Genomic DNA, 135,968 nt, shown 5'->3' on the forward strand with positions numbered 1-135,968 from the left:
TGCAAAACGGAAGGGTACTTACCTAATTATTCCTCCTACTTATTATTGTTACGATATAGCTAACTATATTTCATATAAGAATGTGTCTCTATCTTATCAAAACTTTGTAGCTGCATTAGACTCTATCTATATTTCTAGTACTTGACAAAAGACTATGGCAGACCTAAGTGGAAGGATTGTTAGAAGAGATGATTGCTTTATCCAAAAATCAGACGTGAGATCTGATCACCCTGCCAGGTGGTAAGCATCCTTGGGGTGTAAGTGGGTGTACACCATAAAGTAGACTCCAGAAGGCAAGGTAAAAAGATATAAAGCTCAGCTAGTAGTAAAGACTACACTCAAACATATGGTGTAGACTATGATGAAACCTTTGCTCCAGTGATCAAGATGAACTCTATTCGAACATTGATATTATGTGCTGCTAACTTTGGTTGGGATTTACATCAGTTAGATGTGAAGAATGCATTTCTTTATGAAGATCTTCAGGAGGAGGTATACATGCAGATACTACTGAAATTTGAGACCAGAGCAACTACTAAAAAAGTCTGCAAGCTAAAATGCTCACTCTATGGCCTTAAATAGTCTCCTCGGACCTGCTTTGATCGATTCAGTCAAACTGTGAAAGGAATGGGATATAGACAGAGTAATGCAAATGATACTCTGTTCTATAGGCATTTCAAGAGAAAGAAAACTATACTCTTGATTTATGTTGATGATATTGTAATAATAGGAGATGACCATCATGAGATTAAGCAACTCAAAGGAAAACTGAAGCAAGCATTTGATGTGAAAGATCTGGATCCACTAAGATATTTTTTGGATATAAAAGTTGGACGATCATCCAGAGAAATTTTTCTATCACAACGAAAGTATGTACTAGATTTGCTTTCTGAGACTGGAATGTTGGGATGTAAGCCTGCTACTATCCCGATAAATCAAAATCATCGGACAGTGACAGATGGTGGAGCTCCTGTTGATCGAGAAAGGTACCAGCGACTGGTTGGAAGGTTGATATATCTTTGACATACGAGATCCGACATAGCCTATGCTATCAGTGTCATCAGTCAGTACATGCATGATCTACGAGAATCTCACATGGAGAGAGCTTTCAGAGTATTGCGCTACTTGAAAGGATATCTTGGTCATGGTTTGTTGTTCTCATGACACAACACCTTCCAGATAGAGAGAATTACTGATGCAGATTAGACTGGATCACTGGATGATAGACGATCTACCTCTAGATATTGTATATATGTAGGGGATAATTTAGTTACCTGAAGAAGCAAGAAACAGTCAGTGGTGGCTAGATCATCGACAGAAGCTGAATATAGAGCAATGACCCTAGACATATGTGAACTTCTTTGGCTTCATAAGCTGCTTCAGGAGTTACAACTTCGGAACAAGTTTTCTCTTCGATTGTATTGTGACAGCATGGCAATTAAGATTGTAAGCAATCTGGTACAGCATGATCGTACCAAACACATCGAGATTAACCGTCATTTTATCAAGAAGAAGATTAATCAGGGCCAGATCTGCATTACTTTCATTCGATCTTCTGATCAGGTGGTGGATATTCTGACCAAAGAACTTAACTCATCGTCTTTTTCTGGATCGATTGACAAGGATGGGGCTTCGAGATATCTTCGTCTCATCTTAATGGGGAGTGTTGGAAGGATTAGGATCTAATTAGAAAGATGTCTAATTAAGGATCCTTGGATATTATTCCTTAGTGTATTCTTGTTATTCCTTGGCATATTCTTATTATTCTCTATCTATATTTGGGTCTACATACCTGTATTTATAGGCCTCTTGTATATCCTCTTAATATAGAAAAATAAAAAAGAAAAATCTTTTCTTTCTCATATTCATCAAATATACTCTTTTGGCCCATTCTTCGGAGGATAAAAAATTTATCCAAATTTTTTTGTTTTGGATATTTTCAGGATAACATTTAGATAAAAAAAATAAATAATTCATCCATATTTTTTTTATGTATCAAAAAATAGCTTCAGAATCAAATATCATGTCCTTTTATATCATTACTTTCCTAGATAAGTTGCTAAGGTATATCCATAATTTCTGTAGTCTTTTATTATATAAATATCATCATATATACTATAATATAATATTTTTATTATTATATATTATATTATATTATTATTATAGTTTATTATATTATATTATTATTTTTATAGGATTAGGATATTTAGGAACAAAATAAAAAAAGTTATTTTTTGGATGATGGAAAATTGACTTATCCATCTTATAAGACCTTTCCATCACTTTCATGGATAAATACTATCTATGAAAATATAACTTATTCATCTAAAAAAGTATAAAAATATGTGTAAATTTGTTAATAAAAAGATTGACAAATTTTTTTATGATATTTATCCATCAAAGGATAGGACTTTTTTTATACTAGTTCTAGATTATTGGAAATTTTAGTTCCATGTTTATTTCCTACAGCTGTGCTCTGTAATTTACATTAATCCAACCTGGTTGAATACGTTAGATGCTTAGCGAGTGCCTCAACCCCCCATCGTATATCTTCAGACAGTCAATTTGTCTTTGAAAACGATATAATAAGTCATTTTGAGAGAGAGGGGAAAAGTCCTGATCAAAACATTTCATGGACGGTGTGAATGATGTGAGACCATTCGTAAGGCTTCAACAACCCAAATCCACACAAGCTGTAGAGTGCAAAAATGTAAGTAATAATAAGTTGCTCTTTAATTTGTGGCAAGTGGCATATGTGGAGCAACTTAATTTGCAACGTCAACTTAAAAATTGAAACCCAAGTACGTCAGATTTTTCTCTTCAAGAAAAAATTGCATAGGATAATTAAGTGAGGGAACTATAATTGCATGTCTAAGGAGTGCAAGCTAACGAGACTTGACACCTCATCGTGATTACCAAGTAATGCACCTCATTCTATTATTTACTTATTATATACTTGGTTGTCTTTTACTTAATTAAGAATTTAATTTAGTCATGCAATAAATTCTTTGAGAATCATAATAGGTGAACAATCAAAAAAATCATGGGCATGAGTCAGAAAAACATCATCGCAATTGACATTCCGATATCATTGCAATTTGTATTCTGTGATATTTATTTTATGGAAAAATATTCTATAATTTATCCTCTCACCCTATCTTTCTATCCACTCATCCATCCATACATCTTGAATGCATGAAAATTCAAATTAAGTTAAGCCATGCTTTTCTTTCAAGAATTTTTGTCAACCATATGTTGCCATCAATTCACTCGGATGATAAGGCAATCTAAGATCATGTAGCATGATAGATAAATAGTATCACTCAAGACCCCGATAATCTTGTGCTCAACTAGACTTCCATATCAAATCGATGAATTAAGCAGTGATATTGTGTGTTTAGCTTTTTTTTTTTTTCTTATACATAATTTCTTTTAAAATAAATATTGTAGAAATACTATCTTTCCAAGGAAGAATTGGGACCACTTATTGGTGCTGGAGTTGATAAAAAAGATTCCTCAACTAATCTGATGTTGGCATTTGTGCTCCTTAGATGTATAACAGCATACGAGCAACCTTATTAATTAGCTAATTGCAATCCTTCTCTACTTGAGAGAGATGTAGTATTCAAATTTCAACAATGATATCTCCAACATGATTGTCAACACAAAAATAAATCTTGACATAACTTATTTATCAACATTTTATTTTCTTAATTGAAGAAAATAGTTCTGCCATCATTCAAAAAAATTAAAAGAAGGACACACACATATATATATATCTTTATTTTTTTTAATAATGATAGAATTATTTTCTTCAATGAAAAAATAAGATTTTGATAAATAAATTATGATTATGTCAGGATATATATATATATATATATATGAAAGGCCTAAATACTAATCAAATTTTTAACTTATCTCTAAAACCCTAAGCCGAGTTAATATGCTGCACAGGACGATCGAGGACCTGCTCACGATAGCCTCAAATATATACTTGGTGGCCAAGCATCACATCCAACAACGTAGTACATAGGCCATAATTTGCAAGGCTGATGTTTGAGACAAGACAACCAAGCAAGATAAAGAACCATCCTACCACCACCACCACCTGTGGTACAATAATTTTTTTTTCGTTGGTACAAGTGGTATAATAATTCAGGTGCGACCATAATGAATTATTCCTTGCCACGTGGCACTTTGAGGACAAGGGAAGTACTCCCTTCGGCTAAGGCTACACCGGCCTCTCCTCCTCGAGGTGGCAGAGGCCGCTGGGACGCCCACGTAGCACCCCCGGGTTGGTCCCCTTGGAGATAAAACAAGGATAAAGGCCATCTAGCCATCCGGGCGATCTCGGCCGTTGGATGTCGAGCACGGGCAGGGGCAGGCCCCCCTGGTGCGTTCACGTGCATGCATGGGATCCAATCGAGAGAGGCTTGTGGTTGACGCTAAAATAATACGATCACCCAACACGAGTACGTCGAGATCCCCACACACCCCTCGTGACAGCCTTTCCTTTGGAGCGTGACTCGGGTTGGAGTGATGCCCACGCGTGGGGCTTGGGTGCATGCACAGTTTACGAGGCGCCACGTGCAGAGTGGTGACCACAAGGATGACATATTTGAGGTTAATTTGGCTGTTCCATGCATGGCCCACCGGGTAATGCTCAGTGATATGTGTTCGATTTTTTTTTTTTTCCCGGGGTCTTTTTCTTTTATATATGTTGTAAGGGTCATTATGATTGTTTGGAAGGGCCATTGAACGTTATGTAACTTGTAAAACCGGTATCTATAAATTAAAATAGGCTTATGATTTAGCCAATTATATTATTGTCAAATTTTAAAGTCAATTTAAAGTGGTCATGTACCATGTCCTTGTTATCTAGCTCTTTTGAATCCTTTGCCCTGCTTTTGCTTTTTCTCACTACCTTTGCTATTTGCCATGCAAATGTATGATAGTAAGGAAAGCAACGTTAGGTAATATTTAAAACTAAGGCAACATATTATATAATTTATGACTAGTCATTTCGGTAGACAATATCTATATTTTTGCTGTCATTATAGTACTTCGTGAGACGTAGACATAAAACCCTCGTACTATTCCACAGCTGATCATAAACTAACTATATAATTTACACATGATCGTGAATGCCTTGTCCAAATTGTTCAAGTCACACTCAAACCCCATCAAAGCGTGGCAAAATCACACTTATGTGGCATTGACCTACCCGTGTATCAAGCTAACACGCATCTGCTCGAACTGAATCACCATTCACGATTCAACCCGTTAACGTATATATGCTTGCTTGAACCGACTCCATTGCCAACTTGGCTACCTATCACTTACAATATATATAGGAGATGACTGCGGTACTTGAACGCCACATTTACCTCCTCTTCCCACTGCCCTTGCGGCAACTAGCAAGTTTTCCCAACTACTCTTTGGATTATGTTTGGTTTCCCTTGGATGTTTCCAAGGTATCCCAATTACGTACGTTGGATATATATGTGTAAAGAGAGAGGTCAACGTTTTTGACTGCACGGTAAGGCAGGGGAACGGCCCGGGCCGGTGGTCGGGGGAGAGCCTGAGGCCGCACTCCACGGTTCCGGCCGGCTCTCTCGCCCCGGCTCGCACCCCGTGGGCGCCGCGATCCCCGTAATGTGCCTCCCCGTTATCCCTTCCTCGATGTCACCGGTCATAGCTTGGCCACGAAGTTTTAACGCACCACTCTCAAAGCATCACAATGACAAAACTGCCCTCAGAGGGTACCAGACTATTGATTTCATTCATGCAGGGACACTAGAAACAAAAATAAAAGGCACAACATGGCGAGAGAAAAAAAAAAAAAAAGGGGGGGGAAACAGCTGAAAGGATCCATGGCGGGTCGACCATGGGGTAGGAAAGATGATAATATGATTGAATATTGGTTGTGGTTTGGAGGTATACCTTTTTATAAAAAGAAGAGTTCACCTTCCTTCACATGGATCCAGCATTGGATCATTCTCTAATCGCATTGAGATCCATGCAGATGGATGATTGATAACGTTCAGAATGCTTTGAAATCTGTGCAGTGGGTGATCTAACGGTGGATTTGTGTGTAGGAAGGCAAATCCTCCTTTCACGTAAAAAAAGATGCAACCTTTTGATCCATCAAAGATATCTTGGTGAGACAAGTCACATGGCGGAAGGGTAGCTTGGTCATTTGAATAGTGATGTCGATACCCACGCGAGGGTTGGCATGGGGATTACGTCGCATTGATGGTAATTCCTTGTTCCTTATTCCTTCATTCCTTATTCTACCCGGAGGTAAGTGGCAAGTGAATGGATTAATTAATGGGTGTTAATTGGGATTTGGGAAGGGGAAGAAGGAGGCTTGGGAATGGGGAAGGAGAAGGATGTTGCTTCACGCATTTGGTTCTTGCTGGCCTGGTTGCATGGGCGTGCGTGCTAGCACATGATCCATTGGCTCAAAAGAGTAGACTCCAATCTAAAGCTCGTTCTGGTCCACATTCCTAGAAGAGCAGGCACAAATCCGAATTGGATTCCAGCTTCGTCTGAGACTTGGTCTCATCCTTGAGGAATTCACTCACCTCATGGTTCGCCAAGCAGAACGTTTGTTTTAGGTGGGCAACTTTCTTTGACTAGACTTGTCTTTTATTTTGATTTTGGTCCGATCAAGCCTGAGCCCATGATTGAACGACTCGAACCCTACCATGCATACTCCGATAGCGACAAGGAGGGGAGAAAAGTACATAAATAAATTATTGTTGAGTAAAAATGAAAGAACGGGAAAAAAGTTATAGTTTGTTGGTGCATAAATACATAGATAAATATTGTTAATTAAAATACCAAGTTATTTTTTTGCCAATATATATGGATAATAGGAGATTAAGATAAATTAATTCTTTGCATGTATTTTTTTTATTTTAATTAATAAATGTTTATTATTGCGACAGAAAAGGTTCTTTCATCCACGCTCCACTTTACTTTCTTCTTTTTTTAATTCTTTCCTTCTCCTCTCTCATGGTTGTGGCATGCAGCTAATTGGTGTATTGAAACTTTAACAAGACTTCATATGAAGAAAATATGATTCGGAAAAGAGAAGTCTTTACTTGTGGGATAAAACAAATTTCGTCATTATTTGGTCATCATGGAGAAGGACACCTGTCCAAATAGAAAAAAAAAAAATCATGGAGAGATCAAGGCTCCTTCTCTGATTGTTATACACGTGTACCACACATGTTGAGTTCTATTGACCAAAATTCTCCTTCTCTAATGTGACATGTTGAGTTCTATTGACTTAATCGTACAAGATGGACATTATCCAAAACTGCAGTAGTCCCGACCCAACTGCCTAAACTCTAGCTCCCAAGATCTTTAAGCTAACTTAACAGTGGGCATAACTTGCACCACGGAAAACCACCATCATCAGTCATTGGTAAAGAAGGCCATTGGCCAGGCCTTGGGCTTCAAGGATATTCATTTTTAGTTGGGCTTCAGGCTGAGCCTTTGTAAAATTGACATCTTCCATTCCCTAGCCTGGCCCATGATACATACATACATACATACATACATACATACATACATACATACATACATATATATATATATATGTGTGTGTGTGTGTGTGTGTGTTGGGGTGGGGGGGGGGGTGTACATATGTACATATTTAGATATATCAGGAAGAATCAAGTTATACCAAGTGTAACTTTTATAAAAGTTACATATTTTTTGAATTAGTTGATGGAAGTCACGTATTAATGTCTCAAGTCGTTGGATGTAATCTATTATTTTTAAATTATTTATATATAAAAAATTATATAATTTAAAGACATCTAACATATATGTCAAATAGTCAAAAAAAAATATTTACTATTTCTTGTTATTCAAACCGACTAATTTTTGATTATTTGATGTATAGACTAGACGTCTCCAACTCATATGATTTATTTTTTGTGTTAATAGTTTAGAAATATATAGTAGATTACATCCAATAACTTGGATCATAAATGTGAGACCTTCATCATTTAATTTAAAAAAAAAAGGTGTAACAACATAAGAGTCATAATAAACGTAACTTGAACTTGACCTTCCTATATGTGTGTGTGTGTGTGAACCGGTCTAGGTCGGGGCACGACAATATGTATGTATGTTAAATTGAGATACTTTTGTACTTTTGAAAATATTTAGCTCCAAATCCTTTCCTGCCTTATTAATGAAAGAACTGTCAACATAAAAATTAACATTGTTAATCAAGATTTTTGGTATTTAAATAGGCTAGAAGCAAGAATCGTGCATTTTGATGTCATTTACTAATATATCAAATGAAAATAAAGTTGACCATTTAACAATACGATATCATGTTAAATAGGCTAGAAGCAAGAATCATGCATTTTGATGTCATGTACCAATATATCAAATGAAAATAAAATTAACCATTCAACAATATGATATCATGTTTTAATTTAATCTATACTTTTGAAATTTTTTGTTATGCTTATATTTTAAAATATTTAGATCAATATCAATAATTTAGAATTGTAAATTACATAATTTGTGCTATATTTTTGTTAACTAGTGCTATTACTACAACTTATTTTTTGCTATCTTGATATTGGTCCAATCAATGATGCTGATTTTTATTTTGAGAGATCTTTTCTTGATTTTAACTATGAAGCATTTGGAGCAAAATGCTTTTGAAAGCATCTAAATCTAACTTGTTCTACGAAAGGATCAGTTCGATTGGGACATGCTGGACCCTGAGTTGAACCAGTTTCATATTTGGGTTTGGATTTTGGACCTATAGCCAATCAAATAGCTAATTGTAGCAAGTTAGGTATGTCTATGGAAAATACTTTAGACCCGACAGATCATTTGGGTTGATTTAGGATCAAATTAAATGGAAGAAAATCAAGAAAAGAGAGAAGAAAAATTGAGGATAGAAGGGGGGAGAGAGATTTTAAATTAAAGGTTATGTTGGGTCAGGTACATAATAAGTAGACCCAAATTAGATCTAGATGATTTAGGAAATTGGGTTTGATTAGAGTTTACAAAGCTCATATTCAGCCTGCTATTTGAAATAGGTCCATATTTGAATCTAATCCTACCATATCAATCTTTATGAAGAGGCTAAGTCAGGTCTTAAGTGTGGGTCATTAGTCAACCTAACTCAGTTTTAGGGTATTTACTCCTCTCGACACTAAAATTAGTAATAGAATATCCAAATTAAAAATCTATAGCATTGATCATGACCTATATCATTAAAAGTGCCTATAAATCAAGAATTATGTTTTCTTGATCTCTCCAATCCATGCATCATGTGAATACAAACTAAATAGTTAAAATGATAGGGGATCATATTTCGCTGCAATCTAAGGATCAAGATTTATTGTCTTTTCATTTGTGTTGGGTATAAAATACCCCCGGTCGAAGTTTGTAAAAGACCAACCCTTCCAGGGCTTTTCCGGCTTCCGACCTTGTGTGTGGCGTCTCTCCGAACCCCCTCGACCGTCCGGACTTCTCTGATAATGAACTTCTACATTCATCTACCGAGCCGCCCCAAAAGCTCTCTGGGCCTCACTGCCAGCCGACCTTCTACAGTAATCAACTATTCTCCGAATTTCTTCCGGACCTCATCAGCATCCGAGCTTCTCCGACAACAAGATTTCTACAGTAACCAGGCTCTATCCAAGTTTCTACGGCGGTCGACCGCCTTCCGAATCCCAACCGAGCTCTCGCGAGAGCCGAACTTCTACTACGAGTGGTCTACTCCGAATTCCTACAGTGGACTGTCTACCCCAGATATCTACTGTAAGCAAATTCCATTCGAGCCCCTACTGTAAATAAATTTCTTCTGAACTTCTATTACAGGTAGACTTCAACCGAGCTTCTTCGTAGTCGGATCCCAGACGAGCTTCTACCATGGGGCAGGATCCATCGGCCAGGTCGTTGCTCCGAGCTCCCACGACAACCGATCTTCGATCGAGCTCCTACAAGAAGCGGCCTCCTTTCGGCCTCCTGCAAGAACCGGACTCCGTCCGAACTTTCACAGCGGATGGATTCCGGACGAGCTTCTGCAAGAATCGGACTCCGTTCGAACTTTCACAGCGGATGGATTTCGGATGAGCTTTTGCAACGGATGGGCTCCAGCAGCTGGATTTCTACAATGATCGATCGCCTCCGGATCCCTCAGACTCCTCCAACAAACGAGCCTCCCCAATGCCATCCGAAGTCCACCACCGATCGACCTTCCGTCAGATTCCTCATGAAACCGGACTCCTCCGACGGACAATCTTCAGACGAGCTTCCGCATCAGGCAAATCCCAAACGGACTTCCCTAGCAATTGGACTCCTACCGAACTTCGCCAACAAAAAGTCTTCATCCGAGTCTCTACAGCAAATGGTTCTCCCCTGTAGCTTCAGCGCCCAAGGCCTCCGACGACAGTAGACTCATCAGTGACCTCGAAAATATCCGAGCTTCTCCTACATCGACGAGACAGAGAGCCATTCCGCTCCATCAGACATCCCAGTCGAGCTTCAGCTGACAGATTCGAACTCTCTGGCAAGCCACGACGAGGGTCGCTACCCTGCTCCACTCTCTGCAACGGATTCCACGCGGCTCCACCACTCTCTGGCAAGCCATGACGAGGGCCGCTGTCCGGCTCCACTCTCTGCAATGGATTCCACGCGTCTCCACCACTCTGGCAAGTCACAACAACTGACACTACTCCACTCTTCATAACAAACTCTACGTGGTCCTGAACGATCCCTAACACCACTACTCTCCGTAACAAACTCCGTGCGGCTTTGAACGGCCCACTACCAAACGGTTACAGACGTCGCTGTCAATCAGTTACGCTCTTCGTTTATAAATAAGGATCCTCAGATACGTTCTTCTCTAAGCTCTAAAATTATATCTCGAAACTCTGCTAAAATTCCCACTCGAGCACTCCATTTCTGTTGAAGCAAAGTATTGACTTGAGCATCGGAGGGTCTTACCGGAGTATCCCCAACTCCGGTTTAGACTTTCCTTGCAGATTCCGACGGCGGCCGTGGTCATCTCGACTCCAACAACTCCGGCTTCGATGGAATTCTGCACCAACAAAATTGGCGCTAGAAGAAGGGTGGCTGTATCTTTGCGGTACCCTTGTTCTTAAAGGAGTGCTCAACGAAACTGTCTCTGATCATCTTCTCCGATGACCTCTTCTCCTTCTCCTACTAAATCTCCACCTGATGCCTCTCCGAAAGGCATCCATCAGGCGATCCACGATCTCTGCGGCCAGATCTCAGCGATCTCCGCAAGACCCGACCTCGTCTCCAGCTTCCCAAGCTCCTCCTCCTCCGGTAATGACAGTCGACAGATTCGTCCGATGTCGGCCTGAAGGTAGAAAGGATCGGTCGAGGGTCCTGCCGCAACTGGAGCCGCCAAGGAGGGAAGAACAGCCTGGAGATTGGCCTCCAATCGTGATCATTAACACCATCTCTGGAGGGCCCCGAAGGGAGCGGACAGTGGATCGTCCGGACCGTCCAAGCGGCAAAAAACTGAAGGATCTATAACCTTTACTGAAGAAGACGCCCGGGGGATCCAGTTCCCCCATAATGATGCAGTTGTAGTTTCTCTGAATATTGCTGATTATGAGGTACGCCGCATTCTTGTTGACAGTGAAAGCTCGGCCGATATTTTATTTTACGATGTATTTTCAAAAATATCCATCCCTGATGGTCGGTTAGGGGCGATTAGCTCTCCGTTGGTAGGGTTTACTGGCGATGCTGTGCCAGTGGAAGGAGTAATAACTTTGACTGTAGTTGCAGGTGAGTATCCAAAAAATCCAAAGCGCTGGTGGATTTCCTGGTGGTGAGGGTGCTGTCTACCTACAACGCAATTCTCGGCCGACCCGACCTCAACGCCCTCTGGGCTGTAGTATCGACCTACCATCTGAAATTGAAATTTTCTACCGGCCGGAGGGTTGAAGAAGTTAGAGGAGATCAAGCCCCGGCAAGGCATTGCTATAATATAGCCCTGCAAAGAAGTGGTCAGCCTGACCCCTGTCCGGTTGATGGATTGGACACCCCCGATGACCTGACTGAAGAGCGAGGCGAGCCGATGGACGATCTTATCTCGATTCCTTTGAATGATGGGAACGAAGAGCATATGGTGAAGATCGGCTCCAGCTTGGGGAAAGAGGTGCGGACACAACTTATCAATTTCCTACAAAAGAATGCGGATGTTTTTGCTTGAGTTCCGACAAACATGCCAGGGATCGATGCCGAAGTTATGGAATACCGACTGGCTGTTGATCCCAAACACCGGCCAACGAAGAAAAAAGTTCGAAGTCATGCACCGGAAAGACAAATTGCAATAGCCGAGGAAGTTGATAAACTCCTGAAAGTCGGATTCATCAGAGAGGTCAACTATCCGAGCTGGGTTTCCAATATGGTCTTGGTTAAGAAGACGAACGGTAAATGGAGGATGTGCATAGACTTCAAAAAGCTGAATAAAGCCTGTCCGAAGGACAGTTACCCTCTGTCCAAAATCGATCAATTAGTGGATGCAACATCGGGCCACGAGCTTCTCACTTTCATGGATGCATTCTCCGGCTACAATCAGATCAGGATGGCACCAGAGGATGAAGAAAAAATCGCTTTTATCACTAATCGTGGCCTATATTGTTATAGGGTCATGCCTTTTGGCCTCAAAAATGCAGGGGCGACATATCAGCGGCTGGTGAACAAGATCTTCAAAGAGCAGATCGACCGCAATATGGAGATCTACGTGGATGATATGCTCATAAAAAGCAAATCCTCGATGAACCACGTCGCCGACCTTAAGGAGACCTTCAGTGCCCTTCGAAAATACAAGATGAAGCTGAACCCAGCCAAATGCGCTTTTGGAGTAACCTCAAAAAAATTTCTGGGCTTTATGGTCTCGGAGTGTGGGATTGAGGTAAATCCGAAAAAGATTCGCGCTATCCAGGAGATGACCGCCCCGAGGTCAATAAAGGAAGTTCAGCACCTTACCGGGAGAGTAGCGGCTCTAAATCGCTTCGTCTCAAGATCGACCGAGCGGTGCCTACCTTTCTTTCAGACCCTCAAGCAGCCGAAAAACTTCTATTAGACCACTGGATGTCAGCAAGCGTTCGAAGAGCTGAAGAACTACCTCAGCTCATCTCCACTATTGGCAAAGCCCGAGCCTGGGGCGGAGTTGTTCCTGTACCTGGCGGTCTCTCCTGTGGCCCTCGCTGCAGTTCTGATTAAGGAAGAAGCAAAAATTCAACGGCCGATCTACTACATAAGCCGAGTATTGAGAGACGCTGAAATCAAGTATACTAAGTTAGAGAAACTAATTTACGCCTTGTTGATTGCAGCTCGATGGCTCCGACCTTACTTTCAAGGACACACCATAACACTGCTCATTGACCAGCCGATCAAGGCGGTTTTGCATCGAGCGGATGCCTCTGGCAGAATTACGAAATGGGCAGTCGAGCTCACGGAGTTCGACATCGACTATCGACCTCGGTCAGCGATCAAAGCCCAGATATTAGCAGACTTCGTGGTGGAATGCACTATCTCGGAGGAGGCCGAACTTGGACGAGATGAAGTCGATGACCCAGGACTCCGGCCGAACTCTCCTGAAGAAAGAGCTGATCTCCCTGATGGTTTTTGGGCTCTCTACGTGGACGGTTCCTCCAACATATCAGGTGCGGACGCGGGCCTGATCTTGGTCAATCCAGACGGAATTATCGTGAAGTATGCACTGCACTTCGAGTTTCCTGCAATAAATAATGGAGCAGAATATGAAGCTCTGATTGCGGGACTAAAGGTCGCCAAAGAATTGGAAGTAGATCGACTTCAAGCCTAAAGTGACTCTCAATTAGTAGTGGGACAGGTCAATGGAAATTATGAAGCTCGGGAGGACAGTATGGTCAAGTATCTCGAAAAGATAAAGGAGATCATCCCTACCTTCGGCAGCTTCGACATCAAGCAGATCTCAAGAGCAGAAAATACCAGAGCCGACCTTCTCTCCAAGATGGCTACCCTAGCTCCGGCCGAACTGCCTAAAGAAGTTTTCTTCGAAGTTCTGAGGCATCCAAGCACGGAAGAATCACAGTCTGTGATGGAGATCGACCATGAACCCAGTTGGATCGACCCACTGGTTGCATACCTCAAGGACGGGGTTCTTCCTCCTGATGCAAAAGAAGCTCAGAAGTTTAAAAATCAGGCCTCCCGGTACATCCTTTATGAAGGCAAAGCTATACAAGAGGTCGTACTCTTTGCCCCTCCTGAAATATCTCCGGCCTTCTGAAGCCGACTTCACCTTGAAAGAGGTACATGAGGGAGTCTGTGGAAGTCACTTGGGGGCCAGATCTTTATCCCACAAGCTGCTCCGACAAGGCTATTACTGGCCTATCATGTACCACGACTCCGTCGAATACGTCAGAAGATGCGATCGGTGTTAGAGATATGCAAATGTACAAAGGCAACCTGCCTTCGAACTAACACCATTGAGTGCCCCATGGTCGTTCGTGCAATAGGGGATGGATATCCTCGGACTTTTTCCCATGGCATCCAGATAGCGGAAGTTCCTCCTGGTGGCAATAGACTATTTCACCAAGTGGGTCAAAGCTGAACCTTTGGCAAAAATCACAGAAGCTAAAGTGCAGGACTTCGTCTGGAAGTCAATTATTTGTAGGTTCGGCTTACCTAGAACCCTCATTACTGATAATAGACGGCAATTTGTTGGAGCAAAGTTTGTTGAATTTTGTGAGGACCTGAATATCTCCCATAACTTCACTTCGGTAGCCCATCCATAGGCAAACAGCGAGGCTGAAGTGACTAACAGGACTCTGTTGCAAGGTATCAAGGCGAGACTTGAAAAGGCAAAGGGAACTTGGGCAGACGAGCTTTATCATGTGTTATGGACATACCGAACTACTCAAAGATTACCCACTGGGGAGACCCCCTTCGCCTTAGCCTTCGGGACAGAAGCCGTGATCCCGATTGAACTCAAGCTTCCGTCGGTGCGAGTTGTGGCATTCGACGACCGGCGCAATCCGCAGGGTCTCAAGGCCAACCTTGACTTGTTAGAAGAAAAATGGGAAGCAGCTCAAGTTCGGATGGCGGCTTACAAGCAGAAAGTAGCCCGCTACTACAATTCCCGGGTCAAAAGCAAAGTCTTTAGAGTGGGGGATCTGGTACTACGGCGAGCCGCTGTCTCACAACCTCAGAATCAAGAAAAACTTGTCCCAAACTGGGAAGGCCCGTATGAAGTCAAGGAGGTGGTCCGGCCCGGAACATACTATCTAAAAGAGCTCGGAGGAGCAGAGCTTCCGCGACCATGAAATTCAAAAAATCTACGAATGTATTACCGATAGCTTTGCCTCAAATAAAAGTTTCATACTTGCATATTTTTCTTTTAGCATGAGTTTACAACGACAGGAAGTAATTCCCTCATACAGTCGAAATTAAGCTTGTTAGGAACAGGAGGAGAACCTCATCCTAACATGAGCAAAATCGAAGGTCCGATTTCTTAAAGATCGGATGGGGGGAGAGGCCCTCACAACGGCCCACATGTGCCCCCACAGCCTTGTTAGGAATGGAGGAGAACCTCGTCCTAACATGAGCAAAGTCGAAGGTCCGATTTCTTAAAGATCGAATGGGGAGAGAGGTCCTCACAACGGCCCATATGTGCCTCCACAGCCTTGTTAGGAGCAGGAGGAGAACCTCATCCTAACATGAGCAAAATCGAAGGTCCAATTTCTTAAAGATTGGACAGGGGGAGAGGCCCTCGCAACGGTCCATATGTGCCCCCACAGCCTTGTTAGGAACAGGAGGAGAACCTCGTCCTAACATGAACAAAGTCGAAGGTCCGATTTTTTAAAGATCGGATGGGGGGAGAGGCCCTCACAACGGCCCATATGTGCCCCCGCAGCCTTGTTAGGAACAGGCGGAGAACCTTGTCCTAACATGAGCAAAGTCAAAGGCCCGATTACTTAGAGATCGGATGGAGGGAGAGGCCCTTGCAGCGGCCCTTACGTGCTCCCATAGCCCTGTTAGGAACAGAAGGAGAACCTCATCCTAACATGAGCTGAAACTGACTGTCGAAAATAAGAGGAGAACCTTGTCCTGACGCAAACAAAAGCTTGGTCGATCAGGACCGGACAAGGAGGAAAGCCTCCTCAACGGTTCTTCTACACTCTCACGACCTCGTCAAGAGCAGAGGAAAGACCCTCACTCAAACATAGAAGAAAAGGGGGGACGAAAAGAGAAAGCGACGAACTACACCAGCGATAAATGTAAAACGAACTACATCAAAGACATAAGGGACCTCGTCTCAACGAGAAAGGATACTCCTATCGAAAATCCTCAGTCGTTAAGAGGGAACCCACACAGATCGAGGATAAATCGACTTCCTCAAAGTAATGAGAAGTTCGGACCCCCAAGCTCAAGCACCGGGAGGAAGCGTCAAACTCAAATGGCCTCGAAAGGACCTACGGTCATAAACAAAAAGGACAAATCAACACAGCGAGGATCGGGAACCTTCAAACAACACCGACATCGAACAAGATGGAAGACAAAAGAAGTTCGATAAACGATGACTCGAAGCAAGAACAGACGAGGAATTACAAACTACGCCGACGTCAAATGAGATGGAAGATAAAAGAAGTTCGGTAAACAACCATTTAATACCAGAATGGACAAGGTAATAGACAATTTCATTTTTATTTCATTGATGAAGTACACATTACAAAACCTTGAAGGCCAAAAACAAAAAGAGAAACGATCAGAGAAGAAAAAGAAGACATGGAAAGATTAAAAAAAAAAGAAAGGAAAAAAGTTCTAAGGAAGCTCGGCTTCATCAGACTTCGAACTCTCGGTTCTGGCCATCGTCGAGGATTACTTCAAGTATCTGACTTCTTCTTCCAGCCCCCTCTTCAGATCAGTAATTACTCCAGCATTATCTTCAAAGTACATGTAGACGCCATCTTTTCCGCACCATGGTTCCCGCTGCCTCACAATAATGGCAGGCATGATCTTCTTTCTGAGGTCAGGCTCCCCCTCATAGTGACGGCGGACGTGACCTTCTTTCTGAGGTCAGATTTCTCCGCATAATGACGCACACCGAGAAGCACTCGCAGTCGAAGATGTGCCTAAGTGCGGGCTCTGGACGATCAAGGCGAAATACGACCGGATCTATCTCTTCTACCCTCGCCTTCTTCGTCGACCCGAAAGTTGCAGCGCCTTCCCGCTCGTGGGCTTTGAGACTCTGGGCTAACATCTGAGCCGCATCCGCGCCCATGTCTGCAACGAAGGAAGATCGGCACAGTCTATGAACGGGGCCGCGGAAGTGGAGAAAGTTCTGGGGCTAACCTAGGCTGGTATGAAGAATGCAGGGATGCAGAGATGAGGGCGACTCGAAGGACGCTTAAGGCCAAGAGGGAAGGACCGAAGAAACTCCCGTGCAAAGTGAAATCCCCGAAGGGGGGAGACGGGTTTAAATAGGCGACGGGGTCCGGTGCAATAATGACTGCATGACTCCTCTGGCCAGTCCATGACCGCTGCGTGGCCCACTCGCCATGGCAAGCAGCTGAAGGTGGCCGACAATTAGTAAAATCATTATTGCGTCGTACTTGGGGCAGCGCTCTGACGGGAATTTCAGAAAAAAAAATCTTTTCTGAAAAGGCTCTAGTACCAGCATGCCGAACGTCAAAATATCTGACAACCATCGAGTACGAAAATCGAGGAGAGCAACTTCGATCGTGAGAATTTCTCTATACTTCCTTCATTCGGAATCCGAACTCGAAAGTAGGGGGACTGGTGTTGGGTATAAAATACCCCCGACAGAACTTTGTAAAAGACCAACCCTTCCAGGGCTCTTCCGGCTTCCGACCTTGTGTGTAGCGTCTCTCCGAACCTCCTCGACCGTCCGGACTTCTCCGATAATGAACTTCTGCATTCATCTATCGGGCCGCCCCAAAAGCTCTCTAGGCCTCACTGCCAGCCAACCTTCTACAGTAATCAACTATTCTTCGAACTTCTTTCGGACCTCATCAGCATCCGAGCTTCTCCGACAACAATATTTCTACAGTAACCAGGCTCCATCCAAGTTTCTACAGCAGTCGACCGCCTTCCGGATCCCAACCGAGTTCTCGCGAGAGCCGAACTTCTACTACGAGCGGTCTACTCCGAATTCCTACAGCAGGCTGTCTACCCCAGATATCTACTGTAAGCAAATTCCATTCGAGCCCCTACTGTAAACAAATTTCTTCCGAACTTCTATTATAGGTAGACTTCAACCGAGCTTCTTCGTAGCCGGATCCCAGACGAGCTTCTACCATGGGGCGGGATCCACCGGCCAGATCGTTGCTCCGAGCTCCCACAACAACCGATCTTTGACCGAGCTCCTACAATAAGCGGCCTCCTTTCGGCCTCCTGCAAAAATCGGACTCCATCCGAACTTCCACAGCGGATGGATTCCGGATAAGCTTTTGCAAGAACCGGACTCTGTCCGAACTTCCACAGCAGATGGATTCCGGACGAGCTTTTGTAACGGACGGGCTCCAGCAGCTAGATTTCTACAACGGTCGATTACCTCCGGATCCCTCAGACTCCTCCAGCAGACGAGCCTCCCCAACGCCATCCGAAGTCTACCACCGACCGACCTTCCGTCAGATTTCTCATGAAATCGGACTCCTCCGACGGACAATCTTCAGACGAGCTTCCACATCAGATAAATTCCAGACGGACTTCCCTAGCAATTGGACTCCTACCGGACTTCGCCAACGGAAAGTCTTCATCCGAGTCTCTACAGCAGATGGTTCTCACCTGTAGCTTCAGCGCCCAAGGCCTCCGACAACAGTATACTCGTCAGCGACCTCGGAAACATCCGAGCTTCTCCTAGATTGACGAGACAGAGAGCCATTCCGCTCCATCAGACATCCTAGCCGAGCTTCAGCTAACAGATTCGAACTCTCTGGCAAGCCACGACGAGGGCCGCTACCCTGCTCCACTCTCTGCAACGGATTCCACGCGGCTCCACCACTCTCTGGCAAGCCACGACGAGGGCCGCTGCCCTGCTCCACTCTCTACAATGGATTCCACGTGGCTCCACCACTCTCTGGCAAGTCACAACAACTGATACTACTCCACTCTTCATAACAAACTCCACGTGGCCCTGAACGACCCCTGATGTCACTACTCTCCGTAACAAACTCCGCGCGACTCTGAACGGCCCACTACCAGACGGTTACAGACGTCGCTGTCAATCAGTTACGCTCTCCGTCTATAAATAAGGACCCTCAGATACGTTCTTCTCTAAGCTCTAAAACTCTATTTCGAAACTCTGCTAAAATTTCCACTCGAGCACTCCATTTCTGTTGAAGCAGAGTATTGACTTGAGTGTCGGAGAGTCTTATCGGAGCACTCCCAACTCCAGTTTAGACTTCCCTTGCAGGTCCCGGCGGCGGCCGCAGTCATCTCAACTCCAGCAACTCCGATTTCAACGGAATTCTGCGCCAACAATTTATATATATTTTAACATGTTTAGATTAGAACCAATAAGGTAGATTCTTAATTTATATGTTTTATCCTGTATTGAAGTATAGTAGTACAATGGATGAGATTTTTATGTCTACATGATACTTAGGTTAGAGACCACTAAAATACTTAATATTTAATTTTATATATTTTTGGCGATATAGATCATGATCAACTACATCCATCTTCAAATTGGATGCCCTTTTATTTATTTTGGAGTCAAAAAAAGTACATACTCACTCTCCCAAGAAAAGATGGTCTATGCCTATATATAATATTGGATGGCACATATTTGTTATGTGTTGGAGGCACATGATATATTGATGAGGCTAGAGACAAAACATTAGAATTTTTTTTGTAATAAAGAAGTATCATTAGTTTATTAAAATGGAAAAGAAAAGTATGGCTATTTTGCAAAGTTTCCATTCAGACATAATAATCACTTGTTGAAATACAGGATCGATGGTTTTGGATCTACCCGGATCCAAAACCAAGTCCAATAAAAAAATTGGGTATTATTTTTCACTTGTGCAACTAAAGTAGCAGATTTTCAACTCTCTCGATCCTCGGCATTCAATAGTTCTATTTTAGTCTAGAAAGAACGACATAACCGGCTTCAAAAGTAGAGACAAATGTCAAGCACTTGGACCACATCTGCTAGATGTATCACTTATTGCTGCTCACCCAAACCTGATTCTGTGATCTCCCTTGATGGGGTATATTATGGCCCAACTAAACATTCCTTCCAAGTTCCAAGAAAGGAGGTTAACTACCGAGTACCGACCATGTTCCAGATTGACTTTAGTGGTTCGAAGGGCCCACTATAAGACTAACTGTCTCCAAATCTGGTCCTATTTTTGCTTTGACAAAATACCCATGAAACCATCTTTTTATTAGAGAAAACCTCATCCCCGGTTCATGAGGAACTTGCAAACCATTGTTCGAGGGTCATTTTCCCTGGTCCGGGAGACAAGAGCTTGGGGCCTTTACGTGCATGAAAAGGTAGGCTCGCATGCGATGCACGTTAAGGGAGCACAGTACCATCATCATGCGATGTTGGACTTATCTTAAGTGGTTTCTAGAAGGGTTTCAGTTTCTATGAGGAGACATAGTGGCAGTTGGATGCATTTATTTGGTTGTGCCGTTGAGGTTGTCAAGATCATAGGTCCACCTCATGTTACAATTAGAGGTGGCCACGAAGCAAGATATGAGATAGATTTTTTTTTTTTTTTTATGGATGAATCAGTTTGTTATTTTGTTAGACTAAGTAAACAAACAGCACGTAAACAAACAACCGACTTACTGACCTCCATGATTTCTTTCTCATTTAGTGTGAAATATGAAACCAGAGCTGCAGGTTGGTCCACCATTATCTTGTAAGAGATATCTGGGCCATGGCAGATCCCATGAAAGCCTTTAAAGCCAGCCACAAATGTAGACTAGGGAACAGCCAGGGATTGGCTGGATGGCATATGGCCGTTGGGGGTAGGAAACTGGGAATTTTGATTGTACGGGGGAGTTATATATCGGCTACACCAGCTAGTTTAATAAGTCTTCAGTGATTCTTCTGGTTGTATTGTCCTTGGGGAAAGTTAATGAGGTGGTCCACTCTTATCTACCCCAAAGTTAAAAGAAAGGAAATGGAAGAAGTATGAGGTATCATCATTTGGTGGTCTCCCCTGCCAGCCATGACAGACGTGAGGTTTAACTGTTTCCAAATAAAGATAGTTGCTAATGTTTATGGCCAAGATATTTAGTTATTTAGCGCCACAAGAAGTTGAAAAACTGTTGTGTGAATTGGCCGTGTGGATCCACTCTTCATCTTCCTCATATATTAGCATTCCAAAACCCTACTATCTTTTGGGCTCAAAAAAAAAAGAAAACCCAAATTAAAAATGGAAAGAAAAAAATGACCATAATTACAAAAAAAAATTATCTTGAGGCATGTCATTGATAATTTTGTGCACGAGTTCATCGGAGAACCTTAATAGTGCTAGGGCATCAATAATGGCATTAATTTGTTTAATCCCTCCGACCCAAATAAGAAGATTGAGAAAGCAAGTGGAGAAAAACAGAAACAAACCTTGGAGGAGGACTATGAACAACAGATAGGAAGGAAACTATTATCTCGATTGGAACTAATTAAGTACCTTCCTCGCTTTTTTTAGAGCCATAGCAAGTTAGTAATCTGATGGCTTTTTTTAGAGCCATGGCAAGTTGGCAATCCAATGTCCAAGAAACCTATTTGCACTGGATGGAGGAGCATGCAAGTTTTTTTTTGGGTAATGCTTTGAAGCCTTAGATGTACTCTTTTCTCCTTTCACTATATGACTCAAGCTACTAGGATTTTCATATGAAATCACCGACCAATATAAAAGAAGGAGACAGGGGACAGAAAAATATACAGAGGAAGAAAATAAGCCACTTAAAAGATTCTAGCAACTGGAAGTTGGTAGGATGATAATTGAGTGACTTATTTCACTAACCAGAAACAATTGTTGATTAGGCTAGATAGATGTAATCGAAATAGAAAGAGTAAATGGAAGTAGGTTTTACCATATTAACCTTTAAGGGCTTTTGCTACTAAGGTGTTGTCTTCTTAGTGAAGGGAGCAATAACCACATTGCTACACTACCGGTGATAAAAATTAGAAGCTGAAGGATACTTAGAAATAACTAAGGGCTCGTTCTTTTGTGGGTAAATATCATGGGAAAGTTGGTCAACTTTCCTATTGACCAACTTACCCATGTTCTCACAGATTTCAAGATGGGTAAATTATTTTCCATGGGTGGCATTTACCCATGAAATAGGAAGAAAATTTTACCCATCCAGAGGATGGCTAAATGATTTTCCCATCAACCGTAAAGTGATCTCTTAATTTTATTCCTAAAATATCCTTTTTCTCGTTTCCGATGCCTCTATCGTTAATGCCTAATAACTCAGACTAATAAAATATATCTTTATTAGAAGTTGATAATTTTATTATGTTAGGATAATTTGGTATAGACTAAAAGCTTAGTTTGGTACAAAAAAAATTACTTAGTTTGGTACAAAAAAAATTAAGCTTTATAAATAAATCATCAAATTTGACCCAAGAAGCATAAAGGGTATTATGGGAAATATGGATAAAGTTTAGCAACTTACCCGGGAAAGTAATAATGCAAAAGAACATGGGTGACAGATTTTAAAGCCACTTTCCCATGTATAAAAGAACATAGGTAAGTTATTTTCCTGTCTAAATGTTACCTGGGAAATACTTATCCAAAAAAATATAGTTTCATGGGTAAATCTTTTACCTACAAAAGAACGGGCCCTAAAAGATAACCAAAAGGACGAAAAATGCTACAAGTCGTTGATTGGCAAAGGGCCTTTTCTTTGAATATAATTTGATATTTGTATGCATTTTTTTGAGCGCTAGACAATTGTCTAGCATTGACATTTGTCATCTTTAGTTAACATTATTCCTAGAATTTCTCTCGATGATTGCCATAATCGGTATCTATCCCTAAACCATTTAACTCCGCTTTCCATGTTCCAATCTCTCGATAACTATCTCCACTTCTCGCATTTAGTTCTATCAAATCATTCCCCTATATTAAGTTGATGACTTTCATAGGAACAACATGATTGCTTCAATTCAACATTAGTCTCTAAGGCAAACTATATTTACAATCAGCCTATATTTCTCGGCAGCTTCCTTCAAGACTTGGCCATACGTCAAGTGGATCACAACTTTGCCTATTTTGATTGATGCTCTTAGTCATCACTAGGCCTATCTTAAGTGATAACATGTGGTTGACTAATAGGCCTACATGGTTGAGTCATTTTTTGGTTTGTCTCAACTTGGCCTTCCTTAGGTCTTATTATGTAGTATCATCGTAGCCAATTTTGATTTTTTTGATTGGAATGGGATATAAGCAGCTTTACAATCCAATATTTTGGTGCCGCTAATAAATATTAAGCCTCTCTTATTTTTGCCCAATCTCAGGTACCGTCATATGGCTATTATCTAACTAGCCTTTCGTTGATCTTCTACTATGAGACAAGATGTGGTGTAAGCATGCACTTCCTTCTATCAGTAAGTCATTGAACCATCCAACACTAGTTAAATAAATCATAGAGTTAGTAGGTGAACCATCAAATAAGAAATAAAATAATATAAAAAATGAAATCTTCATAAAAAAATAGCATAAAAAAGTCACCGGCTCGTGTTAAATGAACCATCCATCATAGGCTGAAGTAGGGTTTTTGTCAACTCAATTAGGAACCTCACGTGACCTATATTGCTAGTGGGTTCCACATGCTCAAGCCGAATAAGATCTCAATTGTCAAACAAAGATCTTGGGCTCCAGTGCAATGAGTGCAACGAGATGGAAAAATTCCTTTCAAAACCCTTTATGCTAATCCCCCAAACTAAGCCACCAAACCAACATTAAGACTAGAGATAGCTTTCCATCTGGGCTTGATTACATATCTTTAAGGAATAACGATCCTTACCTCTTACCAAATGAGGTATCAGACTTAGGAATATATGGTCTTCATACGTATGGAATCTTGGAGAAATATAATTTCTTGTTCACCTAGCTAAGTCACATTCATATTAAATGAGAAAGAAAAATTGATTATGCTCACTAATATTGAAGAAAATCCTAATTCCAAGTAGAAAGAATCCTTATAGTGGAACAAATAAGTGCCAAGCCGCCAACTTTTCTTTTTTCCCATACTTTCACTTTTTGTTTGATTGAATTGCCACGCTTTCACTTGCCAGGGATGATAAAAAGGGGAATTAGATTGAGAAATAATTGGGAGGAAGAGATAAGGACACAAATGTGGAATCAGTGCTCTCAACTTAAAAGAAGAGAACTGTTGTGGGGGATTTAGTCCCACATCGATTTAGAAATAATCTATCTTATATGAGATAGAAGATCATTTCTCCCTCGAGAGGCACTGATCCAAGGGCCGCAAGTATATAAGCTACGGTATGCAGGCGGTCAAAACGGATAATATCTCTTGATAATTATAAAAAAATTGGTAGGAGTAAAAGCAACAAGAACAATTATAAAAATATTGATAGGAGAAAAAAGTAGAAGCATCGATGAATAAAAATTATATAATTATAGGATAAAGATGATTTCATAGAAGTAAAAGCAATAAGAACAATTATAAAAATATTGATAGAGAAAAATATATAAGCATCAATCAATAAAAATTGGATAAAGACGAATCCAATTTTGGTGGAGCTAGAGTTTTCCGGTATGTTTAATGTTATACACCTGCATGGGAAAAAGTGATGAGAGGGATCCTCCGTAATATTTCTATGAGAATTTTGGTTAAAATGATATTCTTTTATATATTTTAACAAATAAAAACCATTCTTTAATTCCTTAGTTTACTTTTTATTTACAACATGGGTATAACATGCAATGAACAATCTGTTGGCTAAGAAAATGAGGGGCATAAAGAAACCTTGAGGAGAATCTTTATAGCTATTCTTTGGCAACAAAAAGAAAATTTCAGAAGTAAAAATATAATAAGTGAACAAACAGGTGAAGATTTTCACTGCAAGGTTTAAAATTTCTTTACTCTTCTGACAAGTAACAATTTCTGATAGAAAATAATAACATGTAAATGGCTAAAAAAATCCATCAATGTCCTGATCACTTCCTTCTGTAATTTCCTATGCAAAATTGTAAATTGTAAAAAAAACAAAAATCTTAATTTTCTTTTCGAGATAGAAAAAAATCTGATTGTCTTACCTAAATCATTCATTGCCCTCTCAAATGGATCTTATATATCAATCATTACCTAACTAATAGCGTGACCGGTTCTACTTTCTGCTAGCTTGTTCAATCACCCACTCTGATAGTTAGACCATTTTGGGTGATCTAACTAGAGGAATTATGTAAACACCACCTATAAAAGATTCAATATTGAAAATAAAGAGAGGGCAAATCATCCTCCCCAAAAGAACCGGAAAAGATTTAATGTCACAAGGTGACAAAATGTGCATGTTGCCGACATAACTAACTCATCAAAATAATTTCTACTAACATGTTGAATCATCATCAATCATTTAGCTAGTTAGGCCAAAAAGTCTAATTGATGAACTGCATCCAGCGCCCTATTAGTCAACCATTACGGTTCCCATGGGCGAAGCTTGGGCTTGCCAAATGTTCAAGGTTTGGCCATGTCTGTCCAACCTTTGAATATAAATGAAAGGTCCATGTCTTGCCTGTTTGTGGTAGTAGTCTACATTCACCAATCACCATGATTTGAATATCCTAGGTCCACATCTAGTGTGGAGAGGCCAGTACTAGTCTGATGAAATCTTTTTTTACTTGTTTGGAAAGTTTGCAATGTAAGCAAGCTTCTAAGAATTTGTCAAGAGTGCTCATGTGGTATGTTTGTAGTCTCAAAAGGTTGACTTGCTAAAATTCCCTGAGAAGCTACACTAAAAGGTATCTTTTAGAGCTCAAAATTAAGCTTCATAATCTCAATCAATTCAGTAAGTTGGATAATCATCAAGTTTTTTCAAGTCAGACTAAACTGAATTTTTCTACTAGATTATTCATCATACATAGGATCATAACACATCCAAAATACAAACTAATGATATTTAGGCATCAAATCCACAGCTCAAGTTCCCCATGATTTATTTAGGGTAATTGAAGTTACCCTTGTTCTTTAACAACAGTGAGTTCAGACCCTTAATAAAAGAAGTGAGGTTGCATGATATGAAGTGAAACATCTGCCAGAGATTAGCCGGTTCTAATTTGCAAATAAATAATAGGATGAAGCTGTTCCCAAACTTGATCCAACCAGGAAAGATAAGAGATTTGCAAAGGATAATGAAACAAAGATTTAATCATTAGGATCTAGGATGGATACATTCTAGATGGCCTAACAAGGTAGACCCTGTATTGTTTTTCTATCAAGCAAAGTTTAATCATATGAAAGAATGGTCCCAAGGTCATATTATATGCTCATAGCAAGGCCCATCCCCCATCCTTGTCTCCCAGGACAGCCCAGAGAAAACAACATCTCAGGTTCCACACCTCCCAGCCAAAAATGGTGCAATCAATCACAGTCTTGGATACCGTAATCTTGGATCCTAAGATACGGCAAGCCTGACCAAAGAGATCAGATGAAATCTCATAGCCTAAGGAGACAGGTGTTATCACTCTGTTAGGTACAGGTCCCTTCATGTGAACATGCATGAGCTCAAAGTTGCCTACTTGTAGCCGACACCATCAGCCTCACTTCACACTCATGGTGGGTCCATTCGAGCAATCAAGTGCAATATTTTGGTAGGGTTACATAGGTATGTCATCAAAGTATTAGTTGATGTATAGCATATCCTTCCAAGGATTGTGTTCCCCAAGACTTGTAAGAAGAATCTATTTGTTTCTTAATTATGATTATCTCTGTTCACCAATAATGAACATCTTAATGTATGATATTCAAATTATATAAAAATTTTCTATTTGTTTTTGATCTTCATAATTGATCCAGAATGTACTTATTTTTTTTTTTTTTTTCTTTTTTTTCTTCCCAAATTCATCAAATGAATCTTATACTAAACAAATCTCTCCTTTTACCTGGTGATTCTGTCTCTCTCACTTAACTGATTTTAAAAATTCATTTTACGTTTTAGAAAATTCTTGTTTATAAAAGACAATCTTTTCATTATCAATTTTTTTTTTGAATGTCGTGGAGTTTTTTTTTTTTTCCCTTGGAATGTAATGGAGGGATGCATGCTCAAGCTAGCTTCCCCACTACTTTATTTATAGGAAAATGCTAGATTGCAAGCACAAGGTGAGGTTTGACAACAACTTAGTCTTAGTGTCAAAAGGTTACAAAGTTTAGAACATCAAAATTCCCAATGCTCGTCTCAACTCTTGGCTGAGCATAGGCTTCCCAAGAGATCAAAAAGGTTGATCATTCTTGCCATCACCGCTTGAAGGAATGATTTCTCCTGGAGGAGGAATTTATAGTTGCATTTCTTCTATAGTTGTCAGCACGCTACATGGAGTTGATCCCAAGGCTTCCTCTGTTTCTAGGATGCACGCTTCCTTTTCTACTCGGTCCATATGGGAGAGGATAGATGGTTTGCCTTTTATCTGTAAACAACCCTTCAGGGATTGCCTAATGAATTTGGTGAAGGCACAATGAACCATAAGATGATTGATGGCTTCTGTATTGCTGTCACATAGGCTACAAGCTCTTCCCACCATCCACTCTTTCTCATCATTAATTATTATTCTCTATAATTTTAGTTCGCAAACTTGCATATCAAGGATGTTCATTTTCTTGAATCATATTAAAGTTTTATTTGATTAAAAGTCATGTTTAAGTTGCATCTCTTTATTTTATTGGCAAAACTTCCAGTGATTTTTGTATCTGATTGTCCATTTGTTATATTTAAGCAGTAAAAGATTGTCAATGCTAGACCAAATGTTGGGACATGCCCGACCAACTTGAGATCTAATTTTTTTTTATTCTTTCATGAGTATGAGCTCTCTTGGGCCTAGGTCTTGAACGCCAAACCCCAAAATAACTTGGTTGCATATACCCAATTCAGGCCCAGTCCATTTATAGCCCAGTTGGTCTTTATATAAGACCAGCTGGATGTGGTAACTCTACTGGATTCTCTACAACTGGCAACTTACTGATAAAAGAACTAGATTTGTATCCGTGCGAGTATAGGCTGTACGACATTGTTTATTACTTTCTTAAATATAAAATCGAAACAAATCATATTATAAGAAATGATTTTATATTTTCATGAGTGTAAAATTTTGAACTACAATGTTAATGTGGTTACAGAAATATTGAATGTATGGTTATCAAAAATTGGCTTTCATAAGAACCATTATATTTAGAACCTGACTATATGAGGAAAAAATTCACAATCCCTTATACGTTGTAGCTGCTTCATTATCTGAAGAATTAATAAAAACTATAAAAAAAATGGCTTTTTATCTGTATTAGGAAGAAACTATTTTGTACTATATCAAAAGCTGCTTAAATGAAATAATTTCAAAGAAACTGTCTATGTTAAATTTTAGAATACTTCTTTGAATACAATATTGTTGTAGTATTAGATATGTGGCTGTTGGGATATACCGATCGACCTCTGTACGCTGACTTACCCTCGGACCGATCCGACCGTCGTCCGACTCTACCGACCGAACCGACGGACGACTCCGACAGTGACTGCCGACAATGACTTTCGACGATATCCGACCGAAGGTATGTTGGCCGAACAGATTCATACTGTTTCCCGACCGGCCAAGCGGCCGAGCCCAAATCACCGACTCACTGTCGAGGGTGGCAGCCGACGTCCGACTTCTGCAAGGCACCAGACCAGCCAATGGTGTTCTTGGGTCATCACCCGACGTCTCGACAGCCGAATGTCGACATATAGTCGGCCAGACCACCCAAATGCCGTACGACTGCTATGGGCAGTTGTTCTGTCAAGAACATACGGCATGGCCGTCCTGGGGCATTGTCCTGCCAAAGATAGATTGATCCCAGTGACTTGACAGCCCACGGCGATTTGATAGCCCGCGATGATTTGACAACCTCCGGTAATTTGACAACTCCTCAGTTGTCTGCACCATTAATGATGGAACCATACCACATTCTACTATAAAATGGGGTAAGGCAATAGTATTGGTAAGTTTCAAGTCCTAAGTCCTAAGCGCTGAGTCTCGAAAAGCGTCTCTTAGCTCTCGAGCTCTCTTTTCCTCTCTCCCGTTGAACCCCCGATTTTTCACTGTTGCCTAGTCTTCTCTCTGACTTGACCGTCAGAGGATCCCCATCGGAAGTATCTCCGATCTGTGAAGATTTTTCTTACAGGTGCGCGACACCGACGATCGGACAATGGGGTGATTGGCCGCAATAGTGGCCTTCATTGTCATAAATCAATATTCTCAATCCTTGTTTGCTTCGAACTCTAGAGACTGTAATATAGAGTTGATCATGGCTAAACACTCGTTGATTGTCGTAGCAAAGCAAATAGCTAAGGGATATTGTCTGTGCTAGAATTTAAATGGCAGCCTTGAATTTGTAGGAGTTAAAACCATCCTTGAGATGAATAGCTTGTGGCCTATATTGCTCTCGGAGATAACTTTACCTTCTAATACATGATTACCTAGCTGAGTTATTATCAATTTGGTTCCACTGCATAAGCCAGATGATTGGTCTATGTTTCTGAGCAATATCACCGGAATACTAATCTTCAATTTTAGTACATGATTTGGAAGGCCAAAACACCGAATATTATTTAAGAACTTGAGTGTATATAGATCTTTTTGACTAAATGCATAAGCGTCTGCCTTACAGATGGTATCAAAACTCAAGTACACCTTATCTTCCCCAGCAACAAAGAAAGCATGTATTCATTGACAGTGTCTACAATATCATGTGTAGGAACAAAAATGGCTCTATCTTGCAAGTAACCTTCCTTATGCATATTTAGTAATAATGAGGGGTACGCACTTTCCACGATAGTTGCTAGAGGATCACTTTCATCCTTAATAAGGAATTCATTAGGAATTTCAACCAAGCCTTCACCATCATTAGAATCACCAGGATTACCATCTCCAAATTTTAGAATCCATTCTAAAAATTCTTTCAAGTCATTTATATTTGAATCAGATGAGCCTGTTTGAAGCTTCATATTTTTAGTGAGTTTAAGTGCCTTACAAAATCTCCATAAGTAAGAAAAATTAATAATGACAAACATAATATCCTGTCTACTTTCCTTCAAAATTATTGACAAAATTTATCCGAAGTTGCCTCTAAATACTACAACTTTGCAGTCAAAAGATTGCTCCAAGCTCGATAGATTAGAAAACCTGAGAACATCTCTCAAAGTTGTATCGAAGGCCTCAAAATAATATTTCTGAGACATAGAAGCTTCATGCCAAATTTTTAACTTTGTCTTTCTTAACAATTCAGCCAAAGCACTTCTTTGTTTAATGTTGCAAATGGAGTCTTCATTTATATTCAAAAGAATTCCGAATCTAGAATGGATAGTTTTGTCACCAGGTAATAAAAATGATGCTATTCCACTTGATGTGACCATAAGCATGATTTGACCTTTAGATCTTAGAGTAGTAGATATGGTTCTACACATAAATATTTTCATGTGCCATCGCATTTATAAACAAAGAACACCTGCATTATTCTTTAAAACAACATCTAATATACTTTCATTAACTTTCTTCTATTCATTATTAAGACAGCAAATAAGACAGCTAAGTTCTCTAGCTAAAGCAATTCTGTGGTAAGATAGCTTATCTTGGATAAGGTTGTCCTGAATTTTTAAAATATTTCTTTTATTAGGAAAAGGCATTGAAAGAAAATCTCTAAGACTCTTCCCATTGTTGTGCAATAGCTTTTCTATTTCAGCTAGAGAATAATCTTTCAACTATTCATCATTAAATATTAAAACTACACAAATTCAAGATGAAACAAATGTGTAAACATATTATTTGAATCATATATGATATAAAAAAATATAGTAATGACATAAAGAAAAAATTAAAGAAAATTGATTTTATGTACCTTCATTTTTAAACAATCTTCTTTGGTTATATAGTATATCTTCACTTAAGAGCTCCCAACATTTTTCTCAAACAAACTCAGGTCTTGAAAGACTGTTTGTAAACAACAATATAGTAAAACAACTTCTCAATATACTTTCTGTCATCATCCAACAATCATAATGCATAACATGCATCCTTGAAAAAATGGTATTGAATACATTTAACTTTCATAATATCCTCATAAGATTTGGGATCCTTTACAATATTTAGTAAAATTTTGAAGTAGTACTTCTCTCCAATACCAGGTGGAATATAACACAGCCTTTCGATTAAGAAACCACATCTTAAAAACCATTCTTCCAATTGGGGTTTATATACAATTTTGTTGGAAATTCTACATAAATCAACTATCTGGCCTTCTCATATTTTTTATTTACCTCCATCTAAGCCAAGAATATTGTCTTCTTATTTCCACATGTGTTTACAATAGAATCAATTGGCTCATCATCCTAAAATACAATCAATTGCTCATCAGGAAGATGAAAAGACAACCTTTCAACAAGAAGATCTCTGTAATGGATATCAAATCCAAAAATCCATCAAACAGCCTCACATGCTGATATATACCTACAATCATAATACATGTTAGTTTCGTCTTTGTTTTCTTCTGATTCGAAATTGCCATGCATTTGATAAAAAGATGCAGTCATGGTCTATTTTAACATATTTAAATAAGTACTTGATTAATCTTGATTGATTGCATCATTTAACATTTATGTGAGAATGATATTTCATTAGAAGCCTTAGGTTATATGGAACCATATATCTGTTGTTTAGAAGAACGCCATTCTTTTCAAAAAAAATTTCATTATCTCATCTTCTATAGACAGGATATCTATTTTCACCAATAGTTGTTGTCTCATTGAGATTGTTCGGATAATGTTGTGAATATTTTTCAGCTTTCATGCATGGAGACTGTATATTAGCCACATCACGCGGACCATGCATCCTAAAATTCTTGATAACTTCATATAATTTAGGATTTGTTTCTTGATCAGAAATTTCAGCTGAAATGATTCTATCAATTTATTCACCTATAGGTATCTTGTGCTCAAGATGCAAGAATAATAAAAGGTGTGCATGAGGCAATCCATGCTTTTGAAACTCTATAGTGTATATTACTGCATTAGCAAACTTTTTTTATGGCAATATAGTATATTTTTAATAAAAAAATATTTTATTTTTAATTAAAAAATTATAGACAATGCAATGCAAATATATTGAATTAATTTTTATTTTATAAAATTATGCATTAATTTTATTTAATTATATATTAATGTAATAATTCATAAGTTTAATCATGTATGTAGAAAAGAAAATGATAAGAACTACACATCCCTAAAATAATTACACTTAATAAGTGATTTATTTTTTTAATTTTGTTTAAAAAGAAGAAGTGGTTAATAGAATTCCTGATCAATATTTTTTTAGATAAAATGAAATTTTTAACTTTTACAAATGTAATATAAAATAATATGTTAAAATAAATATACTTAAAAAGAATAAATGTAGCAAGTCAATACATACCAGCTTTAACTCTATCAAATATTTTATTTTGTCCCAAATCTCTTATCATCTAATCAAGTTTTATTTTAGAAACTCTACAAATGATGTCGGGTCGATCTTTTAGCCTAAGGCCTTTTTGTTTAATGTATCTTATGATTTCTGATCCTTTTGGATTGCATGTGAAGTGATAAATAGATCAAGGTATCCCATCTACTTGCATATTGCCATGGCATCTTGATAATTTGAATCATGCATCATGCACCTCCAGTGAAGGATGAGAGAAGTATCACATACTTTTCTTTTAAAGATAATTTGTTTCAACTCTTAAAATAGCCTTTGTCAGTCTCTGGTAAAGTTCTGCTTTTAACTCTTTCTAATGAGAATAAATATAATCTCTGTGATTCAATCATTATATAAGCACCAATCAAAAATTATTGAAATAATTTTCTAGATTATAATATAGTTCTAACTTCACCATTTCTATCTTAAATAAAGGCAAAAAACTCTCTCATGCTTAATCTTGTTCTTTTTCTTATAAAATTATATTCAGAATCTCTTAAAGAGATCTTATCTCTATATCCATCTTCTTCATAAGGAAATAGTAATGAGTATTATAATCCTAAATAAGCAGGATGCAACTCATTTATATGTTGAAGAAGACTAGTCTGCATCTTTATTATGATATCTCTTTCAGCATTTTCACATCTTATGTCTCCAATTATAAGAGCTGCTACTTCAGCTGATGTAGGAGGATTATATCTTCTTTTATCAGATCCTCTTTTTTTAATTAGTCTGAGTTTAATGTGATTGAAATCTCCTTGATTGAACCTATCTCTAGCCATTCTGAATGCTTTTGTTCAGACATTGTTCTCATCAAGCATTACTTTTAGATCTTCAACAATTTGAGGATCAAGTGGATCAGTAGTACTCCTTGAATATACGTAAAAAATATAGAAAAAGTATAAGATAACTTATATAAGATATCCTTAAAGAAAATTCACAATAGAAAATAAGAACCATATAATCAACGATAGCTATAGCATACTAAGCTGAAAAAATTCATTCGATTTGAAACTTTATTGTCAGTATCATAAAGGTACAGCAGTGCGAACTTAAGAGCTATTCCTCATCGTGGAAGCCAACATGTGATAGTTTTGATGATGCAATTTATATACATAGGATCCTGTTCCCTCATTCACAAATGAGTCAATTTTGCCGCCCATTGATGTGAAAAAAAATATCATATTATATGCTCTAATATTTTTAATAAAATATTTGCTTTTTGTATACCTGTTGTTATGAGATCACTCAACAATGGTGGAGGATTTGTCATTAGAGGTATAGCGGCTTTTTCTTATCCACAACATAGAGAAAATCTTGATTTTTTTGCATTGTGGCTTTTCCTCACTCTTTCGTCATATCACATCATACTCCACAAAATTTGCAACACCAATTCTAGTCCCCAATATCCAAGTATTCTTGATTTAATTATATATCCAATTAGTAGATATTTGAAGGTTTTAAGAAGAATATATAGATCATCAAGGCTAATTGTATTAACAACTACTTACATACCTTCAACTATTGAAGTGCCACAGTTTTCATTGCAATCAATAGTAGAATTCATGCCGACAGAAAATGGAATTTTAAATATAAATTTGATCACATAAGATGCAAAGGTTGAGTTAAGGATAACAAAATTATGAGTTCAAATATTGCCAAGTTTATCTTTATACCTTCAACTATCAAATTATAAATAAAATTTTAAATATAGGATAACAAAATAGTAGGATTCAAGCCTATAGAAAATAGAATTTAAAATGTAAATTTGATCACATAAGATGCAAAGGTTGATTTGAGGATAACAAAATCATGAGTTCAAATATTGTCAAATTTATCTATATACCTTCAACTATCAAATTATAATTATTTTCATGAGAAACGATAATGGAATTCATGCCTGGACATCACAAACACCAAATTTGACACTTTATAGTTGAAAATATGTTGGATGAGGTGTGAAAAAAATTCTTAAGACCATAATATCAATAAAGTTTGTTTTTCATACCTTCTGTATTTATGATATTACGTGCCTCTACTGAATCATAATCATTTTGAGACTTTGCTTATTAATAAAAAAGAATGAATAAAATTAAAATTATGAATGAACACCAAAATAATTTCAAAATGCTATATAAAAGGAAAAAAAAGAGTACCATTTAAATCCATACTAATATCTCCATCAATCGAAATCAATTCACTAATCTCGATATTTTCTCTGTCAGTGGAAGACTCTTAGTTTTGACTAATATTATTAAATATTAAAAATTTAAGAATTCTACTATTTTGAATTATGTGCCTCCTAGCACTCCTCAACTGACTTAGTTGACATTGAGAGCTTGCTCCATACGTATAAATGTTTGTCAAGATTGGACTTTCTATTCTTTCATATGAAAAAAAGGAGTCTATCATAGATTATTTTGCAACACTATTGTTCAAACTGTTTATAAACTCATAGCAAAGAAATCTATAATCGAGATCTTCACTTATAGAGAAAGGAGTATTTGAAGCACATCAACTAGCTGCATGAAAAAAGTACTTTTACTAATAGTGATCATCATTTCGTTAGATTTGTTATGAAATATGATAATAACAATCAACCCATGACTTTTTACCATTAGAGATATCAAAAAAAGGGGTTCTTAAATTCTCAGTCAACTTCGATCTCTTAGATATCATTATTACTTGACTCAAAGCGGAAGAATTATTGCTTTCGACTGAAAGTCTCATGATTGCTACTAGAGTTGATATGTTTTCTATAAAAAAATAAAAATATTTTACTTAGTTCTTAATATAATGTATTTGGCAAGATAAAATATCATTTTTATATTACCTTGATGGGCCAATAGAGATTTGCAACGTTTTTCTTTCCTATCTATCATCTTCTTAAGCATTATATTTTTTTTGTCATGCTTATTCATACCTTCCATTTTCTACTAATTATATGATCTACTAATTGATGTGAAGGTATTTAGATCGGATGATAGAATAAAGTTCAAATACAAATATTGGGAACATCTAGCAAATCACAAGAAAGACAAAAGGTTTTCTGAGCAGTAGCAACATGAATTTATATATCATTAATAGATCAGCAAGCACCTGCACAGAATACAAGCATCATGAATAACAAATTAATTCAGCCACTTAATGGTTTAGTTGATTATATTTATGACGATATTTAGGTGGTAGTAATTTACTATTAAGGAAGAGTTCATATTTCATTAATTGATTGCTTTGGTAATAGCCAAACATCAATTTTCAACTTAAAAGCACTAAAAATTTTATTGATTATTATATATTAAATATGATAGAATTATGGATAGATTGTTTCCTCTTCCCCATCATAGGATGTATTAATTAGTCACTATCCAAAATTATAATGTATAACAGATGGAACCCATTCTCATTTAAGAATTATTAATGAGTTAAATGCTAGTGTTCATAAGTAACTATTTTTAATATAATTAAAATAAAGAAATTATTTTACAATGTAATTGAAATTCACTTTATTAGCTCTTTAATAGATAAGACGAAAGGATGGAAGAATTATAATTAGATATTTTTTTTGAAATTTATATATTTTTTTTATTTCTAAAGAATTGAATAATCAGAAAAGACTTAGCATTCTTGAGACTTTATATTATGATATAACCTATGCATATAACATTTGATCTCTTACTCTCAACATTTTAACCATTTAGCAAGATCAAATTCCCTTCAAGTATGCCCACATTTATTTCAATTTTTTTGGTTTCTAAATAGTTTTGTTCATTCAATGAATATATTGAAAAATATAAGATTCTTTTATCCTTAATTATCTTATTCATGTTTTACAGATGTTTCGAGCTTTGGCTATAAATCGACTTGAATGTTTGAATGCATCTCATTCTGTATTGTGTTGGATATATTTTCATGTATATTCAGTATTATTATTGGTCCTCGCTATTTACTTCTTTTGGTATTTTTTAGAATTAAATTCTTCTTTTTGGAATATGTGATTGACCAAATGCACTGATACTACTCTCTTTATATAATATTGTTTGAAATATTTGTAATATTTAACTTCTTGAGAGAGTAGCTGATATTTTGCTTTCATGCAGCATAAACTTGTTTTCTAAAGAGTGAAAGCAATAGTTAGTGAACAAGAAAATATTAGAAACTTTCTTCTATTTTCTCCTATTCAAATAAAAATCATTGTCTTTGATGGCTTTGGTGATCTTCATAGAAGTTGATGTAGTGGTTTTGGTGTGCTCAAGAGTGGCTAGAGTAGTATTGATCCTCCTAAATGAGAAGGATGGATGGAGATAGAAGAAAGGTTGGATAGTCAGTCTCTTTAATGTAAATAATCTGTTCCTAAATTTTGAGTGAAGAACAACGAGGACTGAACTCATGTCAGCAATTCATTATGTTAATACAATATAGAAAATAGTATTTACTAAATGGAAGAAGATATGATATTACATGCTCATTATTAACAACTTTAAGTCAGGACATGAGATTCAAAAATAAATATAGATTATTAACTTGTAAGTTATGTATTAAAAGTTATAAGTAAATACTATAAGTCATATACTATAAGTTATAAGTTATATACTATAAATTATAAGTATATATTATTAACTTATAAGTTGTATACTAAAAGTTATAAGTAAATACTATAAGTTATAAGTTATATACTATAAGTTACAAGTAAATACTATTAAGTTATAAGTTATAAACTGTAAATTATAAGTATATATTATTAACTTATAAGTTATATACTAAAGTTATAAAACTTATATACTAAAAGTTATAAGTAAATGCTATAAGTTATTTGTTATATACTATAAGTTATAAGTTAAATACTAAAAGTTATAAGTAAATACTATTAAGTTATAGGTTATATACTATAAGTTATAAGTAAATACTATTAAGTTATAAGTTATATACTATTGAGTTATAAGTGAATAGTATTAAGTTATTATATATGGATAAAAAAGCTAAGAAGGAAATTTGAGGAACATCTAAATTATATAGATATCATTAAACAAAGATTATGTTTAAGGAGAAGACATAAATACCAATAATATAGTAGAGAGATCAGTGCATATATTTAAAGAAAGAATAATTCATGAAGTTCTTAATACAACATGGCAACATCTTGTCTGCAAATTATATTAAACCCCAAAACTGAAGGAAACACCAAACTCAGTGACACATAATATGATAGTCATCTTATTTATTATTTCTTAATCTTGATAGATTTATTTAGTTTGCTGGTGGATATATAAGCAGTCAAGTTATCTCCCCTCACTTCATCATCTAGCATACCACCAGAGTTTAGCCTTTTAGTAGAACTTGGTTTGCTGGTGGATATCTGAGCAGTCAAATTTTCTTCTCCCAAACCATCACCTGGCATATCATCACTGCTTAGCCTTTTTACAGGAGTCAAGTTGTTCAATGAAGTCAACTCAGTATCATTTTCATTACTAGCAGAATTTATTTCCTTAAATATTATTATAGAAAAAAAAATTAATATATGGCTTAACAAATTCACAAAGAACATTAATTATCTTTAGCAAAAAATTATTAACAGACCTCTATTTCAGACAATGGATGGATGCATTCTTTCTTTTTTTTTTTTTGATAGAAAGATGGATGCATTATTTAAAGAAGCTCTTTAGTGATTAAGCATCCTTCTCAACTTCCTTTATATGTATAAAATTAGAGAATCAATGAGTGCTAATCATTCTGTAAGGTACATGGCCAAAGCATATGATAAGCTTATACCTGGTTACCATCAAAAGTCTTCAAAAATTTTTCAATCAAATTTTCATCATTACTCATCTTCATAATAGTATAGACAGGTTTAATATGTCTAATACTGAAGTCTTTGCTTTGAATCTTAAATAAAAAGTACTTTCCAAGAAATTCTTTAAGTCTTTCAGGAACTTGGTTGATGTCACCAGTCTTTTTTTTTTGATTTTATAATGAAAAATAATTAAAAAAAATAAAATTTAGGGCTGAGCAAATAATCGAAATCTGAAGAAATCCATCCAATCCGATCCGTATGAAACTGAACCCATATGAAACCAAACTTGAATCGAGTTATGATTCATAAAAAATTCAGTTAATTATGGTCGGATTTGGTTTCTGTATTTTTAACCAGTATGAAACTGAATCTGACCGACCGATATAGTATTTTCAATACTTAAGCTATTTGAAGAATTGAAAATTGGTAATTATGACATATCATGTTCTAAGTTATGGATGTTATAAAATTATTATATCCTAGTTTCTATATGAATTGAATGATGTATTGGTTTGTGATGTTTAGAATCAATATTGGATTAATGTTGAAGCCCAAATTGATACAACTCATCTGAACCAGCTGCAAACCGTTAACTTTAATTTCAAATGGTTTATATATGGTAAACGATCGGCAATGGATTGAATTTTTTTCAATCTGATTGGGTTCAGTTGGATCAAATTTTTCTCTCAATCCAATATCCAACCCAACCCGTGCTTAGCCCTAATGAAATTGACATATCAATTATAACAACATAATGATTAATATATATTATGATCTTACTTCTATCACTTTCTCTCGAAGCTCACTTGCTATCCTACGTAGAAATTACACGACCTCACGATCAAACATCATGAGAGAAGCACTGCTAGTAGTATCAACTATGCAAACCTGAAGTTTGAATCTATAATAATATGCATTAGACATGTGATTGGAGTATATATTATCAAATTTATATGTAATAGTAATCGTATATTTTTTGTTATATTAATATTTTATTTTTAATGCTCATCTTAGCACAACAAAATGCATAATTTTATCGTATTTTTCACAAAAAAATCCTACACTGTCAGGAGTCACCATCTTTGCACATTTAACATAGATATTGTAAAACTAACCATGATCAGTCTCTAAACTCAGAACAAGTTGCAAGAGTCACACAAATAGAAGCCTGCACTTAAGTAATTATTGTAATGAATTAATTATTGATTATCTAGCAGCCATAAAAAAAAGTATAATGGTTGATTAAAGCTATTAAAATAACTCACCACTCGACTATCTCTAACCTCATTTAGAATTTTTTTTTGGGGTAAGTTGAAGAAAATCATCAGTGATAAATATTATAGATTGATTGGATATCTGACTGGGTGTCATGGAAATGCCACCTTCCATATGTTCAAGGCTGGCAAAAAGAATAAAATATCATTGATGGAGATATTAAATATGAGTAAAAAAAATCTTTGAATTAGAAATAAATTGTCCACACTCGTATAATTACTAATACCTATTTTTTGAACTCAACAACATCTGGTACGCCTTCATTAAGCATCAACTACCTAGTGTATAAAAAATTTGATATCTTATGCAGTCTCGTATTACCTATTTTATAAGGATTAGACCATTAAAATTTACGTCAATATAATTTAAATTGCATAATTTGTAAGCAGATTGAAATGCATCGAAGATATCATATATACCCGCAAAGTCCTTAATCTGGCACGATTAAATTATAGCAATGGGAGGCCCTTCATTTCTTAAAGCAAGGTAAGCATCAATTCTTCGGCAAATTGATCTCATAAAGTGCAATTGAGCTTCCTTTTTCTGTAAGGATTTGGTGAATAATTTGGTTCTATTTTGTCAGAATATAAACAAAAAAAGATTATAAATAATACATTGTAAGAACAAATCCAATGTTATAGATAAGAATCCAACTGCAAGTCTTTAAGATCAATAACAATCCTCTTAGTTCTTTTCCCATATTTGCAACACTCTTCAATATCACTACAACTTGAAAGTTTACCAATCACATCTAAAACAGGAATCATGGTGCCCATCATTATTAGAATGGTTAAAGTTTCAAATTTATAATAAATAAAAGAATTAAGTTATAATTGTTCACCAACTAAATAGTTGTCATCAGCCATGCTGTGAAGAATTTCATCAAAATGCGTGAACATGAATCCAAACTTTGAGATCGAAGCCACATTCTCACATTCATTAACCAAGGTTGAATATTGAAAATTGATCTTGAATACATGTCATGTGCTTCTATAAAAACCATTAATTTGGCCTACTCCAAATTGAGAGAGAATGTAAACTTTTCCTTCATTCAGCATCCCTCTAAACTTATGGATGAAAGATCTCTTAATTATTGCATGGATTTTCCCATCCTGATCATGACAACAAACAACAGTAAGAGAAAACTGATGTACATTCTTAAACAAACATAATAACATTCAAGGGATTAAAGCACTATAATATCCTTTGATCCTGCAGCATGATTTCGATGATCTTCACCTCATTTAGGTGATTAAAGCTTGGTGTAGTCCACAATTGGATAACCTTGACCTTTATTCTCCATTTTTCTTTTAGAGGAGTGATATCATCGGTGAAATCAAACCTTAAAGATATTTCTATGAAATAAATAGAAAAGTTAATTAAACAACCGCATCCGAATTCTATAGAGACAAATGATTTTTATTTTGATTAGGATGAGAAACCATATTCCTTATAATATGGTTCTTTTATAGTATCACATTTCTGTTGGCAAATTAAAAAATAAATTGATATTGAAAATCAAATAAAAATTTAAAATTATCAAGTCTAACATATGTTTTGGTTGAGAAATCTTAGATAAATGTTGCTTCAGCTTCTATTATTTTTTCATCTTCTTCATTATTGCATATATGAACATGCTTATCAAGAAATTCAGTTATTGGATATTACATGTGACAAATAGAGCTCGAGGTAATTATAATGTGCATGGTAAAAAATGCATACTATCGTATATGAGAAAACCACACACGATTTCTACAGAGATGAATGATTTCTATTTCAATAAAGATAAGAAACCATATTCCTTATGATGTGGTTCTTTTATAGTACCACATTTCTATTAGCAAATTGAAAATCAAATTAACATTGTAAATTAAATAAGCATTTAAAATCACCAAGTTCAAGATATGTTTTGGTTGTCAAATCCTTCTTCAGGTAAATATTGCTTCAGTTTCTACTATCTTTTCACCTTTCTCAATATTGCATTTATGAACATGCTTATTAAGAAATTCAGCCATAGGACATCGCATGTGGTGAATAAAGCTCGAGGTAATTATAATGTACATGATGAAAAATGCATACCATCATATGCAGCCATTAGTCTTTTTATTTTTATAATTTTGAAATAAAAAATAGCTATAATCAACTTTCACATGTTATAGTTCCATTGTTATGTAGAGGGTGCAAGTTTTGGCCAAAAAATTAAAGGGCTAGGAGAAGCTGACATTTGGCAGCCATTGAATCAAGGAACTTCTACTTTAGTTATATATAATAGATAGGGCTTTCAGTATTAGCAGATTTAGTAGATAGCTTGAAGTGGATATGTTTTTGGATGTCGTAGTTCTGTTGGATTGTCTGCAAATAGCCACTTACTGATAAAAGAATAAGTAAGGTTTTCAGTATTAGTGGATTTAGTAGATGGAAATAGAAAAGAGTGACTCTCATTCTAGTAATTTGATTGGAGAGATTTCCATTCTCATTCTAATTCTTGAGGAGAATGAAAATATCTTAATCCTCCAAACCTGAATCTCTACTCTCCCAATTTATTCAAATCCGACTCCAATTCCAAGTCCGATTATGAGCCAAATGAGTCAAGAGGAGATAGCCATTCCAACTGCCATTCCATTCTAATCATGAACCAAATGCACCTTTCATAGTTACAAACGAAATGTCGTACAAACTATTGCATGCATAGCCGTTCCTCTCCCTATAAAAAATGATCTTTGCAGTGCTCTTCTTCCAAACATGGCTTGCAGGTGTAGCACTTTGATCAGTGATGGAGGCAGAGAGAACTTCTAATACCTTAATCTTAGGGTTGGACTAGCTTAGGCCTAGGGCTGACCCAAATGTTCCATTACTTTCCCAGGCTGGCTAGAGTCATCCCGGACCAGGAAATCACTTGGTCCAAGCTCATAACATGGTCCAGATATTCAGCTTGTGACCAGATGCAGCCCATGAAATGAATAATAATAATTGTAATGTTAAAGAAAATTTAAAGCTATGACTCTACTGGTTCCCTACTTTCAGATAAAGAATGAATTAAGGCCCAGACAAAATCATGATTAATATTCATAAAGAAATTAAAGAACGCAATGGAGCTCAAATTCAAATCATGATTGATGTTTATATTAAATTATAAAACTGGAAAAGTCAATCGATCTGCCTAGCTGCTAGCATTGATATAGTTCTGCTTGTCAAATATGTGCATTATTTTCTCTAAGAAGGTTTCCTCTGTCCTTAAAAATTTTGTTACCTTAAAGAACTATGATAAACAGTGCGGTGACTGATCAACCACCAAAGTCTTATCTTTCTTAAGGATAACTTAAAAGTCTGCCATTGCATGGATGCAGATCATGATTGCAGATCTTTCTTTCTTTCTTATTTTTTAAGGAAGCAAACGCTAACCAGACTTCAATATCTTTGGAACTATGGTTTTTGGATGCTCGTCAGAAAACACTGAAGAAGCGAATGAAGGTGATGGAAGAAATTGAACATTTTCTTAAAAAATGAAGGAGGCAACAGAGCGAATTATCTTGTGATATTGGTGATAAGATAAATCACGATTTCATGAATATTTTTGAGATTTTATATTCTCGGCCCGGCATTATTTTGTCAACAATTCACAATTACATGAGAAGTGTTATTCAGTTGATAAGCTATTGGAGCAGCCGAATACCCCTAAATAAGTTGCCTCTAAGAATGCCATTTGCAACCAATCATCAGTAACTTAAAACAACTAACATTGACTTGTCAAACCAATTAAGCATTAAAGCATTAATCTTCATACATAATGAGTTCGTAATAAACGAAGATAAAGCTACTCATTAGAGTTACATAATGACAACTTGGAACCTAAAGTTCTCAATATTGGCATTTACTCTTCTCAAAGTTAAAATAGTTCAGATATCCACCATCCTGATAACTTTGCAAGTGCAAGATGATTACGATTAAGCATGAAAGGAAAAAAAAAAAAAAACGGAGGAATGCCAGAAGCAAAACATGATGCACCTTGCACTTGGTTCAGGCCTAGGCCCGACCTGGGGCCCTGGGCCTTTGAGAGCCTTATTACTTTTGTCTCTAGCTTAAATGTGACTCAATCACATCTTCACCAAATTATTCATAACCTTTGTCACTTTTATAAATTATTCATCAACCAACTCTTTCATGCTTGTAGGGATATCCGTACAGGATGGTGACAAAAGATGTTTCTGTCCAACATTGGGTGTGAGATTTCAAAAATAGGGGAACTATGAAGCCTTCCAACAACAAGTGCAAATGTAAAATAGTCTCTGGTCAATATTGCTCACAAGGCCAAATAGCCTTGGATGCTTGTTGATGAAGATCTTTCCAGCTGTCGTTTAATTTTGACAAATGGATCTTTATAATAACCCTCCAAACCTTGATTTCCCATAGTTGTAATTAATGTCTTTAAGGTCATGTTTATAAAATAGTTTGGTTGTTTTTCAAACATTGAGGAATTAGGATCTATTATTGTTAACTTTTAATAATAGAATATAGAGGTGAAAGTAGTATGGATATTATCCATCTGAATCTGTTTTCATATATGATTCAATTCAGATATGGATAAAAATTTAAAAATCCAACTGCTATCCGTATTCATATCCATATCTGTAAAAAAAAAATAGATATAGATATGAATATCCAAATATCCAAATCGACATGTAACCCCATATAATTTTATATAGTACTTATTAATTTTTTAAAAAAATTTACAACCATATAAATATATTATTAATTTAATTTATTATCTATTTAGTAATATCTTTGATTTTATAGTCATAAAGTTTAATTATCTAAGTTATATCTTTAATTATATTCATATTTTCAATATCTGACTTGTATCCATATCTGTTTAAAAAAAATATTGATATAAATTTTTATATCCGAATAATATCCATATTTGTATTCATCAAAAAAAATAAATATGGATATAGATATGCTACTATCCAATTTGTGTCTAATCCGATTTCAGCCCTAACAAAACATGCCTATTTTTTCTCTCATTGAGTTAGTTATAATATGAAGTGGCCTTATACACTTTTATATGTATTCGTAATGGGGGAGAATTTGAACATGTAAAATGAACTAATAAAGAGAAAATTAGAAAGAATATTGTGTCTTAGATATCTTTTATGTAACATACAAAAGCTTAAGAGTTTGGCCAGATAAAGCTAGTCTTTAAGAGGGCCTTTGGTGACCTAAATCGCTGCTCACTGGCTTATTCATTCACTTGCTCATGAACTCGCTGCTTCATCAGAAGTCATTAGTTGCCTCCTTTCCTCTACCAAAAGATGCTTAGTCAAAAGTAGGGTTGAGCAAATAATCGAAATCCGAAGAAACTCATCCAATCCGACCCAATAAACATTGATTTTCGTCGGTTGAAAGGCATAAATCGGATGGCATCAGGTTGAGATTTATAAAAAATCGATTATTTACGGTCGGATTCGATTCCTGCACTTTTAAATCATATAAAATTGAACCAAACCGATATAGTATTTTACAAACTCACTTTCATTTTGGGATGGCATTATTTAGACTTCAATACTTTGTTCTAAAAATTACTGCATCATTTATTTAGATTCATAAAAATATTAATATTGAATTGTTGATGAAAGCATATCAATTTGAGATAATTTTAAAGTGAAAGCTTTCATATGTAGTTGCTTTCAGATGAGTAAATTTTTTTTTTATTTTATTTTACATAAATTCAAAAATAAGTTCAAAATTTATAACTTATAAGGTTTAGATTTTTTTTATATTAAATTGATAAAAAATATAAATAAGCTTAAGTAGATGAATATTAGACTTAAAATCAATATTGGATCAACATTAAAGTCCAAACCGATACAACCCATCCGATACGCTACAAAGCATTCACTTCGGTTTCAAACGGTTTATACATGATAAATAGTTGGCAGCGGATTGAATTTTTTTCAATCCGATTGGATTCCATCGGATAAAATTTTTTTCTCAATCTGACCGAACCCGACCCGTGCTTAGCCCTAGCCAGAAGCGACGAAGGAGGGGAGATGGGGATAGGATCATTATAGTGATTTAAAATCATTATTGATCCACATCCTGAGATAATCTGATTTTCAGTGATTTAAGATCATCATGTTTGGTATGTCATATTCTAATGATTAAAAATCTCAGGTATCCATAAGCAATCTATTCGGTATATCATGAAAATTTAAGATCATTAACCATATAATATCAAAAATACTCTTAATAGATGCAAAAAGAATTTTTTATATACTCTCAATTCTCATGAATTAAGAACATAAGCAAATACTGATTCTTATAGTGTCATATTATTTTGTCACATATTTTACTTTTAGTGGCACAACCTCTACAAAATTACATTATATTTTGGTATTGGATATGATATATCTTAGATCTAATAAAGTGCAAATGACAAAATCTCCTTAGACCTCAATATCAGGTGTGTTTGCACTATATACTAAACAATAAAGAAAAACTAAGCTCAACCCATATGGGATGGGAATGGATAGATCGAAAATACTCTCCTTGATGTTAAGTTTGGATAAATTGAATCATAGTTAAATCCATGAAGCATCAACCATTTGCAACATATTCTTATTATTCTATTATTTTTTCCATATATAAAAGTAAAGCTTATGTGGCAACCAACTTCAAAATTTTTGGCTGCAATTTTCTATCTTTTGATGAGTATTCTACCCATGGAAGGGCACACCGTTTAGGAACATAGCTCTTTGTTCTTCTTGTACTCATAATTTTTAACAAATTATATGGGAATATAAGGGATTTGGGTAGATATTATCTTTGGGAGAGGAGGAAAATATGTTGAATCTAGCCTCACTCTAGCTTTCTCTCTCAAGAAAAAAAAAGTTGAACTATCACAAAAAATTTCCACAGCAAGATAAAGCACCAAAGAGCCAAAAGGTACATATGGAACTATAATTTTTTAATAAAAAAGTGTCACCCCTCGAACCCACTATCTGGGTCAACCACATGACATAGCCGCACACTTTAAGACTAGGCTAAAAAGAATGTTCCTACCGCTCTATATACTTATTTTTCTTAATCTATCAAACTGTATTTTTATGTTGTGCTTCATCTATTATAGCTTAATTCCACCTAAATTTTGTATGTAGCTATGTCTCAACACTTTCACCCACAGTATATCAGAAGAGGATAATTGGTTGTCTTTCGAAGAGTATTTGTCCATTCCAAAAATAAGAGCAAGTTTGGAGGGAGAGCCTGGAACAATAAAGTCTCCAACCATAGAGGTAATGAAATATTATTTATTTTTTAATACTTAATTAAATTCTATTAACATTATGCTGCTCTGTTATGTTAACATGGCATTCGATTTTTATCCATTTTATCTATTATATGTATTTTAGTTGGAGGCATAAGATGACCATTCTCCACATAGTGATGATATTTCGAGAGTTGGGATGACGTTTAGATCAGAAGAGGAAACTTATGATATTTATAATGTATATGTCAAAAGAATTGGATTTAGTATACGAAAATCACACATTGATCATTGGAAAGATGGAAGCTTAGTGTCTAAGAGATATATTTGCAGCAAAGAAGGACAATGTGCTACTCATCCTACTCATGTGACAAAAGAATCACGTGCAATTGAAAGAACAAATTGTATGGCTTGTTCGGAGTTCAAAATTGATCAAGAAAATATTTGGACTATCAAAAAAGTTGAATTAAATCACAATCATGTGATGACGAGTCTAAACAAAGCCTAGATGTTAAGGTCACATCGAAAAATTTTGCCAATTCAAAGGGCTCTTATTGATCAAATGGGTAGAGTAGGTATTAGACCACTCAAATCTTTAACTTTTTTCAAGATTGGGCTGAAGGTGCAGAAAATGTGGGATTTATGTGAAAGGATGCTAACAACTATGCCTATGAAAAAAAGAAAAATTTTGTGAAAGCAGGTGATGTGCAAGTTCTACTTGAGTATTTAAGAGCCAAACAAGTAGAAGACTCATCATTTTTTATGCCATACAAGTGCATGAAACCGGACAGGTGGCTAAATTTTTTTGGGTACATAGTCGTGCAATACTTGATTATGCATGCTTTGGTGATGTTGTATCCTTTGATACTACTTTTAGTACAAACAAATATGAAATGCCATTTGCACATTTTCTCGGCATCAATCACCATAAGCAAACTATTATTTTTGGAGCAGCTCTGTTACATGATGAATCAACTGAATCATTTATATGGTGCTTTCAAACCTTTATGAATGCAATATCTGGTAAACAACCTTGAACCATTTTCACTGATCCAGCTGCAGCTATTTCAAAGGCAATTAAGATGGTCTTACCTAATACTTGCTATAGATTGTGCTTATGGCATATATTTCATAATGTTGTCCTTAACTTAGGCCATGTTATCCTTGAGTTTTCTAAATTCTTGATAGACTTTAAACGATGTGTGTATGAAAATTACTCAGTCAACAAGTTTGAGAGGAGGTGGGGGGAATTATTGGATAAATATAGAGTTAATGAGAATCCATGGTTGGCAAATTTGTTTAACATTCGAGAAAAGTGGGCCACTGTTTACCGACATGATTCTTTTTGTGCTGATATGACCACTACACAAAGGAGTGAAAGCATGAACAATCAATTCAAAAGGATTTTTCGCAAAAAACTTTCTCTTTCAGAATTCATAGTTGAGTATCATAAAGCTTTAAAGTTATTTCAAGAGAAAGAAATGTTTGAAGATTATAAGTCAAGACAAACTGATCCAATTTTATTCTTGAATGCTCCTATGTTGAAGATGGTATCTGAAATCTACACCAGACAAATATATGAAGATTTTGAGGAAGTTTATAAAAGTTAGCTTGCTTGCTCTTTTGAGCTGATATGCACTGATGGTATAATTTGCACATACAAAGTCTATTGTCAACTAGAGTATTAAAGTGAAGGGTTAGTCAAATTCAACTCTCAAGATATAACAATTACATGCTCATGTAAATTATATGAATCTAGAAGTTATGCATGCATTGCTTGAAGGTATTTAATCTCAACAATGTCCTTAGTTTACCATCATCTTATGTAATGAAAAGGTGGACTAAATATGCAAAAGATGGGGTCTTTTCTTGCATTCAAAAAAGAATAGTGGATCCTAATAAAAAAGAATCTTTGGCTTCATATTATGCACAAGTATCACAACATGGATGAGCAATTGCAATAAAAAACTCTGTTTCTTGAGAAGTACTCGAATATGTGGAAAAAGAGTTTTAAAAGTTGGCTAAAGAAGTTAAGGCAATGCTATAAAAAGTCAGTTTTGATTCTATAAACAATAATATATCACAAGATTCTTCAATGCACCCAAATATTACAAGTGATGTTGGAAGTTGTATCTCAATCAAGGCTCCACCTATCACAAAAGGTGGAAAAGGCAAGCGACTGAAAAGCGTACTTGAAAAGAGAAAAAGTAAAAAGTTGAAGCCAGTTGTAAGGAAAGGTAGGAGATTTTAAGAAACTAATTTAATTATAATCAGTGTCTTTTTTTTCTAATTTATGATTTCTCTAATTTTAAATTTTATTATTATAAACAGGTGCAAGTTCTCATCTTTTGAAATATGATGAGATGGTGGAGACAAGGCAAGGCACAACAAGCTTATTTGAGGCTGTAGCTCCATCTCAGGTTCATGTTAACATATTAGCTAAATATTTAAACTCGAGTCATGATATTGATTATTTTTTTATGTTAAAAAATTATGCATGTCATAACTTACACAAAACGAACAGGAAGGTCTTTCTTCAAGAAGTACTCTGAGAGCCTATGCTGAGCCTAGTGCTATATATGAGATTACACTACCAAATATTTCTACTGTACAAGGACAATTTACAAATCTTCGGAGTTGGGTTTCTCAACCTATGATCCTACAAGATGCTCAAGTCATAACTTCTATCCATGAAATTTTATATCAGTTGAAACTTTTAGAATAGTTAATATTTTCAAATCAAATTTTTGAACTAAAAAAGTTTTCTAATGATCACTTTCAGGGTAGCGAGTGTTTATCTCAAGTGCACCAAACAAGTAAAAAGATTGAATTTGATGGAGTCTAAGGTATTTTCAAACAAAAAAAAGCTTATATGCTAAATCAAATATATAATTGATTTTTGTTTCTCTTACTCATGGCGCAGGTGCAGTGGAAGATTTTACCTAGTCTCAACTCCATACTTAGAAGCACAAAAGAGGAAGGAACATATATTCTTGAAAATATTTGTAAAGAAAATCATAGAGAATTATTTTATAAAAGCACAAAGACAGGATAGAATAGAAAAGTTTTGGTTAAGTACTTTATTGTTAGCCAAAATTGTCAAGTATTGCAAGTTATTAACATTTAGACTTATTTGTTTTAAAGATCTTGTACTACTTTTCTTTTTATCTGTGGTAATTATTTAGCAAGGCTTACTCTGCTTGAAGGAGTTCTATTGGTTATTGATGCAATTCTTTGTGATTCAAGTCCTTTTCTTTACTATGCTTACAGGAATTGCTGCAACAAGTCTAGTTTCCATCTCTTTTTTTAATTCAGATGAGTAGATAATGGGAGATTTATACCCAACACTTAAAATTTTTACAAATCAATTATATACTATATATTTATATTAGAAAACTCAGGAAAAAAAATAGAAAGACTTATATTGGCAGCGGAGAAGCAGATTCTCCAACAACTTGAGTAAGTGGAATGATCACCGTGAAGGAAAGCATGGTAGTTTTATATATGCATTTTTAAAATTTTACAGTGAAACATACATAGATTAAATAATTTAATCTATAATGCATACATAGATCTAATCTAAAACTATCATAAAAGAATTATGACATAAATTAATATGCATGTATGCAAATCTGAAATCTAAAATTCAGCAAACATAGATCACATCTATATCAAATTAGATCATATCTAAATTATATTTAAATCATATTTAAATATGAATTGAGTTCAAAACTCTATATCTGAGCATGGATAATATATTACTGCATTCAAAATCTATAGTAGTTGATTTTTCATGATGCTCGACAACCGCACACATGTCCAGCCTCTATAGATATCCATATGAAGTCCTTGTACTGATCAATGACCCCGAAAGTGCTAGCTCGTAAAGACACAATGCTTTGACCGATCTAAGAGAAACATGAAAAAAATGAAGAACAAGGAGACTCTCTCTTTTTTTCTAGATCTACGTATCAAATCTCTATAATAGAGATCAAGAGAAGAATCATTTCTTCTCAATTCTCCCATGCACAAAAGAAAACCTTTCTCTTTTCCTTCCACACCTTCAAGAAGATCTTTTCTTCCTTAATTTTTTATAATAAAAATTAGATCTAATCTAATTTCTCATACTGAAAACCATAAAAAATTTTAAGCTCTAAAAGAATTCAAAAGAAAGATCCAAGAGAAGAACCGTTTTTCTCTTTTCTTCTTTCATTTTCTCCTTGATTTAGAACTTTAGGAATCCCCAAACATCCAACCAAATTTTTTTAATATTTTTTTTAAATTCTCATGTTAAAAATTAGATCTAATCTAATTTTTATCCTAAAAAAAGTAAAAAAAAAAATTGAGAGATGAACTCCTTCTCTAAGGCTGTGCACTAGAAAGAAGACCCTTCTTCTTCCTTCTCTTTCTTTCGTTGGAAAAATTTTTTTCTCCAATTTTTTACTGTAAGACCAGCAAGAAAGTCTCTCTTTGATGCCTAAGAACTAATAATAAAAGTCTTACAAAATCTATTCAAAAGGATTGGAAAGAAAGTCTAGATGCATGAGATATGAGGCGTCCAACTCTTGGATGCCCCTCCTTTCTTTTTGGCGACCAAAAGAGGAGGAGACGGCTTCTTTTTACAAGGAATATAAGAGAGGATGTGGGACCTTGTGTGAGGTGTGAATACTCACAGTAAAGAGGAGTTTAGATGTGAAGAGATCTAAATAGATGGGTTTAGAAATTGGTTCAGTCCTATTCCAAATAGGACTCATGAATCTTGTTCCAACTCTAACTAATTCTTGGATCCAATCCTAACTAACTTAAGAATTAGTTATAATAAACTAACTAATTAGGTCCTAGCTCAATTATGAAACCAACTAGGTCCTAATCCAATTAGAGAATTAATTAGATTAAGATCCTGTCTGTGGAAAGTATTTTTTATTCAATAAGGCTTGATCCAATCAAGCCAAATTGTTCAATAGAGTTTGATCCAATTAAAGCTTATATCAAATTAATTAAATTTTATTCAACTCAAAATTTAATTTGCATCCCTAAGATCAATCGGAATAAGTCCTATGATCCAATAAAGCTGCATCCAATCAATCCAAAGCAAACCTAACTAAATCCAATTCAATTAGATTTGATCCAATCCTCATTGCTTAATAAAATTGAGTCAATAATAATCAAATTATTAATTAATTATTCTTCTAATTTACCAACCATTAGTAAATAATTTATTGCAATCTTTGTATAGGATTAATCATCAATGATATTGATAATTAAACCTTTCAATGATTCATAATCGTCGATCAGTCATTTAATCAGATAGATACTTCTATGTGTATGATTTCATAGATTTGAACCTAAGCTAGTAGCATAGAAATCGATTTCTGTACTAATCGAAGCTACCATCTAACAATGGTTCTCGATGTCTGGATAGGTTGAATGTATTTCCAGCAATACTCTAAAATCTATATGGATATAGTTACCATATAATTTATTCCTTTGACACTCGATGCTCAAAGACGACTTAGGGTTAAACTATCAACCCAAGATGAGTGGTCCACATTGTGTCTCAATCTCAAAAATTTTATGACTCCTCATTAGGATTACTTTGGTCAAAGTTTTGCTGAATTGAGACACAATGATGCATCATCTCCAATTTTACTTGGAGTAGTTAATCCCATCTTGACTTGCACTTAGACTTTTCAAGTACTTGACTATATCCAGAAATCTTCCGTTACCGAATTAAAAATTTGGATAGTCCGGCATCAAAGCACAATGAGTTACTTGCAAGTCACCGAGGCAGCCTCAAGTCAGAGGGACACATTTATCTATATTCTATTTGAGCAATCTTTGATAGTAGAATGCTCCGAAAGTGGTCACGCTCAGTGAAATACACTCCTACATATCATCCATATGCCATATCCATGTCACTACACGTCTTAGTTAAGAGGACAACCAACTAATATGGCACATAACGACCTACACTCGATACAATTATCGTCCTTATAATAATTGTATCATTTGATCACGAGCAGGATTTAAGAACCACACGATAAATCTTCTTTTATCGTTATGGAGTAGCTCTAAGAACTTCATCATAACATATGAGTTCTGTTTAGAAAAATATATTTCTTATGATGAATCTGTCAGATAATATTTATCAATTTATAATTCATATATATATATGGAGCACAATCATGTACAACCTAGATGATTGACTTTAGGATATATTTTTCAACAACTCTCACTTGGACTAAAGCCAATCAGATCGGTATCAAATATCCATCTTTTATTTGAGATCATCGAACTCTTTAGATCCGATTGCTCCAGTCAATAGATCGGCCAAGTTCTCTTTTCAATCGATCTTTCTATGGTCGACTTTATTTCGATCTTATCGAATAAGTTAATAGTGATGTAGAAAGTGTTTGGTTCTCAGATAGAACATCAATTCTTCAGCTTGAGCTATGGCTCCAGTGCTACTGTCAATACAGAAGGACTGGACCATCAATGGAGGATGCCACTCCAAGCTCGCTAATGAACTTCCATAACCAAATAACTTCTTTACCAGTATCAAATATTGTAAAAAACTCTGTATCATAAACAAAACTGGCTATTGAATACTGTATGGAACCTTTCCAACATGTCGCTCTTCTTTTTAGGATAAAAAATATATTCTGACACAACTTTGTGATTCCAATCTGACTAGAAACTGGAATCAATATTCTATAGATTTTAAGTCAAATCCTTCATAAACCAGCCATTAATCCTTAGTATTTTATAAATACTTAAGGATGGTTTTCATAACCTTCTAAATTTTTATGAAGAACAAAGATGACAACCAAGCTTTTATTCTCTGTAATGTAGGGATGTCATTCTCGATTAAAAAAATTTCATCCAAATAATACAAAGAATACTATTACAAAACTGTTAGCCCATTTGTACATACAGGATTCTGCTTCGTTCTCAATGAAATCATATGTTCAAAATATATATTCCAACTTCGAGAAGTTTAATTCAATCCGAATGGACTTGAGGATTGCCACAAAAAAAATATCTCATCATAGTCAATATTATAACTTTGATGAAATCCTTGACAATCAGATAGAATTAATAGATCTCCACCTTTCCGTCTGTGACTCTTATCCATCTAAAATCCACTCACACTCTATGGGTCTTACCTCTTCAGGTGAATCAATGAATGTCCATACATCATCGATTTTTATGGACTTCATTTTAGATTTAATGGCTTCAAGCCACTTCTCTAAGTTAGATCCCTATATGGTATCCGTACGGAAGATCAAATCTCCATTTCGAATCTAGAAACAAAATATCTGTTCGACTGACACGGTACTCTACTGTATCTTCTCAAAGATGTCTTTACATCCGGCTCTGAATTTGATCTAATCAACTTCGATTTTGTTGGTTTGTGTCAGAGTCAATTCCTCTACCTATCAAGCTTCACCAAGCTTGCTCTTAACAGCATCAGTTCCTTTACCAAAAAATTATTTTTTTAAAAAGAATGCCTTAAGATTCATAAATATCTTATGTCCATTAAGAAGGTAAAAGAAATATCCCTAAAATAATATTTATCAGACTAAAATCCAAGCTAGTTGGTTTGTGAATATTTCACATAAGTTCAACACTCCAAATCTTAAGGTAAAAGAGTATCGAATTACCTAAGTCTATATCTCATATGGAGATTTAGTGACGATTTGCTCAGAATATTTTCGAGCACATATCAAGTAGTTTCTAAAATATAATCTCAGGCAGATCAGCAAATTTCAACATGGATCGAGCCATATCTAACAAAGTTTGATTTCTCCTTTCAGACATCCTTTTAAATAGTAGTGTCGCACAAGAAGTCCATTGAGAGAGAATACAATTCTTTTCAAGATATGTCAAAAACTTACTGTAAAGATATTCACTTTATCGATCAAACCGATGAGTTCTAATACTCTTTGCAGTCTATTTTTTTATCTTATTTTAAAATTATTTAAATATTTCAATCGATTTAGACTTGTGCTTCATAAGCAAGATGCACCCATGCCAAGATAGGTCGTCAGAGATTTTAATGAAGTAGTTAGCCTTCCTCTTGCATTTATGTTCATGAGTGCAAATACATCAATATGTATCAAACTCAAAATATCACTAGCTCATTCTCCCTTTCCAATAAAAGGTGACTAAGTCAATCATACCAAAGGCAGGCTTTGTTAATATTATCTAATCTAGAATGCTAATTAGATATGTACTTTACACTAACAGACTATAGTACTGAGTTTATATCATTTTTAATTATCTATTCATTATTACAGTATCATTCACAATAATATCATAATAATCATTTTTATTGATACCATCAATAAGATTAGACAATAGTGACAGTCGATTGAAAATAAGCTCGATGATTCTTAATATTAAGATTGGAACAGGCTTTCATCTCTTACATTCAGGAGTCTCTTGTTGTTTTCAAATCTTCTACTATCCTGAAGTCTTTTTGTAATTATTTATAAACATAACTTGTACTGTCGGAATCCTATATCCAGATAGTAGTATTACTAATAGAGAAACTTCAAAGAGTTATTATATAACTACCTTGACCAGCAACCATTTACTGATTTCTCTTTTAAGCCTATTTGGGTTAGCCAGAGATTTTTTGATCAATTAGCTCAAAAACTATATTCAACTTCTGATACTGACTATCGAAGTTAGGTCCAATAACATTGTCACTGTCTAACAGTGAATAAAGCGATAATATTCTGATCATTTCTAAAAAGAGAACAATTGACCTATTAGTATATGAACTATTTTAAACCTAAAGGCTTAGACTTTAATCTAAAGGTTCTCTCACTATTTTATACGAATTGGTAGCCTCTATCTCCAATCCAAAAAATTACTTTAATTCCTTAACGGATGTTAGAATCCACACAGACTGTATTCGGACCCAAGTGTAGCTCGACCAATCCTAGTGTATCTATGGGTAGGTTCATAACCAATTGTTTCTTCAAATAATTTCTAGCAATCAAATTTTGCCCCAAATATCTCTTCAGCAAGCGTGTGGTGCTTCCACTGAAAAATCTGATTAGGTCCAACTATTAACATGACTACATCAAGTGCATCTAGCAAATGAATATCCAGATCTAAGTGTGGCTCGACCAATCTGACCATTGATCTGAAGGACACAACAAGAAGATTATATGATGAATGATAATTTCAATACCCGATAGACACCAGGCATGTGGCACCTCCAATGCCTATTTAGAATATTAGATGCATTATCATACATCTTAATATGAGGTTATGATCTAGTTATCTTCATAACTAGCTCATTTTATAGATCTAATAATTTAGAAGATTTGGTTAATATATTTTAGAAGATATCAGTCGACTTGCAAGTCATAAATCTTCTCACTAACTTCACCAAGTCATGAAAATGACTAGTGACTAGCGGGTCCAACTAGCACGTCGTAAATCTTTCCACTGACTTCAACAAGTCATGAGAAGGACTAGAGACAAGTCGATCCAACCGACAGGTTGGTCCAGGGTATCTAAATCAGTCATATTGATTAACCTTAACGACATGGGTCAACTCGAGTCATCTAGCAATCTAATCAACTCAATGACTCGAGCTCAACCATGTAGCCACAATCAAGGTCCATTTGATTTAATTAAAGATATGGACTCGATCAATTACAATCATTATATTTGATCTAAAGTATCATTGACCTAATCTAAATCAACTATTGGTTAGATTTGATCAACTACTCTTTTTAGTCCGTTAAGTCTTTGATTCTAACTTTAGGTTTAACCCAATTAAAAAGATCAAATTTGAGCTAACCCATGCTCCATGTTTTATGCAATGTCATTAGATTTTTAATCACAATTCTAGATCTAAAATATATTTTTAATTCTTAATTAAGTATAGCATTAACATGGTTTAAAGTCATCAACTGAAACCATTTTAATTTTTGTAAAATAATTTTACATGATTTTTATGCAAAATTTTTTATTCTGTAAACTAAGTCGGCTCATCCCTCAATTGAGTTGGCTCACTTCAGTGGATCAATTAAGTCTGATACTTGATCGACTAACTGATCATAAACAGTAACCATTACTATTCGGTCTGAGACAACTGGGTTGGATCAGTCAGCACTGAGCCGATTAAATCAGAAAATTAGATCGACATAGTTCAAAACTGAGTCGGCTCAATTGGCATGCCAATAAGTATCATATAGTTTCAGATATGAAAATTCTTACATAAACTGAAATAAAATCAATCATAACAAACTTTAGATCATATCTAAATATTTTATGATTCTAAATTTTATTTATCATGATTAAAATAATTTTAATCATACAGATTAGATATTTTATTTTTCATACAATTCAAGTTTTGTATCATATACAATAAATCCTAAGATTTCAACATGTAAAATTTTGTAGAAAAGTAAGTTCTTCCTTTCACGTTCTTCTTCATGAGATTAAATCACATGACACCCCTACACGTCATAAAAGTACCTTATTGAATAGAAAGAGAGGGCCTTTAAACTATTTTTGCTCCTATAACAGGATGGTTTGGTGATCAACTCAATTCAAGTACTTGTCAATCAGATCATCTAATCTACTCACATATCATATATGCAAAAAATTTAGATCTAATCTAAATTATATCAGATATGATTTTTATATTAGATCATATCTAAAATCAGATCATAACATATATCATGCATTACTAAATCTAGATTTTAACTCTACATGCATATATGTTCATGTCATAACGAACCTTCGCTCTGATACCAGTTAAAGGGAAGCATGGTGGTTTTGTGCATGTATTTTTAAAATTTTATAGTGAAACATATATAGATTAAATAATTTAATCTACAATACATGCATAGATCTAATCTAAAACTACCATACAGAAACTATGACATAAACTAATATGCATGTATATAAATCTGAAATCTAAAATTCAGTAAACATAGATCACATCTATATCAAATTAGATCATATCTAAATTATATTTAGATCATATCTAAATTATATTTAGATCATATCTAAATATGAATTGAGTTCAAAACTCCATACCTAAGTGTGGATAGCATATCATGGTATCTAAAATTTATGATAGTTAGTTCTTCATGATGCTCGACAGCTGCATATATGTTCGGTCTCTACAGGTATCCACATGAAACCCTTGTACTGATCAATGACTCTGGAAGTGCTAGATTGTGAAGATACCATACTTTGACTAATCTAAAAGAAATATGAAGAAGATGAAGAACAAGGAGACTCTCTCCTTTTCTTTCTGGATCCATGCATCAAATCTCTATGATAGAGATCAAGAGAAGAATCTTTTCTTGTCAATTCTCCCATGCATAAGAGAGAACATTTCTCTCTTCCATCCACACCTTTAAGAAAAATTTTTCTTCTCTAATTTTTCATAATGATAATCAGATATAATATAATTTTTTATGCTGAAAATTACATGAAATTCTAAGCTCTAGAAGAATCCAAAAGAAAGACCCAAGAGAAGAATCGTTTTTCTCTCTTTTTCTCCCTAAGCTTTAGAAGAAGCCAAAAGAAAGACCCAAGAGAAGAACTGTTCTTCTTTCTTTTTGTCCTTGATCTAGAACTCTAGAAAGTTTCAAACACCTAATCAAATTTTTTTAATATTTTTTCTCTAAATTTTCATGTTAAAAATTAGATCCAATTTGATTTTTATTTTAGAAAAAAAATAATAAAAAATTTAAGAGAAGATCTCCTTCTCCAAAGCTGCGCACTAAGAAGAAGATCCTTCTTCTTTCTCTTTCTCTCGTTGGAAAGAACTTTTCTTTTTCAATTTTCTATTGTAAGACCAGCAAGAAAGTCTCTCTTTGATGTCTAAGAACCAGCAGCAAAGGCCTTACAAATTTTTTTCAAAAAGATTGGGAAGGAAGCCTAGACGCATAGGATATGGGGCATCCAACTCTTGGATGCCCCTCCTTTCTTTTTGGCGACCAAAAGAGGAGGAGACGGTTTCTTTTTACATGGAATAGAGGAGAGGATGTGGGACTTTGTGTGGGGCGTGAATACTCACGATAAAGAGTTGGATGCCCCTCCTTTCTTTTTATCGACCAAAAGAGGAGGAGATGGTTTCCTTTTACATGGAATAGAGGAGAGGACGTGGGACCTTATGTGGGGTGTGAATACTCATGGTAAAGAAAAGTTTAGGCATGGAGAGATCTTAAATAGATAGGTTTAAGAATTGGTTCGGCCCTATTCCAGATAGGACTCATAAATCTTGTTCCAACTCTAACTAATTCTTGAATCCAATCCTAACTAACTTAAGAATTAGTTATAACAAACTAACTAATTAGGTCTTAGCTCAATTATGAAACCAATTAGGTCCCTATCCAATTAAAAAATTAGTTAGATTAAGATCCTGTCTATGAGAAGTATTTTTTATTCAATAGGGTTTGATCCAATCAAGCCTATTGTTCAATAGGGTTTGATCCAATCAAAGCTTATATCAAACTAATTGAATCTTATTCAACTCAAAATTTGATTTGCATCCCTGAGATCAACTGAAACAAGCCCTGTGATCCAATATGACTGCATCCAATCAATCCAAAGTAAATCTAACTGAATTCAATTCAATTAGATTTGATCCAATCCCCATTGCTCAATCAAATTGAGCCAATAACAATCAAATTGTTAATTAATTATTCTTCTAATTTATCAACTATTAGTAAATAATTTATTATAACTTTTGTATAGGATTAACCATCAATCATATTGATAATTAAATCCTTCAATGATTCATAATCGTCGATCAGCTATTTAATCAGACAGGTACTTCTATGTGTGTAACCCCATAGGTTCGAACTTAAGCCGGTAGCACAGGAATCGATTTCTGTATTAATCAAAGCTATCATCTAGCAATGGTTTTCGATATTCGGATAGATCGAATGTATATCCAACAATACTCTAGAACCTTTGTGGATATAGTTATCGTATAATTCATCTCTTTGACATTCGATACTCAAAGATGACTTAGGATTAAACTGTCAACCTAGGATGAGTGGTTCATATTGTATCTCAATCTCAAAAATTCTGTGACTCCTCAATAAGACTACTTTGATCAAAATTTTGTTGAATTGAAATACAGTAATGCATCATCTCCAATTTTACTTAGAATGATCAATTCCATCTTGACTTACACTCAGACTTCACAAGTACTTGACTGTATCTAAAAATCTTCCATCATCAAATTAGAAATTTGGATAGTCTTACCCCAAAGCATAGTGAGTTGTTTGAAGTCACCAAGCCAGTCTCAAGTCAGAAGGATACATATAGCAATCCTTGACAGTAGAGTGCTCCGAAAGTGATCACGCTCAGTGAAATGTACTCCTACATATCATCCATATAGCATATCCGTATCACCACACCCCTTGGTTAAGAGGACAACCAACTAATATGGCACATAATGACCTACCTCGATACAATTATTATCTTTATAATAATTATATCATTTGGTCGCGAGTAGAATTTAAGGACTACATGATAAATCCTTCTTTATCATTTTGAAAGTAGCTCTAAGAACTTCATCATAACATATAAGTTCTGTTTAAAAAGATGTATTTCTTATGATGAATCTGTCAGATAATATTTATCAATTTATAATTCATACACATATATGGAGCACAATCATCTACAATCTAGATGATTGACTTTATGATATATTTTCCAACACATCGATGGCAAAACATGCATGCCCACAGGGAACTCATCTGTGGGTTCCCCCTCCTTCTCCATGCTTCTCCTTCCCTCTTCTTCCATCATTCTTTCACCCCAGAGAAAAGCAGAGGGCCAGAGCACTAAATCCTTGGCAAGAATCCCAGCAGCAAAATTTCCTAGAGACCACAAATGCCACTTTATATAGCCTTCTTAAATCCTACAATAGAGACTAGTCGAAGAGAAAGGACTGTATGAAAGCAATCAGGAGGTGATAAGGATAGGGGAGGGAGAAAGGCATCAGCTTTGAAGGGAGTCAGAGGAGGAGAGGTGGGTTGGCGAAGGAGAAGTAAAGGACGGAGAGGGAAGCAAGCATCGGGAACAATCGATGAAGGGTATTTCCTTCATTTTTTTTTCCTCTCTGCTTTTGCTTTATGATCCGTGTAAATTCTGACACATGGCAGATGATGACGAGCCGACCATAATTCCTTCTATGATCGGCCTGATTATAGAAGTTTTGTCCTATTCATAGGGCTTTGTCAGAATCTGGCATGTCCTAGGACTCCTCCCTGTCATGGGATCAGGAGAGGAAGAGACAGACTCCCATAAGGAGTCTTTCTCCTCTCACACATGCAACACATCCATGGATGGCCCAGCAGCCGATCTAGCACAACAATGGACCAAACCAGGCCATTAAATCATGGCTAAACCATGCCCTTGTATCCTGGGTCATTATAAAAATCATAGCTCCAGTTTAACATGGAGTACAAAGTAGGCATGAAAAGTCCATTGTGGTTGTTCAGTTTTCCTTGTACTCTCTTCTTTGTTTATAAATGATTTAAGCTTATGTTCCTTTTAAGATAGATAAAATAAGTCCATTGAGTGTATATATTATTCTTAAGTGTATTTGTAGGTGTTAAACACTAGGTTACTTTAAAAAGCATGACTTCTTGCCTTATATTCTACTCTACCACACATATGTAAATGCACGTGCTTTTAAATATTTTAGATATCTTAATTCAAAGAAATTACTTGTACATCTTTATTGTGAATTTGTTTATGATTTATTTGCTATATTATGATTTTAGTTTAAATTAAGTTTTATTATATATAGAACCATAGAAATTCCAAGTCAACCAGAGTTCTATTTTGAATTTCTCCTTCTCAAAGTCCAATATTTTTTAATAAAATTTTAATAAGTTTAGGTTTCTTAAAGAGACATATAAATTTTAATTGGTTTATGTTTCTAAGAGAAAAATACAATGGAAATTATTTTGTTGCCTAATAATGCAACTCAAGAGAGAGGGATGAATTATGTTTTCAAAAATTTTAATGTGCAATTAAATATTTAGTCAAGAAGTCTATGTGAAGTGAATCACAATATATAAGAGCAGATATGCACATGAAACAAATAAAAGTAAAGAAATTGAACGTTCTACGGCAAACATAGAAATTGTCTAGTAGTTCGATGCTAAACTCAGCATTCCCACTCCTCCAAAATATTTTTTTTGAAAATTCAGCTATAATTACATAAGGATCATAGTTCGATTGTTTTCTTCAAACTTACAATCAACCTTTTGAAGTTTCAATGAAAATCAACTATAGACCACCTCAAACTAAGTCTTTTCCAAGTTTAATTACAATGCACTATCCAATTCTAGATTTGGATAGACCTTTGCCCTAAGTATTAATTCCTTGAAATTTTTTATTATAGAAAAGGATATATATAATAAAATTGAAGAAAATAAAATAAGTGCTCCTTAGTGAGCAAATGAAAATGTTGTTGCAGCACAATTGGAAGTCATGGTGGCTCTTCTTCCATGCTTGAAGGCTTCAATTTAATACTCGAGTTAACTTTTTTACCTTTTATTTGGTATGAATGATGGATGCAAGAAAGGATGGATGGAGAAAGAAGGATGGATGGAACTTCCATCAATCCTTTCATATATTTCGTGACATATGAAAGAATGGATAGAAATAATTTTCTTCTTTATTTGGTATAAAAAGAATAAAAAAAGAGGATAAATGATATTTATATAATATTTTTACAAGATTATCCTTTGATAAAAATATCACTATTATTAATTTATAATACTTATTTATACTAAAAAAATATATAAATTTATAATCATTATAATCTATAATTATAAAAATATTTATTTTTTATTTAATTTAATTTATTAAATAATTTTATAAATTAAATATTAATTAATCATATATTAATTTTATAATTAATTGATAATTTATTTTAAATAGATAATTAATATTATATAAATAATTAATTAAAAATATTAAATAAAAATAAAAAATAGAAGATAATTTTAATTATTTAATTATAATTATCAAAATTATGTACTAAAATTAAATAATTAGTAATAAAATTTAATAGTACATGATTAATAGTATATATATATAATATGAATAAAAAAGTGAAGCAATATTATAGTTTCGTCAAAAAATTAATGAAAGATAATTTTGTCAATGTAAAAATCTATCCATCAATGCTCATCCATTCTTCTTTACATCTTCTCAATTTAGAAAAATGTAAATTAGTGGATCAAGATAGATGAACAATCTCTCTTTTTTTCATCCATCCTTCTTATAACTTTTTGAATCAAATGGTGGATGGAGGCTATTCATTCTTCCAATCTTATCCATCCATCCTCTTATGACTCCAACCAAATATAGGACTAGAGTAGTAGTGGATGTTCTTTGGAAAGCTCTCAACGAATGCTTATTCATTTCTCCTTTATTTTTTTTTATTTTCTTCATCTATTTTTATCCTCTAATTAATTTGAAGCCTTTAATGCCATCAAAATTGCCTAAAACATCTTTCTTGGCCAACGAAAGGATGAAACTAGCCATTGGAGTGAGAAAATTCTATTAGAAATTTGTAAAAAAAAATAGCCGTTTAAAGTGTCGAATGTAAAAAAGTCAACCATGCTCTTCAGAGGTCGATTTGTAAACTTCAGGAGTCAACTTATTTTCTATTCAGATCGGCTCGAAAAATTATCAATTTTGGTATCCTCTATCTTTTGTTCAGGATCATTTTAGAATCGATTTGGTTGATCTTAAGGTTTACTAATGCTCGGTAAGAATCGGTTCTTAAACTATTGGGTTGATTCTTAGAGAGATTGTTTTTCAAAATTTTTTATCTTTCATTTAAAATTATTTTGGAGTCCGACTTGGTTGAACCAAAGGTCAACTTACAAAAATATTCTAATTTATTTTGATGTGTCAGAGTTGACTCGTGATTTATTATTGAGTTCTGTAAATCTAAAATTTAAAATTTTATCATAAATTTCTTTTGACTCGGGTGTTTTGAGTAGATCCATTCTCTATTTGATTAAATCATTTTAAGCTCATTTTAACCTCCTATAACCAACTTCAAATATTCAATAAGTAGATTTGTACTCAATATTTTGTATCATCAAAATTAAATTTTTGGATCAATAAGTATGAAAATAAAAATATGAGGCATTAATATATATATATATAATTCTAGCGACGCAAAGGTGCATAGCTCGTCCAGCAGCCTGTTCAATCTCACGTGCGTCCGCGTTATATCTTCCTCCGGCGAGAGTCAACGTTCAAAACACGATTCATCTTAGCCGTCCATTATCAATTGTACAGTCATAACCCGGCACCGCCTCAAGGCTTCCATCCCTTATTTTATACCTCTCCCAGGACCACCTCTTCCTACCCTCGACGCCGCTCCCCTCCTCTCCTAATCCTCTTCCAATCTCTTTCTCTATCTCCATCTAATGGAGGAAGCCGCCATATCTTCTTCGTCCGCGCAATTCGAAATCCTACCTCCGCCCCCTTTAGATTCCGATAAACCTCCTCCACCACCACCGGAAACCCTAGATCCCGGACTTCATCCGCCGCCGCCCCCAGAAACCCTAATGGAGCCAAAGAATTCGGAGACCGACGGCCAGGTTCCGGCCGTATCGAAGCCAGGGGGCTCCGAGAGGCCGCCGCCGATCTTTGAGAATGGCCTCGCCTTCACCCACAGCGGCACCGACAAGGACTGCTCCGGTGGTGAGGAGGACGCCAGCAGCCGCCGCCGCCGGCGCAGCCGGTGGGACCCTCCGGCGGAGTCCGACCAGAATAGCGACGCCTCCTCCAGCAGCCGGAAGAGGAAGTCCCGTTGGGCGGAGGAGGAGCCCCAGGCCCTCATCCAGCTTCCTGATTTCATGAAGGACTTCACCGCCGATCTTGACCCCGAGGTCCAGGCCCTAAACGTGCGGCTTCTCGATGTAAACCGCCGTCTCCAGTCCAATTTGCCCCTCGATGACCGCCCGGAGGGTGCACGATCGCCTTCCCCTGAGCCCATCTATGACAACATGGGCATCCGGATCAATACAAGGGAGTACCGCGCTCGTGAGCGTCTCAACAAAGAAAGGCAGGAGATCATCTCCCAGCTCATCCAGCGCAACCCGGCGTTCCGGCCACCGCCCGACTACCGCCCTCCCAAGCTCCAGAAGAAGCTGTACATCCCCATGAAGGAGTACCCTGGCTACAACTTCATAGGCCTCATCATCGGGCCGAGAGGGAATACACAGAAGAGGATGGAGAAGGAGACTGGTGCCAAGATCGTGATCCGGGGAAAAGGTTCGATTAAAGAAGGAAAAATACCTCAAAAGAGGGACGCGAAGCCGGACCCCGTGGAGAATGAGGACTTGCATGTGTTGGTGGAAGCTGAGACACAGGAGTCTCTCGATGCAGCTTGTGCTATGGTGGAGAAGCTCCTGCAGCCAGTGGACGAAACGCTGAATGAGCACAAGAGACAGCAACTGAGGGAGCTCGCGGCCCTCAATGGAACCATCAGGGATGAGGAGTTCTGTCGGCTGTGTGGCGAGCCTGGGCACAGGCAGTATGCTTGCCCCTCCCGTACCACCACGTTTAAGAGTGATGTTCTCTGCAAAATTTGTGGGGATGGAGGGCATCCCACCATTGACTGCCCCATGAAGGGAACGGGAAAGAAGATGGATGATGAGTACCAGAATTTCTTGGCTGAATTGGGTGGGGCTGCCCCGGAGTCGTTCACCAAACAAAGCTCGGCCTTGCCCATTCTTGGATCAAATAGTTCTGGGAGCAATCCTCCTTGGGCTAGCGGTAGCAATGCTGGAGGCACACAAGCCAATGGAATCAAGAAGGAATATGATGAGACGAATTTATATATCGGGTACCTACCACCTACTCTTGATGATGATGGTCTGATCAGATTGTTCTCGTCTTTTGGTGATATCGTGATGGCCAAAGTTATCAAGGACCGGAATACTGGATTGAGCAAAGGTTATGGTTTTGTAAAGTATTCTGATGTGTCTATGGCTCAACAGGCAATAGCTAGTATGAATGGGTACAATCTGGAGGGGAGAGTAATAGCTGTGAGAGTGGCTGGTAAACCACCACAGCCTGCTGTGCCCCCTGGTCCTCCGGCTCCTCCAGCACCAAGCTACCATGTTCCAAATGCATCAACTGGTGGATACCCTCCTCAGCAGTATATGCCTCCCCCACCGCCGGGAAGTTATGCTCCAGTCCCATGGGGACCCCCAGTTCCACATCCATATGCTTCTTATCCTCCCCCACCGCCCCCTGGTTCTAGCATGTACACTCCAGTTACCCCATTTGGAGTGCAGTATCCCCTTCCACAGCAGACTGTTCCTCCTGGTGCACCACCTCAGACCGTGCCTTCCAGCGAAGCAATGCAGAATTTTCCTCCTGGGGTGCAACCACAGAGTAGTAATACAGGAACCGCACCTGTATTGAGCAGCATGTATGGTGATTCAGTATCAGGAGTGGCTCCATCTGCTCCTCCACCTGCATATCCACCGTCTTCTTTGGGATATCCATCTTACTATGCTCCAATTCCACCACCTGTACCACCTCCTAGTGTTGATCCCTCACAGAGCATTGGAAATGTACCATGGGCCCTGAATCCATCAGCATCTCAGCCTGCATCATCTGCAGAACAATCGAGCACTTATGGTGGAGATACTGAGTATGAGAAGTTCATGTCAGAGATAAAGTGATGCCGATCGGTCTTTCATATGATATGGGTATTGCAAGGTAAGTTTTCAACACTCAAACGTACGTAGACTGATGTAAATTCCAGGGCTTGTTATTACCAATCAGAGTTGTTGCAGAAATTGTCTGATTTGATACTAGTTTCTGGCACTACACTTCATGGGTTACAGCATTTATTATTGAGAGAGTCATATTTTTCACTAAATGATTCTTCCATATAATGTTTTAACTAATAAATTGTAAAATATAAAATAAGTTTCTTGTATAAACCCCTAAAAGCTCCTTGTTTTTAATAACTGAATAAATTGTATTTTCCAAAACTAAACATTTGGTTTCAGTATTTTCATTTCATGTCCTACTTGTTGTTATAACATACATGGCAATGCCCTTGGCCCAAGTTACTGGGATTCATGCCCATGTTTAGAAAGTGTGATCGAATTAAATATTGTTAACCTTGGACTGCCTAAAAACACACTATTCGTAAATATTTAACAATTGAGTATATGACCTTGCCATTTTGTTCGTCATGACCAACCATTTGCAATGTGCTAAGTCATATATATCTTTGTCATTGTAACTAGCTGCTTGAATTTTGTCTGCTGTCAATGACCATATCCAATTCACCTTTATGACTGGTAGCAGGGTCTAATATGTATACTCATTTTATAAGAAGTAATTTCTATTTTGTTATCTTGTCGATGTCGCCATGCAACATATGAATTTCCTCATGCCTACGTGTGAGTACCATATAGCATGAACACTTGGATCATGGTTACAATCATTTACTCTACCATCTAGACCTACTCTGTTGGTAGTAGTGGAAAAACTTTAGTGCAAATCTATTTTCAAAGATACACCATGAACTATTTAATTCTATGTGAAGATGAGAGAATCACAAAGGTTACGTATGTTATGCAGTGTAACGAAGGTGTTGAGATATGCCACTATCGATACAAAAATTCCAAATAGTTTATACAACTAATCAAAATTATTCAAACACGACAAGGCAAAGCATTACATGCTCAAGCATGCTATGATGAGAGAGGTTGATGGTGCATTATTATAGCTAGGATATCTGGTTGGGATTCTAAATCACCACTAACTTTTAAAACTAATAATATATCTGGTTTATATTTGTGAACATACAAAAATAAAGATGACCTGTAAGAAGTCCTATAGGAAAGAGTTGTTGGGATTTTATAGTTTCATGCATGTAAAATTTTTCAAAAATAAGTACGCAGTAAAAATTAAAAATTCAGATTAAATCTAATTTAATTTAAGCATGCATAAAATCAAATCTTAAAATCATACAACAAGATCTACATATATGAGATAGGATTCGGATAGAAAAATCAAGTAGAGAAAAATAAATAGAGAAGATCTAATCTTCATATCTTGGCGTGGATCGATCTACATCGCGAATCGATGATCGTGGATATCTTCCGAAAATCTCTTAAAGTTGCACAAGCGTCCGGCCTCTACGGATATCCACACGAGATCTCGATCTGATTAGAAGCTTTTTGATCTCACCGAGATGTTAGCTCTCTTGCAGAGATCGCATTTTGACGGTTGAAATTTTTTTTTTCTCTCAAGATCCTCTTAGAGAAGAAGAAGAACATAGGAGGATGAAGATCTCTATGTTAAAGATCATGAGAAGAATACTTTCTTTTCTTTCTTCCTAAAATCTATGCACAAAATCTCTATGCTAGAGATCTAAGAAAATATGTCCAACTCTTGGACAAAGGGGAGAGAAAAAATTCATGTCCAAAATTTGGACAAAAGAGGAAGAGAGAAGACCCTAACAACCAACCTTTGGTTGTTGGTAAGAAAAAAAAGATAAGGGCCAACAAACCTCACGCCAACCCCTTGATGCCGCACCCTCTCTTCTCCAAATTTTCTCATGCACCTCCCTTGGTTCGGCATCCCAAAAATCTGATCTTTATTAGCATAGCATCCGCCCCTCTTATCTCTTGTTTAAATAGGATTAGTTAGGGCTTTTGGTTGAGAGTCTATGTTACCTTGGACTCTATATTTATGCCGCCCCTTATCCTTTTTGCGCCCCCATATCCCACGATGAGATAGCATTAGTGTGAACTCTTTTCATGCTGTTTCTTTCTCTAGGACGTGGAGGAAAAATTGGCGCAAAACAAAGTGGGACCTGGGGCTTCCATAATGTGGTGCAAGGGAAGGAATCCTAGATCGTTAGGACTCTTTTTTAGGTGGCTTATTTAAACCAAATCAATCTTAATCTGATTAGAAATTGATTTGATCCAAGTAGATCGAAATCTTAATCTGATTAGGAGTCCAATCTATCTAGATTAAAACTTAATTTAATTAGAAATTAGATGGCATCCAAATTCTAATCAAATTAGGAATTGTTCTCCCATGCAATTGGGTTATCTCATAGCCAAATTAGGTTTAATCAAATCAAACTTTAGGCAAGCCAAATTGAATTTCATTCAATTAGACTTGATCCAAGCCTCATTGCTCAATCAAATTGAGTCAATTAGCAATTCAATTACTAATTAATCCTTCTATAACTCACTAATTCTTTAATGGGTTACTTAGTTGCAACTTTTACATGGGATTAACGATCAATCACATTGATCATTAAATCCAATTGCGATTCATAATCGCAACTTAATCATCTGATCAATCAAAAATTTCTTTGTGTGACCCTATAGGCTCTATTCTGATTAGTAATGAGATATATTGTGATCCCTATCATAATATCATCGAAACTCTTTTCGATGGATTAAAATCATTCTAATTCTATCCATCAAGGATCATCGATCATCAAGATGATGCTCGTGGGTCTCACAATCCATCCGTGACATCTAACAGTATGTAGTAGTAATTCAGTAAAATAAAAAGTGATGAATCTTTAGGTACAATTAACGTATGATACAGTCCTTCTATCGTGACTCCTGACAGATGGCATGTCATGGATAAATCGTCAAATCTCAATATCGGTTATATGATATATTCAATTAGCTCGAGTCCATCTGTGATTCTCATGGAAACTCTTTTTCATCAATCACATTATTATGGCCATAAACTTTGAGGACTCAGCCTCTCAAATCTCACAGGACTACTTGCTTCCGGTAGGATCGATGGATCCCATCTAAATGCACATCCTACTCCTATAGTGGATCAACTATCACCAACATCCACTACAAGGACTCATTCAATATTTATGTGTAGTCAAACTCTAGCAGTCTTACTGCGAGCAGTTGTAGCATCGCAAGTTAAAGGATCAATCACACAACTACAGCATCGAAAAAATCACTAACGAGTGAGCAGACATCCATGTGACTTCTTGTGTTGGTCACACTTAATGCCAGTTATTCTTTAACAACTACCTGCACTCTTGCTCCAATATCACTACACCGTAGATTCGAGACTAATCTGTCCGAAAGAAGCAATCCGTGCATCAGTCTATCTGGATCAATCACCATCTCGTGATGATCCTATGATTAGAAGCAATTTAGAAATTAATTATCAATGACACATGTCTCAAATTCTCAACAGTGTCATTATCTTGTTAATCCTTTGGATGATTCATGGATACATAAAATATGAATGGTGATATAACTATCCATTAAGTATAAAATCATGTCCTAAAAATATGATATGCATCAGTCAATATTGGCTTATAGGGCATACATCTGACAATCTCTCACTTGCACTAAAGTCAATCTGTCATATACCAAATTTCATCTGCTCAAGACAGGCTTTAGTCTTCGGCTAGCTAAGTGACTTACCAGTGAGTCTACCACATTTCATGTGGAGTCTGCTCTCTGCATCTCTATATATTTTTACTTGAGGTAGTCGCGTGTACTGTTGCTCTATGTGCTTGGATTTTTTATGAGACTTTGACTCCTTAGCAAGGGCTATGGTGCCACTGTCTTTGCAATATAGTGTTATGGCATCTGATGGCATGACATCCAGTTCGGTAACTAACATTAGAATCAGAATGTATCCTATACATTTACAATGTACTCAGCTTCCATCGATTGGTTGCTTGGAATCCTTTCAAGATATCGAACCATGATTACACAAGAACACACTCCTTGATGTAGACACTCTACCATCAACATCAAACATAAAGTTTGAATTGGTGTATTTTCCCACTCCTAGCTCTGATCCTTCTCCAAAATTCAAGAACAAATCTTTAGTTCTTTTCAAGTACTTAAATTTTTTTTTACAGTAATCTAACACTTCTAGTCTGGATTCGACTGATATCTACTCGTGACATTCACAGCAATAATTATATTAAATCGAGTACATAACATGACATACTTCTATACTCAAGAGGGTAGCAGACCTCTCTTAGAGGTTTTTATGCTGAACCATTTCAGCATCTACTCTCTGTACTTTTCTGTAAAAACCTAAGCATCTATTTGGATCTATCTCTATAGATCTTTATGTTCCCAGAATATAAGATGTATGCCCTAGGTCTTTCATGGAGAATTCTATATACAACTACATTTTAACCGATGTCAGTATGGGACAATCTCAATCAGGAGGATGTCATCCACTTACATTACGGAGAACGTGACAGCACTCCCATTGATCTTTATATAAACATATAATTTTTTCTCGTTCTTTATCAAACAATTTGATTACATCATTGAAATGAATGTTCTGACTCCGAGATTCTTGCAAATTTTGTGATCTCTATTACAGAAAGTGAAATTCAAAGGCTACTCCATACAGATATCTTTTCAAAATATCTAATCAAGAAAGCTATTTCACATCCCATTCTCGGAGTTGGTGTCTAACATCGTCTCGTTATAAGTTTTGGGATCATCTCTATGTTTCCTATCTCCCATGAGAAACACTTTTCTTTACATCTTCTGTTAAGCATATCTAAGTACTTTTGAAGAGGATGAGAGATCCTACTATATCTACGAGGTGGAAGAGGTACATACATGTACTGGCTCATCATGAATAGGTTCTTTAGGTTCTATGACTCGTTGTTCTTCAGAGATACTCTATTCGAGCTTAACTTTCCTCCCACTACCTCATTTTGGATAAACCATTTCCAAGAAGATGGCTTGACGGGTCACAATCACATTGTGATCTTTTAAGAAGAAAAAGGAGTATCCCAAATTCTTTTAGGATATGCTATGAAATGAGCTTTATAGATCTAGTCTCTAACATGTCTGCCTGCTATCCTTGACATCGGCTAGACATCCCCAAATCTTGAAATAACTAAGACTTGGTTTCTTACCATGTCATATCCAATACGGTGTAATAGGAATGGATTTAGAAAAAATAATATTCAATAGGTAAATTTCAAAAATAAAATGTCCCTAAAGAAAGAAAGATAAATCATTGAAGTTCATCATGGACTGGAACATATCTCATATAGTCCCATTCTTCCTCTTAAATACCTCGTTGAGCTGAGGTTTACTAGGAGGGGTTCACTATGAAAATATGTCATTTTTATGAGATAGTCGAGAAATTTTTTATTTTGGTATTGCATCCTTGAACTAATCGAAGTATTTTTAGAAATTTTTCGGTTTATTTCTTTACTTCATATCTGAATTTTTTGAATTTTTTAAAGCCTCAAATTTGTATCACATATATATACCCATACCATGACTGATCATCAATAAAAGTAACAAAGTAGAGACAATCTCCCTTGGCTAGTACATTAAATAGGCTGCACACATAAATGTGTACCAGGATAAGTATCTCAATGGTCCTTTTCTTGTTGTTCCACAATAGTAGCTTGATTATTTTTTCTTAAAGAGATAATGTATAGACTAGATGACTCAATAGTCAATGAGCCCAAAAGTCCATGTTTCTCCAGTCTGTTAATAATTTCTTCTCCTATATGATCTAGCCTAAAGTACCACATATACTTCAGATTTATCTCAACACTGGATCTTTCAGATCCAATGGCATTCATTGCTCGCTCAATTAAGTTCACAGATGCATCACCATGCAAATGATAGAGACTGTCTCTAAGAACTAAATCCAAACGGTAGTCGCAAAGGATAGATGTCCATGGCCACAGTAGCAATTCTTGTCCTATTGCCAACTTTAAAGATTACTTCATCTTCCCTCAACCCTCTATTTTTTCTTAGACTCTACAATAAAGTGCATAAAAAGTACTAGAGTCTAATACTTAACTGGGAGAAGAAGAAACTGTAATGACAGTATCGAGCAATTTTGACATGCCTTCTTAAGGTGTATTTTTGTTTCTTTAGGCTCTCCAGGTATGTACTTTTGAACTTTTCAAGGTCCCTTAGTTACCAACATATTGATCAATTCAGATAAAGTGCCATCATGGTCATTCATATGGTAGTTTATCATAAACTACCCATACAAACTAAGAAGGGATTGCAGGATCCAATTCACAAACAATTTCTTGTGCATGGTCATGTCGAGTTTTTGAAGCTCCTTAATGTCCTTGAGCATTATCAAATAGTGATCATCGACTGACTGTCCATCGCGTATTTTATGCGCTGTGCAACTCTGATCATCTCACAACACATAAATAAATCAACATGTCGTTGGCAGTATACATATGCTCATGCATATGTTGGAGTTCATCTGATATGAACGCCAACATATAGTACCTATCTTTATTGTCATTGTCCATCCACTTATCAAGTATAGCTCGTTGACTTTGAGTTGGACAGACTGATAACATTGGAATAACCTGATAAAGAACATAGCTTAATTTTTTAAAACTAAGAATGATTCTTAGATTTTTGAGTCAGTTTATGTAATTAATTTCGGTTAAACGGTTGATAACTAAGATTCGAGTTAGAGGATTGGAAGTTGACACAATAAGCAACAGAGAGTAAAGATTCTAGTTACATGTTTGTACTTGTTTTATAATTTGCTCTAAGAATTTTTAGATGCAAACAGGCTCCCATTATTTTTTCAAATCTCTCACATTTTTCGGATGGAGAAACGAAAATCCTAGTGCGACAACTAGATTTTTAGTGGATACTGCGATCCCACTAATGTCGTATACCTCATCTAACAGTTATTGGTAACACGCACATCGATGCATGAATAACTCTTTGCTCAGATGCTTCTCTAAGCATGTTGCAGCGACTTGGTCTCCAAGTCATGTGAGCTCATTTAACAATTATTGTTCACACTCTTTAGTTAAGTCAGACTTACTGTTCACAAGTAGGTGCAAAGCCATCATTGAGTTCCTCACCTAACAGTTATTGGGTTCAATCCCATTTTTATCTGGAGTAACTCTTTATTAATAGAATGGTTACGTGTTTTCGATGCAACTGAACCACTGTGACCAGCCATGAACAATCAATACTGGTAGCACATCCGTACATCTACAATGGTGGAAGACCACTAGACTTAATATTTATGGGGAGGTTTAAATTTAGGTCTAATATAATCAGTCATCACATGGCTGATCTAATTGGCATAGGCTAAACCAAAACATCAAGCGACCACATTCAAAACTTAATCTTCTAAATTGATCAGGTAAGTGGAGATCAGTGGGGGTTCTCTGTTATTTTTCTTAAATACCAATAAATTGGCTAGATCAGCGAACGGAACTAATTAAAGAACCATCTTTCAATTACTTGCCTTAGACATCAATAGGTCGATTGGTTCAAATAAATTAGCTTAGGCGAATCAGGCTCGAGCCACATAGCCGAATTAGGTCCTTGAGTTAATCGATTCTACATATGGGTGTCAATCGATTCGATCAACAACGATTGTATGATCTTAAGCTCTATTGATCTAATTCTAATCAACATTTGACTCGGTTTGATCAACTACTAAATCGATTTTGACCTATTATGATCAAATCAGAAATTTTAGGTATAATCCAATTACATGACTTAATTTGATCTACCCATGACCTATCCCTCATGCACAAATACTAATTTTAGATCTTAAATTTAAATTTTCAGATCTAAATTCTTTGCATGAAAGTAAGTTTTGGATCTCGAAATACTTTTCAGATTATGCATACAATCATATATCATATATATGAATTAAATTTAGATCATAGAAACTAATTTCAGACCTAAGCATACTTTCATTTATCATATATACGAATGAAAATAGATCTCGAAACTCTTTTTATATCTAAACAATAAAACATGTATCATATATATGAAGAAAAATCAGATTTAAAATTTTGTTTTAATCAGAAATTTTTAATATCGTTCTAGGATAACTATACAACATAACAAGTTATGCCAGGACAACCTTATGTCAGAACGATATCAAAAATTTTTAGATTTAAAAATTTTTTCTACAGATTTCAGATCTAAATCCTAATTTCATGCATATGATGTGGCTCTAATACCATTGTTGGGATTTTATGGTTTCATGCATGCAAAATTTTTCAAGACGTAAGTGCAGCAAAAATTTAAAAAAATTCAGATTAAATCTAATTTAATCTAAGCATGCATAAGATCAAATCTTAAAACCATACAATAAGATCTACATATGTGATAGGATTCAGATACAGAAATCAAATAGAGAAGAATAAATAGAGAAGATCTAATCTTCATACCTTAACGTGGATCAATATACACCGCGAACCGATGATCGTGGATGTCTTCCGAAGGTTTCTTGAAGCCGCACAAGCGTCCAACCTCTATGGGTATCCACATAGGGCCTTAATCTGATCAGAAGCTTATTAATTTCATCGGAGTGCTAGCTCCCTTGTAAAGATCGCATCTTGACGGTTGAAAACTCTTTTTTTTTCTCAAGATCCTTTTAGAGGAGAAAAAAATAAGAAGATGAAAATCTCTATGCTAGAGATTGTGAGAAGAGCACTTTCTTCTCTCTTTCTAAAACTCATGCATAAAATTTCTACGCTAGAGGTTTAAGAAAACATGTTCAACTCTTGGACAAAAGAGAGAAAAATCCATGTCTAAAATTTGGACAAAAGATGGAGAGAGAAGACCCTAACAACCAATCTTTGGTTGTTGGTAAGAAAGAAAGGATAAGAGCCAACAAACCTCACGCCAACCCCTTGATGCCGCGCCCTCTCTTTTCCAAATTTTCTCACGCACCTCCCTTGGTTTGGCGTTTCTAAAATCTGATCTCTATCAGCATAGCATCCGCTCCTCTTATCCCTTGTTTAAATAGGATTAGTTAGGGCCTTTGGTTGAGAGTTCATGTTACCTTGGACACTAGATTTGTGTCGCACCTTATCCTTTTTGTGCCCCCATATCCCATAGTGAGATAGCATTAGCGTGAACTCTTTTCATGTTGTTTCTTTCTCTAGGACATGGAGGAAAAATTGGCACAAAACAAAGTAGGGTGTGAGGCTTCCATAATGTGGCGCAAGGGAAGAAATCCTAGACCATTAGGACTCTTCTTTAGGTGGCTTATTTAAACTAAATCAATTCTAATCTGATTATGAATTGATTTGACTCAAATAGATCGAAATCCTAATCTGATTAGGAGCCCAATCTATTTAGATTAAAATTTAATCTGATTAGAAATTAGATGGCACCCAAATTCTAATCAAATTAAGAATTATTCTTCCATGCAATTGGATTATCTCATAATTCAATTAGGTTTGATCAAATCAAACCTTAGACAAGCCAAATTGAATATCATTCAATTAGAGTTAATCCAAGTCTCATTGCTTTATCAAATTGAGTCAATTAGCAATGCAATTGCTAATTAATCCTCCTATAACTTACTCTTTAGTGGGTTACTTAATTACAACTTTTGTATTAGATAAACGATCAATTACATTGATTATTAAATTCAATTGCGATTCATAATCGTAACTCAACCATCTGATCAGTCAAAAATCTCTGTGTGTGATCCCATAGGCTCTATTCTGACTGGTAGTGAGATATATTGTGATCTCCATCATAATATCATCGAAATTTTTTTTAATAGGTTGAAATCATTCCAACACTATCCATCAAGGATCATCGATCATCAAGATGATGCTCGTGGGTCTCACAATCCACCAGTGACACCTAGCAGTATGTAGTGGCAATCCAACAGAATAAAAAGTAATGAACCTCTAGATGCAGTTAATGTATGATACAGTCCCTCTATCGTGAGTCCCGATCAGATAGCAGGTCATAGATAAATTGTCAAACCTCAATATCGGTTATATGATAAATTCAATTAGCTCGAATCCGTCAGTGATTTTCATGAAATTTTTTTTCCATCAATCATATTGCTATGGCCATAGACTTTAAAGATTCAACCTCTCAAATCTCATAGGATTACTCTTTTCTGCTAGAATCGATAGATCCCATCTAGATGTGTCCTCTACTCCTACAGTGGATCAACTATCGCCAACATCTACTATATTGACTCATTGAGTCAATGTTTATGTATAGTCAAACTCCAGCGGTCTCACTCCGAGCAGTTGTGGCACCGCAGATCAAAAGATCAGTCACACAACTGCAGCATCGAGAAAGTCACTAACGAGTGAGCAGAGATCCATGTGACTTCTTATGTTAGTCACGCTCAGTGCTAGTTGTTCTCTAACAACCACCTGCACTCTCGCTCTAGTATCGCTGCACCGCAGACTCGAGACTCATCTGTCTAGAGAAAGCGATCCGTGCATCGATCTAATCGAATCAATCACTGTCTCCATGATGATCTTATGATCAGGTGCAATTTAGGAATTAATCATCAATGACGTATGTCTCAAATTTTTAACTCTTTGAGAATATGTATCATCATCTTGTTAATCTCTTCGATGATTTATGGACACATAAAACATGAATGGTAATATAATTGCCCATTAAGTACAAAATCATGTCCTAGAAATATAATATGCGTCAGATAAGATTAGCTTCTAGGACATACATCCAACAAGAGTATGTTAAATGATAGTTGATAGGTGAGATTTGATCTGATCAGCTTGGATCAAGTAAAAACCAGATCCATGTTGTTATGCTTCTCTCTTAGCCTCTTTGTAGAGAGACTTGTCTTATTTGAAATGGGAAAGGCTGGAGAAAGAGCACTTAGGAGGCATTTATGGCATCAGGATGTGAGAAATTGGAGAGAGTTGAGAGAATGCAAACTGAAAGACCCGCCCCCCTTCCTTCCTGTGCCAAAACATGCACATACTCTGTGTGTGTGTGTGTGTGAGAGAGAGAGAGAGAGAGTTTTGTTTTCGCCGGGGGGGGGGGGGGGGGGTTAGGATTATATGCTCTGGTGGCACATGCAATTTGCATGTATTGTATAGTGAAACTGCAATCAATTTTATATCTATCTGATGCATGGGTAACCAATCCTCAAAACCGGACTTTTCTCTCTAGGTTTCAGACATCCTTGATCATGATCCATGTTGTGGTTCCTTGATCCAACAAACATGACATTGACTCTACGCTGTTAGGATTCAAGTCCTGGTCCTGTATCCATATATTTTGTCCAGCTTGAAAGTAATCAAACGTGTAGTTTGAGAAATCTGGTCTGATTTAATGATCTTTATCTAATCCAAGTGGGTTGGTTATACACATGTAGGATCTATTGTGGAAGATTTGAGATGGATTGATATTGTGGAGAGTTGGTCCTATCAGATAGGGCAAGGTTATGCAAAGGAAGGGGCAGATCAGGTAGAGATGGATGGCTTGGGAGTATTGGAATTGGAACCTGGTCTGATCAGATGGGGAATTATGGAGAGAATGTAACTTCAACTTCAGTCCATGTAGATAATAGTGATGATAGGATTTTCACATGCCTTTTCCTGTAAGAGAAATGTGACAAGACCTGATACTCTGATATTGGTTTAACAAAAAAACTGAAATAGAAGTTTGGTCTATTGAAACAAAGAGGCTTTATGTATATCGTGATTTATTGTGCTAGTAGTCTAATACAAATGCCTTGCATTTGGTTCCTAACCTTCTATTTCAGCAGAGAATATCTCTCAGCTAATACCATATGGAGGCAAATGCTATGCCTTTGATTTTATTTTTCCATTCTTTCCCACTCCAATGATTACATTGTCTACTTGTCTTCATATTTGTTGTTGAATTTGTGTTTGGGAATTCTGGATTTAGGTTTTGATGATGATTGAATTGTTTTGGCAGGCTTGAGGTTTCTTGGAGCTAATGTGACCTGATTTATTTCCTGTTGCTATGACTTCAACTAGTTGGATGTTTGGAACTCACATCTTTAATCTTGCTCTAGTGTTATGATCATTGCAGTGATTGTTGGGCTAAAGAGCTGATCATATTTCATGGTATCCGTCAAAACTGCATAATAGGTTCGCTGCTCCTTAGCAATGCTATCGTCACCACAGGATTGGAGTTTTACGTCATGTAGACATCTGTGCATCCAAGATGTTGATCTCTTTTATATCTGTTTTCTTAGTAGAACTTGCTAGATGATCTGATTTCTAATGATTTTGTGCTGATTGATATATGGGACTAATCATTTGGTTTTTTCTTCTTGTGTTGCTTGCTTGGTATCTAATAGCTACATATGGCTTCAGTTTTTGTGATGACATTGTTTCTGTTTTCTACTCAACATGTTTGAGTTCATTGAAGCTGGCTGATGTTTGCCCTCAACGTTTAATGCAGGTCTTCCTGTCATTAGTGTGGGTATGCACTGTTTGAACTGTTTGGTATGGAATTACTTTAGGTGGTAATTAGTTATTGAAGATTTTGAGCTTCTGCCTATTTTAGATTGTTTGCCTAATGTACTTTCCAAGTTTCTATGACAGAGGAGAAGACTCATTACTTTGAGTTGTTAAGCAGTGGTTCATCAGGTAAGTCATGTGGTCGTAGACTCTGTCAGCTGAACTGGTAATTGCCAGGTCGTGACATCTCACAGTTTGTAGGTTTGCATTCATTTGTTCAGCATAAAATCCTAGTTAATTGTTCTAGACTGCAATTCTGTTGATCATGGTGTTTCTGAACATGCCATTTGCTGACCTTGCTTTCATAGTTGAGGCTAACTCATTGGGAGTGCAGAGACTGGTCCCATGCACTTTTGTGCCTTGTTGCGTTAGCATCAGTTGGATTTTCTCGTCTATTTTAAGAAGAAGCTGTTAAGGCATGTCTTTTCTTTCTATGCCTGCTTTATTCATATTTTTCTAACACCATTTACTATATTCAAATGAAAAACTGATTTTTCAAAATAACGTCCCTCAGATTGCATTGATGTCTGTCTCATAATTTGATAAGTGAAGGCTCAGTTTGTCAAATTTCTCAACTATAGATTAATTTTAAGTATTCCTATTATTTTTTCTATGTAGTATGCAATATGTGATGTAAAAAAAAAAAGTGTTGTTGCTAATTCAACCTCTCACTATCATGCAACTGACTTGGTAGTTTTAAGATCAACCAGAGCTGTACCATCTCAGCAAGCTCATGAAGTTTGATCCGTGCTAGCCTGGTGATCATACAAAGTGGAGCTTGCCAGGAGTTTGTGGCACCCAGCATACATTAAACAAGAGAACTGTTTATGTGTGAACTAGATAGGAACTTCCAGCTGTATATTGTGGTCATGTGCTTTTGGTGAATGACCACCCGTGTTGAAAGTAACGACTGGGTGGGGGGCTTAAAGATTAGTTGGTCTCGCACTAAAACAAACCAGGAAGCCTATCAATAACTTGTGTATATTTTTGAACTCCGACATCAAGTATTATGTTGAGGTAGATTGTAAAGATAACATTGTATTTTTAAACTGGCAAGAGGTAACACTTAAATCAACCAGGTTTGTAGAATAGAAGATTCCTATTATTATATTCGGCTTCATTGGAAGTAAAGATGATAGTTTTGTTCTCTATTTCATCTATCCGGCTATTAATTTTTAGCAAGTCTTGGGTTGCCGGAAGAAATTGTTATTTCAAGTTCATTTTCCTAATCTCTTGTGGGAGTAATTAAAATTCGATCGAGGTTTAGTAAGTATAGTATATTATTTTATAGGGGATTGTGTGAGCCTATCCTTGTATTTATTGATGACTAAAATTTCCTAGTTAGAAGGAGGGTGCAGGTATTCTTTTTTAAAATTATATATTAATTATTTTAACATTAACTGTTTCTTTCTGAAGTAGACTCCATTAGAACTTGGTACTTCCTTATCTTGGAAATTTCCTCACCCGTTCCAATAGATCTCCCCGCCTGCTGGCTAGGCTATGCTAGCTTGGCATCACAGCAGGTTATTAAGGTTGTGCAAGCATTTTCTTCTTAAAATGATGTTTCAGTTTTAACATTAAGTGCTTCTTTCTGAGATGTGGCTTAATTATTTTACAACATAGTTGACTTGTTTGTTTAAGGATTCTGCAACCAGTCACCCGCATTACGCGCTCCATTAGTGCCATTAGTGCCAAACCTGGTGGAGTAGGTGGTGTCAGTTGGGTCCAGCCATTGAGTTATGTATTCCCCGGTGAACTGGTCGGTGATGAATGGTGGGTGATCCATGGCCTTTTCCCTCTATGCAAATTGATGCGTATTATCTGTGTCGACCCCAAAATTTTTATTTTCATACACGTCTATATGACACATAATATATGCATAAATTTGTAACAAAACGTATCTTTGTGTGTTGGTTTGATGGTTTCCTTTGTTAGCCAAATTCAAAATATTCTAAAATCAACACAATTTTTCTTTGGTTTCAATGGACAGAGAGTTCTTGTAGCGTCAACCGGAAATTTTTATTTTAAAAATTTAAATTCAACATAATTTTTGTCCATCTATTTAATTGATGTGCAATTTTTTTGTACTCGTTTGAAATTTAAAAAAAAAATAAAATGTGAAATTTGAGATCCTTTTAATCGCTGCAAATTTGTCTTTTAGTGCATATCAAGGCATGTGTTTTATGCATTAGCTTGAATTTTTTTTCTTGAATGGATCAATATTGCTTGTGGCAAATAAATAATTACTCTTTTACGCGACATACTTTTGGATTTGAGACATTTGATGCATCATCCTCATTTACACGTAAATACATTGTATTCCTCCCTATCAATCCTTTGGCCCTAGTCATTGTCACTAGGATGATCTATATTCAATTACGCTCACACTAGTTAATGATTTGCATCTTTGTCGTTTCATTCTGCATCATAAAATCATTTGTTTAAGCACAAAGAATAGGTATTTTAATTTTGAAGAGGGAGAGCTGAGATCTTTATTGATTTACTAGTGCATGTTGGTTCATTTTTATTTTTAACAATAGACTAAATACATAAAATGGTTGCCAAAAACATAAAAATCAAAAAATACAGCCCATTGTCACAAGAAGCACAGTTTTAAAACCCAAAAACTTGACCCAGCTTTCAACTTATTTGATGCTAGAATATATTTTTTAGGACCAGGATGAATTAAACCTATTTTTTTCAAATATGGCATTGGTTGGCTCAATTACCGTATTGACTATTATTTAGACGTTAAATTCTATTGCCATGTAGCTATCTATGCATATTTTAAGAACCTGCATTCAATTCCTTTCTCATTCAACTTTTTGTTTTTGGATTAAGGACTATAGCTCTGCATCCTCAAACTTTAGTTTTCGTTCGGCTTTCTATTCTTCTAGAGCTCATATGGGATTGTATGACTTATTTTATTAGTAACTTTGTTTAATATACAATAAACTGTTAGCAAAGCTTTTTTGGAAAATCTAATTTTAACTAGAATTAAAAAGCATTACATTAACTGTTTTTATGAGCATCCTGTTTTTCCATTTTACCAAACTATTTTATTATGGTATATATGGTGTAGATATTCCTATACAATTTCAGTGAACTCAAAATAATTAGGGTTGTAGTATTCATTTCCACTATCAAATCTTAAATATTTAATAAATGTCCCGCTATACAATTTTACTTTAGATTTGTATGTTTTAAATTTTTATAGTACCTCATCTTTATAACACAAGAAATAAATATAATATTACATAGAGCAATTGTCTATAAATATTATGAAATAGTTCTTTCCTCCTCTAGTGGAAGTAGTATGTATCTCACATGTATCATTATATACAAGTTGAACCAATTTTGTGCATCTTTCAACAAAAAAAAAAAAATTGATAGTTTTAGTAAGCATACATGTTTTACATTCACCAACTTTTTTTTTTTTATCAAAGTATGAAATTAGGTCTAATTTAATCATGTCATGCATTCTTCTACAATTTATATACATCCTAAACAATTATGCCAGCAAATTTAATTTTAGCAACAATATTAAGCTGGAACATACTCTTATATATGTAGTGTTTCACTACAATGATACCACCCTTGGATGGAACAAACTTATATGCCTTAAACACTAATTTGAACCCACCAACCTTGGATGGAACAAACTTATATGCCTTAAACACTAATTTGAACCCAAATGTCTTAAGAAGACTATTAGGCATAAGTTTTTTTCAAATTTCTAGTATATAATAACATCATTAGGAGTAAAAATATTTTTAGAAATAAATTCAAGTTCCATAATTCCTTTTTCCTTAATTTGTGCTGGACAAGTTTTCTAGGTACAAAATACTTCTATCTTCTACTAGTTCATGGATCTTAAATAGACTATTATCCTTACATATATGTCTGGTTGTACCAAAATCAATCCACTGCCATCTGTTGTCTTCAATAATATTAATTTTTTATACCATTGCTACAAAGTTTCTCTTTGCTATTAGCACACTCTTTTTTTGAGAATACTACATTCTAGTACCCATATTTTCCATAATGAAAATAAGTACCATTTTTCTTCTTTTTTATTCTTGTGAATATTGACATATTGCTTGGCTCTCTTCTTTATGGGTTTGCTTGTCTAACCTTTCTCTAGCACATAGACTTTATGAGTATTTTGTTTCTCGTTTTCATCTTGTTTATAATACTCCTCAATACGGAGATGGTTAACTAAATTCTCAAAAGATTATATTCTTTTTTATGTTTTAGATTTCTTTAAAATCTTTCATGATGGAGGAAGTTTATTAATAATAAAGAACAAAATTATGGATTCATATATATATATATATATATATATATATATATATATATATATATATATATATATATATATATTAAGAATATGTTCTATTCAATGCAATTGTTCCATAGATGTATGACCAACCGTCTAACAATTATTAAATATGCTTAAAAGAAACTTCTTACTAGTTGTATTCTCTAACATGTATCTTTTTTTTTAATTTCTCCCAAAATTCTTTTATAGTAACAATGTTCTAATAGGTGTCAAAAAGAATATTAGACATTCCGTTTAGAATATGTCCTATTCATATTTAGTTATCAGTATCCTACTTCTGTCCACCATGAATTTTTGTCACGATTTCATTCTTATTGTTTTTTAGCCTTAGTATGTTGAGAGCATAGACAATCTTAAGAGTTGCAAAGAGAGAGTGCGTTTTATTTAGTTAAATTTTTCCTACTATCTACCGTGAATGTTTGGCACAATTCTAGCCTTGGTGTGTTGAGAGCACAAATAATCTTAAGAGTTGCAAGGAGAAAATACATCTTCTCGAGTATCTCAAGAACTTCTCTTTATTAAAACGTTTTGGTTTGACAAAGTTTATAACCCTCTCTATAAATGTTGCAAATGTCTTTTATTATTTTTTTTTTTATTTTTTTTTTATGGTAGAATTGCAAATGTCATTTTTTTAGAATGAAATGAAGGCCTAAAAATGGTAGAACAAATGGGAGAAAAATTGAAAATTCTCAAGAAATGGCTTCAAAACCTGTAGTACTACAGCTTTTCCCAAGGCTTTATTAGCTCCCACTAATCTGGTGCAAATGTCCTTGGAGTAGGTTGCCAACCGCTCAAGCTCTCCAACAGTTTTTAGTTTTTGTTTTGTATAGATTCATATTCTCTTTATTTTGGAAATATACAAATGCATTTCTAAGTATATCAAGATTTTTTTTTTTTTTTTAACTGAGCAAGAAAAATGTCTTGCGGAATGCACAAAGCTTCAACACGTGGAAAGAAATCAAGAGAACCAAAATCTTTGATAGCAAACTCAGTTCCAAGTGAGTGAATGAGCTTATGCACTGATGAAGGTCGAATTCGAGTGATGGGAATTGCATGACGTTTGACAAAACGAAATAAGTTGAGCTTCCAGGTGTTGATGCCAGATAGATTATTTGATTCCTTAAATACCACTATCATGTTCATGGCAAGCTCAGCCATTGAGATTTTCTCAATTAAGAGATGAGAGCAAAGCGATGGCTTTTTCAAGACCATCCAAAACTGGCGGCTAGTAGGCACTCAAATGAACCAAGCCAAGCCAGGGTAGTAAGCTGCCTATTTTTGACCCGTTTGTAAAAGATAAGCTTAAGCCTAGCTTGATCGATGTATTTCACCTGCACATTTTTATCATCCAAAACAAGATCGAGCATCTTAGCAAGCCAAGTTTCTATTCATTTTAACAAACCCAAGGTTTTTTTTATAATTACCCAAGCTTTTTGTAAAGCAGAAACCCAAGGTGTTAAAGCTCAGCTTGTTGAGCCAAGCCTGATGTTAATCTGAGCTTAAACTATTCACGAATAGCTCAGTTTGTTCGTAACCCTATTTGCTAGCATGTTCCAAGTGATTGAAATACAAAGCTCAAAAATTCTGTCCGTGGCCTACCCCAAGGTGGTGCGAAAGGTAAATAACTTCACTGTATCTTGTAAACCAGCTAGTTCCTTCCTGTGATAGGTAATCATGAACATGCGATTGCCAATTCAATCTTCCGAAGAGAAGGGCAAGTGAAGATTTCCCTCAAAATGGAAAGAGAAAAGGATTAAGGGTCAATAGTCATGGACCATTAAAAAATGTCGCTGGAACTGATTGGTAGGAGAACAGAGCCAAGCCCCTGAGGTTGGTCATGATTCTGATTCTAGTGTCCTGGTGCAATATTTCAATGCTTAACAAACATATATGCCATATATCATGTGCGCTACTCAGATAATTACCTTTTTGAAAGATCCAACACATACAATTTGATCTGATCCAACTGCATGACAATTTAATGGATTTTAGCCTTACATGGTTCTTGCCGGCTTGATTGATATTGCAACTCTACTAAACATTTCCCTTCATCTCTAGTATTTCATGTGGCACAAGAAAAGTTGTACCATCATGTGATTGTGCAGTTCACTAGAGGTTGGGCGTATAGAGCACCAATCACCTTGTCACGCCCTTAATCTAAAATCATGAGCCGAGGATTAAAATAACAGAACTCTTTCCATAAGCATGTAAGGCATCTTATCACGATATCATAAAATAATAGTAAAATAAAATTTAAATAATTAATGTTCAACTTTATTTCAAATAACTAAATCAAATATCTTACAAAAAAAAATTCTATGATTTTGCATCAAATCTTAATAAATCCTAATCTAAAATAAGATATCAAAGTCTACCTCTAATTCGCTCTCTCTTATCGAATCCTCAAGTCAAGCTAGATCTCTGAATCTACAAAAATAATAAAATAAAATAATGAGCTAGACAACCTAGTAAGTAATGATTACATTGACTAGATAATTTATATGATAATATGAATTGCAAATATCAAAATATAAATTATTATTAATCAGTGCACAAACATAATCAAATTCATTTGAAAAATATGAATTCAGCAACGTTAGTATCTTTCAAATATTCAAATACATAATCATATAATAAATTTCGAAACCAATCACATTCAAAAATCTAATTCAAAATAAATTTTACTTAACTCATCAGTCTTTAACTATGACCATACTTATACCCTGTGGCTGGCCAGAACAAAAAAAGTGAGCTAAATCAGAGTACCAATATATCAACTCCATTGGTAAGGTCAAAAATCAATGCACCACTCCTATTGGCAGGGTCAAAAACCAACATATAACCCACATTGGCAGGATCAAAAACTAATGTATAACCTCTATTGGTGGGATTCACTAAGTACCAATATATAATCTCCATTGATAGAGCCCACTGAGTACCAACATATAATCCCTACTGATGGGGCCCATTGAAACATAGTTTGGCTAAGAGTATAAATTAGATCTATATTAAAATACTTTTGCAATATAACATATCGATATTATAATTTTCATTGAACATATGCATAATCAATACACCATAATTTTTCAAAAATCTCAATTTTTCAAATCACTTGCCCTTCAAAATATAATGTCATAAATCATGCATAATTTAAAGAGTAATTTTGGATCATTTTGGGTATAGATATGCAATTTTTACAAGTGGATCTAATATCTAAAATGTTAAAGAAAATTTTTAGTTTCCTAGGTCTAAGATGAGTGGAACATCAATTCTGGATCCTTGATTTGAAATATTTTAAGCTTATGCTCCTCTATGTTAACAAGAATATAAGGTTGTTTATCGATTTTAGATTTGATACTCAAATGTTCATTTGTTGAGAGATAATAAAGTTTATTCCTGATCTTGTGATAAAACGGTTAAATCAAGAGTAGTTGATGATTTTGGTAAGAAACTTGATATCCTTATTTAGAATTGAAATACTAATTTGATTTATAAGAAATAAAAGGTTCTGATTCAGATCAACTGTTGAGGTATTGGCCTCTCCCTTATGAAATGATTTAATGATGAAATTGCATCGAGAATTAGAATATCGAAAAGTTCAAAGATGAGATTTGAACTATGAATCCCAACATTGGGAAAACATAAGTAAAAAAAATTTTGAGGATGAAAATTTTTTTTAGAAGGAGAAAATGTAATACCCCACACGACTCTAAAAGCAGCATCAAACAAAAACAAAAAAAAATTCTTAAGGCTAGCACATACTTTGCATGTGCTGGGAAAATAGAAAATCATGGTGAAAAGGGGGGAAGCAAGTCCAAAGAGGACTCATCTTCCACTTCCCTCTGAACAAGCCCGACTTTGAGAAGGATTTTAGCATCCTCCCACCTCTATTTAAGGACTGTTCCACCCTCTCTTCAATCCATACCAGAAGAATCAAGTTTTGGATAGAACTATGCTGTTGATTGATGGTGTCCAATGATTTCCACCACAACCATGGATCAAATACCATCAAAATCTAGGTAAAAGATATATTCTTTGAATTTATTATGTTCTCTGATCCTTAATCCATGGATTCCGACCAATGAACCATCTAATTTTGGTCAAAAGGCGCTCAGATCAATTCTCCTATTTTTCTTTGGTTTTTCTGTTTGTTTTCTTGGATTTTTTGATGGCAGTCATCGCCACCGACCACTGGCCGATGGTCATCCACATGTGCCACCCTGACTTGCATCCTTTGCCACCACTATCGTCGAGAAGAAGCTCCCCTACTTTGAGAATCAAGGGGGGATCGAAAAGAAGGACGTAAGTCCCCTATTCCACAAGGAAAAAAGAAAGAAAAAAAGAGAAAAAGAAAAAAAAACAAGAAGAAAAAGAAGAGAGAGAGAGAGAGTTTCCCTCTCTTCCCTCTCTCCAATTAAATCCCTACTTCCTCTCTTTAGAAAATCTGACTTGCTCTCTCCACCTCTCTAGTTTCTTTCTTTACTTTCTCTTTCTATGAATTTTCTTGCTCTAGAATATTTTTCTTTTCATGAAATTTTCTCTCTTTAAGATTAGACCAGTGAAAGATTTTCTTTTGATGATTTTGATCAAATTTAGTGAAGAAATCTTGATCGTTAACTGTTGAATAATTTATCGATTCCCATCTTGATCAGATCAAGCATTATAAAATTTAATCGTTGAATGCATCATAGCATCTTACCTTGATCCTTGATTTGTAATGGATCAATTTGATGCTCTAGATTAACGACTGGTTGTCGGGTACTACCTCATAGCCAACCAAGGATTTAAAACTTTTATTTTGAAAATAATTATGACTACAGTTTGATAAAAATATGATTTTGAATATTAAATTTTAAAAAAAATCTCTAAAATTATGTGGCTTCGTTGGAGCACATGTGAGGTAAATAATGATCTATTTTCTCTAAATCTTTCATTTATATTATATTATTTGAAATATGAAATAAATTATTAATTGATTTATATGTAATTTATGAATCTCATGAAAATATGTTTTGAATGAAAATTGATATAAAATTTTGAAATAATATTTTTTGGATTATTACTATAATTGTTTACTGATCTAAATCATACATACATATTTTGATTTATTTATAAAATATATATTATTATATGAAAAAAAATTTATTACGAATCGATTTTGGACTCTCAATCTGATCATGTTCTAAACCATATCAATTGAAGATTATGCATTAGCACACTGAGCTTATGATTCTATCTCTGATCCGACCACAAAACATAAGTATGATATTCTAACCCATCCACAGAATATAAATATGATATTCTGATTTGACCATCAAGTATAAATATGATCGTAATTAAAAGCTAATGAATTGAATGAAATTTATTTTGAATCAAATTTTTAAATTTGATTAGTTTTCAAAATCAAATATATGATTATATATAAATATTTAAAAAATATTGATATTATTAAATTTATATTTTAAAAATAAATTTGATTATATTTATGTACTGATTAATGATAAATTGTACTTTGATATTTGCAACTCATTTTATCATATAAATTATTTAATCAAAATAACCATTACTTACTAAGCTATCTACCTCAACGTTCTATATTTTATTATTTTCACATATTCAAAAAACTAAAAACTAACTTGATTCAAAGATTTCGATATGAAAAAATAATTTTAAAATAAATTTTAATATTTTATTTTAAATCAAAATTTATTAAAATTTAATATAAATTATAAAATATTATTTTGTAAACTTTTTAATTTAATTATTTGAAATAAAATTAAATATTAATTATTTGAATTTTGTTCTACTGTTCCTTTATGATATCGTAATGAGATACCTTATATATTTATAAGAAGTTCTCCGTGAATATGCAGTGATTTTCATGACCCTTAACTCACAATCTTAAGTTGAGAGCATGACACACCTTATGCCACATGACATCCCAAAATGCATAAAACTATTTTTGTAGGCCCGTAAGCAATTCCTAAGAAGAAGAGTTGATAAAACCATTTCTGAAAATATAGACAACCTAATTAGGCCGAACCTATCTAAGCTCTGCCCAAGCATTCTGGAATCATTGAACAAAGAGTGGCAGCTTTTCGATACAAACACCAAGACCAGGAGAGCTCTAGAGTCTTAGATTATACTGTCCTGAAGAAATGCCAGTGTGAACTGTAGAGAACCAGTTGATTGAATGATGGTAATTGAAGAACCCCAGACTGTCTCCGTGCTACGCCCGCCCATTTCCCTTGATTTCAAAAATCATCTTTGGGACCCGCTACAAACAATTTGCTTCCACATGAGACTACATATCAAGGTTGATATCTTACAAAGCAATAGCAACTACTCGAGGACTAGAGTTCTTCTAATGATCCTCAAACTTGACTGAAATCTGTGACATGTTTGGTTGGTGCTTCCTAACCTACATGTGCAGAGGAAATCAAATCAACCTTATGATGGATCAGATAAGTAAACAATAAATTAGTTCCAAGACGTTAGTACCTTAATACCAGCCATAGATAACAACTTGTGAGAGGCAACATACATTGTATCAGACTTGCCCAATGTTTTCTCAACAAAATAGATGACCTCAGAGACACCTGACTGCAAGAATGAAGAATCATCAATTTCATCTAGCAGTACTGAGAATAAAGAGAGAAAGCATGATGATCATACTAATCTGAAGGCAGATTTTATCAATAACAATTGTTACAAATGCATCATATCAAAATGCATCTTATCTGTTTATCAATTAAATGAGACTTTCAATGACATTGATAGTTAGAGCTGACGTGAAATCTGATTGTGTTAGAATACACTGGTTTACATTGGCTGAGATAGCAAGGGCAGAGATATCAATTATTTTGTACTTGTGAGTGCCAGTTCCAATCTGAACTGATTCCCAGGCGAGATCTTACCTGAGATGAAAACCTTGTCATGGCATGACAATTGTTGCGCATCGGACTCTTGGACATAGATTGATACATCGAACTCTCGAGCAGTAACTTGTTTAATACAACAAATTCATCATAGTTATTATTTGCTGGCTAGGGCTAAAATCCGATTCGGATAAGGATTGAATATCAATATATTCATATCCATATTTATTTTGTTTGAAGAATATATATACGGATGTGGATCTTAATCGGATGCAAAAATTTATATCCATATTTATTTTAAATGGATATATGTTGACCCCACAATTGATTTTGATGATCGCCAAACTTTAAGTAATTATGAATCTAACCATATATTTCAAAAATGAATGTAGATCTTTCCAGATGCTTAAATTGAAGAATTCATTTATGGAAAAGATCTCAAGCTAACAAGCCAAAGCACTTCAAAGAACATATCTTCTCATATTTGGCCAAGACGAGCCAACTCTTTTCTGAGACGAGCCAACTCCATTCGCAGGATAAAAAACTGAAATAAAAAGCTGAATTCTGTATGTCTGAGACTGAGCTAACTCCAAATGAAAATCGAGTCGACTCCAAATGAAAATTGAATCAACTCATGGCCTGGGACTACACTAACGGCTAGTTTTTGTGCACTTCTCCAACGGCTAGTTTTTGCTTCTAACGGCTATTTCAATCCTTCCAACGACCAAAACTCACTCTCAAGTCTCTTTCAAGCCTATAAAAAGATAAAGAATCATTTGGGAAGAAAGATTAAGTGGATTAAAGAGGAAAACTTTCATATTAAATGAGCTTCATTGAAAACAATTGAAAAAAGAAGAAAAGAGAGGATTTAGTGCACTGTTTTGAGAGCAGTCGAAAAGTGATCTTCTCTAACATCTTCTTTATCCTCTCAATTATCAATTGAAGAGAAGTCAAGCTTCAAAAGAGCAATTTAACAGCCACTTCTCCGAGCTTCAAAGAGTTTATATTTTTCTGTTTTTCTTTTTGTGCTGAAATTTCATATCTTGTAATTTGTTTCTTTATAAGTTTCTTTAGGAGAAAGAAACTTGGGGATTAAGCCCGTCCAAGACCGGAATTAGACTTTGTAAGTTTTGGTTGGTGAGCCCGTAAAACCAACTAGGTTGATTGTGAGGTCAGAAAACAATAGGTGTAAGATTTTAGTTGGTGATCCCGAAAAACCAACTGAATTTGTTTGTGAGCTCAAAAAAACAAACACACTGTAATCGAACTGATTATGGTGAAAGCTTGAAGAGTGGACGTAGATATGGGGTTGCACCGAACCACTATAAATCTGTATTTGTATTGTAGCTTTACTTCTTGCTTTATTTATTTTATTATTTGTTTAACTTTGATTTATCTCTTGTATAGCATATCATGTATCTTGATTCCGCTGCTTCTTTAATTATACACTTTACAACCACCTGAATTGATTTAACTAGAAGTACATAATTGCCTTAGAGCTTAATTTGGTTAAAATTTTTAAAAAACCCAATTCACCCTCCCTCTTGGGTTACTACCTCTGGACAACAAGTGGTATCAGAGCAAATGCTCTATTATTAGTTGTTGACTTAGCAATCTAGAGCTAAAGATCATGGCAACCCAAATTGATTTTTTATTTAATGAAGGCCATTCGATAGATAGCCCCTCATTATTTAACGGATCAAATTATATTTATTGGAAAGCTAGGATGAAGATTTTCATACAAGCACATAATTATAATTTATAGAAGATTATAGTCGATGACTCTCACACACCAAATTCATTAATTCATGGTAAAGAAATGATCCAATTAAATGCCAAAGCTGTGAATATGCTATATTGTTCATTAGATATAAATAAATTTAATGCAATTTCTTCATATATTTCAGCAAAACAAATTTGAGATCAATTGGAAACAACTTATGAGGGAGCACATCAAGAAGAAGAATCATGCTCTAAGAAAGATATGGAGGCTTCTCTAAACTTATACCTCATGGCTCATGAGGATGAAAAGAAGAAAAAAAAGAAGAAACAAAGGAGAAAAAAAGCATCAATTAAGGGGGAACAAAGCAAAGAAAAAAAATGGAAAGGAGGAAGAAAGTATAGCAAGTCTTTGCCTCATGGCTCAAAATAATGAGGTAAATATTGAAAACTCTTCCAAATTTACTTTTAATGAATTGTTTAAAGCCTTTCATGAGCTAATGGATGAATACAAAAAAATAAGACTGAAAAACAAAGAGCTAAAGAAATCAAATCAATTTTTAACTAAAGAAAAGAATAAAATATTAAGTGAAAAAGAAGATCTTTTGAATAAAAAAAAAGCATGAGCTAAGAAGAAAGAGAATTTAATAAAATCTGAAAAATCCTTAGTTGAAAAAAAAAGAAAAACTCTTAAAATCTAAAAAATCTCTTTTGAAAGAAAATACTAAATTAAGAAAAAAGATTGAAATATTAAAGTCTATAGTTGACCAATTCATATTAAGTTCTCAAAAGCTTTAAATGATTTTGAATGATCAAAAGGTTGTTTTTGACAAAATAGAAATTGGTTTTAATATCTTGCAAAAATAGAAATTTATCAAAAATATGTTTACTAGAGTTTATCATGAAAATCATTCTATAGTTTGCTTTAAATATAACAAAGTAGGCCATAAACTTTCTGAATGCAATATCTATAGAAATGGTCATACTTGTGTCAAGCAAATTTGGATTCCAAAAGAAACAATGTGCACTAACTCAAATGGATCCAAGAAAACTTGGATACCAAAATCTAGAAAATGACTTTGCAGATGCACCAAGCATCCAAAGGCATAAAAAGAATCAATTCTTGGAAATGGATGCTTTGGATGGATGGGTGATGATGTTCGGTAAACGCTAAACTTATTCTCACATCATACCATCTTGATTATTGAAATTACTTAGTTTAAAAGCTTGATTTTGATAATTTATCTATGCTTAAAATAATCACACTCCATGATTTGAATGATTTGATTATCAATTGATTTGCAAAGATTTTGCTCTAATGCTTGAATGCGTTGATCACTATGCTTTAATACTATCTGTGATTTGCTCGATACATTTTCGATACATATCTTTTCTGAATTTAAATGATAGATTTATATTAAGAAAAGGAAAGAATGAATATTGAAGTAAATGCAATGCTTGATTTTACTGCTCAAATCTTTTGGAAAGTTCTATTCCCTTTACAAGCTCAAAGCAATTACTTGATTGAAAATCTAATTATAGAATCAAATTCATTCAAAAAGGGGAGAAACTTTTTGGTATCTGAATTCAAGCTAATTTCTGAAAAGGAAACAATGTTTTGAAAATATTTTGAATTAAAAAAAAAAAAGACAAGTTTTGATACCTTTTTTGAATTTGATGCATTTTGAATTTGATATATTCTTACATTTAAATTGATTTTGATGATATTTCTTGATCTTTCCCTTGAGCTTTTTGATGTTGTCAAAAAGGGAGAAAGTGATGATGAGTATATGCCTAATTAGCTTGAAAGACTCTTAATTTGAATGATATGCTCATATGTTTGCTTAAAATGATCACTTTAAAATGAGTATATGTATATGTATGAAAGTTGGTATCAAATGTATTAAATCTAAAATTTTTGGATAAATTGAAACATTCATGAAGTGTATGTTCATATGTGTTTATCTCATTACTTCATGATTCATATTAGCAAAATGAGTTAAAACATATTATTCTTAATTTTACGTATATACTCAAAATTTTGCCATCATAAAAAAAGAAGAGATTGTTGACCCCATGATTGATTTTGATGATCGCCAAACTTTGAGTAATTATGAATTTAACTATGTATTTCAAAAATGAATGTAGGTCTTTTCATGTGCTTAAATTGAAAAATTCATCCATGAAAAAGATCTCCTTAAGTTGGCAAGCCAAAGCACTTCAAAGAACATATTTTTCCATGTTTGGCCAAGACGAGTCGACTCCTTTCTAAAGAGAGCCGACTCCATTCGCAAGACAAAGCTGAATTCTGCATGTCTGAGACCGAGCTGACCCAAAATGAAAATCAAATCGACTCGAAAATCGAGTCGACTTCAAATGAAAATCGAGTCGTCTCGTAGCCTGGGACTGTACTAACGGCTAGTTTTTTTGCATTTCTCCAACAGCTAGTTTTTGCTTCTAACGGCTATTTCAACCCTTCCAACGATCAAAACTCACTCTCAAGCCTCTTCTAAGTCTATAAAAAGCTAGAGAATATTTGGAAAGAAAGATTAAGTGGATTAAAGAGGAAAACTTTCAGATTGAGTGAGCTTCATTGAAAACCATTGAAAAGAAAAGAAAAAAGATTTAGTACACTGTTTTGAGAGCCTTCGAAGAGTAATCTTCTCCAATATCTTCTCCATCCTTTCAAGTATCAATTGAAGAGAAGTCAAGCTTCAAAAAAGCAATTCAACGGCCACTTCTCCGAGCTTCAAAGAGTTTATATTTTTCTATTTTTCTTTTTGTGCTGAAATTTCATAACTTGTAATTTTTTCTTTATAACATTTTTTTGGAAGAAAAAATCTGGAGATTAGGACCATCCAAACCCACAATTGAATTTTGTAGATTTTGGTTGGTGAGCTCATAAAACCAACTGGGCTGATTGTGAGCCCGAATAATAATCAATGTAAAATTTTGGTTGGTAATCCCGAAAAACCAACTAAGTTTGTTTGTGAGCTCAAAAAAACAAAAGCACTGTAATCGGGTTGATTATAGTGAAATTCCAAGAAGAGCTTGGAGAGTGGACGTAGGTGCAGGGTTGCACCGAACCACTATAAATCTTTATGTGTTTGTGTTGTACCTTTGCTTCTTGCTTTACTTATTTTATTATTTGCTTAACTTTGATTTATCTCTTGTATAGCATATCGTATATCTTGATTTTGCTGCTTCTTTAATTATACACTTCACAACCGCTTGAATTGATTTAATTAGAAGCACATAATTGCCTTAGAGCTTAATTTGGTTAAAATTTTCAAAAAACCCAATGCATCCACCCCTCCCTCTTGGGTTGCTACCTCTGGGTAACAATATAAATACTAGAAGTATGGATATAAATATGGATACAAGTCGAATGGTTCAACTTTATGATCACAGAATCAAAGAAATTACTAAATAGATAGTAAATCAAGTTAATAGCATATTAATATAGTTATATATTTCTTTTAAAAGTACATGAGTTGCTATATAAAATTAAATATGATTATAGATGGAATTGGATATTCGGATATGGACTAGGTGATTGTCCATCCAAATCCATATTTATTTATTTTTTATGGATATGAATAGAGATACAGATAGTAGTCAAATACTAGAATTTCTATTCATATCTGGATACATTTGGATACAAAAATAGATCTGGATGGATAATATCTAGGCCACTTTCACCCCTACTACTGGCCATGATATTATCATTAGATTTTGAACTAACAGCAAAGGAAATTTAAATTTACATGAACTAGCAATAGCTCTTCTGCTGCATGGGTAAGTGATAGAAGAGTTTTGGCAATACATAAAGCAGTAAAATCAGCTCGGTGGATGCTTGTAATCTAATCAAAAGAGCAGTTGACTGCATGTGCTAGATGTCTTTGCTGTTCTCTCTAGAAGGTTTTCACCAGAGGAGAGGAGAGGAGAGATATAATCATGAATCGGAGGCAGAGATTTCATTAGATGGTTTTATCTCATTAACAGGCAATATTTGGAACATTTGCTTGTTACATGAGAGAGCACCAGTGAACTGTTGAATCAGACATGAAAGAGGACAGATTTTAATCATTGAGACAAGAGAAGGGGATTAGATGTTTCACATTTTTCACTCTTTGAAGTAAACAACTTCTCTTTTATGATAATGGACTAGAATAAAAATAAAAGCTGGCCAACAAGAACACCTAGCAGAGATCCTTGTTAAAGTCTGAAATTGACATGGGCTTTACAGCGATTTGGGTTATATAATAAATGATGGTGATGAATGTTATTATTCTTTTCATTTTTATTCCACCTACCTTGCTAACAATTACTTCACATTCACATGCTCTGTCTAAATAAATTTCTAGAGAAATTCGTGCAAGCATGTCAGACTCCAACAGCTACATTCTTATCATGCAACATTATGACAGATCCTTTAGTTTTTTCACTGGCTTTTGTGATTTCCTTAATCAAAAGTAAAATGAAAAGGGCACTGAAACTGCATTTCTGATAAATGCAATACATTGGAATCAACAGCTTTTTCTGTAGAAAGATGACTAAATTTTTAAATGAACAAAGAAAGCTAAAGCATATACAAATCAGCTGATGTTTCTATTAAGCATGAGATATGGGAGATAAGATACTTAAATCAATACACAAGTGCAAACCTGGATGATGACCTAGCAAATGGAAGAAAGATGTCCAAATTAACAAGAACAAACCTGGATGATAACCTTTGCACATTCATTGCATGGGAACATTGTAACATATAATTTCTGCAAAAATGTCAAAAGAAATTTCTTTTACTGCAAAAATAACAAATTCGGTTAAGACATATTTGTGGTGGGCGCATAGAGGCATTCTTAAACTATTATCAGTTGGAACCTTCAAAATGCAGCAAAAAACTATTAACAGTCAGATGCAGACGTATATGCTATCTAAGATTCAAAAATCGTTGCAAGGATATCAAGTTACATGCATCAACTTTCAGCAAGAATGAGCATAGAAAAAGAATTCACATACATAACGTTCATTGTATGGTGAAAATTCCAAAAGACAGAAGCATTTGCCTAGTCTGCAGGCACTCTATCAGCTATTGCTCATATGTTCAAGCTCATTTTTATTTATTTTCTCGAAATATATATAAAGTTATGGAATTGCTTAAAATGATGTCACAAACCATTATTTGCAATAAAATATCCAAGTTATGCATGTTGTATATATCTGTGTATTGCAAGCATGTCAAAATCCCCAACTTTAGGTAAAACTGAGGTGCTGTCTATGCAAGTGAACATTACAGGCTAAAGAACAGATGTAAAGACACCTTCATCTCAAAGGAGCTAAAGTTGCCTATTGCTGCTCCATCACAGATGATCAACTCGAGTGAAATTCATTTGAACCTCTCTTCCTAATTGGATTATAAATGATCCAAACATGCAGAATTCCTAGCTGCTTCCAATTTTATCTATTTATCCCGCCAGCCATAAACCCACACAATAATGAGAAGTAATATGGAGATGCCATGACAGAAAACTAATGTGGGCCCATGCACTATCCTTGGACATAAAAACATGTCAAGAGGTGCTTTACATGATGACCTCTCTACATGTATCCTACAATTCTGTGCTTCTGTTTTCGCTCTATTGCAATATTTGGGATGAGACATGGGATATTAGTTAAGTTGATGACTTAATGAGTTTCTTTGAGGTTTAAAAAAAAAAATTGCTCATAATTCTGCTTTAAAAAGATAACCATATATAAAATTAAAGCAAATATTCTTCTAAATACATAATGCACCCTTCATTCATATGCATATGCAGGGGAGACAAGAGTACTCTGTTCAGCATTAACGTGTTCCAATATTACCTATACATACTGGAGGTAAAACATTTGCTCACCAGCAATCATGTCCGACATTGACTTGTGTGCAGAGAGGCTTATATGCATTTGTAAGTGCCTTTAACTAGATGTATTAGATTGGAACTTCATGGATGGCAATGGCATAGCGAACAGTTATCTCCAACATGTGAGCCAAACTAACAAGAGAATGTTCTCAAAGTTATATTAAATCTTCTTGGAACATTTCTCAAACATACAGGAGTAATGGAAAAATCAAGACTTATCTGTCAAATGACCTTACTCAACGATATTATAAAAATGTGATATGCAAATAACCTCTGAAAATAGCAAGTTGTGAAAAATATGCCAACATAAGGGCTATTTAATTACTGTCTTGGTCTGATGAGCCCCTAATTAGAAGCAGGCATCAGGAACAGCTCAGACTGTAGTGTTGTAGGCATGGACCAAGTTTTGGCTGACAATGAAGCCCATCAAGAAAGAAATATGCATCAAACTAGCTTGGTGTTGACATGGCCCAATAAGCTTATTACACCCTTAGAGTGGCTTATTAGCCTAGTGAATTAAGTATTTGGAAAGCTCTGAGAAAAAAATGTCATGACAATGCAAGATTGTGACATAGCATCTACAGGACAATCAATTAAGTAAAGGCTGCAAAAATCATAATAGTTGTCAATCTCATAAAAAGGGCAGGCTGGAAAAATGTGCCTCAGATATTCAATTTGAAAAAGGTCAGTTATTAGTATTTAGGCGAAGAGTAAAGAAACCACACAACACCCAGACCACATTCATACACAATGCTCCGAGTGCAACATGCTAGCAATCTAGAAGAGCCTGTTTGGTGGGCAAGTTTTACCAAAACAAGCTTATTCAACTCCCAAAATGAACCATACAACCTGTTTTGCCAAAACTGGCAAGTAATAAAACCGGATAATTGAGTTTATTAAAAATATGCATCCTCTTTTTTCATGAAACCTACCTTCTAGATAATCATGCTTTGATTATCCATTTTAGAAAAACTCATCAGCAACCAACCAGCTCTAAGTGGCCATCTAACTATCAATTTATTGTATCATTCAAAGTAATTTCTAACATATAGCTCAAAATTTAAGCTCCTTCACGAAATCAAAGATCAAGAGTGACCTGTCCAGAAGCAGATGCATGGTTTGTGTTGAGGATTGCATTAACTTCAGCATGAACAACATAGCTGCCAGAGAAAAAAGATAAGAAAACATTCATGATGGATATAGAATTTATAGGCTGATTTGACCAAACAAGAAAGCAAATAAATAGAGAAAGTAACAAAACAAGAGAGAGAGTTAATCTAATCTAATATGCATACGCAAAAATCTGATTTGGTCTATGTTGGTACAATATTACTTTAGACATGTCATTTACTCAAAAATTGTCGAGCCTGAAAATTCTGTCAACAGACTGAAGAAATGGAAAAGCATTTGACATGTTATGATCATTGGCCATAGTTAAAAAAGCACTGAATATCTATGATCTAGTCACGATATACCAGCCTCATCCCATCAATTTGAATCCAGTTAATCTCCTGCTTCACCGATTATCTACAAAATGGAATATCAATCCCAAATAAACTCGAGAAGAACCAACCATGAACAACATAGCTGCCAGAGAAAAAAGATAAGAAAACATTCATGATGGATATAGAATTTATAGGCTGATTTGACCAAACAAGAAAGCAAATAAATAGAGAAAGTAACAAAACAAGAGAGAGAGTTAATCTACTCTAATATGCATACGCAAAAATCTGATTTGGTCTATGTTGGTACAATATTACTTTAGACATGTCATTTACTCAAAAATTGTCGAGCCTGAAAATTCTGTCAACAGACTGAAGAAATGGAAAAGCATTTGACATGTTATGATCATTGGCCATAGTTTAAAAAGCACTGAATATCTATGATCTAGTCACGATATACCAGCCTCATCCCATCAATTTGAATCCAGTTAATCTCCTGCTTCACCGATTATCTACAAAATGGAATATCAATCCCAAATAAACTCGAGAAGAACCAACCATGATAGATAAGATACAGTCCCCTCTGCCCCCCCACCCCCCCAACAGCAAACATCCACCACCTATTCACGACAAAAAGAGGAAAACAAGAATGCCTAATCAACCTAAAAAGAAAGTTAAAGACTTACGGGAATTTTGTCTCCAGAGGATCTCCATTCATAGATATCTGTAGAAGAAGAAAATGACAGGATTGCATTATTCAAAAGAAAGCTAAATTCCTTTTTGGTCATCTAACAGAACATTTGGTAGGGAAAAGCAAAAACCCCTCTAAATGACAATTAGGACTCAAGGATAGAACATAATGTAGGAACAATGAACAAAATAGCATACTTAGGAAAGATAAAAAGACTGGAATGCTGAAGGGTCTATTGGCAATTTAGCATAAAAAGTGTTTCTGTGGATCAACAAAAGTTAGTTGAAGGTATATAAAAAATTAACCTTTGCCCAAGGGAGCTTGTCATCAGAACAACCTCTTGGAAATCCATTATAGCCAATGCCTAAATTCATTGACGACAGAATTAGATCTCTATGAAACTTAAAAAGTAAATAGAGGAGTGCTATTGGTTAAGATAGATAATAGTGACACTGTAAGAAACAGTAAAATATAGGAAACACATAAATGGCATTAAATGTAATAGATTTGAAACGAATTATTCAAACTTCTGATCTCACCAAGAATTATTCCGTTTTGACTGACCAGGCATGCTCCAACCTACAAATGATGGTTGATTCAAAAAATAAGTATAGCAAGATGCAAAAATGCAGCCAAATGCAGGAGCAGAGATTTGAACAAGAGATAGTAACAGCTCCAATCACAATCAAAGGATAGCCCCAAACACAATGTACGATCTTATTAAAATTAAAGAAAAAAGGATAAGAAAGAAAGTTCTTACTCTGCAGAGTACAATGAGATAGAAACTTGACTATGAAAGATAACTCATAAAATGTAACTTAATCTCATAAAGAATAACCCACCAAGCATTTCCTTTGATGGTATTAGATATGTGCTCTTACTCATATTGCAGACGGTCAATAAGGAGCTCTTTCTGAAGCTTCTATAAAATTAATTAATTCATCAAATAAGGTAACCTAGAAACCAAAAAAAAAGTCCCAAAAGAAAAAGTAAAAGCCTTACTGATTAGGACTAAATGGTCGGTATCAAAACTAAAGGGGTATATGCAGAAAAGAAGACCGCGAGATTTCCTTGACCAAATAGTTGCATGTTACTAGTGTCAGATATGTCAAAGCATCGTTTGCAAGAACATGGAGCTGCAATAATCCTATTTTAGTAAATTTAACTCCATATATTCTAGTTCTGTCTTCTGCCAACTAAGAATATAGTCATCAATCAAAGCTTCCAGCAACTCTCATGCAAGATGTAACTCTCAGTAAAATAAAATTAAACTTGGTGGCTTTTGTAATTTACAACTGCCATATTATCAGAAAGTTGAATCAATCAAAACCCTTGCTTCGGCAAAGCAGTTCACAATTAAACTACATATCTTTTTCCATTCATTGATATATTTGTAAGAGACCAAAGTTGATGAGCAAGAGATTGTTTATCAGATGACTGTAGTTCTTAATTTTTCCATCACGCATCATCAAGATTATGCCATGTACCACGTTGATCCCAGTAAACATGATTACATACTAAGCTCTTTCAATGAGAAACCATCAGCAAAATTACAGCATGGGCTAGCAAAGCTAATTAAAAAAAATATCAAGCGCCCAAAAGAGAACTGCATAGGATTATACTAGCACTTGTACTTAGCACGTTACTGCCACCTATATGGATTTCAACCCTCACAAAGATAATGGGACAAACAGTATACATTCAAATTAACAAGCTGCCGGCTTCACAAGAAAAAACTAGAATTTCTTTTGCATTGCCGGGCAATGGATCCACTTGCCCCTAGAGAATTCGTTGCAAATTCATTCGAAGTAAGTTGAGACTCGTGAATTACTAAACACGACGAAAAACCCTAACTATTACACTAAAATTTGAAATCACATAAAGTGGCATTACTAATTAAATTAATGGAAGCAACAAATGAAAGGACCGGCCGAAAATCTCACCTGCCTGTTGGGATCCTTAGAACGCTTCGCTGAAAGGAATGCAATGGCCATAAAGTAATCATCCCACGAAAGATACCTAAATTTTTCCCAAGATTTATTCAGATAAACATCGATTTGTACCAAAGTTAGTAAATTTATCATATCAAAAGAAAGGAGAGTGGAAATTTTGAAACAAACCCTTTGCGCTTGGAGGGGTCGAAGGGGCTCTGATCGGTGGAGTTCTCGACGGTACCATTGGTGGAAGGAGGCGGGAGGAGGCGAGGAGAGGGCCTATTAAAGTTCGAGGAGATGAGACGGAGGGCAATGGCAGAGGCGAGAGCTCCGATGGCGGCGGAGACTGAGATGAGGGCGAGATCTCTGGAGCTCATGGCGGCGGCAATCGGAGGGCGGGAGGCCGGAAAAATAAATAATAAAAATTGAATGGGGAGAAGTAAAGTAAGCGAGATGCGGGGCTTTTTGGCTGCCGCGGGAAAGGAGAAAAGATGCGGTTTCAAATAACGGCGTTATAAGGGGCCTTTAGCTTAAAGTCGAGGGGATATCGTTCTGGCGTTAATGGGTACCCCTCCTTGGCATTGTGTTTTTTCAAAAAAATATAAAAATATGAAATCTGATATAGAAAATATATTTAGGTCCTATCTGATAAAGTTTTTGAAGGATCAAAAAATATTTTTTAATTCTCTAAAAATATTTTTAGATAGTATAGTGATATTTGATGAAAAATTAAAAAATTATTTTGATTTTGTCAAAAAATTTAAAAGATCTATTTAAAAAAAACTTCATTTTATAATTTTTTTCTAAAATATTTTCTAACCAATACCAAGAAGTTGTTTTGATTTTAATAAAAATTTTTTAATAATCAAAATATCTACCAACAAATCTCGTAGTTATATCTTATATCATATCACATAATCATAATTATATTATAAATATAATATAATAATATATTATATTATTCTTACAATCATATTATTATTATAGTTATATTATGATAATATAATATATAATTATGTTAATTATATAACATATTATATTATTATAAAATTCATAATTATAATATAATATATTCTTATATTATATTATATAATTATATTATAGTAATATATTATTATAATATAAATATATAATATTATATTTATAATATTATTATATTATAATACTATAATATAATCTATTATTAGATTAATATATAATCCATTATATTATATTGTATTATAATATTATTATATTATAGTATATATTACATTGCAATTATAATGAAATTATATTAATATCCTATCATATTATTATGCTATAGTATTCAATATTATATTATATATAATATAATAATATATTATATTATATTATACTCCAGTACATAATGTTATGCAACATCCCTTTTTATCATTTTATCATACTAAATGCACCTTCTCATTTTAATTATCACATATATGTTAAAATTTTACGGTATTTTAGAAATATGATTACCAAATAGCAAACAGCTTTTGAAAAAATTCTACTTTCAAAAGCTCTAAAAGCTCTACTGCCAATAGTGATCACATACAAGATTTTAGTTATCTTATTTTAGTTTTTTATTTTTAAATAACTTTCTTTATTTTTGAAAAAAATGGAAGGAAACATTTTTTATTTCTATTTTTTCAAAAATAGATTTTCCCCCTCTCTCTTATCCGCTTTGCTTAACCTTCAAAACTCGACTACATCATTTTGTCTTCTTGCAGCTATTGCAGTCCTCCTACTCATCCCTACCATAGACCACCTCTCTAGTGGCACTCTCCATTGCCTCACTATCGTCCTCCTTAATACCACCATCATTTTCGTTCATTTGCTCATTCATTTTCAACGTCCATCTTCTATTGTCGACAATTCTTTTTTTCATTTTTAGTGTCTATTCGTTCATTCCCAGCATCCATCTTCTATCATCATTCATCCATTCATTTATTCTTTTAGGAGTAGTGATGTTCATCCATTTTCGAAATCCATCAGTCCAATCGAGCATGATCTCGTTCAAGCAGCTTCCATTGCATTATCCTCGGTTGTCCTACTCTCGACTCTCTTGATACTTGCTTAGTTTCATCCTTTCAACTTCTGTTGTAGCTTTTCACATTTGTTATTAAAAAAAATGAGGTAAATTATGTTTGTGTTTCCTAAAATTTTGGTCGGATTTTTAAAACATCCCTAAAGTTTAAAAAGTACAAATTTAGTTCTTCTATTTTCTCAACTATTTTAATATGATCCTTCCTTCAAATTTTGGCTACTTTCGCTCATCGAAAGTTCCATCTAGCATCAACTAACGAGTATGTGGCTGATTATACGGTAGATTGATGATAATGTGGCATATAAATAATGACGTAGAATAACAAATAAAATTTTTATTTTGATAATGGGGTATATAGGTGATTACTAGATCTGCTCAAAATCTGAACCACCCACTAACCTACCCGAGCTCGGTCCCCTTAAAATGGGCTTGGGATATGATTTTTAACCCAACGGGTCAGGCCAGGTTTAAAAATCAAGCATGAATTTTGAAACAACCCAAGTTCGAATTTATGTTGATCCAACCTGGATCCATATTCCTCTCAATCCGATCCAAATTCTAAATATCCATAGGTCGTAAGTTCATAACCCAATTCCTATTCCTCTTCTTCTCGACTCTCTCAATTCTAATCTCCAATTCCCCAACTCCAGCCACCCCGTTCTCATTTGCGATGCCAGCATCATTGAGTGGAAGACTAGAAGGATACCTAGTTTGAAACCACCTACGACCTCCACCTCCACCTCTGCAAGCCCCGCCACCGCCTCCCCACCGACGACCCCAATCTCTCTATCTTCTACTACTTCCACGAAGGCCGGCTCAAATACTTGGTCCAACTTCCACAACTGTCACCTTCATCTTGCTACTGAGCTGCGCACCATCATCATCGCCTTTGACTACCGCCTCATGCTTGAGCACCGCCTCCCCACTTGCATCCCTGATTCCATCATGAAATGCCTAGGGCCTCTCCTCCATTCTACCATCTTCTCGCCAGACATGCTTTCTTTGGTGTGCTCGACAGCTCCCTTCCTTTTCTAGTCTCCCCATCTCCTCCTCAATCATCCCATCTTCCTCGGTGTGCTCAGCTCTTCCCAACTATGCTAGGGCTAGGGCTTTTTCTCCCTACCACTGTGCCTTCTCCTCGTGCCTCTATGCCTCCTCCTCGCACCTTTGCACCTCCCTACCTCCTCTTCCCACCTCCTCCCTACCTCTTGGGCCCTGACATCCTCCCCATCTTCTCTCACCCAGTGATGTCAGCTCCGACAGGTAAGCTAGATTAATTATTTTGATACCAAAACATTAAGATTGCTCTTGAGAATCTACTTGGAATATTATGTGCCAATTAACTAGCTGATAGATGAGTCTAGAACTTTCTTTCTTAAGAATCTGCTTGGAATATCATATGTCAATTACATTGCTTTGATAGATTTTGATTTTGAGATTTGGATATAAAATTATTTTATTGAACCATCACTTTGAACCTTTTAGTGATAATTTGATTTTATGTGACTGACATATTAAAGATTATTTATTTTCATAAAAATTTATATTTTTTTCTTGGATCATGCTAGAGGTTTGCTTGTCAAATTGTGTGGCTCACTTTAACTATTATAAAATCTTTTGAGACTATGAAGAAAATTTAGAATTGGATGATTTCAATGATCCTTATTAGAATAAAGACTGCATCTTTTGAGTCTTCTTGTTGCTCTTGCCTTGCTTTCCAACCCTTATTAGGATACAATGATGATGGGTGATACTGATCTGAATATAGTGTAAAATCATTAGGAACTAAATTTATCTTAACTATTTTTTTTGGGGGGGGGGTTGGTCTAGGAGCTATTTGTTCTTCCACTTTATTATATTTCTTACTATTTTTTTTTAAATATTATGCAACACAAAACTTCAAATGTCAATGGCCAATGCTAGTGCATCAGTTAGTATGAATGTACAAAATTGATATAATGAGTATGATAGTCCTAAGTGTTGGAAGTTAAATTATAAAGTGTGGGAGAACATGGAGAGGATTATAGAAAATAATGAAATGAATGCCAAATGCAAGTATTGTAAGAGGTTATTTGCAGCTAGTTCTAACAAAGAAACTTTTCATTTGTTGTATCATATAAAAAGATATCCTAAATATATATATATATATATATTAGGCAAGATATGCTTAAAGCTCATACTTTTGCTAATGGAAGCACATTAGTAAAAGTTCATAAATTTGATCATGATGAGTCTTGTAAATCACTTATCATTTTTTTGATGGCCAGAAGATATCCTTTTACCATTATAGAGGATCCTACCTTTAGGTACTTTATATCTATGAACTATCCAAAATTTAAAAATATAAGTAGGCATATTACAAGAAAAGATTTATTCTCCAATCATATAAAAGAGAGATAACTTGTCCAGAAAGAGTAGATGAAAACTCATGGTAGAATTTGTTTGACTTCTGATAATTAAAAATTTGAGCACACAATTGATGAATATATTTGTATCACCATTCTTTAGGTTGATAGTGATTGAAATTGCAAAAGAGAATATCCATTTTAGGATCCTGACTCCTCTTTTTGATGAGCTATCTTATAGCAGATGAAGTAGCATTATGCTTGACTCAATGAAAAATAGACAATAAAATTTTTAGCATTACAATGGACAATGCATCTTATAATAATTCTATGGCTAACTTTCTCAAATATCAATTTCTTACAAAAAACTCTTTACTACGTGATGATAATTTTTTTTAAATTTGTCGTTATGACCATATTTTAAATCTCATTATGCAATATGGTTTAAACATTATTGAAGATATGACTACTAAAATTCACAATATAATCAAGTACATTAAAAAATTAGTTCCTCAGAAAAAAAAGTTTTATGAAATTGCTACTAAGAGTTTCTAATTGAATATAGAGAAGAAATTGCATTGTGATATCTATGTGAGATGGAATTCAACATATTTGATGCTTGATCATGCACTTTATTTTAAAAATGTATTACAACATCGGACATAAAGAGATAAAAATTTTAAGTTTGTAGTTTTGAAAAGGAATGAAAAAAGTATGCATACTTCATAGATTCTTAAAAGTATTTTATGAAGTAATATAGATGTTTTCTGATACTAAATATCCAACTTCTAATATTTACTTCAAAGGGGTATGGAAGATTCATACTCATTTGTTGGAAGCAAAAAGAGATCTATACAGTTTCATGTCTAACATGATTAATGATATACTTTAGAAATTTGATAAGTGTTAAGCTGAATATTGTTAGATGTATGCCCTAGAAGCCAATTAGACTGATATATATAAACTTTCTAGGAGCATAATTTTATAATTTGAATTATTCAAATCAATAAAAAAATTATTTTTCCATTCATGTTATGTTATTGTATCCATAAATCATCTAAAGAATTAATAAGATAATGATACATATTCTCAAGAGTTAAAAATTTGAGGTATGTGTCATTAATGATTAATTATCAAATTGCTCCCGATCAATGCATCATCATGGAGATGATGATTGATCTGATAAGATTGGTGCATGATCACTTCTTTTTAGATAGACGATCTCGAGTCTACTGTGTGGAGATACTGGAGTGAGAGTGCAGGTGGTTATTATAGAATAAGGATACCGAGCGTGCAAATTATAAGAAGTCACTTGGATTGTTATCCACTCATTAGTGACTTATTCGATGCTACAATTGTGTGACTAGTCCTTTGACCTGAGGTATTTCGATTGTTCACAATAAGGCTGTTATAATTTGACTGTACATATCTTGGTCTCAGTCATATGAATTCTTGCAGTGCATATTGACTATCGTAGGTTTATTATGGGAATAGGATGCACACTAAGATGAAATCTATCATCCTTGATTGATAAGAAAGATGGTCATATATGATTTATAAGACTAAATTCAGAAGATCTTAGTTTGAACATTATAAATAGTGAAAAAGAGTTTCCACATACTTCACATCAGAAACTTAAACCGAATAAATTTTACATATGACAAATGATATGGTTTGATCAGTAATTCATGACCTCCATCTTGTCAGAACCTATGATAGAAGGACTGTATTACATACCAACTGTACCTAGAGATTCATTCCATTCTATTCTACTGGCCTGCTACCATATGCTGCTAGGTATTACTGATGGATTATGGAGTCTACAGAGAATTATATAAATGATCAAATGATTCTTTGTTGGAAAGAATTGAAAATATTTCAATCTATTGAAAAAAATTTCAATGATGTTGTAATGAAGATCACAACATAACTTACTACCAAACAGAATAGAACCTATGAGGTCACACACATAAGGAGTTTGAGATTGATCAGATGGTTGGATCCAAAATTATCAATGTGATTGATAAATTAAATTAACTTATAATTGTTACAAGTAGCAAGGACTTAATTGCTAAAGGTTAGTAAGTTTAAGGAGGACTAATATATAAATATTGTACATCTTCATTTGATTAGATCAAATTAATTATGGCTGAATTCAAGTTGAATTAAATAGAAATTTGATTCTGTTGGTGCAGAATTTCGCCGACGTCGGAGAAGCTGGAGTCGAGAGGATTGCGGCCATCGTCGGGACCTGCAAAGAAAGTCTAAATTAGAGTTGGGGGTACTCCGATAAGACCCTCCGACGCTCAAGTCAGTACTCTGCTTCAACAGAAATGGAGCACTTGAATGAAATTTTAGCAGAGTTTTGAGATAGAGTTTAGAGCTTAGAGAAGAACGTATCTGGGGGTCTCTTTTATAGACGAAAGAGCGTAACTGATTGATAGCGACGTCCGTAACTGCCTGGTAGTGGGCCGTTAGGGGCCACGCGGAATTTGTTACGAAGAGTAGTGGCGTCAGTGGGCCGTTCAGAGTCACATGGAGTTTGTTATGAAGAGTGGAGTGGTGTCCGTTGTAGCGACTTGCTAGAGAGTAGTAGGGCCATGTGGGATCTGTTACAGAGGGTGGAGTGGGGTAGTATCCATTGTCGCAACTTGCCAGAGAGTTTGGGCCTGACGGTTGAAGCTCGGCTGGGACATTTGATGGAGCGGAATGACTCTTTGTCTCAGCAATCTAAGAGAAGTTCGGATGTTTCTGAAATTGCTGACGAGTCCACTGTTGTCGGGTGCCTTGGGTGCTGATACTGCAGGCAGAAGTCATCTGCTGTAGAAGCTCGGACGGGGACTTTCTATTGGAGAAGTCTGGTAGGAGTCCGATTGCTAAAGAAGTTTGTCCGAAATTTGTCTGATGTGGAAGCTCGTCTGAAGATTATCCGTCGGAGAGGTTCGATTTCATGAGAAATCTGACAGAGGGTCGTTCGACAGTGAAGTTCGGATGGTGCTGTGGAGGTTCGTCCATCGGAGGAGTCTTGAGGACACTGGAGAAGGTCGAACATTGGAGGAGTTCGGGATTCAATTCTGTTGTAGAAGTTCGGACAGAGTCCGGCTCTTATAGGAGTCTGAAAGGAGTCCGCTTATTATAGAAGTTCGGACGAAGATCGGTTGCCATGGAAGCTCGGATGGAGAATTCTTATTGTAGAAGCTCGGACGAAGATCGGTTGCCATGGAAGCTCGGATGGAGACTTCTTATTATAGAAGCTCGGATGAAGTCCGCTTGCAATAGAAGTTCGGAGTAGAGATCCGGCTGGTGGAGCCCGTCTGTTGTAGAAATTTGTCTGGGATCCATTTGCTGTAGAAGTTCGATTGGGATCCGGCTCTTGTAGGAGCTCGGATGAAATCTAGAAGGCGGTCGATGGTTGTAGAAATTTGGATGGAGTCTGGTTACTGTAGAAGTCTTGCTGTTGAAAAAGCTCGGACATTGATGAAGTTCGAAAGAAGTTCGGAGTAAAGTCGCTCGTGGCAGGAAGAAGTCTGGAAGAGATTCAGAGGGTAGCCCATCACTGTAGAAAGTCGGCTGATAATGAAGCTCAGGGAGCATTTGGAGCAGTCCGGTATATGAATGGGGGAGCTCATTATTGGAGAAGTCCGAATGGTATGATAGGAGTTCGTCCGTTGGGAGAATCTGGAGGACACTATGGGAGGTCGACCGCTGGAGAAGTCCGGATGGTATTATGGAAGCTCGGATAGTCGGGAGAGTTCAGAAAGACACCGCATAAGGTCGGAAGCTGGAAGAGCCCTAGGAGGGTCGGCCTTTTACGAACTTCGGCTGGGGGGATTTTATACCCAACAGGTTCAATTAAATTTGGATCAAGTTTTGGACTTAAGTCACATACACCCAAAAGGATTTGGATGCATCAGGTGTATGACACCTGAACCTAGCCTCCCTAATCTATTTGGAGTTAGTTTTGACAAAGTCAACAGGGTCCACATCTTAGGATTTCTTGAATGAAACCCTAAGCACCACATAAAGGACCAATTACGATAACTTTGACCCTCTCTTATATGGGGTGGCACACTAGGGTTTCATGAAAACCCTAGGTGCCCCATTTAGGCCATAAAAGGAAGATGCAAGGGAAGGGGCGGCAGCCATAAAGAGTTCCTGACTGTCAGGACTCTACTCAAAAAGAGTTCTCTTGGCTTTAGACTCTTGAGGAGCCCTAGGGTTTGTATGCCTATAAATAAGTGGCCACCCCAAGGGTTTTACATGATCTTCCCTTGCCCTTTGGTTGCCTTCCCACCCTCTCTCCTCCTCCTCCACACCCTAAAGCCCTTCTTCATCCTTCTCTTGTGTATTGAAATTTCAACAAGGAAGATCTTGAAGATGCTTTGGTCCTACTGCAGTTCTTAAGGAGTTGAGAACTTTTTCTCTATCAAGCAAAGACTCTGCACGGGAGCTAGCACCTCGAGGAGCCAAGGAGTTATTGATCAGCCCTCATCCTCTATGTGGATACTCAGAGAGGCCAAGCATATGCGTGGCTAGAAGAGAACCTTACCATGATTATCAGTCACGTAGATCATCTACCCGCACAAAGATATGGAATAAAAAAGAGTATTTTTTTTCTTTATGTTGATTCATGAATCCTTTACTTATGTTACATTGAGATTTTTGGGATGGATGTCTTCTCTAATAAAACTCTAGAGATCAGATCTTGGAGTTTTGTTCATAAAAGGATTTGAGAGTTCTTTAAGTTTTTGCAGCTTTGATTTAAATAGATTAGATCTATTTTGTTTTCCAATCTTTCTCATATTTATTGAAGTATAAAGCTTTAATTAATGAAATTAATTAAAAGTATGTATGAAAAATTGAAAATTTTTTTAATAGTAGTATCAGAGCCACCTCCGTACATAAGAAAAGGATTCAAGTTTAAATAAATTCTATTTTATTTAAGTGAATCAATTTAAGTTCATCCTGACATAAGATTGCCTTAGCACAACGATGAAGACTATTATATTAAAAAGTTGTCATAGGATAAAAAGTTTAAATAAAATCTATTTTATTTAAGTAAGTGAATCGATCAAAGTTCATCCTGATATAAGGTTATCCTAACATAATGGTGAAGACCGTTATGTTGAAAGGTTGTCCTAGGATGGAATGTGATTGATAAGGTAAATACATCATGAAAGTATTTTTTCATAGATGGAATAAAATATGTTTTGTTTTGAATATGAGATATTGATGAAAGTATTTTTTATGGATACATATAGTAATCTCCTTGAATCACTACAACTCTTCAAGTGGGGTTGTATCATGAATACAAATCAAGATGGTTGCAATCTTGCAATCTATGGTATTGGAAACCAAAAACCAAGCCCGATTTGGAATTGGTTGACCTATTGGTGTCTAAAAAAAATACTTTAAAGAATGATGGTTACTTAATTAGGATCGTTGCTAAAGGTATGGAAAGCCTCCCACCAATCTTGTACTTACCTGAATAATTTGGTTGATTAACTTCTATTTTGGGATACTTAGTATTGAGTTCACTATATTGCTTTGTACCATGAGTCTGATCTTGATGAACCAAGCCAGGATCTCTCAAGTAGATCCATTGAAATTATGATTTACATTGGATGTAAATAAATAATTAAAAATAAAAAGATCTAAATTAAATCTCCTCATAAATATTAAGTTGAGCGATCTTCTGTCATTGTAGATGTGTGGGGGCTCTACTAATGTTGATTGTGCTTGACTGAATAAAGTGGTTCAGTTGCATCAAAAAAGTGCAATCATTTTATTAACATGAAATGTTATGGGGTGGAGATGGGGTTGGATCCAATAACTATAAGATGAGGAAACCAATAATAACTCACTCACGTAAAAATGATAGGTCTTACTTAACTAAAGAATGAGATCAATAACTATCAAGTGAGACCTACAGAACTTAGAGACCTAAGATTATTGTAAGATGCTTGAAAAGTATTGGATAAGAGTTATCTACTCATTGATTGATACATCTCAATAATTATCACATGAGGTGGTGTACCAATCGATAGGACCACAGTACCCACTTGAAATTCTAATCATGAAGAAATTTTTATTTCTCCACCTGAGGAGTATGGGAGATTCAAAGAAATAGTGAGAGTTAAGTTTATTTTTAAAATAAAATTTTTAAAATAAATTAAGTCACATATAAAAGTCTAACTAGAATCTTTTTCTCTCTGCTAAGAAATGTCTGCCTCCAATCCTCTCATCCGTATACTCAAAACCAACCGTATAATTGGTTTGAATTACAAAGATTACCTAAGAAACTTGAAAATCTTTTTAAGTTTTGAAAATCTTAGCTATGTTATAGGCCAGGATATCCCTCTACTTCTAGCCCATCCAATTGTTGACCAAAAGGCAGCATATAAAAAATAGATGGATGATGATAACAAGGCCCGGTATTATGTGTTGGTGCATGTCCAATGAACTCCAACAACAACATGAGGACATGAAGACTGTAAGAGCCATACCAGATCACCTCAAGGAGTTATATGGTAAACAAAACTGGTCAGCACGCTATGAAGTGTCTAAGAGACTCTTCAATTCTAAGATGCATGAAGGGTGGTCTATCCATGATCATTGGTTGACAATGATAAAAAATTTTGAGGATCTTGAGAAGCTCAAAATGGTCATGGATAAGAAATTGCAAGTTGATTTGATCTTACAATTCCTTCCTGACTCATATGGACAATTTATTATAAACTACCATGCATATGAACAAAATCGATTACACTAAGGTTGAGTTGTTAAACATACTGATAACCACCGAAGGGATCTTGAAGAGTTCAAAGGGCATTATTCTTGCTGTGAAGTGAACTTCATTCTTCAAGAGAAAGTCTACTTGAAAAAAGAAGAAGCCCATGAAAAAGTAAAAGAATGAGAACAAACCAAAGAAGGAAGCTCCCAAGAAGAAAGCCATAGACAAGAAAAAATGTTTTCACTACAATACTGATGGTCATTGGAAGAAGAATTATCCTATTCATCTAGCTAGTCTGAAGACCAAGAAAGACAACACACTTTTAGAAGGTATGTTGGATCTGCTAGTAATTGAAATTAACCTTACAATTTTTTTTATCTCCAGTTGGGTCATAGACTCTGGTTCTAATACTCATTTGTATACTTCTATGCAGGATCTTGAGGAAAGTAGAAAGTTGAAAGAAGGTGAAATAACTTTAAGAGTCAAATAGAGTAAGAGTTGCAGTTGTGGTTATGGACATCTATCCTCTACGATTACCATTTGAATATGTTTTGTTCCTTAGGAACTGTTACTTTGTATCTACTGCAAGCAGAAATTTAATTTTTGTTTCAACTTTAGCACAAGATAATTATGTATTTAATTTCAATAAAAACTACTGTACCATTTATTTTGGAAATAAAATGGTTGAATGTGATTTTATGATTAACAATCTCTATCATTTATATTTAGATGATAAAATGATCAAGCTGTCCTTTATGGAATAAGAGGAGAGGACTACTGAGATACTTATTTTGGTACACACTGATATGTGCAGCCCATTCGATGTACCGATCAGAGGAGGTTACCTCTATTTTATCACCTTTACGGTTAATATTCACTATACGGGTATGTATATCTTATGAGATACAAATCTGAGATCTTTGAAAAGTTCAAAAAATTCAGATGTCAAGTGAAGAAGCAGACTGAAAAAATTCTAAAGATACTTCGATCAGATCGAAGAGGTGAATTCCTAAATAAAAATTTTTTGGATTATCTTAAAAAAAATTATATATTCTCATAATGGACTTCGTCTGGAATATCTCAACTTAACGATATTTCAGAATGAAGAAATCAGATCCTATTGGATATGGTTCGATTCATGATAAGCTTCACTGATCTTTTTTTATTTTTTTGAGGACATGCTGTGCTTACTGCTAGTTATCTAGTGAATAGGGTTCCCTCTAAGTCTATTCCTACCATACCATATGAGATGTGGCATGATAAAAAATCAACTCTTGGTCATCTCATGATTTGAAGATGTTCGACTCATGTCAAATTACAGTAGGCAGACAAGTTAGAGGCAAGATCCATAAGAGCTCATTTCATAGGATATCCAAAAGAATCTTTAAGATACTACTTTTATTTTCTAGAAGATCACAATATAATTATGAGCCAACATACTGTCTTTCTGAAAAAATAGTTTATCCAAGATAAAAGTAGTGAGAGATAAATTGGGCTCGAAGAGAGAGTCTCTAAAGAGCAATGAGTCATAGAACCCATTGAACATGTTCAAATTGAGCCAGTACATATAGCTACTCCTCCACCTCAAAGATCATGTAGGATTTTTCATCCTCCTGAAAGGTACTTAGGTATTTTTTCAAAAAAAATATATATATTTTTTTTTAAAAAATAAAAAATATGAAGGTGATCCCAAAATCTACAATGAGATGATGTTAGACATCAATTTTGAGAAATGGTTAGAAGTAATGAAGTTAGAAATTGACTCAATACATACCAACCAGGTCTGGACTTTAGTAGATCCATCAGAATATATAGTATCTATTGGATGCAAATAGATCTATAAGAGAAAGATAAGTTTGGATGGAAAGGTAGAGACATTTAAGATAAGACTTGTAGCTAAAGTTATAGTCAATACGAAGGCATTGATTATCAAGATACTTTTTCGCTCATGGCTATGCTGAAATCCATTCGAACATTGCTTGTAATTGTAGCATCTCATGATTACAAGATGGATGTAAAAACTATTTTGCTAAATGAATATCTTGAGGAGATATCTATATGGAGCAACCTCTATGTTGCACCTTCAATGATGGAGATCACAAAGACTGCAAACTCCAAGAATCCACTCAAGCAAGCATCTTAGAGTTGGAACACTCATTTCAATGATGCGATTAAATTATTTGATTTCATCAAGAACGAGAAGAAGTCATGTGTTTATAAAAAGGTAAGTCGGAGTGTTGTCATATTTTTCATATTGTAAGTGGATGACATCCTCGTGATTGGAAATGATATTCCCATGCTCATTTCAGTTAAGGTCGGTTATCAAAAGAATTCTCTATAAAAGATCTTGAGGAAGCATCCTGCATTTTGAGGATAAAAGTCTATGGAGATAGATCTAGAAGGATGCTAGAACTTTCATAGAAGATGTACATTGAGGAGGTACTAAAAAGTTCAACATGAAAAACTCTAAGAGGGGACTTCTATCTTTCAGACATGAAATTCATCTCTCCAAAAAGATATACCCCAACACATCTGAAGAGATACAATGCATGAGCAAGATCCCTTATGCTTTGATTATAGTGAGCCTCATGTACGTCATGCTATGTACATGACCTAATATAGCTCATACTGTGAATATCACAAGCAGATATCAGTCAAATTCAGACGAAGAGCACTGAATGACTGTGAAAAATATTTTTAAGTACTTGAGAAGGACTAAGGATATATTCTTAATTTTTAGAGGAGGAGAGTTGAGGGTGCAGGGATATACAGACTCAAACTTTATGTCTGATATTGAGGATAGAAAATCTACATCAGGATATGTTTTCTTTATAATGGTGGTGCGATAAATTAAAAAAATGTCAAATAACCGATCATTATAGATTCCACCATGGAAGTCGAGTACACTGTCACTTCTGAGACTGCTAAGAAAGTCTTCTTGTTCAAAAAATTTATTATGGAGTTGGATGTGATGCCATCTAATGCCATACCACTCTACTATGATAATAGCAGTACCATAGCTCTAGCTAAGGAACCCAGATTTCACCAGAGGTCTAAGCACATAAAGCATCGATTCCATTTGATTCACGAATACCTCTAAAGAAAGTATATCATGGTATAAAGAGTAGACTCCACGAACAATATAGCAGATCTGTTGACTAAGCCACTGAGCCAATAAAAGACTGAAGCCCATCTTGAGAAGATGGGAGCTAGATGCATGGCTAATTGGCTTTAGTATAAGTGAAAGATTGTTAGATATATATATGCCGTAGAAGCCAATTAGGCTGAAACATATCAACTTTCTAGAAGCATAATTTTTTAATTTAAATTATTCAAATCAATAAAAAGATTATTTTTATATTCATGTTGTATTATTGTGTCTATGAATCGTCCAAAGAATTAATAAAATGATGACACATATTCTCAAGAGTTGAGAATTTGAGATATGTATCATTAATGATTAATTCTCAAATTACTTTCGATCAATAGATCATCATAGGGATGGTGATTGATCCAATAAGATTGGTATACGGATCACTTTTTTTTTGGATAGACGAGTCTCGAGTCTACAGTGTAGAGATACTGAAGGAAGAGTGTAGGTAGTTATTATAGAATAAAGATACCGAGCATGATCATTACGAGAAGTCACTTGGATGGCTACACTCATCAGTAACTTACTTGATGCTACAGTTATGTGACTAGTCTTTTGACTTGAGGTGCCTCAGCTGTTCACAGTGAGGCTACTATAGTTTGACTATACATACACTTGGTTCCTAGCCATATGGATCCTTGCGGTGCATATTAGCTGTAGTAGATTCATTGTAGGAATATAGTATGCACTAAGATGGAATCATCATCCTTCATAGATAAAGAAAATGATCCTATATGATTTATAAGATTGAGTTTAAAAGACTTGATCAGAACAGTGTGAATAATAGAAAAAAAAATTTATATATTTTACATCAGGAACTCAAGTCGAGTAAATTTTATATATGACAGATGATGTGGTTTGATGAGTAATCCATGATCTCCATCTTATCGGGACCTATGATAGAAGGACTATATCATACGCCAACTGTACGTAGAGGTTCATCTTCTTTCATTTTACTGATCTTCCATCATATACTGTTAGGTGTCATTGATAGATTGTAGAGTCTATAAAGAATCATGTAGATGATCGAATGATTCTTTATTGGAAAGAATTGAAAATATTCCCCAGATGCTTACCGTCTTTCTAGAAGGGAGTAGAAGGAAGACCTTTCAGTTCAATTTTGCTTTAGCTGCTAAATTTCTCCATCGGTTAACAATGGTAATGAATGAAAAATTGGGCTGCATTTTTTCATTCACCAGATCACAGAGATTGGGGGATGTTCCACCTGGTGCAACTATTGGTTGGTAAATCTGTCAATGACATCGTCAAAACTATGTAGAGCATCAAGGGGGAGAGATGAGTTCTACTTGAGTGCTTCCCTTTCATTGAAAAGAGTTTCAATGATATTATGATGGAGATTACAATATAACTTACTACTAGATAGAATTGAACTTATAAGGTTATACATATAAAGAGTTTGAAACTGATCAGATGGTTGGATCTAAAATATCAATGTGATTGATAAATTAGACTAACTTATAATTATTACAAATAATAAGAAATTAATTACTAAAGATTAGTAAGTTCGAGGAGGACTAATATGCAAATATTGCACGTCTTAATTTGATTGGATCAAATTAATTATGGGTGAATTCAAGTTGAATCAAATAGGGATTTGGTTCAATTAAATTTGGGTCAAATTTTGAGCTTAGGTCATATGCACCTAAAAGGGTTTGGATACATCAAATGTATGACACTTGAACCTAGCCTCCCTAACCTATTTTGAGCTGGTTTTGATCAAGTCAATAGGGTCTATACCTTAGGATTTCTTGAATGAAACCCTAGGCACCACATAGAGGACCAATTAGGGCAACTTTGACCCTCTCTCAATGGGGTGGCATACTAGGGTTTCATGAAAACCCTAGGCACCCCATTTAGGCCATAAAAGGAAGATGCAAGGGAAGGGCAGTAGTCATAAAGAGTTCCTGGCCGTCGGGACTCTATTCAAAAAGAGTTCTCTTGGCTTTAGATTCTTGAAGAGCCCTAGAATTTGTATGCCTATAAATAGGTGGCCACCCCAAGGATTTTACATGATCTTCCCTTGCCCCTAGGCTATCACCCCATCCTCTCTCCTCCACCTCCATGCCCCAAAGCCCTTCTTCCTCCTTTTCTTTTGTGCTGAAATTTCATCAAGAGAGATCTTGAAGGTGCTTTGGTCCTATTGCAATTCTTAAGTTGAGAACTTTTCCTCCATCAAGCAAAGGCTTTGCAAGGGAGCTAGCACTTTGGAGAGCCAAGAAGTTGCTGATCAACCCTCATCCTATGTATGGATATTTAGAGAGGCCAGGCGCATATGTGGCTAGAAGAGAACCTTACCATAATCATCAATCATGAAGATTATCTACCCGCACAAAGATATGGAATAAGAAAAAATATTTTTTCTTTCTTTTGATTTATAAATCCTTTGCTTATATTACATTGAGATTTTTGGGATGGATTTTTTCTCTAATAAAACTCTAGAGATCAGATCTCAGAGTATTATTGACAAAAGGATTTGGGAGTTCTTTAAGTTTTCGTAGCTTTGATTTAAATAGATTAGATCTATTTTATCTTCTAATCTTTCTCATATTTATTGAAGTTTGAAGGTTTAATTAATGAGATTAACTAAAAGCATGTCTGAAAAATTGAGAAAAGTCCTAATAAATATAATTTGGTTTTATCTTATACAGCAATATAGGATTCCTATTATAAGATATATTTTATAAGCTATTATTGTTGGAAATAGTGTCCCAAAGCCAATCGTCAGCCTGTTGACGGTTGTGCTCCTTTTGTATTAGTACATGAATTATAAATAAATAAAAGTTATTTTGATATTTTTTCATCATAAATTTTTATCTTCTAATGAACTCCTGTGTTGTGGTGAAGTCCTTAGGACTATTTAGACTTGACAAAGGAGGATTTGTCGCTTAGTCCTTAAACATGTTCGCGACCAAATGATACGTTGTTACCAAGGACGACAACGTTTATCGAGCATAGTCGTTGTGTGCCATATGGGTTGGTTGTTCTCATAACCAAAGAGTGTGGAGACACTGGTATGGCATACAAGTGAGATGTAATGGTACATCTGCACTGAACGTGATCAACTCTGGAGCTATTTCTGCTGTCAAGATTTGCTCCGATGGGATATGGGTATAAATATCTCTCCGATCTGAGACCGCCACGGTGACTTGCAAGCAACTCACTGCACTTAGACACTGGACTACCTGAATTTTTAATTCAATGATGGAAGGCTGCTGGGTGTAGTCAAGTACTTGACTTGTCGGTGCGTGTGTCAAGATGGGATTGACCACTCCAGTTTAGGAGCTGTGTACAGTCGTGTTTCAATTTAGCAAAATCTTGGCCAGGGTAGTCCTAGTGAGGAGTCACAGGACTAATTGAGTTAAGCACGATTCGGATGATATCATTAGGGTTGACAGTTTAACCCTGAGTCATCCTAAACATAGGGGTCAAAAGGGATGAATTATACGGTAACCATATTCACGTAGGTTCTGAATATTGTGATTGCGATTATTCGACCTATCCGGTCGTCGGATACCATTGCTAGATGGCCACTTCGATTAGTACAGGAATTGGTTCCTGTGCTACCGGCTTAGGTTCGAACCTGCGGGGTCACACACATTAGTGGTTTCTTTCTGATCAGATGGCTGATTATGAGTCTTATGTGTCTGGGACTCTATGATTGAGAATTAAGATTCTCTGATCATGAGTTCCACACATTTTGGGTACCGAGGTCAAAATTTTGAATTTTAAATTTTGAATTTGAAATTTGAACTCTTTGATCAGGGTTTCATATCGATAGTCTCTGATGCCTGATTGCCCATCGAATTTGGACTCAATATTTATGAGAGATTTAATTAATGATTTGATCACTAATTAACTTAATTTGATTAAGTAATTATTTTTGGATCAAGTCCAATTGAATTGGATTCAGTTTGGATTGACCCGATTAGGTTAAATGTTGACCTAATCGCTAAGATGGTTTAGTCCCTGATTTGATCAGGGGTTAGGTTTAGTTAATTCTTGATTTGATTAGAATTTTATTAAGCCTAATTAAGCCTAATTAAGTTAGATTTAATTTATTCTAATTGTGCTTAACCTATTTAGATTAGGTTGGCTCAATTAGGTTCAAACCACCTTGACTTTTCTCCCTGCGCCACCTCACTTCTTCTGTGCATATTTAAATTCACGAGAAGCAACTTCTTATGAATTTTCTCCATGTAGAAGCCATCCCATGCCCACCCTTGTGCGCCAAATATCTGGATAAAAATAAGTTGGTTGGCCATTCAAATTCAAAAGAAAGTTTGAATTTGAATGAGCAACCAACTAATCCATGCGCCATGTGCGCCCCATATTTTACACGAGAAAATATTTCTCGTGTAAACTCTCCATGCACAAATCAACTCACGCCCCTTCTCTTCTCACACACAAGTGGATAGGGATGAGTTGGTTTTGCATTTGAATTCAAATTTGATTTGAATTCACATGTGCAACCACTTATCTTTATCCTCTCACGCGGATAAGACACGTTCGACGTTGTTGTAAAAAGAGGAGAAAAGTGGGACATGCATAGAAATTTTAGGAGAGAAACTTTGGGGCGTGAGGAAAGTTTATGCATAAGGTGAAGGTCTAAAACCTTTCGAGAGAAAAAAAAGAAAAGAAAGAAAATTGAGTGCAGGGTTTCTAGTGTGTACCCTAGGGTTTCTACCTAGGGTTTGGGAAGTGAGATTGGTGTGCCACGAGTGTCGTGAGTCCACCAAATTTTAGAGAGAGATCCATCAGCCTCTCAAGCAACCGTGCAAATGATTCGGAGCATCCAAGGAGTCGGTACACATTGATCGAAGGAGTTCGATTAACATCTGCCATCAAAAGGGTGAAATCACGAACTAGCATTCGTGAGGAGCTGATCAGACGGGAGCTTCGTGTGGATGATCCACAGAGACCAGATATTTATGTGACTGTGATGTGACAATCAGAGCCCCTCGATGGTGATCAGATTGCGGTGATCGACTACCCGCAAAAGGTGATGTGTTCTGAACACTGTACTGTAAAAGGTTTACTAATTCAAATTTGAATTTCAAATTTCAATGCATGCTATTGTATCATATTTAGATCCTAGTGTAGGATTAATTAGTATTAATTAATGAGATTAATTAATAATTCTGCTGTAAAATAGTAATTTTGAAAAAGTTTTAAAATTACCATTTTGCCCCTGCACAAAATTTTTACTTCAAATGGTATCAGAGCATGGTTCTAGAATATAATATACATATGCATGCATAGATTAAGGTGTAATCTATAAGTTTAAATTTAAAATTCAAAATTTAAAATTCAAAATTCAAAAAAAATTGAAAATTGAAATTTGTTAGAAGTTTCAAATTTGAAATTCAAAATTTGAAATTTAAAATTTGGTTGAAATCTCAAATTTAAAATTTAAAATTTGAAATTTGAAATTTAAAATTTGAAATTCAAAATTTAAAATTCAAAGATTAAAAATTCAAAATTTGAAATTTAGTTGAAATCTCAAATTTAAAATTTAAAATTTAAAATTTGAAATTCAAAATTTAAATTTTGAAATTGGTATATTTAGATATACTTGATCCAAGTAGCAAGTAATCTAATTGGGTTGGTTGTCATGGCCGTCCGGTCATAGGAGAAAAGTAGGGTTTAAAGGCTCTCTCTTTCCATTCGATGGGATCTCCTATGGCGGTAGGGGTGCCGATGCAATTATATCCCATGCCGATGAAGCAGCGAAAGGACTTAATTATAAAATTTATCATGAATGTATTAGATTAGATCTAAAAGAAAATTTATGATTTATTTTGAGTTATTTTCTGTTATGAAATGAGCAATAGGATTGCTGTTTATGAATTGTGCTGACCCGTTTGTGAAATGAGCCAACACATTTGGTGAACAAAAAATAAAATCTTTCAAAATTTAAAAATTATTTTCGAAATGCCAAACCCTGACCCATCAGCCCAAGTACTTAATTAAAAGAATTAAGTGTTGTCTAGTAGGTCTAGAATTGTGAATTAAGACCTAAGACAATTGCATAAACTTGTGGGTCAATGGGTTAGATGAATTAGGTCCATAATTGGGTTAGACCTAAGGTTAGCTTAAAAAATAGACTAAATGGAGTAATTGGTCAAATCTAATCAAAAGTTGAATTAGATTAGGTCAAGGATACTCTAGACTCAACTTCAATAGTTGTAGTTGAATGGGTCCATGTCTTTAACTAGACCAAGATAGACTTAATTCATGGCTACGCGGTGGAGCCCTATTTACTAAGTTGATCAAAATTAAAACTAATGAACCGGTTGGTGTCTAAGGTAAGTTTGGCAGTTTTGACCAGTGGTTCTTAAGCGGGAGTTACTCGCATTGATTCGATCATTGACGAGTTAATGGCAAATCCCCACCACTGATCTCACTTACCTGGCCAATCTGGTAAGTTAGATTTTGATTAGATCACTTGATGATTAGAGCTCACCCATGTCATTAGGTAAATCAGTGTGACTGATTTAGGTGCTCCTAATGCCAGCTTTAATTAAATCCTTTTTTAATCTGACTTGGTGAAGTCAGTGGGAGGATTGAAATTGACTGGATGATTTCTTCTCTACTATTCTTTAATAAAATCCTCAAAATTATTAGGTCCCTAAAATGATTAAGTTATAATGATAACTAAGTCATAGCCTCCCATTAAGTGAGTGATAATGAGTCCATTAGTTCAATGATCATTGGAGGCCCAAAGGCCTGGTGCTCATTGGCTAATGGAATTATTATTCATAATATGATAATTTGATTGAGTCTTTTTGATGGTGGTTAGGTTGGCCGGCCAAAGTTGGGCCTGATCATTTATTGGTCCGATTCACTAAATTAAGTCATGTTAATGGTTGGACCTAATTAGATCTTTTCAGTGGAGGTCAAAGCCTACTGATTAGGTTCTGGGACAAAATCAATTACTAGAAGTTATTTAGAGAAACAACTGGTTAAGAACCTACCCATAGATGCACATGGGTTGACCAACCAAAGTTGGGCTCGTGTGTAGTCTGTGTGGATTCTAGTACCCATTAAGAAATTAAAATAATTTCTCGAATTGGAGGATGAGGCTACCAGTTCGTAAAATATTGGAAAAAACTTTAGACTAAAGTCCAAGTCTTTAGTATTAATTTATGTACTAATAGAGGTCTCGTTTTCCTTTATGCAACTATGGCCACTACCCTGTCGCTCCGGTCATTATTAGATAATGACAAGCTCATGGGACCCAATTTCGATAGCTGGTATCGAAAATTGAAAATCGTCCTTGAGCATGAGCAAATCCTTTATGTAGTAACGGATTCAGCACTTGAGGAGCCAGCTCCGAACGCTAGTAAGGTGATCCGAAACACTTACTTGAAGTGGCTCAATGACCGCACCACTGTTCGATGTATTATGCTGGCAGCAATGAATGACGAGTTCAGCCGAAGGTTTGAGAACGCCCAGCCACAGGAGATGCTTCAAATGTTGAATGACTCCTTTGGCACGCCTGACGACGTTGAAAGGCACAAAACTAGTTGTGCCATTTTTAATGTTCGGATGAGGGATGGGGCCTCAGTCACTGATCATGTACTGTACATGATCGAGATGATTGAGTGCCTAAGCAAATTGGGCTTTCCTCTACACGAGCAGCTCGGTAAGGATGCGATCCTTAATTCCTTGCCCAAGTTCTTCCTTCCATTCCTTACTCATTTTTGAATGACAAAGCCTGCAGTAAACTACCACAGATTGTTGGGGTTGCTGCAGAACTTTGAGAAGGATCACCAACTCCATAAGGAGTCGGTGAATGTAGTGGGAGGGTCTTCTTCTCGTCGTCAACCCTTTGGGAAGGGGAAGAAGAACAAGAAGAAAAAAAATAAGAAGGTGCAATCTCATGCTGGGACAGTAGCACAGGGTCAGACCAAGAAGCGCAAGCACGACCAGAGCCAGGCGGAGCGCTTCTTTTGCAAGAAGCACAGGCATTGGAAGAGGAACTGTCCTCAATACATTGCCTCCCTGGACCCAAACAGGCCAAAGAAGAAGCAAGGTAATTATATGATAACTCCTTGCAACTTTTCGATTTGTGATACTACTGCCTGGGTATTGGATACCGAAAACCCTTATCATATTTGTAATTCGATGCAGGGTCTGCAGGTCAGTAGGAGATTTGATGAAGGCGAGAGGTTCCTGAACGTTGGAGATGGAAGCAAAGTTTCAGTTCTAGCTTTAGAAATCATGAGTCTTGTAATCAATTCTCGTAATGTAATTCTGAGTGAATGTCACTATTGTCCAAGTTTTTTATTAAATATTATTTCTGTAGGCCTTTTGGCCATGTACGATTATGATTTTTTAATAAAAAAAAATATTTACAATATCATTTTGAATGGTGTTATAATATTTGTTGGATAATTAAATAATAGAATTTACTTACTATCACAGCCTGTTAATGTGGTTCAAAACTTCGATAAACGCTCTAGAATAGATAATGTGTCAGAAGTCTACCTTTGGCACTGTAGGCTAGGTCATATCAATAAGAACAGGATAAACAGGTTGGCTCAAGAAGAAATTCTTGAAGTTAGTGATTGTGAATCACTTCCAACCTGTGAGTCCTGTCTTCTTGGGAAGATGACCAAGTCACCTTTTACTGGAAAAGGTGAGCGAGCCAGTGAACTCTTAGGTCTGGTATATTCTGATGTATGTGGACCCATGAGCTCAAGTGCAAGAGGTGGATTTTTCTACTTCATAACCTTCACAGACGACCTATCTAGGTATGGGTATGTCTATTTAATGAGGCATAAGTCGGAATCATTTGAAATGTTCAAACTATTTCGAAATGAGGTAGAAAAATAAACTGGGAAGTGTATTAAAACTCTTTGATCTGATCGAAGAGGTGAATATCTTTCCAATGAGTTTCTGACGTATCTAGGAGAGAATGGGATTCTCTCTCAGTGGACTCCTCCTGGAACACCACAGCATAATGGTGTGTCTGAAAGGAGGAATCGGACCCTGTTAGATATGGTTCGATCCATGATGGGGTTTGTTGGTCTGTCGATCTCCCTCTGGGGATATGCGCTTGAATCGGTTTGTTACCTTCTAAATAGAGTTCCGAGTAAGTCTGTAGCCAAAATGCCATATGAGATATGGATAGGACGTAAGCCAGTACTCTCGCACCTTAGGGTTTGGGGGTGTCCGGCTTATGTTAAACGTTTAATTACAGACAAGCTTGGACCTAGGTCTGACAAGTATAATTTTATTGGGTACCCAAAAGAGACCAAAGAGTATTATTTCTACCTTGCTGATGAGCAAAAGGTGTTTGTCAGCCTTAAGGTAATTTTTTTAGAAAAGGAGTTCCTTAGTGAAAAAACTGTTGCCTCTAAGGTCGAACTTGACGAAGTTCGACAGGTAGAAAAACCGACACATGTTACTGAACCTGAACCGGATTTGATTAGATCAGATCCGGAGCCCATTGATTATGCACCCTTAAGATGGTTTGGTAGAGTACCACATCAACCGGACAGATACTATGGTTTCTTGATCCGGGATGGTGATCCTGTCGAACTTGATGAAAATGATGAGGATCCGATCACCTACATGGATGCAATGCAGAGACCTGACTCTGAGAAATGGCTAGAGGCCATGAAATCCGAAATGGAGTCCATAAAGGTCAACGATGTGTGGACATTGGTTGACCCACCCGAAGGAGTAAAACCCATAGGGTGTAAGTGGGTCTTCAAAAGGAAGAGGGGCGCAGATGAAAAGGTGGAGACCTATAAAGCCCGTCTGGTTGCCAAGGGATATCGTCAACGTTATGGTATAGACTATGATGAGATGTTTTTTCCTGTGGCAATGCTCAAATCCATTCGGATTATGCTTGCGATAGCTGTCCATCTGGACTATGAAATCTGGCAGATGGATGTGAAGACAGCTTTCCTAAATGGAGAGCTGGACGAAGAGGTGTATATGATACAACCTGAAGGGTTCACATCCACAGATGAGTCTAAGGTGTGCAAGCTACAGAGGTCCATTTATGGACTTAAGCAGGCATCTCAGAGTTGGAACATACGTTTTGATAGGATGATCAAAACATATGGCTTCGTTAAGAATGGAGAAGAGCCCTGCATTTATAAGTGGGCTAATGGTCCAGTAGTAGTATTTCTTGTATTGTATGTGGATGACATTCTCTTAATCGGAAATGATGTCCCTGCATTACAGGGAATAAAGATTTGGCTATCGTCACAGTTCTCCATGAAGGATCTGGGAGAAGCTTCCTACATCTTAGGGATGAGGATCTATAGGGATAGATCCAAAAAGTTGCTTGGCTTATCCCAGTCCACGTACATTGATACTATGCTGAAAAGATTCAGCATGAAAAATTCCAAGAAAGGCTATCTACCGATAGGCCATGAAAATTCTCTCTCGAAGAGGGATTGTCCGACAACACCTCAAGAGAGAGAGCATATGGGTAGGATTTCATATGCTTCGACAGTGGGATCTATCATGTACGCCATGACATGTACACGATCAGATGTGGTATACTCACTAGGGGTAGTGAGTAGATACCAATCTGATCCAGGAGAGAATCACTGGAAGGTTGTTAAAACCATCCTGAAGTATTTAAGAAATACTAAGGACCAGTGGCTTATATATGGTGAATCGGACTTGAGACTTATAGGGTTTACAGACTCTAGTTTCCAGTCTGATCGCGATGATAGCAAGAGTGTGTCAGGATTTATTTTTATCCTTAATGGTGGGGCTGTCTGCTGGAAGAGTTTCAAGCAGCACACTGTGGCTGATTCAGTATGCGAGGCGGAGTATATTGCTGCATCAGATGCTGCCAAAGAAGCGGTGTGGCTGAGAAAATTTATCACCGAGCTCGGAGTAGCACCCTCCCTTGTTGGTCCAGTTCTGCTCTACTGCGACAGCTCTGGAGCCATTGCTCAGGCGAAGGAACCAAAGGCATACCAGCGGATGAAGCATATTCTGCACCGCTACCATCTCATCCGAAAGATCGTGGATCGAGGTGACATCGACCTTCAGAAGATCGACGGAAAGGAGAACCTGGCCGACCCATTCACTAAAGCCATTGCGGTGAAGGAGTTCAATGACTACAAGTCGAAGATGGGTATTAGATACTGCACCGATAGGCTTTAGGCCAAGTGGGAGATTGTTGGAAATAGTGTCCCAAAGCCAATCGTCAGCCTGTTGACGGTTGTGCTCCTTTTGTATTAGTACATGAATTATAAATAAATAAAAGTTATTTTGATATTTTTTCATCACAAATGTTTCATCTTCTAATGAACTCCTGTGTTGTGGTGAAGTCCTTAGGACTATTTAGACTCGACAAAGGAAGATTTGTCGCTTAGTCCTTAAACATGTTCGCGACCAAATGATACGTTGTTACCAAGGACGACAACGTTTATCGAGCATAGGTCGTTGTGTGCCATATGGGTTGGTTGTCCTCATAACCAAAGAGTGTGGAGACACTGGTATGGCATACAGGTGAGATGTAATGGTACGTCTGCACTAAATGTGACCAACTCCGGAGCTATTTCTGCTGTCAAGATTTGCTCCGATGGGATATGGGTATAAATGTCCCTCCGACCTGAGACCGCCACAGTGACTTGCAAGCAACTCATTGCACTTAGGCACTGGACTACCTGAATTTCTAATTCAATGACGGAAGGCTGCTGGGTGTAGTCAAGTACTTGACTTGTCGGTGCGTGTGTCAAGATGGGATTGACCACTCCAGTTTAGGAGCTGTGTACAGTCGTGTTTCAATTTAGCAAAACCTTGGTCAGGGTTGTCCTAGTGAGGAGTCACAAGACTAATTGAGTTGAGCACGATTCGGATGATATCATCAGGGTTGACAGTTTAATCCTGAGTCATCCTAAACACAGGGATCAAAAGGGATGAATTATACGGTAACCATATTCACGTAGGTTCTGAATGTTGCGATTGCGATTATTCGACCTATCCGATCATCGGGTACCATTGCTAGATGGTCACTTCGATTAGTACAAGAATTGGTTCCTGTGCTACCGGCTTAGGTTCGAACCTGCGGGGTCACACACATTAGTGGTTTCTTTCTGATCAGATGGCTGATTATGAGTTTTATGTGTCTGGGACTCTATAATTGAGAATTAGGATTCTCTGATCATGAGTTCCACACATTTTGGGTACCAGGGTCAAAATTTTGAATTTTAAATTTTGAATTTGAAATTTGAACTCTTTGATCAGGGTTTCATATCGATGGTCTCTGATGCCTGATTGCCCATCGGATTTGGACTCAATATTTATGAGAGATTTAATTAGTGATTTGATCATTAATTAACTCAATTTGATTGAGTAATTATTTTTGGATCAAGTCCAATTGAATTGGATTCATTTTGGATTGACCCGATTAGGTTAAATGTTGACCTAATCGCTAAGGTGGTTTAGTCCCTGATTTGATCAGGGGTTAGGTTTAGTTAATTTCTGATTTGATTAGGATTTTATTGAGCCTAATTAAGCTTAATTAAGTTGGATTTAATTTATTCTAATTGTGCTTAACCTATTTAGATTAGGTTGGCTCAATTAGGTTCAAACCACCTTGACTTTTCTCCCTGTGCCACCTCACTTCTTCTGTGCATATTTAAATTCACGAGAAGCAACTTCTCATGAATTTTCTCCACGCAGAAGCCATCCCACGCCCACCCTTGTGCGCTAAATATCTTGATAAAAATAAGTTGGTTGGCCATTCAAATTCAAAAGAAAGTTTGAATTTGAATGAGCAACCAACTAATCCATGCGCCATGGTCTTATCTTGTGCGCCCCATATTTTACACGAGAAAATGTTTCTCGTGTAAACTCTCCACGCACAAATCAACTCACGCCCCTTCTCTTCTTATGCACAGGTGGATAGGGATGAGTTGGTTTTGCATTTGAATTCAAATTTGATTTGAATTCAAATATGCAACCACTTATCTTTATCCTCTCACGCGGATAAGACACGTTCGACGTTGTTTTAAAAAGAGGAAAAAAGTGGGACGTGCGTAGAAATTTTAGGAGAGAAACTTTGGGGTGTGAAAAAAGTTTGTGTGCAAGGTGAAGGTCCAAAACCTTCCGAAAGAAAAAGAAAGAAAAGAAAGAAAATTGAGCGCAGGATTTCTAGTGTGTACCCTAGGGTTTCTACCTAGGGTTTGGGAAGTGAGATTGGTGTGCCACGAGTGTCGTGAGTCCACCAAATTTCAGGAAGAGATCCATCAGCTTCTCAAGCAACCGTACAAATAATCTGGAGCATCCGAGGAGTCAGCACACATTGATCGTAGGAGTTCGATCAACATCTGCCATCAAAAGGGTGAAATCACGAACTAGCATTCGTGAGGAGCTGATCAGACGGGAGCTTCGTGTGGATGATCCGCAGAGGCCAGATATTTATGTGGCTACGACGTGACGATCAGAGCCCCCCGACGGTGATCAGATTGCGGTGATCGACTACCCGCAAAAGGTGATGTGTTCTGAACACAGTACTGTAAAAGGTTTACTAATTCAAATTTGAATTTCAAATTTAAATGCATGCTGTTGTATCATATTTAGATCCTAGTGTAGGATTAATTAGTATTAATTAATGAGATTAATTAATAATTCTGCTGTAAAATAATAATTTTAAAAAAATTTTAAAATTATCATTTTGCCCCTGCACAAAATTTTCGCTTCAATTATTTCATCAAGCTTTATAGTGAGAGTGCTGAAGTACATATAAAATGATTATAACAATCTTTTATAATTTGTTTGATGAGTATCAAAGAAATGCTTCCACCGCTTTATCTAATATTGGATCTTCAATCAAAATTCATGATGATGATATTGACTTTAGTGATTACAAACAATTTATGAGCCAACTATCCAGTTCTCAATATGAAAAAATCTCCACCAAATATGTATTTGGAAGAACGTAATAAATATGATATACATAGTAAAATTGATATTTTAAACTATTGGTATAAAAATTTATTAAGGTATCTAGAGCTTGCATTGATGGCCCAAGATCTTTTGACTATTTCAATCTCTACAATTGCATCAAAATCAGCCTTTAGCATTAGAAAAATGATAATAAATCCTTAGAGAAGCTCACTTAATCAAAAATGGTTCAAGCTTTGATTTGTCTTGAAGATTGGATGTATGCTAGAGATTTTTTCTCGGATAATTATTTTTATATACTATTTAATTTTCTTATTGCTTGTACTCTTATGTTATAGACTACTTATTTATTTTTATTCTTTTGATTATATGAATGTATAAATAGGGATTGGATATATTATGAAGTACTAGTGGAATCCTGGCTACAAGCTCATTGGATGATGGATTATCTAGCTCTACTGATGATGAGGTTGTTGAGGAGAAAGATGATGATACTAACATTTTTTAGATAATTTTATTTTTTATTTTCTATTTTCTTCATAAAAATATTTTTTTCCATCAATACTTTTCTTGTTTTGTAAGTATTGAATCTCTTGATGCTTGTTTAGTTGATTTTAATTTAATTTTCTTTTTTTTGTATTTGAGTTTTTTTGGCTTAAAATTTTAGATAGTAAGGAACAAAGATGAGGAAGAAGATATAATTTATTTTGGCGGTATAATTATTCTATACTCTACTGTATGTCAATAATGTATTGTGGATTATTTATATGAATATTGTCTAGTGCTTATTTTCTTTTCATTTTGTTCTATAAGCTTGATTATTTTAATATTAAAACTTAGTGCAACTTAGCACTTGGTATTTTAATTATAATTTTACTTTAAATTCATGCATGTACTTGGTAATTTCTTTGATTATTTTTCTCTTATGTAGCTTGATTATTTCTTTTTATATTTTATTTAAAAATTTTCTTCTAATTTCAATATAATGAAGCAGAAGGGCTACATATACTTATGCAAAAAATAGACCAAGGCCCAAAACTAATATATAGTCAAAGTGAGTAATCATTTCCCAATTTCCATTGATCATATGCAAATAGTGCATAGAAGAGCCACATAATTTGAAGTTTGTAAATGTTTAAGGACTAAGAAACCTGTAGCACTATTCTCCACTCTCATTTCCTTATTGCTAAAGTGGGGATAGATGAAAAATATAGTGGATAGTGGTTGAATCGAGGTCAAAATAGTAGTAGTGGCCAACATAGAAAATAAAGGCCAAAAAATATGGAAGACATGATAGCCCAAACAACAAAATAAAGAGAAAAATGTTGAGCCAATATAGAAATTGTTGGCCCAAGCTTTTTGTTATTTCAATAAACTAAATGAAAAAAAAGAAAAGCCCAAAGCTCATCCCGAAAGCCTGAAGCCTGGTATGTAGTAGACTCATGCCTGGAAAGGAGGCCCGAAGGCTGAGTCGGGTTGGGCTAGGGCCTAAAAAATTACTGTCTTCCCTTGAATTGAGCCCAACCTATCTGATAAGCAGGTCTAGTGATAAAGTGCACATACTATGTAATTTTTTATCCAAAAATATTAGGCCATCTATTACTACAATTATCTATGTGATATGTCATTATTAATGTACCATATCATTATCCATATGTCGCATTATCAAATAAAAGTTTTCATATGTTATGCCACATCATCAACTGCATGCCACATCATCATCCATATGCCATGTTATTATCAATTAGCCATATAATCACCTATTTAAGCAAGTCTACCAGGTAATCGGCCATGTAAGCATCGATTATTGCAGCTAGGATTATCAATGAAAAAATACCTAGAATCTAAGGAAAAGGCTATATTAAAATAGTTAAGAAAATAGGGAGACCAAATTTGAGCTTTTTAAACTATAGGGATGTTTTTAAATCTAAACTTCAGGAATAAAAAATATAATTTATCTAAAAAACCAAACATATTCTCTATAAAGTAATCTGAAAAATGAGTATATATTTTCTATTTCTATTTTTTTCTAAAGAAAAGTAGGAACGAAATTAAATACAGCCTAAATTAATATTTTTAAAAAATATCATTAAATTATTAATATTGATCACTTGCTTAAATGATTTGCTTATAAAAACTAAATAAATATGAGAATATTAGAACTAAAAGAAATAATGCTTAATCTAAATGAATGGCTATAAACTAAAAGTGAATGAGCTGGTTATGTAGGCAATAAGGAGAGAATAATTATCATGGGTGCCTACCTAGGTGTCTGATTCATGCTATTGTTGCTCACTTCTAATATCAAGCACCTATGATGGATGGTGGTCTGTTGGCTTGCCGCATGGCCATCAAATTTCCACTCCCTCTCTCTCTCCCCCCTCCCTCCCCACTCTTTATGGCAAGTCTGTCCCCACTCCTTGAAGATATGGTAGTCTAACTTTTTTGTTGCTTTCAATAACCTAAAACTCTCTTGAAGAAGCACTCCTCCCACTCTCCACTCTCCACTCTCCAGTAGTCATAACCACTCCCCATTCTTCAACCCTACATTTAGCTCTTGATCCTATTGATCACTATCTCTCCTCACCTCTCTTCCTCCATTCTCTTTTGCTACTCTCTCCCTCTTTTTTAGTTAATAATTGGTACATTACAAAGACTAACTACTCTTTTCATTCTTATGTCTTTTTTAAATTTTTTAAGACCATCTAATCTAATTGGAGAGAAAGAAGAATCTCCTTGACTCACTCAACCCCAATCTCTTAAAAAGATTTAAGATGAAGAAAAAAAATTGGTGAAAGTGAATTCTAGATTCTTTTTTCTTTCACCTATGATTTATATACTCTGAAACGTAGTCTCTATTTATAACAGTGAGGTTCGTCCTTGCAAAATCATGTCAAATTCCTCTCTTTGTTTGAACATAACTTGGCTTCCCAAAATAGACATGACTAGTGATATATAGTAAACATAAGAAAGTCAAAATCCTGCAGAAGGTAGATTCGATTTCTACATCAATTCTATTTTCAATTACTTAACTTTGTTCTTTCTAAATTAGAAGATATGCATGGTTAAAATCCTTTCTAAAAAGAAAATTTTTCCAACCAACCCTTTTCAAGATTCGAACGATGGAATTTAGGTTAGATCACTCGGTGCACCACACTCTTACAAGGTGGCATTACATCATAAAGTTCAAAAAGCTATCTGATTTTAAAAAAAATAATCAATTGGGTGTTGTAAAATCAAGTTATAACTTCTAAAAGCTTATATGCAATTTGACTTCTTAATTTGATAAATCTCGCTTTTTAACTTTGTCCAGCCCTACTCAAAGTGGCCGAAGTAGTGCACACCAAGTTTGATGATGTTTCTGAATCAGAGCTCCTTATGTTGAGGAGATTTAGCTCCTACTATATTAAAACTGAAAATAAAAAATATTTACTTCTATGCCTTGTAGTTGAACCACTTAACTTTGTTTGGAAGTTGATCATTCTGACCAATCCAAAAGGATTCAATATTTTCACACGTAGTTTCTATTACCTTCCTTTCAACAATATAGTCCAATGGCCTTTCTTAATTTTAGTTTTATTTGCTCTGATTTTTAGTGAATCACTCATCCTACTTCTACATCTGGACTCTGAGGTAGAGCTACTCCTTACCATCGTTCCTCATTGACGATAAAGACAATGACTTTCCCTTGATGTTGATCTTGATCAATTGATTTGTCTAACCAAGAAGTGAGAGCTTAGCCTCTCATGAGCAGTATCATCTTCTCAAAAGTATTTCTGGTGTTTAACAAGTCACTTGCTTGGGCAATAATTGCAAGGTTTACGTTTCCTTGTGTTTGGAAAGTTTTGGTTTTTTAATGACTAGTTTACTTTCTAATAGAAACAAGAAAGATAGAAGAAAAGATTAGTTTAGAAAAGCTCTTGAATCCTAATGCAGAAAGTATTCTAGAATCTTAACTTATGGAAACCCAAGCAAGAAGCAAGAGTTACAACTCAAGAAATTCCTAAACTATCACAACAAATAACAACCTCTATTTCCAAAAATTTCTATTTTTCTTCTTTAATTAAAATTTTCATGATCCAGAACTCTTCTTTAATTTAAATTAGTCCTTATAATTAGTGAAGTTCACCAACACATATTATTCTTAAAATAATAATTACTCTCACAAATCTATTTTTTTTAAAGAAACCACAACAATCCATGTTCAATTAACATACATATGCATTGAACATCTGGATTTTTGTAAACGTAATTTGTACACAACTATTATAGTTTTTATTCCACTTTTCTTGCAACAATTTAAGAAATATTTCCCTTTGTAGCAAGTGATTCTCCTCCTTTTCATCCTTCTCCTTCTATTGATAAACATCCTTACTAGATTATTTTGGAATTGCCCATTTTTTCATGCAGATGCTAGCTTTCATGGCCTACAAAAAAATGCAAATGTATTATAAAAAGTCCAATGATAGAATATTTGCTCTTAGAATAAGAATATGTTTTAAAAAATTTTACTCACCTCTTTTTCCCAATCACATCGAATTGTGAGAATAGCCAATATAAGCGTTTGTGTAGTAGTTCCGCCAATCATGCCCGCCCAAATACCCTATTGTCAATATTTATAGTTACCAAGCACTTCAAAGAATTTTTATGAGTTAAAAAAAAAAAGAAAAAATTCAACAAAATACATCAATATCCTATCCTTATCAGCTTAAGCTTTTGGCGCTGGTTGATACTCAATATAGTATTGTGGCTCAGGTTTTTTAGAGATCATTAGTTTGAATCCCTCTAAATCAATTATTCATTTAATTATACTTGATTATCTATTATCCAATTCTAGTTTATCTTGATTCAGTTATCCCACCTTCTGTGCAGTCCAAACTACATGTCAATTGAGGTCTTAAGCCTAATATATGTTGTTGACCCTTTATCTATAATCTTTCGGGGTCAATTGATTTCTTAACACATGGCAACAATTTGTGAATTTTAGTTTAAAAAAGTTAGTATTGGAATTGTCACATTATGATTTGGTTAGTTATTCAAAAGCAAATTAAGGAACAATTTTTTCTAATGGAAATCCAAACTTCTTACTTTCTAATGTGAGCTTGCTTTTTATTTCTTATCTTATACTACTCTATGCATGTAGCAATTCATTTACTTATCATGGAACTATTGCATTGATCATTATGCTTTTAACCAAAAAGTAGACTCAAGCTTACAACCTTTTTCAAACATTGAATAGGTTTTTCTCTTGGCAATTTTGTTTGGCATAGCTCTAGCAATAAAATATCTAGAAATAAAACTCATAATGCAGCTGTACAGTCAGTTAAATATGTTATTAGATTCAATTCTTTAGCAATACCAACAATGAAATCCACATCCATATACACGAGTTACATTGGCACACTTTCTTTCAAGAAGTCTTGAAGAATTAGCAAAGCATGAGTATATAAGTAGTTTAAATTATTGATTTTGACTTGTGAAAAATAGTCTCTCTGCAATTTTTCTTTTTGTCTTTTTGTTTGTTGTAAGTAATAATCT

At 35.3% G+C, this 135,968-nt stretch overlaps 2 protein-coding genes across 5 annotated transcripts; one reads left to right on the top strand and one right to left on the bottom strand.

The window, feature by feature from the left end:
- Positions 1–64,410: 64,410 nt before the first annotated feature.
- LOC105048904 (splicing factor-like protein 1) lies at positions 64,411–80,451 on the top strand. Of its 4 annotated transcripts, none has more exons than XR_012142883.1 (3): positions 64,411–66,808; positions 78,793–79,759; positions 80,038–80,451. XR_012142883.1 is itself a non-coding variant. In XM_010928384.4 (2 exons), the coding sequence occupies exon 1, from the start codon at positions 64,501–64,503 to the stop codon at positions 66,769–66,771; it is 2,271 nt and encodes a 756-aa protein (XP_010926686.1). In that variant the 5' UTR covers positions 64,411–64,500; the 3' UTR covers positions 66,772–66,808; positions 78,793–80,451. The 4 variants fall into 4 exon arrangements, 2 of the variants coding, with proteins under 2 accessions (XP_010926686.1, XP_010926687.1); XR_012142884.1 differs by having other exon boundaries at positions 80,054–80,451; XM_010928384.4 differs by having other exon boundaries at positions 78,793–80,451.
- Positions 80,452–89,541: 9,090 nt separating this feature from the next.
- LOC105048905 (uncharacterized) lies at positions 89,542–102,736 on the bottom strand. The gene is made up of 9 exons (XM_073261316.1): positions 102,439–102,736; positions 102,262–102,337; positions 100,858–100,897; positions 100,624–100,682; positions 100,314–100,351; positions 99,282–99,345; positions 97,004–97,057; positions 90,187–90,288; positions 89,542–90,106 (listed from the first exon to the last, which is right to left on the bottom strand). The coding sequence occupies exons 1-9, from the start codon at positions 102,627–102,629 to the stop codon at positions 90,050–90,052; spliced, it is 681 nt and encodes a 226-aa protein (XP_073117417.1). The 5' UTR covers positions 102,630–102,736; the 3' UTR covers positions 89,542–90,049.
- Positions 102,737–135,968: the final 33,232 nt, after the last annotated feature.

This window comes from Elaeis guineensis, chromosome 7 (genome assembly GCF_000442705.2).
Source record: "Elaeis guineensis isolate ETL-2024a chromosome 7, EG11, whole genome shotgun sequence".
Taxonomy (NCBI): Eukaryota; Viridiplantae; Streptophyta; class Magnoliopsida; order Arecales; family Arecaceae; genus Elaeis; species Elaeis guineensis.

Bases quoted from the DNA above. Each gene is read 5' to 3' on its own strand.
- LOC105048905 (XM_073261316.1), bottom strand. From the start codon at position 102,629: ATGAGCTCCAGAGATCTCGCCCTCATCTCAGTCTCCGCCGCCATCGGA. The intron at 100,898-102,261 runs GTGAGATTTTCG...CATCATTTGTAG, and splicing joins CTAAGGATCCCAACAGGCAG to GTTGGAGCATGCCTGGTCAG. The intron at 100,683-100,857 runs GTGAGATCAGAA...CAATGAATTTAG, and splicing joins TCAAAACGGAATAATTCTTG to GCATTGGCTATAATGGATTT.
- LOC105048904 (XM_010928384.4), top strand. From the start codon at position 64,501: ATGGAGGAAGCCGCCATATCTTCTTCGTCCGCGCAATTCGAAATCCTA.